This window comes from Molothrus aeneus, unplaced genomic scaffold, assembly GCF_037042795.1.
Source record: "Molothrus aeneus isolate 106 unplaced genomic scaffold, BPBGC_Maene_1.0 scaffold_40, whole genome shotgun sequence".
Classification (NCBI taxonomy): Eukaryota; Metazoa; Chordata; class Aves; order Passeriformes; family Icteridae; genus Molothrus; species Molothrus aeneus.
In genome coordinates, this window is record NW_027099068.1 from 876,415 (window position 1) to 1,010,933 (window position 134,519).

The 134,519-nt window shown below is 51.8% G+C and overlaps 10 protein-coding genes across 10 annotated transcripts; all 10 read left to right on the plus strand.

Moving 5' to 3' along the window:
- The first annotated feature begins 19,630 nt into the window (after positions 1–19,630).
- On the plus strand, positions 19,631–26,492 carry LOC136570827 (serine/threonine-protein kinase PAK 3-like). Its single transcript, XM_066571233.1, has 13 exons — positions 19,631–19,709; positions 20,664–20,701; positions 21,141–21,267; positions 21,327–21,338; positions 22,232–22,366; positions 23,048–23,111; positions 23,743–23,791; positions 24,102–24,214; positions 24,474–24,591; positions 25,340–25,439; positions 25,721–25,917; positions 26,014–26,147; positions 26,387–26,492. Exons 1-13 carry the CDS (start codon positions 19,631–19,633, stop codon positions 26,490–26,492), a joined length of 1,272 nt encoding a protein of 423 aa, XP_066427330.1.
- An 859-nt stretch (positions 26,493–27,351) lies between these two features.
- On the plus strand, positions 27,352–36,733 carry LOC136570842 (serine/threonine-protein kinase PAK 3-like). Its single transcript, XM_066571246.1, has 14 exons — positions 27,352–27,362; positions 29,768–29,955; positions 30,910–30,947; positions 31,387–31,513; positions 31,573–31,584; positions 32,479–32,613; positions 33,295–33,358; positions 33,990–34,038; positions 34,349–34,461; positions 34,715–34,832; positions 35,581–35,680; positions 35,962–36,158; positions 36,255–36,392; positions 36,632–36,733. Exons 1-14 carry the CDS (start codon positions 27,352–27,354, stop codon positions 36,731–36,733), a joined length of 1,392 nt encoding a protein of 463 aa, XP_066427343.1.
- Positions 36,734–37,497: 764 nt separating this feature from the next.
- LOC136570843 (serine/threonine-protein kinase PAK 3-like) lies at positions 37,498–46,881 on the plus strand. Its single transcript, XM_066571249.1, has 14 exons — positions 37,498–37,508; positions 39,915–40,102; positions 41,057–41,094; positions 41,534–41,660; positions 41,720–41,731; positions 42,627–42,761; positions 43,443–43,506; positions 44,138–44,186; positions 44,497–44,609; positions 44,863–44,980; positions 45,729–45,828; positions 46,110–46,306; positions 46,403–46,540; positions 46,780–46,881. Exons 1-14 carry the CDS (start codon positions 37,498–37,500, stop codon positions 46,879–46,881), a joined length of 1,392 nt encoding a protein of 463 aa, XP_066427346.1.
- A 759-nt stretch (positions 46,882–47,640) lies between these two features.
- LOC136570844 (serine/threonine-protein kinase PAK 3-like) lies at positions 47,641–57,030 on the plus strand. Its single transcript, XM_066571250.1, has 12 exons — positions 47,641–47,651; positions 50,058–50,245; positions 50,314–50,477; positions 52,760–52,904; positions 53,586–53,649; positions 54,281–54,329; positions 54,640–54,752; positions 55,012–55,129; positions 55,878–55,977; positions 56,259–56,455; positions 56,552–56,689; positions 56,929–57,030. Exons 1-12 carry the CDS (start codon positions 47,641–47,643, stop codon positions 57,028–57,030), a joined length of 1,389 nt encoding a protein of 462 aa, XP_066427347.1.
- A 769-nt stretch (positions 57,031–57,799) lies between these two features.
- Positions 57,800–67,186, plus strand: LOC136570845 (serine/threonine-protein kinase PAK 3-like). The gene is made up of 14 exons (XM_066571251.1): positions 57,800–57,810; positions 60,216–60,403; positions 61,358–61,395; positions 61,835–61,961; positions 62,021–62,032; positions 62,927–63,061; positions 63,743–63,806; positions 64,438–64,486; positions 64,797–64,909; positions 65,169–65,286; positions 66,035–66,134; positions 66,416–66,612; positions 66,709–66,846; positions 67,085–67,186. Exons 1-14 carry the CDS (start codon positions 57,800–57,802, stop codon positions 67,184–67,186), a joined length of 1,392 nt encoding a protein of 463 aa, XP_066427348.1.
- A 759-nt stretch (positions 67,187–67,945) lies between these two features.
- On the plus strand, positions 67,946–77,325 carry LOC136570846 (serine/threonine-protein kinase PAK 3-like). The gene is made up of 14 exons (XM_066571252.1): positions 67,946–67,956; positions 70,363–70,550; positions 71,505–71,542; positions 71,982–72,108; positions 72,168–72,179; positions 73,074–73,208; positions 73,890–73,953; positions 74,585–74,633; positions 74,944–75,056; positions 75,316–75,433; positions 76,174–76,273; positions 76,555–76,751; positions 76,848–76,985; positions 77,224–77,325. Exons 1-14 carry the CDS (start codon positions 67,946–67,948, stop codon positions 77,323–77,325), a joined length of 1,392 nt encoding a protein of 463 aa, XP_066427349.1.
- Positions 77,326–78,084: 759 nt separating this feature from the next.
- LOC136570847 (serine/threonine-protein kinase PAK 3-like) lies at positions 78,085–87,471 on the plus strand. The gene is made up of 14 exons (XM_066571253.1): positions 78,085–78,095; positions 80,501–80,688; positions 81,643–81,680; positions 82,120–82,246; positions 82,306–82,317; positions 83,212–83,346; positions 84,028–84,091; positions 84,723–84,771; positions 85,082–85,194; positions 85,454–85,571; positions 86,320–86,419; positions 86,701–86,897; positions 86,994–87,131; positions 87,370–87,471. The coding sequence occupies exons 1-14, from the start codon at positions 78,085–78,087 to the stop codon at positions 87,469–87,471; spliced, it is 1,392 nt and encodes a 463-aa protein (XP_066427350.1).
- A 749-nt stretch (positions 87,472–88,220) lies between these two features.
- LOC136570848 (serine/threonine-protein kinase PAK 3-like) lies at positions 88,221–97,600 on the plus strand. Its single transcript, XM_066571254.1, has 14 exons — positions 88,221–88,231; positions 90,637–90,824; positions 91,779–91,816; positions 92,256–92,382; positions 92,442–92,453; positions 93,348–93,482; positions 94,164–94,227; positions 94,859–94,907; positions 95,218–95,330; positions 95,590–95,707; positions 96,448–96,547; positions 96,829–97,025; positions 97,122–97,259; positions 97,499–97,600. The coding sequence occupies exons 1-14, from the start codon at positions 88,221–88,223 to the stop codon at positions 97,598–97,600; spliced, it is 1,392 nt and encodes a 463-aa protein (XP_066427351.1).
- Positions 97,601–98,374: 774 nt separating this feature from the next.
- LOC136570849 (serine/threonine-protein kinase PAK 3-like) lies at positions 98,375–107,761 on the plus strand. The gene is made up of 14 exons (XM_066571255.1): positions 98,375–98,385; positions 100,791–100,978; positions 101,933–101,970; positions 102,410–102,536; positions 102,596–102,607; positions 103,502–103,636; positions 104,318–104,381; positions 105,013–105,061; positions 105,372–105,484; positions 105,744–105,861; positions 106,610–106,709; positions 106,991–107,187; positions 107,284–107,421; positions 107,660–107,761. The coding sequence occupies exons 1-14, from the start codon at positions 98,375–98,377 to the stop codon at positions 107,759–107,761; spliced, it is 1,392 nt and encodes a 463-aa protein (XP_066427352.1).
- A 764-nt stretch (positions 107,762–108,525) lies between these two features.
- LOC136570851 (serine/threonine-protein kinase PAK 3-like) lies at positions 108,526–117,913 on the plus strand. Its single transcript, XM_066571256.1, has 14 exons — positions 108,526–108,536; positions 110,942–111,129; positions 112,084–112,121; positions 112,561–112,687; positions 112,747–112,758; positions 113,653–113,787; positions 114,469–114,532; positions 115,164–115,212; positions 115,523–115,635; positions 115,895–116,012; positions 116,761–116,860; positions 117,142–117,338; positions 117,435–117,572; positions 117,812–117,913. Exons 1-14 carry the CDS (start codon positions 108,526–108,528, stop codon positions 117,911–117,913), a joined length of 1,392 nt encoding a protein of 463 aa, XP_066427353.1.
- The last annotated feature ends 16,606 nt before the right edge of the window (positions 117,914–134,519 follow it).

Genomic DNA, 134,519 nt, shown 5'->3' on the forward strand with positions numbered 1-134,519 from the left:
ATAAATTTATGTATGTAGACATGGATATTGTTATATCTGTGTTAATTTCTATTTCCTGTGGGTAAAGTTGTGTAGGTATCTCTTTTGATACAATTTTTGTTATATGGCTTTTAAAATAGGAATATTGGTATTTGTATAGGTATATAAGTCTATTTTTATATGCATATTTATCTGTTTCTGGATGTAATTCTATTTACATATCTATGGAGATATTTTTGTATTCCTAGATGGGCTTAATCCTTGTAGTAATATGTAATAAATTAAGTTGTTAAACACCTAATTGATCTTTGTGTATAGTGCGTTGTTGTGGAGGTTGGATATAAATTAACTGAAGTTATTATTTGTATATTATTACATAGAAAGGTTGTAATAATAGAATAAATTCCTGTTTTTAACCTAAATTGAGATTTGTATAGTTCTGTATAGGATATATATATAGGATTTTGGCCATGCAAGTCTCCGGCCATGCCCAGCACATGCCCCACCTGCACTCAGGCTGGGCAGGGGAAGCGCAGATTTGGGCTGGCAGCAGAGCCCCACCTTGGCTCAGAACTCGCTGCAGAGGCCTGCTGAGAAAATTCTGGGGCTCCACTGAGAGTAGAACTCCAAGCAGGAGCAACCCTGGCAGGAGAAATCATTCACAATGAAAAAAGAGAGAAAATGTGGCCAAGCAGATGTGGGGATACTCTGTGAGGCTGATAAAATGCTCTGAATCACCCCTGCCTGGGCACGTCTTCTGCAAAAATGTTTGGTTAAAAACTGAACACCTCCCATGAAATACAGATTGCACTTTCCCCTTCACTTACCTTGCTGTGTGAGTGGAGACACTCTCTCCTTAGCACTGAGAATTTTTGCCCTTCAGCACCTCACATTTAATCAAAGATGATGTACTACCACTTGGCACCATCAATGAAAACAGCCCTGCCCTCGTGGCAGCGTTTGCAAAGTCTTCCCTCCTCCTGTCCCCACATCTGACAGATGGAACCATCCCCTTCTGTCCCAACTGTGCCTGAGCTGAGTGAGGGCTCCAGGAGCTCAGGAGGCTGCAAGAGCACCGCACGTGGGAAGGTTTTGCAAAGCTTCCTAAGCACCAGTAACCTCTGGGTTTGCCAGTCTTCTCCTGCAATATTGTCCTACTCAAGAATGATCTTGGAGGACACTGTGCCTCCAGCTTACTCAAGTAAAGTTTGTTTTCTTCAAGGCTTGAATAGAGGAAAATGAAAATTGTGGTTTTTAGAGTGAAATTTGGGGGTTGGTGCGGCTGGGTTTGCTCCACTATTTGCTGTGGAAAGTAGGGTAAAAGCTTTAAATTCCCAGCAGAAGCTGACTACCAGCCCACACAGAGCTGAATGAGGCCCAGGTGGGCTTGCTGCATGCTGGTCCAAGGGAAAAGCTGGAACAAAGTCCCCTTTTATTGCCGATGGAGTCTCTACTGGTGTCTCCAGGGCTGTCTGTGGTAAGACACGGCAATCCAGCCAGAAACTGTGGATATGAGAGTTCCCACAGCAACCTGCTTCTCCAGGGTGAGGGACGAGGCCAGCCCAAAAGCCTGGAAGGTGCTCTGGGCACTGGAGAAGGCCAGGCTGTCCTTGTGCAGGGATGGCCTTCAAAGGGCACCTCACACCTTGTGCTGCTGACCAAGGGCAGCTGGTGGCCTTCCACAAAATGCTTCTTTTGTCCAGCTCTTGGAAAAGTTCCAGCCAGCAACAATTCCTGCTGCTCACACCAGCCATTTCCAAGCAGGAGGAATTCCAGCAGCAGCCTGACAGCTTAGTGGCAGGAGAATAAAATACTCAGCTGAGCGTTATCAACTCTCTGTCAGAAGCCACATCCTCAGCCCCTCATCTCCTCCAGTTGTCTCAGACGTGGAGGAAGCAGCAGGAAATCTCTGATCCTGGAAGGGAAAGCAGAAGGAGGAGAGGCAGTGGCTGGTCCCTGGGGCCTTGGGAGCAGTGAGAGCCATCCAAAACAGGATCTCTGCTGGGCTGTGGAGATAAGAGTGACCAACCAGCAATGCTCTGTGTGAGACTGGAGCTGGATTACCAGAAGCAGTTACACTGATTATTGACCTCCACAATTAGAAATGCACAACAACCACTCAGGTGACTTCATCTGGCCATGATCTTTAGCTGCAATGCCAAAATCTCATCAAATATGTTGCTATCCTTTAAACAAGGAAGGAGAGCACAAATACCAACAATTCTCATCAGCCTTCTGGGTTGGAAAGACCATTTAATTTATGGTCCCTTAGCTGTCAGCCTAAACTCTGCTGTGCAAACCTTAGGTCTCTGTTGGACCTCATAAACTTCTGTAGCATCAACTTAGATGCAAACCTGCTACAAAACCCTTCAGGCACCACACTGACTTAGAGTGGCAGTGTCGCTGTCGAGGCGGTCACGACATAAAGCAGAGACTACAAGCAGTCTCAGTTGGCAACACTTTATTATTGAATATGGCTGATTTTTATACACTTTCTAATTGTTTATCTTTCTTCTATCTTTACTATTGGCTACAATATATCAACATAATACTATTGGTGAGAAGTTATAATGACTTAATTAACTTTCTAAAAATGTTTCATCCAGCTGCAAAGTTCCTCTATCTTTCTTCTCTCAGTCTCCTTGGCTACAGCCTTGGAGAGAGCTCCTTATCAGTTTCTTCTTACTTCTCAGCTTCTTCTCGCTCCTTTAGCTAACAGGCCCACTGTTAGCCCCTTCCACATGGCAGGACTTCACTGTTCCAGCAGAGAATTTTATTCAATTGCTCCTGCAAGTCATTTCCAGAGTGGAAGTGAAATCAGTGCCTTGCTATCTGGATGTGATAGGATTTTCCTCCTGTCCCAAGAGACAGCAGGGGAAAAGATTTGTTCCTATTATACCATTACATCTAAATCTTTGGTTTGAGAGCAAAAGGAAAACGTTCCTTTAAGAAGTAAGTTCTGCCTGGGCTTTTTGGCATGAGGACAAACTGGGGTGTGCTGGCAGGAGCAGCACTGTCCCTGTGGGTGCAAACCCCCTGAAGGATGAACAGGCTGCTGTCACAGGGGCCACACCTGCAGCATGAAAAGCCACCGTGCCATTAACTCGATGTGAACTAAACACAAGTGACACAGCTCTGCATCCTCAGCAAGGACTTGCCTCTGCAGAGATGTTGCTGACAGACTCAGCTCTTGTGTGCAAGTGCTGTTAAATTGTCACACAAATCAACCACCCCTCCCTCTCTTGTCCTTCTTGGCGTCCGGCTGCTGAGCTGCTGCTGAGAAAGAAGAGGCAGAGTACTTCAGGGCAAACGGGGACTTTGCAATGGGCAGAAACTTCCTCCTTTCTTTTGTTTTCAGTGACAACAGAGGGGTTTGTCTTCAGTCCCTGTGTCAGCAGGGAAATTGTGCCTGCCCGTCACACCTAGGATCTGAACAACCTGGATTGTTATTGGTGTAAAACCCACAGTGACCTGACCTTCTGCAGGAGTATGGAGAGAAGAGTCAAAAGGGATTCCTGGAATGTTGCAATAAGCAGATAGTGGTCTTAAACATATATAGATAAAAAGGCATAAAAAGCTCATAAAAGCGTATGGAACTGATGTAAACCTAATAAAAAGAAGAATTTTATTGTAATAAAGAGTGAGGGTTGCAGACCACAGTGTGAGAAATAGCTACTCACTTCTCATAGTTTAGGAAAGTTTATTAAACCTTATCAAAAATACAACAGAAGACTGAATCAAGAAAAAAGGTTACAGCACCAGCAGCAAAAGATTTTCCTCACCATGTGCTCAGCCCCCTCCCGCTGGAGGCTTTCCCTTTTTAACCCTTTAAGCCCTCCCAAAGTTCTGTCCATCAACCCCTTCTTCGCTGTCCAGTGGTGGAGATCTCTTCCTCAAATTCTGATTGGAGGTCAGGTGTCGCCATAGTGACAAGCCAGCCCTCCCAGATGTCCCAGCCCCAGTTTTCCCTTGATAACCAGGGCATGGGGTGCAGCATAACTATAAATCTATAAAACTTTTCTTAACTTATATACATGATATTTGTCTATTAATTGTGAGAGTCAGTCATCACATTACTCATCTGTCACAACAGGAAAGGAAGTTTCTGGTGGGAGGAACACTGGTTTTCAAAGTAGGACCAGCTGTTGAGGTTTGATTTGTTCCCTCTTTCAGATTACAAGGAAGTCATGGTGTTCCAGAGTAGAAGCTGGTGCCAAAAGTTTGAGAACAGGGTGTGATAAGATCACCAGAGTATTTTATGTGTATCTAGGAAGAAGCCCTGCAGAGCTTCTCTTTGGCTTGGACTGAAAGTAGAAGTCCTGTTTTTACCAAGAATTTTGATCTCTTGGTGTTTTGGAGAAAGAAAAAGAAAACCCCAAACCACCTGAAGTCTGCATTGAGGTGAGGTGTATCACAGAGGGCTGAGGGCTCAGCAAGGCAAGAGACCCTCCTGTAATTTAAACTGTTCTTTCAATAATAACAATAATTTCTCAGGACATGTTGATTTCAGCGGGCACCAGATTCCCTCTTCTTGTTCTGGCCTTTCACATATTGCTAAGGAAAGGTGAGGCTGTGTCATTCCCATTTGGAGTTTTAATTCTTCAGAAGTCAAAACTGAATTCAAGTCAGGTTCATTAACACTGTAATTTACATACTTCTAAAATCTTGTAGCCTTTTATATTTGCCTGGAGATTTAAGCTTGTTCCTTGACAAGAAGAAAAGACTACATATGGTACTAATCCTTCTTTGATAGGAAACAGTTTTCAACAGAAAACAGGGAAAAATGGCATTGAACACATCATGACTTGGAAGAAAGGTGGCTGCTGCAGCAAATACTTACCAGGACAAAAAGGCATGAGCTGTCATTCTTTATGTTACTGTATGTGCATGAAATACTGTTACTAAGCCTCTGTTTTCAAGAGTATAAAACACACAGGGCAATGAGAATCTCTATTTAATCTCCTCACCAGTACAACTTGTGCTGGATACTGAGAGCCCTGTTTAATTACTTTAATGCTTTGATCATTCCTGTCAATGTTCAAAAGCCATTAACCATAGCATTCAGTCTCTGGCAGATATTTGGTCTTGAAGGAAAACTTTTTACTAATTCTTTTCCTCTCTCTTCTAAAACTCACTGGGCTCAGTTAATATCAAGAGCTAGAAAGCCAAAGCCTGTGGGAAAGCACTATTTATTGTAGCAAATATCTATGTTGTCAGAAAATGTCCTTTAGATCAAATCAGAATTTCCAAGGCCTCTATCCTCTCCCTCTCTCCCTTTCTCTTTCCTTTTCCTCTTTTTTGACCTTTCCCTTCCCCTTTCTCATTCCCTCTTCACTCCTATTGTCTCTTCTTTTCACAGAGAGAGGTTTTTATGAGCTGTCCCCTTCAAAGGGATTTACCAGCCCTTCATTAACTCTGCCAGATGCTGTTTGAAGGTGTTCTCTCCATTCTCTGAGAGGCATCTCTGCACCATCCTGCCCCTGCAGATGCTCTTGCTTGGTGGCAGAGGCTGCCACAGCAGTGCCAACAGCAACTGTGCAGCCAGAGCTGCAGAATTTGTCATTGCTGGCCTGAAAGTGCCAGCCCTGGATGGAAATATCAGTGGGAGCTCACGCTCTGCCTCCCCGTGCTGACAAATCCCTGGAATCCCTCCTGCTGGGCTCTGTGGCAGCACTGCCAGGGGAGGCAGAGGATGTGACAAATCCTCAGGGACACCTCGGGCTGGCTCTGGGCAGCAGCACCTTCCCTTGGCCCATGGTCAGTTCTGCAGGCAGGTGCGGCCCCGCTCCTCAAGCAATTCTAATTGTCAGTAGGTGAGGTACTTCTCAACAAAGAAATAAGTTTTACATGGCATTTCCTAATGGATAATGGTCATAAAAAAGAATGGATGTTTGGAGAGTCTGTTAGTATAATGTGGTATGTTCAAGGTGTCACACACACACTACAACATTCTCTTCTTTATACTTTATACTTCTGTTTTATAAATACATGATCCTAAGAATTTATAACTTTTATTTGGCTTAAAGGGTCAAAGACTCAGTAGTAAACACCCGTCTCGCCTCCTGGACCTCCGTTCTGGCCATCCAGGGCCATAGGGTGCCACTTCAAAAGGTATTTTCCAGTCAACAGTAGCAGACATAGGCCCCAAGGCACCACCCTGCCCTCTTTGTGTATCATCAACAATAGAAATTAGTTCCTTCCAGTTCCCAAATGTCAAAATGTATGTATTTTTGCATGGAAACTATGAATACTTTTGCTGATGTTTGTAACATTTCACAGGGCCAAAGATGATTAAGATTTCTGAAGTTTTACAAAAGAGAGATGCAAATGTCACAGCAAGCATAGCAAGGATGAAGGTTTAATCAGCCTGAAAAAACCCTCTCTTGCTGAAGTCTCCATAGAATCACAGCTTGATGCAGAGTGCACGGGTACCACCTCACCCTGTCCATGGGCCATCCTGGAAATGCAGAGATGCCAGCCCCAAGTCTGGTCCTGTGCCTGTTCTTATGCACAATGGTCTCCAAAATCTGCAGCAGCACGTTAGGAAAATTAATCCACAAACACCAGAGGTTTATGTCCAAAAAGGAGACAGAGGAGTCCTTTTACTTTATTTGAATAAAGGGAGAGGCCATGGGGCATTCCCCTGGGATCTCTCGAATTTTTGGAGGACACAGCCTCCTTTTTATCCCAATTTCCCGGCCCCATTTCCCTTCTCTCTTTCCCCACTGGCTGAGGTACTTGAGAGGGACAGACTCCCCAATATGCCTGATACTGAAGATTTCCCTCTGATGTATAACCCACCCTTTTCATTTTTAATTCTTATGGAATGGAGGGGTTTTTCTTCCCCATTGTTTCTTTCATCTTTCAATGTCCAATTTCATTTATCAGCAAACCTAAAGTTTATTTGTAAAAGCAAATCTCTTTTTCCATTCACCAATCAGTGGAACCCTTCCCATTGTTAGTTTTATCTATCAGCAGACCCACAGCTTGTCTGTAAAGACAAATGCACTATTCCTCTCACTAGCTATCCCATAACTTGCCTTTCTGTGCAAACACAGAGGTTTCAGTTGCCCACCTTTCAGAGACTGGAGCCTGCCAGACCAGGATGAGCATTCAGCAATGTCTGCTTGAATTATCTGAAGTTTTCAATCCAGAAGCCCAAGCTTATGAAGTGTGATTCCTCATTTAATTTCCTATATTCAAAACTGATTTTCCAGATCTACTCATGAGATTGTTCTCAAGGTCTCCTGAGGATATGGAATGGTTTGGAAAGCAAACTAAGGAACAAGGCACAAAAAAAATGTTACAAGGCCAGGGAGAAAATGCTAAGGGGGCTATTGTATTTTCATTGCACTGTTATTAGCTTGCAATTATATATATATATATATGAATATATAACTTGCAATTGCTGTGGGGTACTCAACAGTTTATTCAGGTTGAGAACCTGATTCAAAAGTTTATTACTTCATTCCTGAAGCTGCACACTTGAAATTCTTCAAGTTTGTACATCCCCCGTCAATCCTGTATGCAAAATACTTGAAAACACATTCTTTAACTGAAAGGAAAAATAGATTTAGGCATCATTGCAAGCATTATGAAAATTCATAAATTCTCAAAGTACTAGGTTAATTCCTGAGACTATTTTTATCTTTTGCTCTTGTGCTTTTTGTTGTCTTATTTCATATTCTGTTACTACCTGTAACCTACATTAATCCTATCTCACTTCAGTGCAATAATAAAGCAAATAATTACCCAAGGGATGAAAAGAGTCTATTCCTCACTTTCTTGCATAAGGATGAAAATGGAACATTTCAGGGACATCAACAACTCATTTCTCTTAATAGTACCCAAAAAAACCCACCCCCCCAAAAAAGCAGCAAGCTTTAAACACTCCACAGATTCTGGCTGAAGTAAGAAGCTCACAAAGGGCACTAAGCCAGAGAGACGTGCACACCATCACCTCATCTGACAAAAATGAACCTGTTTCTCACCACCAGCCAGTTCATAGACCCAAACTCCATCCCCAGCCCCATGTGGAGGCAGTGTCAAGGCACAGGAACCGGGAAGTGTCCCAGGATGCAGAGATAATGCTGCCAGCAGCACTGGCTCAAGCACATTGAAGTTAAGCTGTTGCTGTACAGCAGTTTCTTCAGACTGCTAGGTTCCGTGGTCCTGGCTGCATTTTTCACAACAGCCACTTCAGTACAGGACCTGGTGTAGTGAAAAGTTCTGGAGTTCTGTTTCCTGTCTCGTAAATTCCTATTTCTCTTCTTCTTTAAGACACCCACAACTTGAGACACTTCAGGAGGCAACACTTAATTGCAACCAGTTCCCAAAGCGAGCTTGTAAATTATGCTCTATGTTTACATTATCTACTCTGGGGATTTAAAAACTCTAAGCTGTTATTTTTTCAGTTAAAAATGCCTGCCAATAAAAAGCTGAAACTTGGCCAGCTTTAACTCCAGAGGAGAATACTCTCTGTCCCAGACCACCATCCAAACACACCCTTGGCTTGGGTACATACAGCTCTTGCACCTTTTGGGTATCTTGAGTGCAGAATTAAAAGATCCAAGACCAGGGGTACAAATACAAGCACTTGTGTAAACAACTAGAAGCAACTAGGAAATTGTTGGGTTGTTTAAATTTTATAGGAAGAATTAACACAGCAGTAGTAGAAATCACCTTTCTACAGAAGCAGCTCTCACAACTAGCGCGCTTAAGACTGCACCACAAGTAGTTACTAGAGGTGAAATCCAGTTGTTACATGCCACCAATAGCATGTGGAACTGCTGTAGGAAAATACCACAGACACATTTTCTTCTCTTTTTCTTTCAGTTCCAAAGAGAGTCATAAAACCTGTCTGGCTCCCTGGGTAGCTGTGTTAACACTAAAAATACTGACCAGCAGAAATGATTGCAATCCCACTCTATTAAATGATCAACCGAAATCCAAATTATCAAAAATGAGAAAAGATTTATTTATCTTTTTCTGCGACCAAAATACGGTCCTCAAAACCACCACAGCCAAAGAGACAGCGTCGAGCTAGGGGCCGGCGCTGGGTGAACCTGGATCCCACCTCTATCGCATCGGACCCTGCCCCGTTCATTGTTCATGAGAGCCACTTCTTGCAGGGATGCTTTGTACAGTTTATTATGCCCGAGGCGAAGGAGTCCCAGTTTCTTTTGTAACTCTGCATATTCATAGTTGGTTCTTTCCCTGTGCAGAGCTGGACCATCGCCATTTCCTTGTTGACAGCCAGCGCTGATGGATCGGGGAAGTCGGGTATTCACATGTACCTTTCTGGCGACTTTGGCCATCTTGATCGATGTTATCAACAGGGCAATGATCGCTCTGAGGTGTCTTCCCATGACTCGGGATAATGGTGATCATTGTGCTGGGTGCCTCTATTCATAAGCTAAGTGCTGATTGTTCTCCTGCTGCCTTCAGGAATTTCGGAATTTGAATAGACGTCTGCCTCTCGGGCTGCTTGTGGTAAGAGACTTGTTTGGATTTCACAATCTTGATGAAATACATGCTTTTATAGCATAAATTATTTCCCAGCATATATTACAACACCACTACAATCTTTCACAGAAGAAGGCAATCATACAGATCAGTGTATGGTCAAATTGCCCCCTAATTCTCATAAAGTCCATCTACTCTGGATACCCTTACTTTGTATTTTTGTTTCTCGGTCATCACAGAACTGAGAGCTGCAAGAAAAAGAGAAAGAAATATGAACAGTCCTTGAGTAAGGGAAATACTGGACTGTCAGGAACTAAAAATAGTTGATAGCATCTGCACCAGGCAATTTCTTTTACTCTCCACCAGTTTCCATTTCAGGCATCCTGTTAGCATGACTAAGAATTTTGCAGCTAAATGCAATGGGCTGCAATTTGAGAGGCCTACAAGAAAAAAACCTTATCAGACCTTTTTTCCCCCTCAAGTGACAGGTGCAAATTACAAAATGAAAGGGCCTACAGAAATTTAAAATTTTCTAATTTTAGAAAAATATAGTATTAGCATCAGATTCCACAGGGATAGAGATATAGGAGCAGCAAGGAAATGCTCCCAGAAATGTTTCCTAGCCTGAAGAGACAAGCTAGCCACAGGAACAGGAGAGAGCCACTTCTTTTAAAATGTGTGAATTACTGAATGCAAGAGCCATTGGCCCTTTCAGCTTCCCTTTTTAACAAAAAGTAAGCTATTAACTTGTGTTTATGAAGACTTTATTTGGACTTCAATGTTTTTGAGACAGCTTCTGAGCAAAATACAAAGAAATTACATTACATATTAGTAAATGCAGCATTTAGAATAGCAACTAAATAGTCCTATCTCATAGTTAAATGTTCAGTTCTTCATAAATTGTGATCAAGTCCATGAAATGCAGTACCTAATCCAGTTAAATGCCACCTACACCTCAGATTTGCTTGTGTAACTAATATTTTCCACTCCACTCCCTATCCCTTCTTTCACCACAGTCCTCAAGCCCTCAGCCAGGCACAAGCCAACTTCTCACCTCAACTGCTGTTAGCAATTACCAAGCACCTGTTGGTAATTACCTGAGCACCTGCCCCACCCACAGCAGCTGTAGGTCCCTGGCTGCTGGGAGAACAGGTCTGAAGTGCAGACCCAAACACCACCAACCCCCCACCACAACAACAAAAAAATTACAACTTTTCTAAATAATTTGAGACTAGTAAAAGATCAGGACATGGAGGGACTTGTTTATCCCCTTTAGGCCAATCAAGAAAAAGTTTATATCCTTCTCTGGAAAGGGAAGACGGGGGTTTTTCTTGAAGCAGAAGCATGTTTTATCAGCCCCCTTCCTCATTTGTCCCTGCTCCCCAGGAGGCCATTCACTAGGCATATATAGAAATATCTATGTCTGAAAACACATCTACATGAGTGCATGACTTGCCCTGGTGCCATTTAAAGCATAGATTTTATTGCACCAAGATGCAGAAATCTGTTCCAGAAGAGGCACATCTTGTGGAGCTGTAAGGACCCTGCCAGCACATCTGCTACCAAAGCAACAATTCCTGCTCTGCAGTGGCTTAAGCGGGCTGAGATGGAAGTGTTTCTTCATCAATGCATAAACCACAACAAAGTAGTGGTGACAAGCCTTTTTTCCAAGCCTGACTGAAGGTTTGGGAAGCAGGTTTGCCTGCAGAGGGCACACAGAAGCATGACACGTTTGCCTACTGTGCACCTCCAATTTCTACACCATCATATCACTCACTACTCGGTCACTGAGCAAGCTGACAGTGTATGGCAGGTTATCCATCCTGCACAGAAAGTCACAGAAAGAAGAAGAGAGGAAGAAAACACGGAAGATGAAATGCAAAAGAAGTTGAAGAAGTGTGGCAAGGATTGAGCATTAAGGGACAGAAATAAGAAGAGACCATACCCTTGAACTGTAAAACCCTGACAGGAAACGGCAAGTACTTGCATCTATGAGTTCACCACCCGGACTTGCATGCTTCTCCACATTACCATTCTTTCAAAAATTTTGCTTCCTGGACAAGCTGCCAGGTCTCCAGTACCAGTCCTACCTCCCTTCCAGCAGTCTGCATCTGAGCAGAGAGTTGAAAATAGATCAGGGATTACCTGTTACGCTGTAAGCATTCAAGACAGCAAAGAACTTTGAGGAAAAAGGCCATACTGAGTGCCCAGGACAAAGAGATCTTAAGAAATTGGAAGAAGGAAGTATTGATTGAGGGTCACAGTTATGTTGAGGTTTAGCCTTTCAAAGGTTTGTTGCTTTTCTACTGAAAACTGCAGGTGGGAAAGCCTAGGCAGAGAAGGGAAGGAGAAGCTGTGTAAACAAACCCATAGCTGTATACAAGGACAGAAGCCGATTTCTTCTTCACCAGGCTGAAGAGAGTGGTTTTATTATTCGAAAAACAAAAGCCAAACTACCCCAAGTCAAATATATATTCTCCCACTACATTTAGACATTACAACAATAAAAAAGCGCTATAAAACTACTGCAGTCAATTAGTCAGTTAGGAACAATAAACAGGGCACAGTTTAATAGTATCCATATCTGTCTTTGGAAAGATGAGCAATTACGATCTGCATCCCAGCTCGTGCTCAGTATTTACTACAATCTCAAATAACAATAAAGTCAAACACAACAGATGACTGATGTTCCTACCTTCTGCTTTCCAAACAGAGTTTTAAAAGATAGTTTATTGCAAAATCAGTCTCAAGTATTTTCAAGGCCTTGGGAGCTCTCTAAGCTTAATTAACAACAGAAATAAAAACTATATCTTTATAACAATGTTATAAAGATCACAACTTTAATATCACACATATAGAATCCATTTTAATATTTGTGTAAAGCCAATATTATAATATTATAATATTATAATTTGTATATAACAATCGATTTGTAATATTGCTGAAAGAAAGCACACTTTTCTAAATACCTACTGGTTTTGGTAACTGCTAAAGGTAATGTAGATTGGGCTGTACTACTGTTTACTCATCTTTCTGTTGCACAGAAATCTTGGATACTTTAGTGTGTACATCTGTAATTCTGACATTTTCTGAAATGAAAGCGAGAGGAGAAATGGGCTAAATTCAGATACCTGAAGTTACGTATCAACATTTGCAGACGTAAATCAAATACCCAAGGAAAGCTTTTCTATGGGAAGAATGCCAGAGCAAGTTAAAATATGTATTGATAAGAATAATCAACACAGTAGAAATGAAGAGCATCTGCACCATAGGAGAGAGGGTATAAAATCACACTCTGCATCAAGAGAACATAATTCGTATTTCTTCACAGCCTTCTCCCTTTGCATGCCCCTCTGCAAAGTGCAAGGGGCCCCAAGGACTGAAGGAGACACAGGGAGTCAAATGGAGACACTTGCACCGATCTCACTGGGGGCTCCCGGGGAAGCACTTTGCTTGAGAAGCAAGCCCCTCTCTTCCAAAGGCATTTCCCCAAATGCCTACATTGCCCAGGGAACACCAACACACACTTAAGAAACCTTTGCAGGGCTGAATTACTTCTGCTTCTTGCAGCACAGGCACTCCAGCTGGAGCTCATCTTCCTTGCCCCCAAGTCTGTTTCCACGTGTCCCTTGCGGCACGCAGCCCAGGGCCCCTATAAACAAGAGCTGCTCTCTGCCTCTGCACGTGCCTGAGCTCCTGCCCGCGCTCAGGGCAGCAAAACCAGGCTGTTCCCAGCCTGGGAGTGGAGCCCTGTTCCCACAGGAAGCTCTGGTGAGCCCCTTCCCCACTGTGCACGCAGCCCTTCTCCTGCCCGCCCAGAACGCTCCTGGCACAGCGGAGCACAAGCTGGCCGGCTCTGGGCTCAGCACAGCCCAAACACAGGCGCAGGAAGACGCAGCAGCTGTTTTGCAGCCATGCCCAAGAGAGATGGGAAGGGTCCCCTGCCTCTGGTCTCGCTTGGTTGGGCTTCTGACTGGATCTGAGGTAGGGGCTGCGATTTCTGGCTTGTGGGGAGAGCAGAGCCGCCGGAACCGCACCCAGTGTGCAGGCACTGCCTGACAGCGCTGCGGCCGCTGGGACAGTCGCGCCTCTGAGTCTCAGCCACTCCCTGCTGCTGCTGCTGCTGCTGCTCCATTTGCTTTCAGGCACACCCAAAGCTCACTGCTAGACCATGGTGGTCTCTGGTTCTGCCCTGTTCCTGTCCGTGTGTAGGCATGGAGCATTGCTGTGCTTTGAGGAAGCTCTTTGTGAAACCTTCCAGCATTGCAAGCTCCTTTGCCCTCAGTGGATGCTTGCCATGGAATCCCACATGGCTGGGTTCACAGCATCCTCAAGCTGGCTCTTCTAAAACCCAGGGTCCTTGTCCCCTTCAGCATGCTCAGCACGACCTTTAACTCCATGGTGCTGTGCAGCTGGAGCAGCAGGACAGGGACCTTTGCAGCCTGAGCTGCCCTTGCTCCTCCATGTCCGGGCCCAGAACGCAGCGCGGAGGAGAACGGCAGCAGGACCCTGCGTGTCCCCTCTGACTGTGTTCACAGGGATCTCAGGTTGAGGGAAGAGATGAGGATTTGACTCCATGTTTCAGAAGGCTTGATTTATTATTTTATGATATATATTACATTAAAGCTATATTAAAAGAATAGAAGAAAGGATTTCATCAGAAGGCTAGCTAAGAATAGAATAGGAAAGAATGATAATAAAGGCCTGTGGCTCAGACTCTCTGTCCGAGCCCCTGTCTGGGCTGTAATTGACCATTAATTAGAAACATCCAACTTGGGCCAATCAAAGATCTGCCTGTTGCATTCCACAGCAGAAGATAATTATTGTTTACATTTCATTCCTGAGGCCTCTCAGCTTCTCAGGAGGAAAAATCCTACCTAAGGAAAGGATTTTTCATAAAAGATGTCTGTGACATATCACCCTTTTTTATTTTAGTTAAATTAGAAAGAAAAGTGTTTGTAATTTTTTCTGCTGGGCTCATGCAGAGGAAAGAACCAACACTTGACAGGTTATCTGTTGCCAAGCAAAACCTCAATCAAGTGCTGATGTGAAATGATCAGGGAAATTCTTCACCTGGAGAACATAAAATTCTATCATATCACTAAAACAATCTTACAATATAAGAAAATGCAAAAAACAATTGCAAAGAAAGTTCATTGCTCCAAGTCCAAACAGCCGAGTTTCAGGAGAAAGTCCATGGAGTGAAGATGTTCCTCTTTGACATCTCTGAAAGTTTCTTTTGGTCCTGAAACAGGCTTGCAGAATCCTGAAACAACAAATTGATAAAAAAAAATCCATCAATAGTTATCAAAAATCCATTCATAGTCATCAAACAATTCTGAGAAAATTTCTAGAATGTCTTGGCAACAGCCTGTTATTGAACCACTTGGGCTGAGGCTAATTTTTGCCTCTTCAATGCTTTTGAGCTGCTGCTAGCTCAACTCTTTTTATTTAATTTTTTTTAAATTTTATTTTCATTTTTGGAAAGAGCAGCAGCAGCAGAGAGGAGTCTCTGAGGCCCTGAGGGGGCCCTGGCCCTCTTGGAAGGATCAGGAACCCCAGACCTTGCCCACAGAACGCTGGCCCAGGTTCTGACGGGGGAAGCAAAGCCCCCAAACCCAGCAGCTGGCCGGGCAGTGGCCCTGGCCCGGGGAACCGAGCCAAACGGCCCAGACCCGACCCACGAGGTGGGCTCTGCGTTGTCACAGACCAGCACCCTGCTGCCAATGCAATGGCAGATGAGCGACCAAACGCTTCCTTCCCCCCGAACCACTGGCCCATACCGGCAGTGGGGGAATAGAAGCTGTCCTGAGAATCTTCATCTTGGGTCCGGGGATGTTTTTTCCCCACAGCAAGCGAGCGATGGTCGCTTTCCGCTGTTTCCCTCGCCCCTGCAATGCAAATGCAAAAGGTGTTCCCACTTTCTGCCCCTCGGTACCACCCCCAGCCCCTCCGGGCTGGAGACCAGAGGCAGAACTTTCAGGACCCACCCCCCCCACGCCACTGGGGCGCACGAGGGATGGCAGGGAGCTTTGCAAGCCCCAAGGGGGAACTCCCAACCAAACGCAAACTGGCTCGTGAAAAACGCTGAGTTTGAAAGCAGGCAGCCGGGCTGCGCCCACACTCAGCTGTCGGGCCATGCCTCCTCCATGGAAAGAGAGGCCGACACCCCCTTCCCCTGTCCCAGCTCCCCTGCAGGGGCAGCCCCAGGACAGCCTGAAAAACATGGGGGGGAAGTCACGCTGGTTGCAGGTGCCACAGCAGCTGCCACTGGGGGCAGTGGGACCGCGGGCAGCTCTGGTGATGGTTCCGCAGGCTCGGCGTCATTTTCAGCATCATCTTGAACTGGGACCGGGCTGGCGGCAGGTGGCGAGGCCGGAGGGAGTGCATCCCCCACTGGGCCGAAGGCAGCAGCTGTGTCTCCTCCGGGTTCCAGAAGCTGCAGCACGGGCAAAACAGCAAAACCGGCGGAGCCAACACGGGAGACAGCGGGACAGCCGGGGGGGAGGCAGGGCCGGGGGGTCGGCCCCTGGCCCTGGGATCGGCCGCGCAGGCGCAGTCGCTGAAACAGCCGGAGCCGCGGGCGGGGCTGCCCAGGGAGGCGGCCACGCCCGCGGGGCTGGTCAGGGAGGCCCCGCAGGCCCGGGAGGCGGCACCACGGGGACTGGCGCTGCCTGCGGAGCCAGCTGGGGCGGGGTCTGTGGGGCTGGCCAGGGCGGGGTCCGCGGGGGTGGCCGGGGCAGGACCCGGAGGCCAAGCTCAGATCTCCCCTGAGGGCAACGAGGCGGGGGAAAAAGCGGCTCTGTCTGAGCATGCTCCAAAGGCGCAGAAAAAACCTCTCCTTCAGCTGCGGGCAAAGCCTCGACCCCCGCTGCGATTCAGGCGGGCCAGGAAGCAGCAGGTCGTGTTCCTGGACCGGGTCCACTCCTGCCGGGGCCGGCAGGAAGGGAGCTTGACCCCTGCAGTCGGCAATCCACTGAAAAGAAGCTGCTTTCCATTTCAAAACTGGGTAGTGAGTTCTGAATGACAGATAAATCTGAGGATATCCAAAACCCTGATAACGAGTGTCATCGAAAATCGATTCCATACATTCCCATATATATATATATATCAAAAGCATACAGAACATCAACAAAAAACCCAAGGTGTTTTGTCCAACTAAAAAACTCATAGAAATGTCTCGTCACCAGAGGAGCTCTGTCCTCATGACCCCATTCTCGCCAGAGGGTAATAATTTTCTCCTCTGAGGGGGAGAATGGAACCTGCATCTCCATAGGAACCCTCTCCCAAATGTCCTCCCACATTCTGCGAATGGCAGCATTGTCAGGAAGGGAAGAGTTAACAGTACCTTGTGACAGTGTCCTCTGGGCTTCAGCAGGCTGCTCTGTGCTGCGAAAGTTTCCGGACATCTTGTCTGGTGTTATAAGTTGCGGTGAGGAATCAATCACCGACAAGTGAGTCCAAATGAAATGTAATTTATTAATTGATAGAGCAAGCGATAACAGGCAAATTACAGCACTGGGTGAAGCCAACAAAAGGCTTGCACCCACCCGGGAGTGCTCGGTGTAGCCAGGGAGTCACCACTCCACCATCGGCCCACACCACCCTGCAGTTCAGTCCTCCTTTTTATCTGTTGTTGTTGGGTGTCCTTCCGGTGTTCTCTGCGTCTGTGCCGATAGTTGCTAGGGGGTCTTATTCTGCCTTCTGGTGGTCGTCTGGATGAAGGCTCCCGTCCTCTTCCTCAAGGTCTTACAATAGCCTTTACCATATATAGGCACATAGCTACATATAGTTACACATTTGCTTAGTTAGCCTTTCAACATATTAGCTTCTGACAGTTTGTGGTTTAAGCCTTATGACAGTTATTTTGCAATATATTAGCCCGTTATATTCATCTTGCAACATATTAGTTGGTCACATCTATTCTTGCGGTTTTTCTATTATTGGCTTTTCCCCCTTCTATAGTCTTGATGAACAAACTAAGACATTAACTCATTACAGGCAATTAGTTTGTTCTCTGAAGAGGAGAATGGAACATCATCCTCTAGAGGGGAAGTCCTCCACATGAGCAGCCACAAACTGCGAATGGCCTCATCTTCAGGAGGGGAAAAACCAACAGTACCTTGTGACAGTGTCCAGGACTCTCTGGCTATCTGCATGGTTCTGCTGAGCTTTCTGAACATCTTCCTGGAGGCTTTTCAGAAGGTTCTCTTTGTGGTCAGCCTTGCTGTGAACTCTGTCCAAATCCGGATCTTCAGTTCTTCAGCTCCTGGCTAGAATCCACTTCTGTGGTCACTTGGGAAGCAACCATCAATGCCACACATTCGGGGTTTACCCAGTGCAGCAATGCTCCTCTGGTGGTCTCACCAAGTGATGATTGTCCTCCTCAGTCGAGGGGTCACCAATTGTGACCGTGGTCACAAGGGTTTTCAGGATGAAGAAGAGACGAGAATGTTGACTCCATGATCAGAAGGCTTGATTTATTATTTTATGATATATGTTACATTAAGACTATACTAAAAAGAAATAGAAAGGAAAAGGTTTCTTCAGAAGCTAGCTAAGCTAAGAATAGAAAAGAATGAATAACAAAGATCTGTGTCTCAGACAGAGGGTAAGAGCCAGCTCTGCCATGAGTGGTCAGTAAATCCAAAGATCCACAGGAGACCAATCACGGGTCTACCTGTTGCATTCCACAGCAGCAGATAACCATTGTTTACTTTTGGTTGCTGAAACTGCAGGTTCTCACAAGGAAAAATCCTAAGAAAGGATTTTTCATGAAAGATGTCTGCGACACAGGAGCACCTGGAAGCTACTGCCAAGGACAAAAGTCTCACTCTTGCTGGTTTTGACACAGAGTTTTTGGTAGGATTTTGATCTACATCTACAGTCATCTACAGGAACTGCATCTTTAGATACAAAGTGCCTTCAAGCAACATTTCTAAGCATAGTGGGCAAGGAAGTCCAGATACTAATGAGTTGTGGTTGGTTTTAACTCTGTGGAACATCTGGCACAATATCCCACAATGTGTTATTTTTGACTCTTTCAGGCGTTTAAAACTCAGGCTTATTCTTGTCAACACTTTTCTTTCCTCCCTTCAGAAATCTGCATGCCCAGGTACTCAATTCTTTCCCAGTTTGTTGACAAGCTACCTGTCAGACAATACTTGTCTCTTGACCCAGAGATGGGGAACTGTCACCATTAGGCCGGACGTGACATACACACGTGATCAGGGTCCAAGAAGAAAAAAGTTTTCTTTATTCTGCGTGTTCTCCAGCTTCTACACTCTTAACAAAGCGTGATCTTAAGTCACTGACTACACCACAAGAACTTCTTATATCCATTGGTGCAAAGCAATTAACGTCAATAGAATTGGCAAAAGTTTTACAGAAATTTATAAGGCAAGTATACACATCTACTTAGGCACTAGTCTAGCTTACGAAAATTTCATCTCTCTTTACTAATCGGTTTCCATGCTGACGGCCTTGTCTTCTTCCTTGCTATGGATACACTCAAAACCCATCAATTGGGATGTCTTCTATGAACTCAGCTTTGCTTGCAGGCCAGCTGTCAAGCCCCTCCATAGGTCAGCACGCACCCGCGTGCTCGAGAAGTGACTGCAGCCTAAAATACTCCTGGAACTTTATTATCTTTGCTTCTTTTTCCCCCTAAATGTCATTGAAGAAGTGAGACTTTTCAGAACCAGCTCCCATGCCACCTAGAAGAAGCAGACTTTTGCTTTCAGTCAAAGCTTTTGGGACCAAAAGGCGCGTTTGCTTGGATTCCTTGGATGCCGCTTGGGTTGGCCCATTTTCTGAGTTCCCCTGGGACGCCTTGAGCACTGCCTTATGGACTGGGAGGACATTTTCTGCTGCTTTATGAGTGAGGAGAACTTCCCAGGCTTTTCTTTCGCATCAGCTGTACAGAAGGTTGCCTTGCTGGGCACAAGGAAGCCATAGAACAGCTGCTATTGTGAGGTCAGGGGAGCGGTGCCACGTCACAGTGCTGTCAGCACAGCGTTGCCCCGGTGCACGCAAGGCCTGCTTGTCCAGAGCGGCTCTTCTGCTCGCTCCCTGCAGGAGGATCCTTGTGCTCAAGGAGTTCTCAGCAGACGGCCTGCACCCCGAGAGGAGTCTGGGCTTTGCCTTGGCTGGCATTCAGTGTGCAAACCCGCACAGCGCTGCCAAAATGATCGGGCAGGTCTGTGCCGCGGTTTGCACGGTCTTTTCTGTTGTCTATTCTGGCTACTACCTGACCCAGCTGACTCGTAAGTAAAGGTTTCTCCTGGGGCTGGCATCACCCGGCTTTTGCTTCACTCTGCTCTTTATGCCGCAGCAGTGACCGAGTTTATTTGGGAACACAATGGCCATGAAGATGCCACCGCTTTGGTCAATGTCCTGCCAGCAGCATCAGCTAAAAAGGGGGCATCTGTGTACTGGGGGGCGGGTGCAGAGTATTTGCCCCGCAACCTGCAGCGGTTGCCTTCCCTCCCCGAGAGAGTGCGCGGCACTGGAGTCTGTCATTTCCTCCTCTTGCTGCTTCAAGCAAGACAAGCTGTTAATTGCAGACTCGGAGGGGAGATGCTCAGAAGTACTGCTAGCAACTCGGTGGCTCTCTCCAGGAGCGAAGGAAAGCACCTTTCGCTCCCAATTCTGCCCCTTAGAGGCCTTGGCTGCGTGACTTGACCCTTTGATGGTGTGCCAAGACTGAGATTCCCTTGGCGATGCAGCACAAAGTCCAGTGCAGGGAGGGTTTGCTGCTGAGCCCAGCAGCTGTTCCTGGGCTGCTTCAGCAGGGAGCTGCCACAGGGAAGGGGCCCTTTGTGGAAGCTTTGCTGAGCTACCATCTTCAGCCAAGGCATGGGAATTAGGGCATGCCATTTAAAAGAATCTAGATCTAAAAAGAAAAAGAAAGAGTAGAAAGAGAAGAGGAAAATGCTGCTTGAGCTGTTGGGCACAAGGGAAGCTGAGAGTGTGGAAGAGCAAGGGGCATTTCCAGCAGCGTCTTTCTATTTCTCTCTTGGCAAAAGAGGCCCAAATGTAGACAGAGCCTACTCTAGCGTCCTTGTTGTTCTCCTGCCTGCTGTGGGAAAGAGCTGTTGCTCCTGGAGGCCTATTGGGAAAGGGAAATGCTCTGTGTTGAGACTGCCTTGTGCTGCGGGAGTGGCCAGCACAGGCACTTTTCTAAGGGCCTCTGGTTCCTTTTCCCTTGCTGGCTGCAGGTCACCTGACACGCGGATGGAGGCAAGCCTGGCCTTTGGTGAGTGGCAAAGGAAGCTGTGACGTTGCTGGCGTGTGACAATGGGGCGGCAATTCTGCCAGCTTGGCCTCTTGCAGTCCAGTGTGGAGTGCCAGCGTGGGAGGCTGAAAGAAAGGCCAAGTGCCCCGTGGCATCAGCAGTAGCAAAGGGAGCACTGGCTGTTTGCTGATTTTGCAGGGAAGAGCCTTTCAAGAGATGAAAGGCAAATGGGACAGCTCCAAGGCATCTTGCTGCTTCTAGGCAGCAGGGAAGCTCAAATGCACAGCAAGATGGGAGTAGCACCTCATTCAGCCAACTTCCTGGGCTTTTCATGACTCAGAGTCCCACTTGTATCAAAGTCTTCCATTTCCCCTTCTTCTGGGTCCTTTCCCAGCTCAACAGAAAGCAGCTCCTGAGGGATCGCCTTTTGCCCATCTCTCTCACTTCTGACTGTCTGCAGGCCTCAACAGCAGGGTCAGCAGCTCCTCTGGCTGCCTCTGGCATTGAGGAAGAGGCTGAAGAGGAGCAAAGGAGCATCAAGCCTCCAGCTGCTTTCCCTGCACAGCCTGAACTTGCAGAGCCGGTGAGTGGCAGCTGAGCATGGCACTGCCTTTGGTGCAGGGCCAGGCTTCCAGTTTTGGAGCAGCCCTTGTTGCTCGTGGCTGAAGATGCTGGAGGCTGTGTGCCTGCCGTGACCTAGTGCTGCTTCAGGCAAGCCAGCGAGCCCTGGCCAATGGGTTCTGAAGTTTGGCATTTAAGCTGGGATGCTGAGAGGGCCTGAGAATGTCTCTTGGCATCAGACAGGAGGCAGCATTCAATGATTCTCAGTGTAGGAGTCAGCCCCGTGTGCCCATTGTCAGTGCAGGCTGCCTGTGGTCAGCGGACGGAGCGGCCCAAAGACGCAGTTGCCGGCCTTGCAGGGGACCTGGCAGACACTGGCCCCTGGAGGGGACCTGCCCTCTCCATGGACTAATTAGCTTCAGGCTGTGCTTCACTTCCAGCCGGTCAGAGCAGCCTTTGGAGAGGAGAATCCTTGGCAGCCCTACATTGTGAAGGGCGGGTGGGTCTGGGCAGGGCAGGAAGGCGTCTCCGAAGGGCCGCTCCCTAAAGGCTGCCATGGAGAGGGGCAATCTGTGAAACAGATCAGAGAAGGGCAATGCTGCGGGCTTCTGAGCAGACCACTGCATGCCAGTTGCGGGCTGATTTCATTGCCCAGGGAAAGACAGGAGGAGGAAAGCAAGAAGGCCCTGGGGCCCTGCTCTGATGTCTTTCTGGATCTTGGCAGCCCCATCGATCCCTTGTTGCCAATGTCTTGCAGAAAAGCTGAAAACATGGAGCATGGAGGTGGCCCTGAGGGGCTGGATCCAAGTAGCCTTTGGGCTTTTGCCAAGTTGCCTTTGAGAAGGGGACATGGGAAACGCCCCAGCTGGAGAGGCCTGGGGGTGGCTGACAGCACCTTCCCAAGGCCTTGCTTTGGCCGTGCACTGGGCGGGGCATGTGTGCCAGGCACCCTTCTGACGGGCAATCCTTTCTGGTCCCAGCTCAACACAGGCTCTGCAATTCAACCTGGTGCCGCTGGACCAGCGTGGGCTGCAGCAGCCAGCTCGCCCCCCGCTGCTGGCACTTCCTGCAGCAGCGCAGCCCAGCAGCCCGAGAAGAGGCAGGAGCAGGGCCGGAAGACACTGAGTGAGTCGGGTGCATTTCTTGTCTGCCAGAGCAGTGTGTTGTGTGCGTGTCTGGGGGTAGGCTGTGCCAGAAGTTGCCCCTCGGTCTCAGAGGCGCTTAGGCCTCTCGGCAGAAGCTGTTGTTGTGCTTTGAGGCAGCGCGGCAGCGCTCAGGGACTTCCTGCTGCCTGTGAGGGCGGCTGGGCCTGGCTTGGCTCGGCCTGAGCTGCCTTGTGTGCCAAAGACAAAAGCAGAGATTGTTTCTGCTTGAGCAGAAGGCTGGCACCTAGCAAGTGCCTAGGCCCCAGGGAGCTCTCTGGCCCCAGCTGTTTTCGGGCTCCCGTTCTTGCACCTCCTCTGGCTCAGACACTTTGTGGCCCTGGCAGTGGACCTGCCAGTGATGGTGGGTGTGACTGCAGAGGCTGCAAAGGCCCTTGGTGACCTCTTAGGGCCCTCTTCTTAAGGTCTCATCATTTTGGCTTATGGCATGGGATGCTGCGCTTGAAAGAAATAAAGGCCTTCTGGGAAAGGCCACCTGATGAAAGGTGGAGAAGATGGCCCTCCCACTTGCTGGTCTCAGCAGCTGGAAGCCAGGGGACCGCAAAGGGCCCAGAGCTGCTGGCAGCGGGGCTGCCTTTGGGAGGGTGTGGGGAGCGGCGTCTCTGTGTGCGAGCGAGCGCCCTGCGCTGCTTTTGTCTTTCAGGGAGCATTGTGAGTCCGGGCCAGCCAATGAGCAAATACACGGCATTTGAAGAACTGGGACGAGGGTAAGCGTGGCCTCGGCTCCTTTTCCAAAAGTGTGGGCCAGGTCTTTGGCTGGTGCAATATCAAGCGTGAAGTCAGGCAAGCTCCAATCACGGTCAGGCTCTGGCTTTACCTCCTGTCGCCTGCCTGGACTGCTGGGTCAGAACAATGCGAAGGCCTCATCAAAGACAAGTTGATGCTGGCATTGTCTTGCTTGCAGCAAGGAGGAGCAGGAGCTGGGAAGCCCTCTGCCCCTGCCGCTTTCTGGCCTGAAAGAGCACCTTGCCACTCAAGAAATGTCAGATTCTCAAGGACAGTCTTCTGACTCTAATTGTTCTCACTCTTTTGACACACACATACATGCATGCCCACACAAGGAGGAGAGTTCCCCTTAGGTTTGGAAATGACCTGGCTGGGCGTGTGCCTTGGAGATTTCCAGCAGCCCTTGGTCTTCATGCTGCACCTTAGTGTTCCCTTGGACAGGCTGCCCCGCAGGGCAGAGGGCTCACGGGCCGACGTGCTGCTGGCCGAAGAGACGCCGCAGCCAGGCGTTTTCTAAGGAAGGCGTGCAGGCAGCCTGGGGAGATCTGCTGCCTAGGCTTGATTTCAGTGCCAAGGGATAAAGGGCTCTTTCTGCTGCTTTTGTCTTTCCAGGGGCTTTGGAGCTGTTTATAAAGCCCTTGACACCAGCAGCGGACAACAGGTAAAGTGCCAACAGCCCCATGCCATTTTGCAGCTCCGGAGCGCTTTCCCCGCTGCTGTGAGCCCTGCCTGGAGGTTTGGGTGGCAGCTCCATGTCTGCAGCAGAGGCTGTTCCTCTGAAGTACACTCTAGGCTCAGGAGGCAGAATGCATTTGGGATGGCCTTTGGTGCTTCTGCTAAGCTCTGCTGTCGAGTGACAAGGCACTTTGGCCCAGCCCGCTGCCTCATTGCAGCAGCACTCGCTCCGTGCTGCTTGTGATCTCGAGCAGGGGGCGTCTTCTCAAGGTAAACGGTGGCCAATGTCATTTCAGGTGGCAATCAAGATCATGTCGCTTGAGGAGGAGATGTCCGAGGAGCTGGCTGCCAATGAAATCCTGGCCATGAGGGACAACAGGAGTCCCAATATCGTTACCTACTTAGACAGGTTGGCCTATTCTCGTGTCAATGTAGCTTTAGCTAGTGCAAGCCCGAAGAGACGATGCCCTTTGGTCCCTGGCAGAGAAGGGAGCTGGTGGTGATTTCTCTGCTGGTCTCCAGAGCGTGGGAGGAGTTGGAGCTGGTGATCATGAATCTCTTGTGGCACACGTAGCTTGGAGAGCAGTTGCAAAAACCTGGCTCGGGCCCCTGGCTGACTGAGGCTGTGCCCATTGCTGTCTCTCCATGCCGTGGTTTTCTTCTTTCAGCTACCTGGTGGATGCGGAGCTCTGGCTGGCCATGGAGTTCATGGACGGCGGCACCTTGTTTGATGTGCTCAGCGCGGTGTACCCGGAGGAAGGACAGATAGGCGCTGTCTGTCGGGAGGTGAGGGATCCCGCTTGTGCTTCCCCAAGCCTGCCCAGGATGCTGCTTGCCAGCTGGAGGTTAAGGACAGCTGGGATTTCTTGCTCTCACCTTTCTTTTGCTGCTGCTGCTGCTGCTGCTCTTCTCACCACACACATAGGAGAAGAGCGAGCATGGGAAGTGAACTGCCTGCCGCTGTGCCCGCACTCCTCAGGCTCTGTTCTTGCACTCTTCCATCCTGTGTGTCCTCTGGCGCTGGTGCTGGCTCACTCGCTTGGTTTCACTTGCTTCCTCTTCTCAGCTTTGCCTGGGAATGTTTGCCTGGAGCCTGTCTGTCTGTCCTATATTCCTTGCCATGCAGGTGGCAGAATTTCAAGCTAAGGGCAAAGAGCCGTCCTCAGCTGCAAAGGATAGCATTGCAGCCCTCATGGCGACGGATTCTGGAACAGCTCTTAGGTGCTGCTTCCTCCTCTGCTGCCACTAGGCTTCCCCAAAAATATTTGCCGTGCCGCCTCCCAGCCAAAGGTGACGCGCTTCCTACCCAAGGCCGGCGGAACTTTTGGGAGCTTGGATGCCTTTGCTTGGAAATCGAGAAAAAACTTCCAAGAGTGTTGAAGCAGCAAGCTCTTCTTCGTGACAGCACCATGATGCTGCGCCCTCGCTCACAATTCCCTGAGAAAGCCGTCAGTCCCGTCGAGCTCTTTCCTTTCAGGTGGGATGAAATCCGATCCTGTACGTTAACTTTCCCTCCCTCCTTTTTCTCTCTCAGTGCCTGCAAGGACTGCATTTCCTTCATTCCCGCCAAGTCATCCACAGAGACATCAAAAGCAACAACGTCCTTGTGGGCATGGATGGATCTGTCAAGTTGGGTGGGTATCCCTGCTGGGCTGCAGCATTTCCAGCACCTGCCGTGCGCTTGCATTTCGGTGACTGCCACTGGGGCAGAAGCGCCGCTTGGCCAGTGCGTGAATGGTGAGGGTGTTGTGGATGTGGCCGATGCATTATTTGCCTGGCTCCAGGCACGTGGAAGGAGAGCTCAGCTGCTTTTTCAGCTAGATTCAGCAAGGCCTGGTCAGGCTTGGAGTGGGCAATGGTTTTGGCCGCTTTGCCAGTGGGAGCTGGCTTTGACAGGCTTTGTTTTTGGCCTCAGGTGACTTTGGCCTCTGTGCTCAGCTCAGCCCTGAGCGCAGCAAGCGCAGCTCCAGCGTCGGCACTCCCAGCTGGATGGCGCCGGAGGTGGTGAGAGGAGAAGCCTACGGCCCCAAAGTGGACATCTGGTCCCTGGGCATCATGGGGCTGGAAATGGTGGAAGGGGAAGCTCCTTACGAGCGGGAAGCCCGTCTCAGGGTAAGGTGCAGCTTAGCAAGAGGGCTCTGTGTGGAGAGAGCTGCTGTGGCTAGCAAAGGAGCAGGTGCAGTGTCCTCTTGCATCCGTGTGCTGTAGGTTTTTGAACTGATAGAAAGGAACGGGCCCCCAAAACTGCAGAACCCCAGGCACCACTCGGCTCTCCTGCGCGACTTCCTCCGCTGCTGCCTGCAGGCTGACGAGGACAGGCGCTGGTCTGCCCAGGAGCTCCTGCAGATAAGAAAAAGCAAAGGGGCAAAAAGCCCTGGCAGCTGAGGACACCTGCATGAAGGCATGAGGAAGAGTGTGGGCCACGTGGCGCAGGCAGCTCCCAGCACAGCAAGGCGCAGGGGGACATGCTGCCCTCGGTGCTCTTTGTGTGTCTTCCTGGTAGCCAGGGAATCCTGCTTGAGCCCGTGAGGATGGGATTCTGGAAAGTAAGAGTTCCTTTCTTTGTTCTTTTTTCCTCTGGGCAGCATCCCTTTGTGACCTCAGGCGATCCTGCCTCCAGCCTGGCTGCTCTGATCATCTCAGCCAAGCAAGTGCAGGAAGACTGGAGAGGAGACACCTGCGCCTGAGGAGGCCCTTATGCTCCGCCAGCCCAGAGGAGGGAAAAGGGGATGTGTCATCTTTAGGCAGAGCTCCAGCCATCCCCTGAGTATTAAGAGGAGCTGTGCCATAGATAGGAAATGTGATTTTTTTTCGTATTTGCTCAGTTTAGGTGTTTGGTTAGGTTAGGTAAGGTAAGGTAAGGTTAGGTTAGGTTAGGTTAGGTTAGGTTAGGTTAGGTTAGGTTAGGTTAGGGTAGGTTAGGTTAGGTTAGGTTAGGTTAGGTAAGGTAAGGTTAGGTTAGGTTAGGTTAGGTTAGGTTAGGTTAGGTTAGGGTAGGTTAGGTTAGGTTAGGTTTGGTTAGGTGTGTGCTAGGTTCAATTTAAAGCTGAGTTGTTTTTTCTTTCTCCAAGAGATGAAAGTTTAAAAGAACTAGGATATATAGGGATCACCATTTAAGGGCTATGGAACGTAGATATCTTAGATAATAGAGGATTGTTTAGCTTAGAATAGAGTGTTGTTAATTTAGGCAAGCTCTGAGGTATCTTTGAAGTAGAAATGAAAGAATTGTCATAATAAGAATTAAGCTGTGAGAGGAAAAGCTGCGCTGCAGCCGAACTGGAGCCTGCAGGCGCTCCAAGCTGTCAGCCTGAACAGGCCACCTGCAGGACAGAAGGATGAAGATGGAGAAGTAGCGAGGGGATACTTTGTTTCAGGCCGAGTGAGAATAAAAGTCTAAAATATCCAGAGTGTTGTAAGACTCCCTTCCTTGCCAGGCTGTAGCTAAGTGGACGGTCCCCTTCAGAGGCCCAAAGAACATAGTGAGGTAAGCAGCTTTGCTTGCCTGAAGCGTGGAATGCCCGCGGGAAGCTGCCAGACTTGCGGGTAATGAACGCCAGGTAATGAGCTCACATTCAGGACAACACCAGGAGGCAGATGTGCACTCCTTTCTGGGCCTCTTGTCGTGAAGATGTCAGGGTGATCAGCAGGAATGACCATTTTGTTCCCAGCCTCCTCTCACTATGTCACCTATGGGATGGAATGGCATTCTCATAGCGGCATCTGGCCCTTCCTCCCTGCTTCTCTTTTCCCCCCTTTTCAGCCCAGAGCCCCAGGGACCATCTGGGCCAGCCTGATCCCCCACGGCTGTGTGCAACCACCAGGCCTCCTGCACAGCCCCATTCCCACTCTGCTGCCTCCTTGGCCTTTTCCCACATCTGGGCCAGCCTGCTCTTGCCAGCTGTTGGGCACACACACACAGCATACCGCACCTGTCAGGGAGCAATTTGATGCAGGAGCCCCTGCTAAGCACGGCTCAGCAGCCCGGCACTTTTCCCACCGAGCTGTGGCTCCATTTGGACTCCATCTGCTGGGATACCCTCTGTGAGGGACCGCTCAGGGACTGGATGCTCCTTGACTGGTGCCCACAGGCCTGATTTCCACGCCTCCCCATTCCTCCTAGCCCTAAGGCTGCCTCAGCCTTCTAAACACAACTTTTCTTACTCTAATGCCTTTCTGTGCTTTACTTCATACTCTAAGCAGGAGTACACAGTTTTGATTGTCTTTAATCTAGAATTAAGAACAATAAGTTGGAAGTGCTGCTAGAGTTTGTCATTTTAAACTTGAAGCAACTGCAAAAAGTAGAGAGGCTTTCGGTGCAGCTTTTCAGTTAATTTGAAGTCTCCTTCCTCTTCACTCAGTTTCAGCATATCTGTTGATTTTCCTCTGCTGTCATCTTTTAAGCTTCATCACTTGTCTATGGATCTGTAAAAAACCCCTGTCAACCCAGGGCAAATTTACTAGCCTTTGTATTTTTCCTCCTCTGGAAAAGCTGAGGCTCCTGTGATCTTCTCCTGTGATCTAGACTTGGATTCCCATCTTGGCTCTGGCTAAGAGCAGAACAAATGGAATTTCTTACCTGCTAGTAAGATCTGCTAGCAAAGGTCACAGTTAGAGCTAAGCATAAGGCTTCTCTCCCTCCGCCGAATACACATCGTTGTGTCTAGGCCTGGCGATGTCCAGGAGCACCTGGAAGCTACTGCCAAGGACAAAAGTCTCACTCTTGCTCGTTTTGACACGGAGTTTTTGGTAGGATTTTGATCTACGTCTACAGTCATCTACAGGAACTGGATTTTTTAGATACAAAGTGCCTTCAAGCAACATTTCTAAGCATAGTGGGCAAGGAAGTCCAGATACTAATGAGTTGTGGTTGGTTTTAACTCTGTGGAACATCTGGCACAATATCCCACAACGTGTTATTTTTGACTCTTTCAGGCGTTTAAAACTCAGGCTTATTCTTGTCAACACTTTTCTTTCCTCCCTTCAGAAATCTGCATGCCCAGGTACTCAATTCTTTCCCAGTTTGTTGACAAGCTACCTGTCAGACAATACTTGTCTCTTGACCCAGAGATGGGGAACTGTCACCATTAGGCCGGACGTGACATACACACGTGATCAGGGTCCAAGAAGAAAAAAGTTTTCTTTATTCTGCGTGTTCTCCAGCTTCTACACTCTTAACAAAGCGTGATCTTAAGTCACTGACTACACCACAAGAACTTCTTATATCCATTGGTGCAAAGCAATTAACGTCAATAGAATTGGCAAAAGTTTTACAGAAATTTATAAGGCAAGTATACACATCTACTTAGGCACTAGTCTAGCTTACGAAAATTTCATCTCTCTTTACTAATCGGTTTCCATGCTGACGGCCTTGTCTTCTTCCTTGCTATGGATACACTCAAAACCCATCAATTGGGATGTCTTCTATGAACTCAGCTTTGCTTGCAGGCCAGCTGTCAAGCCCCTCCATAGGTCAGCACGCACCCGCGTGCTCGAGAAGTGACTGCAGCCTAAAATACTCCTGGAACTTTATTATCTTTGCTTCTTTTTCCCCCTAAATGTCATTGAAGAAGTGAGACTTTTCAGAACCAGCTCCCATGCCACCTAGAAGAAGCAGACTTTTGCTTTCAGTCAAAGCTTTTGGGACCAAAAGGCGCGTTTGCTTGGATTCCTTGGATGCCGCTTGGGTTGGCCCATTTTCTGAGTTCCCCTGGGACGCCTTGAGCACTGCCTTATGGACTGGGAGGACATTTTCTGCTGCTTTATGAGTGAGGAGAACTTCCCAGGCTTTTCTTTCGCATCAGCTGTACAGAAGGTTGCCTTGCTGGGCACAAGGAAGCCATAGAACAGCTGCTATTGTGAGGTCAGGGGAGCGGTGCCACGTCACAGTGCTGTCAGCACAGCGTTGCCCCGGTGCACGCAAGGCCTGCTTGTCCAGAGCGGCTCTTCTGCTCGCTCCCTGCAGGAGGATCCTTGTGCTCAAGGAGTTCTCAGCAGACGGCCTGCACCCCGAGAGGAGTCTGGGCTTTGCCTTGGCTGGCATTCAGTGTGCAAACCCGCACAGCGCTGCCAAAATGATCGGGCAGGTCTGTGCCGCGGTTTGCACGGTCTTTTCTGTTGTCTATTCTGGCTACTACCTGACCCAGCTGACTCGTAAGTAAAGGTTTCTCCTGGGGCTGGCATCACCCGGCTTTTGCTTCACTCTGCTCTTTATGCCGCAGCAGTGACCGAGTTTATTTGGGAACACAATGGCCATGAAGATGCCACCGCTTTGGTCAATGTCCTGCCAGCAGCATCAGCTAAAAAGGGGGCATCTGTGTACTGGGGGGCGGGTGCAGAGTATTTGCCCCGCAACCTGCAGCGGTTGCCTTCCCTCCCCGAGAGAGTGCGCGGCACTGGAGCCTGTCATTTCCTCCTCTTGCTGCTTCAAGCAAGACAAGCTGCTAATTGCAGACTCGGAGGGGAGATGCTCAGAAGTACTGCTAGCAACTCGGTGGCTCTCTCCAGGAGCGAAGGAAAGCACCTTTCGCTCCCAATTCTGCCCCTTAGAGGCCTTGGCTGCGTGACTTGATCCTTTGATGGTGTGCCAAGACTGCGATTCCCTTGGCGATGCAGCACAAAGTCCAGTGCAGGGAGGGTTTGCTGCTGAGCCCAGCAGCTGTTCCTGGGCTGCTTCAGCAGGGAGCTGCCACAGGGAAAGGGTCCTTTGTGGAAGCTTTGCTGAGCTACCATCTTCAGCCAAGGCATGGGAATTAGGGCATGCCATTTAAAAGAATCTACATCTAAAAAGAAAAAGAAAGAGAAGAAAGAGAAGAGGAAAATGCTGCTTGAGCTGTTGGGCACAAGGGAAGCTGAGAGTGTTGAAGAGCAAGGGGCATTTCCAGCAGCGTCTTTCTATTTCTCTCTTGGCAAAAGAGGCCCAAATGTAGACAGAGCCTACTCTAGCGTCCTTGTTGTTCTCTTGCCTGCTGTGGGAAAGAGCTGTTGCTCCGGGAGGCATGTTGGGAAAGGGAAATGCTCTGTGTTGGGACTGCCTTGTGCTGCGGGAGTGGCCAGCACAGGCACTTTTCTAAGGGCCTCTGGTTCCTTTTCCCTTGCTGGCTGCAGGTCACCTGACACGCGGATGGAGGCAAGCCTGGCCTTTGGTGAGTGGCAAAGGAAGCTGTGACGTTGCTGGCGTGTGACAATGGGGCGGCAATTCTGCCAGCTTGGCCTCTTGCAGTCCAGTGTGGAGTGCCAGCGTGGGAGGCTGAAAGAAAGGCCAAGTGCCCCGTGGCATCAGCAGTAGCAAAGGGAGCACTGGCTGTTTGCTGATTTTGCAGGGAAGAGCCTTTCAAGAGATGAAAGGCAAATGGGACAGCTCCAAGGCATCTTGCTGCTTCTAGGCAGCAGGGAAGCTCAAATGCACAGCAAGATGGGAGTAGCACCTCATTCAGCCAACTTCCTGGGCTTTTCATGACTCAGAGTCCCACTTGTATCAAAGTCTTCCATTTCCCCTTCTTCTGGGTCCTTTCCCAGCTCAACAGAAAGCAGCTCCTGAGGGATCGCCTTTTGCCCATCTCTCTCACTTCTGACTGTCTGCAGGCCTCAACAGCAGGGTCAGCAGCTCCTCTGGCTGCCTCTGGCATTGAGGAAGAGGCTGAAGAGGAGCAAAGGAGCATCAAGCCTCCAGCTGCTTTCCCTGCACAGCCTGAACTTGCAGAGCCGGTGAGTGGCAGCTGAGCATGGCACTGCCTTTGGTGCAGGGCCAGGCTTCCAGTTTTGGAGCAGCCCTTGGTGCTCGTGGCTGAAGATGCTGGGCGGCTGTGTGCCTGCCGTGACCTAGTGCTGCTTCAGGCAAGCCAGCGAGCCCTGGCCAATGGGTTCTGAAGTTTGGCATTTAAGCTGGGATGCTGAGAGGGCCTGAGAATGTCTCTCGGCATCAGACAGGAGGCAGCATTCAATGATTCTCAGTGTAGGAGTCAGCCCCGTGTGCCCATTGTCAGTGCAGGCTGCCTGTGGTCAGCGGACGGAGCGGCCCAAAGACGCAGTTGCCGGCCTTGCAGGGGACCTGGCAGACACTGGCCCCTGGAGGGGACCTGCCCTCTCCATGGACTAATTAGCTTCAGGCTGTGCTTCACTTCCAGCCGGTCAGAGCAGCCTTTGGAGAGGAGAATCCTTGGCAGCCCTACATTGTGAAGGGCGGGTGGGTCTGGGCAGGGCAGGAAGGCGTCTCCGAAGGGCCGCTCCCTAAAGGCTGCCATGGAGAGGGGCAATCTGTGAAACAGATCAGAGAAGGGCAATGCTGCGGGCTTCTGAGCAGACCACTGCATGCCAGTTGCGGGCTGATTTCATTGCCCAGGGAAAGACAGGAGGAGGAAAGCAAGAAGGCCCTGGGGCCCTGCTCTGATGTCTTTCTGGATCTTGGCAGCCCCATCGATCCCTTGTTGCCAATGTCTTGCAGAAAAGCTGAAAACATGGAGCATGGAGGTGGCCCTGAGGGGCTGGATCCAAGTAGCCTTTGGGCTTTTGCCAAGTTGCCTTTGAGAAGGGGACATGGGAAACGCCCCAGCTGGAGAGGCCTGGGGGTGGCTGACAGCACCTTCCCAAGGCCTTGCTTTGGCCGTGCACTGGGCGGGGCATGTGTGCCAGGCACCCTTCTGACGGGCAATCCTTTCTGGTCCCAGCTCAACACAGGCTCTGCAATTCAACCTGGTGCCGCTGGACCAGCGTGGGCTGCAGCAGCCAGCTCGCCCCCCGCTGCTGGCACTTCCTGCAGCAGCGCAGCCCAGCAGCCCGAGAAGAGGCAGGAGCAGGGCCGGAAGACACTGAGTGAGTCGGGTGCATTTCTTGTCTGCCAGAGCAGTGTGTTGTGTGCGTGTCTGGGGGTAGGCTGTGCCAGAAGTTGCCCCTCGGTCTCAGAGGCGCTTAGGCCTCTCGGCAGAAGCTGTTGTTGTGCTTTGAGGCAGCGCGGCAGCGCTCAGGGACTTCCTGCTGCCTGTGAGGGCGGCTGGGCCTGGCTTGGCTCGGCCTGGGCTGCCTTGTGTGCCAAAGACAAAAGCAGAGATTGTTTCTGCTTGAGCAGAAGGCTGGCACCTAGCAAGTGCCTAGGCCCCAGGGAGCTCTCTGGCCCCAGCTGTTTTCGGGCTCCCGTTCTTGCACCTCCTCTGGCTCAGACACTTTGTGGCCCTGGCAGTGGACCTGCCAGTGATGGTGGGTGTGACTGCAGAGGCTGCAAAGGCCCTTGGTGACCTCTTAGGGCCCTCTTCTTAAGGTCTCATCATTTTGGCTTATGGCATGGGATGCTGCGCTTGAAAGAAATAAAGGCCTTCTGGGAAAGGCCACCTGATGAAAGGTGGAGAAGATGGCCCTCCCACTTGCTGGTCTCAGCAGCTGGAAGCCAGGGGACCGCAAAGGGCCCAGAGCTGCTGGCAGCGGGGCTGCCTTTAGGAGGGTGTGGGGAGCGGCGTCTCTGTGTGCGAGCGAGCGCCCTGCGCTGCTTTTGTCTTTCAGGGAGCATTGTGAGTCCGGGCCAGCCAATGAGCAAATACACGGCATTTGAAGAACTGGGACGAGGGTAAGCGTGGCCTCGGCTCCTTTTCCAAAAGTGTGGGCCAGGTCTTTGGCTGGTGCAATATCAAGCGTGAAGTCAGGCAAGCTCCAATCACGGTCAGGCTCTGGCTTTACCTCCTGTCGCCTGCCTGGACTGCTGGGTCAGAACAATGCGAAGGCCTCATCAAAGACAAGTTGATGCTGGCATTGTCTTGCTTGCAGCAAGGAGGAGCAGGAGCTGGGAAGCCCTCTGCCCCTGCCGCTTTCTGGCCTGAAAGAGCACCTTGCCACTCAAGAAATGTCAGATTCTCAAGGACAGTCTTCTGACTCTAATTGTTCTCACTCTTTTGACACACACATGCATGCACACCCGCACAAGGAGGAGAGTTCCCCTTAGGTTTGGAAATGACCTGGCTGGGCGTGTGCCTTGGAGATTTCCAGCAGCCCTTGGTCTTCATGCTGCACCTTAGTGTTCCCTTGGACAGGCTGCCCCGCAGGGCAGAGGGCTCACGGGCCGACGTGCTGCTGGCCGAAGAGACGCCGCAGCCAGGCGTTTTCTAAGGAAGGCGTGCAGGCAGCCTGGGGAGATCTGCTGCCTAGGCTTGATTTCAGTGCCAAGGGATAAAGGGCTCTTTCTGCTGCTTTTGTCTTTCCAGGGGCTTTGGAGCTGTTTATAAAGCCCTTGACACCAGCAGCGGACAACAGGTAAAGTGCCAACAGCCCCATGCCATTTTGCAGCTCCGGAGCGCTTTCCCCGCTGCTGTGAGCCCTGCCTGGAGGTTTGGGTGGCAGCTCCATGTCTGCAGCAGAGGCTGTTCCTCTGAAGTACACTCTAGGCTCAGGAGGCAGAATGCATTTGGGATGGCCTTTGGTGCTTCTGCTAAGCTCTGCTGTCGAGTGACAAGGCACTTTGGCCCAGCCCGCTGCCTCATTGCAGCAGCACTCGCTCCGTGCTGCTTGTGATCTCGAGCAGGGGGCGTCTTCTCAAGGTAAACGGTGGCCAATGTCATTTCAGGTGGCAATCAAGATCATGTCGCTTGAGGAGGAGATGTCCGAGGAGCTGGCTGCCAATGAAATCCTGGCCATGAGGGACAACAGGAGTCCCAATATCGTTACCTACTTAGACAGGTTGGCCTATTCTCATGTTAATGTAGCTAGTGCAAGCCCGAAGAGACGATGCCCTTTGGTCCCTGGCAGAGAAGGGAGCTGGTGGTGATTTCTCTGCTGGTCTCCAGAGCGTGGGAGGAGTTGGAGCTGGTGATCATGAATATCTTGTGGCACACGTAGCTTGGAGAGCAGTTGCAAAAACCTGGCTCGGGCCCCTGGCTGACTGAGGCTGTGCCCATTGCTGTCTCTCCATGCCGTGGTTTTCTTCTTTCAGCTACCTGGTGGATGCGGAGCTCTGGCTGGCCATGGAGTTCATGGACGGCGGCACCTTGTTTGATGTGCTCAGCGCGGTGTACCCGGAGGAAGGACAGATAGGCGCTGTCTGTCGGGAGGTGAGGGATCCCGCTTGTGCTTCCCCAAGCCTGCCCAGGATGCTGCTTGCCAGCTGGAGGTTAAGGACAGCTGGGATTTCTTGCTCTCACCTTTCTTTTGCTGCTGCTGCTGCTGCTGCTCTTCTCACCACACACATAGGAGAAGAGCGAGCATGGGAAGTGAACTGCCTGCCGCTGTGCCCGCACTCCTCAGGCTCTGTTCTTGCACTCTTCCATCCTGTGTGTCCTCTGGCGCTGGTGCTGGCTCACTCGCTTGGTTTCACTTGCTTCCTCTTCTCAGCTTTGCCTGGGAATGTTTGCCTGGAGCCTGTCTGTCTGTCCTATATTCCTTGCCATGCAGGTGGCAGAATTTCAAGCTAAGGGCAAAGAGCCGTCCTCAGCTGCAAAGGATAGCATTGCAGCCCGCATGGCGACGGATTCTGGAACAGCTCTTAGGTGCTGCTTCCTCCTCTGCTGCCACTAGGCTTCCCCAAAAATATTTGCCGTGCCGCCTCCCAGCAAAAGGTGACGCGCTTCCTACCCAAGGCCGGCGGAACTTTTGGGAGCTTGGATGCCTTTGCTTGGAAATCGAGAAAAAACTTCCAAGAGTGTTGAAGCAGCAAGCTCTTCTTCGTGACAGCACCATGATGCTGCGCCCTCGCTCACAATTCCCTGAGAAAGCCGTCAGTCCGGTCGAGCTCTTTCCTTTCTGGTGGGATGAAATCCGATCCTGTACGTTAACTTTCCCTCCCTCCTTTTTCTCTCTCAGTGCCTGCAAGGACTGCATTTCCTTCATTCCCGCCAAGTCATCCACAGAGACATCAAAAGCAACAACGTCCTTGTGGGCATGGATGGATCTGTCAAGTTGGGTGGGTATCCCTGCTGGGCTGCAGCATTTCCAGCACCTGCCGTGCGCTTGCATTTCGGTGACTGCCACTGGGGCAGAAGCGCCGCTTGGCCAGTGCGTGAATGGTGAGGGTGTTGTGGATGTGGCCGATGCATTATTTGCCTGGCTCCAGGCACGTGGAAGGAGAGCTCAGCTGCTTTTTCAGCTAGATTCAGCAAGGCCTGGTCAGGCTTGGAGTGGGCAATGGTTTTGGCCGCTTTGCCAGTGGGAGCTGGCTTTGACAGGCTTTGTTTTTGGCCTCAGGTGACTTTGGCCTCTGTGCTCAGCTCAGCCCTGAGCGCAGCAAGCGCAGCTCCAGCGTCGGCACTCCCAGCTGGATGGCGCCGGAGGTGGTGAGAGGAGAAGCCTACGGCCCCAAAGTGGACATCTGGTCCCTGGGCATCATGGGGCTGGAAATGGTGGAAGGGGAAGCTCCTTACGAGCGGGAAGCCCGTCTCAGGGTAAGGTGCAGCTTAGCAAGAGGGCTCTGTGTGGAGAGAGCTGCTGTGGCTAGCAAAGGAGCAGGTGCAGTGTCCTCTTGCATCCGTGTGCTGTAGGTTTTTGAACTGATAGAAAGGAACGGGCCCCCAAAACTGCAGAACCCCAGGCACCACTCGGCTCTCCTGCGCGACTTCCTCCGCTGCTGCCTGCAGGCTGACGAGGACAGGCGCTGGTCTGCCCAGGAGCTCCTGCAGGTAAGAAAAAGCAAAGGGGCAAAAAGCCCTGGCAGCTGAGGACACCTGCATGAAGGCATGAGGAGGAGTGTGGGCCACGTGGCGCAGACAGCTCCCAGCACAGCAAGGCGCAGGGGGACATGCTGCCCTCGGTGCTCTTTGTGTGTCTTCCTGGTAGCCAGGGAATCCTGCTTGAGCCCGTGAGGATGGGATTCTGGAAAGTAAGAGTTCCTTTCTTTGTTCTTTTTTCCTCTGGGCAGCATCCCTTTGTGACCTCAGGCGATCCTGCCTCCAGCCTGGCTGCTCTGATCATCTCAGCCAAGCAAGTGCAGGAAGACTGGAGAGGAGACACCTGCGCCTGAGGAGGCCCTTATGCTCCGCCAGCCCAGAGGAGGGAAAAGGGGATGTGTCATCTTTAGGCAGAGCTCCAGCCATCCCCTGAGTATTAAGAGGAGCTGTGCCATAGATAGGAAATGTGATTTTTTTTCGTATTTGCTCAGTTTAGGTGTTTGGTTAGGTTAGGTAAGGTAAGGTAAGGTTAGGTTAGGTTAGGTTAGGTTAGGTTAGGTTAGGTTAGGTTAGGTTAGGTTAGGTTTGGTTAGGTGTGTGCTAGGTTCAATTTAAAGCTGAGTTGTTTTTTCTTTCTCCAAGAGATGAAAGTTTAAAAGAACTAGGATATATAGGGATCACCATTTAAGGGCTATGGAACGTAGATATCTTAGATAATAGAGGATTGTTTAGCTTAGAATAGAGTGTTGTTAATTTAGGCAAGCTCTGAGGTATCTTTGAAGTAGAAATGAAAGAATTGTCATAATAAGAATTAAGCTGTGAGAGGAAAAGCTGCGCTGCAGCCGAACTGGAGCCTGCAGGCGCTCCAAGCTGTCAGCCTGAACAGGCCACCTTCAGGACAGAAGGATGAAGATGGAGAAGTAGCGAGGGGATACTTTGTTTCAGGCCGAGTGAGAATAAAAGTCTAAAATATCCAGAGTGTTGTAAGACTCCCTTCCTTGCCAGGCTGTAGCTAAGTGGACGGTCCCCTTCAGAGGCCCAAAGAACATAGTGAGGTAAGCAGCTTTGCTTGCCTGAAGCGTGGAATGCCCGCGGGAAGCTGCCAGACTTGCGGGTAATGAACGCCAGGTAATGAGCTCACATTCAGGACAACACCAGGAGGCAGATGTGCACTCCTTTCTGGGCCTCTTGTCGTGAAGATGTCAGGGTGATCAGCAGGAATGACCATTTTGTTCCCAGCCTCCTCTCACTATGTCACCTATGGGATGGAATGGCATTCTCATAGCGGCATCTGGCCCTTCCTCCCTGCTTCTCTTTTCCCCCCTTTTCAGCCCAGAGCCCCAGGGACCATCTGGGCCAGCCTGATCCCCCACGGCTGTGTGCAACCACCAGGGCCTCCTGCACAGCCCCATTCCCACTCTGCTGCCTCCTTGGCCTTTTCCCACATCTGGGCCAGCCTGCTCTTGCCAGCTGTTGGGCACACACACACAGCATACTGCACCTGTCAGGGAGCAATTTGATGCAGGAGCCCCTGCTAAGCACGGCTCAGCAGCCCGGCACTTTTCCCACCGAGCTGTGGCTCCATTTGGACTCCATCTGCTGGGATACCCTCTGTGAGGGACCGCTCAGGGACTGGATGCTCCTTGACTGGTGCCCACAGGCCTGATTTCCACGCCTCCCCATTCCTCCTAGCCCTAAGGCTGCCTCAGCCTTCTAAACACAACTTTTCTTACTCTAATGCCTTTCTGTGCTTTACTTCATACTCTAAGCAGGAGTACACAGTTTTGATTGTCTTTAATCTAGAATTAAGAACAATAAGTTGGAAGTGCTGCTAGAGTTTGTCATTTTAAACTTGAAGCAACTGCAAAAAGTAGAGAGGCTTTCGGTGCAGCTTTTCAGTTAATTTGAAGTCTCCTTCCTCTTCACTCAGTTTCAGCATATCTGTTGATTTTCCTCTGCTGTCATCTTTTAAGCTTCATCACTTGTCTATGGATCTGTAAAAAAACCCTGTCAACCCAGGGCAAATTTACTAGCCTTTGTATTTTTCCTCCTCTGGAAAAGCTGAGGCTCCTGTGATCTTCTCCTGTGATCTAGACTTGGATTCCCATCTTGGCTCTGCCTAAGAGCAGAACAAATGGAATTTCTTACCTGCTAGTAAGATCTGCTAGCAAAGGTCACAGTTAGAGCTAAGCATAAGGCTTCTCTCCCTCCGCCGAATACACATCGTTGTGTCTAGGCCTGGCGATGTCCAGGAGCACCTGGAAGCTACTGCCAAGGACAAAAGTCTCACTCTTGCTCGTTTTGACACGGAGTTTTTGGTAGGATTTTGATCTACGTCTACAGTCATCTACAGGAACTGGATTTTTTAGATACAAAGTGCCTTCAAGCAACATTTCTAAGCATAGTGGGCAAGGAAGTCCAGATACTAATGAGTTGTGGTTGGTTTTAACTCTGTGGAACATCTGGCACAATATCCCACAACGTGTTATTTTTGACTCTTTCAGGCGTTTAAAACTCAGGCTTATTCTTGTCAACACTTTTCTTTCCTCCCTTCAGAAATCTGCATGCCCAGGTACTCAATTCTTTCCCAGTTTGTTGACAAGCTACCTGTCAGACAATACTTGTCTCTTGATCCAGAGATGGGGAACTGTCACCATTAGGCCGGACGTGACATACACACGTGATCAGGGTCCAAGAAGAAAAAAGTTTTCTTTATTCTGCGTGTTCTCCAGCTTCTACACTCTTAACAAAGCGTGATCTTAAGTCACTGACTACACCACAAGAACTTCTTATATCCATTGGTGCAAAGCAATTAACGTCAATAGAATTGGCAAAAGTTTTACAGAAATTTATAAGGCAAGTATACACATCTACTTAGGCACTAGTCTAGCTTACGAAAATTTCATCTCTCTTTACTAATCGGTTTCCATGCTGACGGCCTTGTCTTCTTCCTTGCTATGGATACACTCAAAACCCATCAATTGGGATGTCTTCTATGAACTCAGCTTTGCTTGCAGGCCAGCTGTCAAGCCCCTCCATAGGTCAGCACGCACCCGCGTGCTCGAGAAGTGACTGCAGCCTAAAATACTCCTGGAACTTTATTATCTTTGCTTCTTTTTCCCCCTAAATGTCATTGAAGAAGTGAGACTTTTCAGAACCAGCTCCCATGCCACCTAGAAGAAGCAGACTTTTGCTTTCAGTCAAAGCTTTTGGGACCAAAAGGCGCGTTTGCTTGGATTCCTTGGATGCCGCTTGGGTTGGCCCATTTTCTGAGTTCCCCTGGGACGCCTTGAGCACTGCCTTATGGACTGGGAGGACATTTTCTGCTGCTTTATGAGTGAGGAGAACTTCCCAGGCTTTTCTTTCGCATCAGCTGTACAGAAGGTTGCCTTGCTGGGCACAAGGAAGCCATAGAACAGCTGCTATTGTGAGGTCAGGGGAGCGGTGCCACGTCACAGTGCTGTCAGCACAGCGTTGCCCCGGTGCACGCAAGGCCTGCTTGTCCAGAGCGGCTCTTCTGCTCGCTCCCTGCAGGAGGATCCTTGTGCTCAAGGAGTTCTCAGCAGACGGCCTGCACCCCGAGAGGAGTCTGGGCTTTGCCTTGGCTGGCATTCAGTGTGCAAACCCGCACAGCGCTGCCAAAATGATCGGGCAGGTCTGTGCCGCGGTTTGCATGGTCTTTTCTGTTGTCTATTCTGGCTACTACCTGACCCAGCTGACTCGTAAGTAAAGGTTTCTCCTGGGGCTGGCATCACCCGGCTTTTGCTTCACTCTGCTCTTTATGCCGCAGCAGTGACCGAGTTTATTTGGGAACACAATGGCCATGAAGATGCCACCGCTTTGGTCAATGTCCTGCCAGCAGCATCAGCTAAAAAGGGGGCATCTGTGTACTGGGGGGCGGGTGCAGAGTATTTGCCCCGCAACCTGCAGCGGTTGCCTTCCCTCCCCGAGAGAGTGCGCGGCACTGGAGCCTGTCATTTCCTCCTCTTGCTGCTTCAAGCAAGACAAGCTGCTAATTGCAGACTCGGAGGGGAGATGCTCAGAAGTACTGCTAGCAACTCGGTGGCTCTCTCCAGGAGCGAAGGAAAGCACCTTTCGCTCCCAATTCTGCCCCTTAGAGGCCTTGGCTGCGTGGCTTGATCCTTTGATGGTGTGCCAAGACTGCGATTCCCTTGGCGATGCAGCACAAAGTCCAGTGCAGGGAGGGTTTGCTGCTGAGCCCAGCAGCTGTTCCTGGGCTGCTTCAGCAGGGAGCTGCCACAGGGAAAGGGTCCTTTGTGGAAGCTTTGCTGAGCTACCATCTTCAGCCAAGGCATGGGAATTAGGGCATGCCATTTAAAAGAATCTACATCTAAAAAGAAAAAGAAAGAGAAGAAAGAGAAGAGGAAAATGCTGCTTGAGCTGTTGGGCACAAGGGAAGCTGAGAGTGTTGAAGAGCAAGGGGCATTTCCAGCAGCGTCTTTCTATTTCTCTCTTGGCAAAAGAGGCCCAAATGTAGACAGAGCCTACTCTAGCGTCCTTGTTGTTCTCTTGCCTGCTGTGGGAAAGAGCTGTTGCTCCGGGAGGCATGTTGGGAAAGGGAAATGCTCTGTGTTGGGACTGCCTTGTGCTGCGGGAGTGGCCAGCACAGGCACTTTTCTAAGGGCCTCTGGTTCCTTTTCCCTTGCTGGCTGCAGGTCACCTGACACGCGGATGGAGGCAAGCCTGGCCTTTGGTGAGTGGCAAAGGAAGCTGTGACGTTGCTGGCGTGTGACAACGGGGCGGCAATTCTGCCAGCTTGGCCTCTTGCAGTCCAGTGTGGAGTGCCAGCGTGGGAGGCTGAAAGAAAGGCCAAGTGCCCCGTGGCATCAGCAGTAGCAAAGGGAGCACTGGCTGTTTGCTGATTTTGCAGGGAAGAGCCTTTCAAGAGATGAAAGGCAAATGGGACAGCTCCAAGGCATCTTGCTGCTTCTAGGCAGCAGGGAAGCTCAAATGCACAGCAAGATGGGAGTAGCACCTCATTCAGCCAACTTCCTGGGCTTTTCATGACTCAGAGTCCCACTTGTATCAAAGTCTTCCATTTCCCCTTCTTCTGGGTCCTTTCCCAGCTCAACAGAAAGCAGCTCCTGAGGGATCGCCTTTTGCCCATCTCTCTCACTTCTGACTGTCTGCAGGCCTCAACAGCAGGGTCAGCAGCTCCTCTGGCTGCCTCTGGCATTGAGGAAGAGGCTGAAGAGGAGCAAAGGAGCATCAAGCCTCCAGCTGCTTTCCCTGCACAGCCTGAACTTGCAGAGCCGGTGAGTGGCAGCTGAGCATGGCACTGCCTTTGGTGCAGGGCCAGGCTTCCAGTTTTGGAGCAGCCCTTGTTGCTCGTGGCTGAAGATGCTGGGCGGCTGTGTGCCTGCCGTGACCTAGTGCTGCTTCAGGCAAGCCAGCGAGCCCTGGCCAATGGGTTCTGAAGTTTGGCATTTAAGCTGGGATGCTGAGAGGGCCTGAGAATGTCTCTCGGCATCAGACAGGAGGCAGCATTCAATGATTCTCAGTGTAGGAGTCAGCCCCGTGTGCCCATTGTCAGTGCAGGCTGCCTGTGGTCAGCGGACGGAGCGGCCCAAAGACGCAGTTGCCGGCCTTGCAGGGGACCTGGCAGACACTGGCCCCTGGAGGGGACCTGCCCTCTCCATGGACTAATTAGCTTCAGGCTGTGCTTCACTTCCAGCCGGTCAGAGCAGCCTTTGGAGAGGAGAATCCTTGGCTGCCCTACATTGTGAAGGGCGGGTGGGTCTGGGCAGGGCAGGAAGGCGTCTCCGAAGGGCCGCTCCCTAAAGGCTGCCATGGAGAGGGGCAATCTGTGAAACAGATCAGAGAAGGGCAATGCTGCGGGCTTCTGAGCAGACCACTGCATGCCAGTTGCGGGCTGATTTCATTGCCCAGGGAAAGACAGGAGGAGGAAAGCAAGAAGGCCCTGGGGCCCTGCTCTGATGTCTTTCTGGATCTTGGCAGCCCCATCGATCCCTTGTTGCCAATGTCTTGCAGAAAAGCTGAAAACATGGAGCATGGAGGTGGCCCTGAGGGGCTGGATCCAAGTAGCCTTTGGGCTTTTGCCAAAGTTGCCTTTGAGAAGGGGACATGGGAAACGCCCCAGCTGGAGAGGCCTGGGGGTGGCTGACAGCACCTTCCCAAGGCCTTGCTTTGGCCGTGCACTGGGCGGGGCATGTGTGCCAGGCACCCTTCTGACGGGCAATCCTTTCTGGTCCCAGCTCAACACAGGCTCTGCAATTCAACCTGGTGCCGCTGGACCAGCGTGGGCTGCAGCAGCCAGCTCGCCCCCCGCTGCTGGCACTTCCTGCAGCAGCGCAGCCCAGCAGCCCGAGAAGAGGCAGGAGCAGGGCCGGAAGACACTGAGTGAGTCGGGTGCATTTCTTGTCTGCCAGAGCAGTGTGTTGTGTGCGTGTCTGGGGGTAGGCTGTGCCAGAAGTTGCCCCTCGGTCTCAGAGGCGCTTAGGCCTCTCGGCAGAAGCTGTTGTTGTGCTTTGAGGCAGCGCGGCAGCGCTCAGGGACTTCCTGCTGCCTGTGAGGGCGGCTGGGCCTGGCTTGGCTCGGCCTGGGCTGCCTTGTGTGCCAAAGACAAAAGCAGAGATTGTTTCTGCTTGAGCAGAAGGCTGGCACCTAGCAAGTGCCTAGGCCCCAGGGAGCTCTCTGGCCCCAGCTGTTTTCGGGCTCCCGTTCTTGCACCTCCTCTGGCTCAGACACTTTGTGGCCCTGGCAGTGGACCTGCCAGTGATGGTGGGTGTGACTGCAGAGGCTGCAAAGGCCCTTGGTGACCTCTTAGGGCCCTCTTCTTAAGGTCTCATCATTTTGGCTTATGGCATGGGATGCTGCGCTTGAAAGAAATAAAGGCCTTCTGGGAAAGGCCACCTGATGAAAGGTGGAGAAGATGGCCCTCCCACTTGCTGGTCTCAGCAGCTGGAAGCCAGGGGACCGCAAAGGGCCCAGAGCTGCTGGCAGCGGGGCTGCCTTTGGGAGGGTGTGGGGAGCGGCGTCTCTGTGTGCGAGCGAGCGCCCTGCGCTGCTTTTGTCTTTCAGGGAGCATTGTGAGTCCGGGCCAGCCAATGAGCAAATACACGGCATTTGAAGAACTGGGACGAGGGTAAGCGTGGCCTCGGCTCCTTTTCCAAAAGTGTGGGCCAGGTCTTTGGCTGGTGCAATATCAAGCGTGAAGTCAGGCAAGCTCCAATCACGGTCAGGCTCTGGCTTTACCTCCTGTCGCCTGCCTGGACTGCTGGGTCAGAACAATGCGAAGGCCTCATCAAAGACAAGTTGATGCTGGCATTGTCTTGCTTGCAGCAAGGAGGAGCAGGAGCTGGGAAGCCCTCTGCCCCTGCCGCTTTCTGGCCTGAAAGAGCACCTTGCCACTCAAGAAATGTCAGATTCTCAAGGACAGTCTTCTGACTCTAATTGTTCTCACTCTTTTGACACACACATGCATGCACACCCGCACAAGGAGGAGAGTTCCCCTTAGGTTTGGAAATGACCTGGCTGGGCGTGTGCCTTGGAGATTTCCAGCAGCCCTTGGTCTTCATGCTGCACCTTAGTGTTCCCTTGGACAGGCTGCCCCGCAGGGCAGAGGGCTCACGGGCCGACGTGCTGCTGGCCGAAGAGACGCCGCAGCCAGGCGTTTTCTAAGGAAGGCGTGCAGGCAGCCTGGGGAGATCTGCTGCCTAGGCTTGATTTCAGTGCCAAGGGATAAAGGGCTCTTTCTGCTGCTTTTGTCTTTCCAGGGGCTTTGGAGCTGTTTATAAAGCCCTTGACACCAGCAGCGGACAACAGGTAAAGTGCCAACAGCCCCATGCCATTTTGCAGCTCCGGAGCGCTTTCCCCGCTGCTGTGAGCCCTGCCTGGAGGTTTGGGTGGCAGCTCCATGTCTGCAGCAGAGGCTGTTCCTCTGAAGTACACTCTAGGCTCAGGAGGCAGAATGCATTTGGGATGGCCTTTGGTGCTTCTGCTAAGCTCTGCTGTCGAGTGACAAGGCACTTTGGCCCAGCCCGCTGCCTCATTGCAGCAGCACTCGCTCCGTGCTGCTTGTGATCTCGAGCAGGGGGCGTCTTCTCAAGGTAAACGGTGGCCAATGTCATTTCAGGTGGCAATCAAGATCATGTCGCTTGAGGAGGAGATGTCCGAGGAGCTGGCTGCCAATGAAATCCTGGCCATGAGGGACAACAGGAGTCCCAATATCGTTACCTACTTAGACAGGTTGGCCTATTCTCATGTCAATGTAGCTAGTGCAAGCCCGAAGAGACGATGCCCTTTGGTCCCTGGCAGAGAAGGGAGCTGGTGGTGATTTCTCTGCTGGTCTCCAGAGCGTGGGAGGAGTTGGAGCTGGTGATCATGAATATCTTGTGGCACACGTAGCTTGGAGAGCAGTTGCAAAAACCTGGCTCGGGCCCCTGGCTGACTGAGGCTGTGCCCATTGCTGTCTCTCCATGCCGTGGTTTTCTTCTTTCAGCTACCTGGTGGATGCGGAGCTCTGGCTGGCCATGGAGTTCATGGACGGCGGCACCTTGTTTGATGTGCTCAGCGCGGTGTACCCGGAGGAAGGACAGATAGGCGCTGTCTGTCGGGAGGTGAGGGATCCCGCTTGTGCTTCCCCAAGCCTGCCCAGGATGCTGCTTGCCAGCTGGAGGTTAAGGACAGCTGGGATTTCTTGCTCTCACCTTTCTTTTGCTGCTGCTGCTGCTGCTGCTCTTCTCACCACACACATAGGAGAAGAGCGAGCATGGGAAGTGAACTGCCTGCCGCTGTGCCCGCACTCCTCAGGCTCTGTTCTTGCACTCTTCCATCCTGTGTGTCCTCTGGCGCTGGTGCTGGCTCACTCGCTTGGTTTCACTTGCTTCCTCTTCTCAGCTTTGCCTGGGAATGTTTGCCTGGAGCCTGTCTGTCTGTCCTATATTCCTTGCCATGCAGGTGGCAGAATTTCAAGCTAAGGGCAAAGAGCCGTCCTCAGCTGCAAAGGATAGCATTGCAGCCCGCATGGCGACGGATTCTGGAACAGCTCTTAGGTGCTGCTTCCTCCTCTGCTGCCACTAGGCTTCCCCAAAAATATTTGCCGTGCCGCCTCCCAGCAAAAGGTGACGCGCTTCCTACCCAAGGCCGGCGGAACTTTTGGGAGCTTGGATGCCTTTGCTTGGAAATCGAGAAAAAACTTCCAAGAGTGTTGAAGCAGCAAGCTCTTCTTCGTGACAGCACCATGATGCTGCGCCCTCGCTCACAATTCCCTGAGAAAGCCGTCAGTCCCGTCGAGCTCTTTCCTTTCTGGTGGGATGAAATCCGATCCTGTACGTTAACTTTCCCTCCCTCCTTTTTCTCTCTCAGTGCCTGCAAGGACTGCATTTCCTTCATTCCCGCCAAGTCATCCACAGAGACATCAAAAGCAACAACGTCCTTGTGGGCATGGATGGATCTGTCAAGTTGGGTGGGTATCCCTGCTGGGCTGCAGCATTTCCAGCACCTGCCGTGCGCTTGCATTTCGGTGACTGCCACTGGGGCAGAAGCGCCGCTTGGCCAGTGCGTGAATGGTGAGGGTGTTGTGGATGTGGCCGATGCATTATTTGCCTGGCTCCAGGCACGTGGAAGGAGAGCTCAGCTGCTTTTTCAGCTAGATTCAGCAAGGCCTGGTCAGGCTTGGAGTGGGCAATGGTTTTGGCCGCTTTGCCAGTGGGAGCTGGCTTTGACAGGCTTTGTTTTTGGCCTCAGGTGACTTTGGCCTCTGTGCTCAGCTCAGCCCTGAGCGCAGCAAGCGCAGCTCCAGCGTCGGCACTCCCAGCTGGATGGCGCCGGAGGTGGTGAGAGGAGAAGCCTACGGCCCCAAAGTGGACATCTGGTCCCTGGGCATCATGGGGCTGGAAATGGTGGAAGGGGAAGCTCCTTACGAGCGGGAAGCCCGTCTCAGGGTAAGGTGCAGCTTAGCAAGAGGGCTCTGTGTGGAGAGAGCTGCTGTGGCTAGCAAAGGAGCAGGTGCAGTGTCCTCTTGCATCCGTGTGCTGTAGGTTTTTGAACTGATAGAAAGGAACGGGCCCCCAAAACTGCAGAACCCCAGGCACCACTCGGCTCTCCTGCGCGACTTCCTCCGCTGCTGCCTGCAGGCTGACGAGGACAGGCGCTGGTCTGCCCAGGAGCTCCTGCAGGTAAGAAAAAGCAAAGGGGCAAAAAGCCCTGGCAGCTGAGGACACCTGCATGAAGGCATGAGGAGGAGTGTGGGCCACGTGGCGCAGACAGCTCCCAGCACAGCAAGGCGCAGGGGGACATGCTGCCCTCGGTGCTCTTTGTGTGTCTTCCTGGTAGCCAGGGAATCCTGCTTGAGCCCGTGAGGATGGGATTCTGGAAAGTAAGAGTTCCTTTCTTTGTTCTTTTTTCCTCTGGGCAGCATCCCTTTGTGACCTCAGGCGATCCTGCCTCCAGCCTGGCTGCTCTGATCATCTCAGCCAAGCAAGTGCAGGAAGACTGGAGAGGAGACACCTGCGCCTGAGGAGGCCCTTATGCTCCGCCAGCCCAGAGGAGGGAAAAGGGGATGTGTCATCTTTAGGCAGAGCTCCAGCCATCCCCTGAGTATTAAGAGGAGCTGTGCCATAGATAGGAAATGTGATTTTTTTTCGTATTTGCTCAGTTTAGGTGTTTGGTTAGGTTAGGTAAGGTAAGGTAAGGTTAGGTTAGGTTAGGTTAGGTTAGGTTAGGTTAGGTTAGGTTAGGTTAGGTTTGGTTAGGTGTGTGCTAGGTTCAATTTAAAGCTGAGTTGTTTTTTCTTTCTCCAAGAGATGAAAGTTTAAAAGAACTAGGATATATAGGGATCACCATTTAAGGGCTATGGAACGTAGATATCTTAGATAATAGAGGATTGTTTAGCTTAGAATAGAGTGTTGTTAATTTAGGCAAGCTCTGAGGTATCTTTGAAGTAGAAATGAAAGAATTGTCATAATAAGAATTAAGCTGTGAGAGGAAAAGCTGCGCTGCAGCCGAACTGGAGCCTGCAGGCGCTCCAAGCTGTCAGCCTGAACAGGCCACCTGCAGGACAGAAGGATGAAGATGGAGAAGTAGCGAGGGGATACTTTGTTTCAGGCCGAGTGAGAATAAAAGTCTAAAATATCCAGAGTGTTGTAAGACTCCCTTCCTTGCCAGGCTGTAGCTAAGTGGACGGTCCCCTTCAGAGGCCCAAAGAACATAGTGAGGTAAGCAGCTTTGCTTGCCTGAAGCGTGGAATGCCCGCGGGAAGCTGCCAGACTTGCGGGTAATGAACGCCAGGTAATGAGCTCACATTCAGGACAACACCAGGAGGCAGATGTGCACTCCTTTCTGGGCCTCTTGTCGTGAAGATGTCAGGGTGATCAGCAGGAATGACCATTTTGTTCCCAGCCTCCTCTCACTATGTCACCTATGGGATGGAATGGCATTCTCATAGCGGCATCTGGCCCTTCCTCCCTGCTTCTCTTTTCCCCCCTTTTCAGCCCAGAGCCCCAGGGACCATCTGGGCCAGCCTGATCCCCCACGGCTGTGTGCAACCACCAGGGCCTCCTGCACAGCCCCATTCCCACTCTGCTGCCTCCTTGGCCTTTTCCCACATCTGGGCCAGCCTGCTCTTGCCAGCTGTTGGGCACACACACACAGCATACTGCACCTGTCAGGGAGCAATTTGATGCAGGAGCCCCTGCTAAGCACGGCTCAGCAGCCCGGCACTTTTCCCACCGAGCTGTGGCTCCATTTGGACTCCATCTGCTGGGATACCCTCTGTGAGGGACCGCTCAGGGACTGGATGCTCCTTGACTGGTGCCCACAGGCCTGATTTCCACGCCTCCCCATTCCTCCTAGCCCTAAGGCTGCCTCAGCCTTCTAAACACAACTTTTCTTACTCTAATGCCTTTCTGTGCTTTACTTCATACTCTAAGCAGGAGTACACAGTTTTGATTGTCTTTAATCTAGAATTAAGAACAATAAGTTGGAAGTGCTGCTAGAATTTGTCATTTTAAACTTGAAGCAACTGCAAAAAGTAGAGAGGCTTTCGGTGCAGCTTTTCAGTTAATTTGAAGTCTCCTTCCTCTTCACTCAGTTTCAGCATATCTGTTGATTTTCCTCTGCTGTCATCTTTTAAGCTTCATCACTTGTCTATGGATCTGTAAAAAAACCCTGTCAACCCAGGGCAAATTTACTAGCCTTTGTATTTTTCCTCCTCTGGAAAAGCTGAGGCTCCTGTGATCTTCTCCTGTGATCTAGACTTGGATTCCCATCTTGGCTCTGCCTAAGAGCAGAACAAATGGAATTTCTTACCTGCTAGTAAGATCTGCTAGCAAAGGTCACAGTTAGAGCTAAGCATAAGGCTTCTCTCCCTCCGCCGAATACACATCGTTGTGTCTAGGCCTGGCGATGTCCAGGAGCACCTGGAAGCTACTGCCAAGGACAAAAGTCTCACTCTTGCTCGTTTTGACACGGAGTTTTTGGTAGGATTTTGATCTACGTCTACAGTCATCTACAGGAACTGGATTTTTTAGATACAAAGTGCCTTCAAGCAACATTTCTAAGCATAGTGGGCAAGGAAGTCCAGATACTAATGAGTTGTGGTTGGTTTTAACTCTGTGGAACATCTGGCACAATATCCCACAACGTGTTATTTTTGACTCTTTCAGGCGTTTAAAACTCAGGCTTATTCTTGTCAACACTTTTCTTTCCTCCCTTCAGAAATCTGCATGCCCAGGTACTCAATTCTTTCCCAGTTTGTTGACAAGCTACCTGTCAGACAATACTTGTCTCTTGATCCAGAGATGGGGAACTGTCACCATTAGGCCGGACGTGACATACACACGTGATCAGGGTCCAAGAAGAAAAAAGTTTTCTTTATTCTGCGTGTTCTCCAGCTTCTACACTCTTAACAAAGCGTGATCTTAAGTCACTGACTACACCACAAGAACTTCTTATATCCATTGGTGCAAAGCAATTAACGTCAATAGAATTGGCAAAAGTTTTACAGAAATTTATAAGGCAAGTATACACATCTACTTAGGCACTAGTCTAGCTTACGAAAATTTCATCTCTCTTTACTAATCGGTTTCCATGCTGACGGCCTTGTCTTCTTCCTTGCTATGGATACACTCAAAACCCATCAATTGGGATGTCTTCTATGAACTCAGCTTTGCTTGCAGGCCAGCTGTCAAGCCCCTCCATAGGTCAGCACGCACCCGCGTGCTCGAGAAGTGACTGCAGCCTAAAATACTCCTGGAACTTTATTATCTTTGCTTCTTTTTCCCCCTAAATGTCATTGAAGAAGTGAGACTTTTCAGAACCAGCTCCCATGCCACCTAGAAGAAGCAGACTTTTGCTTTCAGTCAAAGCTTTTGGGACCAAAAGGCGCGTTTGCTTGGATTCCTTGGATGCCGCTTGGGTTGGCCCATTTTCTGAGTTCCCCTGGGACGCCTTGAGCACTGCCTTATGGACTGGGAGGACATTTTCTGCTGCTTTATGAGTGAGGAGAACTTCCCAGGCTTTTCTTTCGCATCAGCTGTACAGAAGGTTGCCTTGCTGGGCACAAGGAAGCCATAGAACAGCTGCTATTGTGAGGTCAGGGGAGCGGTGCCACGTCACAGTGCTGTCAGCACAGCGTTGCCCCGGTGCACGCAAGGCCTGCTTGTCCAGAGCGGCTCTTCTGCTCGCTCCCTGCAGGAGGATCCTTGTGCTCAAGGAGTTCTCAGCAGACGGCCTGCACCCCGAGAGGAGTCTGGGCTTTGCCTTGGCTGGCATTCAGTGTGCAAACCCGCACAGCGCTGCCAAAATGATCGGGCAGGTCTGTGCCGCGGTTTGCACGGTCTTTTCTGTTGTCTATTCTGGCTACTACCTGACCCAGCTGACTCGTAAGTAAAGGTTTCTCCTGGGGCTGGCATCACCCGGCTTTTGCTTCACTCTGCTCTTTATGCCGCAGCAGTGACCGAGTTTATTTGGGAACACAATGGCCATGAAGATGCCACCGCTTTGGTCAATGTCCTGCCAGCAGCATCAGCTAAAAAGGGGGCATCTGTGTACTGGGGGGCGGGTGCAGAGTATTTGCCCCGCAACCTGCAGCGGTTGCCTTCCCTCCCCGAGAGAGTGCGCGGCACTGGAGCCTGTCATTTCCTCCTCTTGCTGCTTCAAGCAAGACAAGCTGCTAATTGCAGACTCGGAGGGGAGATGCTCAGAAGTACTGCTAGCAACTCGGTGGCTCTCTCCAGGAGCGAAGGAAAGCACCTTTCGCTCCCAATTCTGCCCCTTAGAGGCCTTGGCTGCGTGGCTTGATCCTTTGATGGTGTGCCAAGACTGCGATTCCCTTGGCGATGCAGCACAAAGTCCAGTGCAGGGAGGGTTTGCTGCTGAGCCCAGCAGCTGTTCCTGGGCTGCTTCAGCAGGGAGCTGCCACAGGGAAAGGGTCCTTTGTGGAAGCTTTGCTGAGCTACCATCTTCAGCCAAGGCATGGGAATTAGGGCATGCCATTTAAAAGAATCTACATCTAAAAAGAAAAAGAAAGAGAAGAAAGAGAAGAGGAAAATGCTGCTTGAGCTGTTGGGCACAAGGGAAGCTGAGAGTGTTGAAGAGCAAGGGGCATTTCCAGCAGCGTCTTTCTATTTCTCTCTTGGCAAAAGAGGCCCAAATGTAGACAGAGCCTACTCTAGCGTCCTTGTTGTTCTCTTGCCTGCTGTGGGAAAGAGCTGTTGCTCCGGGAGGCATGTTGGGAAAGGGAAATGCTCTGTGTTGGGACTGCCTTGTGCTGCGGGAGTGGCCAGCACAGGCACTTTTCTAAGGGCCTCTGGTTCCTTTTCCCTTGCTGGCTGCAGGTCACCTGACACGCGGATGGAGGCAAGCCTGGCCTTTGGTGAGTGGCAAAGGAAGCTGTGACGTTGCTGGCGTGTGACAATGGGGCGGCAATTCTGCCAGCTTGGCCTCTTGCAGTCCAGTGTGGAGTGCCAGCGTGGGAGGCTGAAAGAAAGGCCAAGTGCCCCGTGGCATCAGCAGTAGCAAAGGGAGCACTGGCTGTTTGCTGATTTTGCAGGGAAGAGCCTTTCAAGAGATGAAAGGCAAATGGGACAGCTCCAAGGCATCTTGCTGCTTCTAGGCAGCAGGGAAGCTCAAATGCACAGCAAGATGGGAGTAGCACCTCATTCAGCCAACTTCCTGGGCTTTTCATGACTCAGAGTCCCACTTGTATCAAAGTCTTCCATTTCCCCTTCTTCTGGGTCCTTTCCCAGCTCAACAGAAAGCAGCTCCTGAGGGATCGCCTTTTGCCCATCTCTCTCACTTCTGACTGTCTGCAGGCCTCAACAGCAGGGTCAGCAGCTCCTCTGGCTGCCTCTGGCATTGAGGAAGAGGCTGAAGAGGAGCAAAGGAGCATCAAGCCTCCAGCTGCTTTCCCTGCACAGCCTGAACTTGCAGAGCCGGTGAGTGGCAGCTGAGCATGGCACTGCCTTTGGTGCAGGGCCAGGCTTCCAGTTTTGGAGCAGCCCTTGTTGCTCGTGGCTGAAGATGCTGGGCGGCTGTGTGCCTGCCGTGACCTAGTGCTGCTTCAGGCAAGCCAGCGAGCCCTGGCCAATGGGTTCTGAAGTTTGGCATTTAAGCTGGGATGCTGAGAGGGCCTGAGAATGTCTCTCGGCATCAGACAGGAGGCAGCATTCAATGATTCTCAGTGTAGGAGTCAGCCCCGTGTGCCCATTGTCAGTGCAGGCTGCCTGTGGTCAGCGGACGGAGCGGCCCAAAGACGCAGTTGCCGGCCTTGCAGGGGACCTGGCAGACACTGGCCCCTGGAGGGGACCTGCCCTCTCCATGGACTAATTAGCTTCAGGCTGTGCTTCACTTCCAGCCGGTCAGAGCAGCCTTTGGAGAGGAGAATCCTTGGCTGCCCTACATTGTGAAGGGCGGGTGGGTCTGGGCAGGGCAGGAAGGCGTCTCCGAAGGGCCGCTCCCTAAAGGCTGCCATGGAGAGGGGCAATCTGTGAAACAGATCAGAGAAGGGCAATGCTGCGGGCTTCTGAGCAGACCACTGCATGCCAGTTGCGGGCTGATTTCATTGCCCAGGGAAAGACAGGAGGAGGAAAGCAAGAAGGCCCTGGGGCCCTGCTCTGATGTCTTTCTGGATCTTGGCAGCCCCATCGATCCCTTGTTGCCAATGTCTTGCAGAAAAGCTGAAAACATGGAGCATGGAGGTGGCCCTGAGGGGCTGGATCCAAGTAGCCTTTGGGCTTTTGCCAAAGTTGCCTTTGAGAAGGGGACATGGGAAACGCCCCAGCTGGAGAGGCCTGGGGGTGGCTGACAGCACCTTCCCAAGGCCTTGCTTTGGCCATGCACTGGGCGGGGCATGTGTGCCAGGCACCCTTCTGACGGGCAATCCTTTCTGGTCCCAGCTCAACACAGGCTCTGCAATTCAACCTGGTGCCGCTGGACCAGCGTGGGCTGCAGCAGCCAGCTCGCCCCCCGCTGCTGGCACTTCCTGCAGCAGCGCAGCCCAGCAGCCCGAGAAGAGGCAGGAGCAGGGCCGGAAGACACTGAGTGAGTCGGGTGCATTTCTTGTCTGCCAGAGCAGTGTGTTGTGTGCGTGTCTGGGGGTAGGCTGTGCCAGAAGTTGCCCCTCGGTCTCAGAGGCGCTTAGGCCTCTCGGCAGAAGCTGTTGTTGTGCTTTGAGGCAGCGCGGCAGCGCTCAGGGACTTCCTGCTGCCTGTGAGGGCGGCTGGGCCTGGCTTGGCTCGGCCTGGGCTGCCTTGTGTGCCAAAGACAAAAGCAGAGATTGTTTCTGCTTGAGCAGAAGGCTGGCACCTAGCAAGTGCCTAGGCCCCAGGGAGCTCTCTGGCCCCAGCTGTTTTCGGGCTCCCGTTCTTGCACCTCCTCTGGCTCAGACACTTTGTGGCCCTGGCAGTGGACCTGCCAGTGATGGTGGGTGTGACTGCAGAGGCTGCAAAGGCCCTTGGTGACCTCTTAGGGCCCTCTTCTTAAGGTCTCATCATTTTGGCTTATGGCATGGGATGCTGCGCTTGAAAGAAATAAAGGCCTTCTGGGAAAGGCCACCTGATGAAAGGTGGAGAAGATGGCCCTCCCACTTGCTGGTCTCAGCAGCTGGAAGCCAGGGGACCGCAAAGGGCCCAGAGCTGCTGGCAGCGGGGCTGCCTTTGGGAGGGTGTGGGGAGCGGCGTCTCTGTGTGCGAGCGAGCGCCCTGCGCTGCTTTTGTCTTTCAGGGAGCATTGTGAGTCCGGGCCAGCCAATGAGCAAATACACGGCATTTGAAGAACTGGGACGAGGGTAAGCGTGGCCTCGGCTCCTTTTCCAAAAGTGTGGGCCAGGTCTTTGGCTGGTGCAATATCAAGCGTGAAGTCAGGCAAGCTCCAATCACGGTCAGGCTCTGGCTTTACCTCCTGTCGCCTGCCTGGACTGCTGGGTCAGAACAATGCGAAGGCCTCATCAAAGACACGTTGATGCTGGCATTGTCTTGCTTGCAGCAAGGAGGAGCAGGAGCTGGGAAGCCCTCTGCCCCTGCCGCTTTCTGGCCTGAAAGAGCACCTTGCCACTCAAGAAATGTCAGATTCTCAAGGACAGTCTTCTGACTCTAATTGTTCTCACTCTTTTGACACACACATACATGCATGCCCACACAAGGAGGAGAGTTCCCCTTAGGTTTGGAAATGACCTGGCTGGGCGTGTGCCTTGGAGATTTCCAGCAGCCCTTGGTCTTCATGCTGCACCTTAGTGTTCCCTTGGACAGGCTGCCCCGCAGGGCAGAGGGCTCACGGGCCGACGTGCTGCTGGCCGAAGAGACGCCGCAGCCAGGCGTTTTCTAAGGAAGGCGTGCAGGCAGCCTGGGGAGATCTGCTGCCTAGGCTTGATTTCAGTGCCAAGGGATAAAGGGCTCTTTCTGCTGCTTTTGTCTTTCCAGGGGCTTTGGAGCTGTTTATAAAGCCCTTGACACCAGCAGCGGACAACAGGTAAAGTGCCAACAGCCCCATGCCATTTTGCAGCTCCGGAGCGCTTTCCCCGCTGCTGTGAGCCCTGCCTGGAGGTTTGGGTGGCAGCTCCATGTCTGCAGCAGAGGCTGTTCCTCTGAAGTACACTCTAGGCTCAGGAGGCAGAATGCATTTGGGATGGCCTTTGGTGCTTCTGCTAAGCTCTGCTGTCGAGTGACAAGGCACTTTGGCCCAGCCCGCTGCCTCATTGCAGCAGCACTCGCTCCGTGCTGCTTGTGATCTCGAGCAGGGGGCGTCTTCTCAAGGTAAACGGTGGCCAATGTCATTTCAGGTGGCAATCAAGATCATGTCGCTTGAGGAGGAGATGTCCGAGGAGCTGGCTGCCAATGAAATCCTGGCCATGAGGGACAACAGGAGTCCCAATATCGTTACCTACTTAGACAGGTTGGCCTATTCTCATGTCAATGTAGCTTTAGCTAGTGCAAGCCCGAAGAGACGATGCCCTTTGGTCCCTGGCAGAGAAGGGAGCTGGTGGTGATTTCTCTGCTGGTCTCCAGAGCGTGGGAGGAGTTGGAGCTGGTGATCATGAATCTCTTGTGGCACACGTAGCTTGGAGAGCAGTTGCAAAAACCTGGCTCGGGCGCCTGGCTGACTGAGGCTGTGCCCATTGCTGTCTCTCCATGCCGTGGTTTTCTTCTTTCAGCTACCTGGTGGATGCGGAGCTCTGGCTGGCCATGGAGTTCATGGACGGCGGCACCTTGTTTGATGTGCTCAGCGCGGTGTACCCGGAGGAAGGACAGATAGGCGCTGTCTGTCGGGAGGTGAGGGATCCCGCTTGTGCTTCCCCAAGCCTGCCCAGGATGCTGCTTGCCAGCTGGAGGTTAAGGACAGCTGGGATTTCTTGCTCTCACCTTTCTTTTGCTGCTGCTGCTGCTGCTGCTCTTCTCACCACACACATAGGAGAAGAGCGAGCATGGGAAGTGAACTGCCTGCCGCTGTGCCCGCACTCCTCAGGCTCTGTTCTTGCACTCTTCCATCCTGTGTGTCCTCTGGCGCTGGTGCTGGCTCACTCGCTTGGTTTCACTTGCTTCCTCTTCTCAGCTTTGCCTGGGAATGTTTGCCTGGAGCCTGTCTGTCTGTCCTATATTCCTTGCCATGCAGGTGGCAGAATTTCAAGCTAAGGGCAAAGAGCCGTCCTCAGCTGCAAAGGATAGCATTGCAGCCCGCATGGCGACGGATTCTGGAACAGCTCTTAGGTGCTGCTTCCTCCTCTGCTGCCACTAGGCTTCCCCAAAAATATTTGCCGTGCCGCCTCCCAGCAAAAGGTGACGCGCTTCCTACCCAAGGCCGGCGGAACTTTTGGGAGCTTGGATGCCTTTGCTTGGAAATCGAGAAAAAACTTCCAAGAGTGTTGAAGCAGCAAGCTCTTCTTCGTGACAGCACCATGATGCTGCGCCCTCGCTCACAATTCCCTGAGAAAGCCGTCAGTCCCGTCGAGCTCTTTCCTTTCTGGTGGGATGAAATCCGATCCTGTACGTTAACTTTCCCTCCCTCCTTTTTCTCTCTCAGTGCCTGCAAGGACTGCATTTCCTTCATTCCCGCCAAGTCATCCACAGAGACATCAAAAGCAACAACGTCCTTGTGGGCATGGATGGATCTGTCAAGTTGGGTGGGTATCCCTGCTGGGCTGCAGCATTTCCAGCACCTGCCGTGCGCTTGCATTTCGGTGACTGCCACTGGGGCAGAAGCGCCGCTTGGCCAGTGCGTGAATGGTGAGGGTGTTGTGGATGTGGCCGATGCATTATTTGCCTGGCTCCAGGCACGTGGAAGGAGAGCTCAGCTGCTTTTTCAGCTAGATTCAGCAAGGCCTGGTCAGGCTTGGAGTGGGCAATGGTTTTGGCCGCTTTGCCAGTGGGAGCTGGCTTTGACAGGCTTTGTTTTTGGCCTCAGGTGACTTTGGCCTCTGTGCTCAGCTCAGCCCTGAGCGCAGCAAGCGCAGCTCCAGCGTCGGCACTCCCAGCTGGATGGCGCCGGAGGTGGTGAGAGGAGAAGCCTACGGCCCCAAAGTGGACATCTGGTCCCTGGGCATCATGGGGCTGGAAATGGTGGAAGGGGAAGCTCCTTACAAGCGGGAAGCCCGTCTCAGGGTAAGGTGCAGCTTAGCAAGAGGGCTCTGTGTGGAGAGAGCTGCTGTGGCTAGCAAAGGAGCAGGTGCAGTGTCCTCTTGCATCCGTGTGCTGTAGGTTTTTGAACTGATAGAAAGGAACGGGCCCCCAAAACTGCAGAACCCCAGGCACCACTCGGCTCTCCTGCGCGACTTCCTCCGCTGCTGCCTGCAGGCTGACGAGGACAGGCGCTGGTCTGCCCAGGAGCTCCTGCAGGTAAGAAAAAGCAAAGGGGCAAAAAGCCCTGGCAGCTGAGGACACCTGCATGAAGGCATGAGGAAGAGTGTGGGCCACGTGGCGCAGACAGCTCCCAGCACAGCAAGGCGCAGGGGGACATGCTGCCCTCGGTGCTCTTTGTGTGTCTTCCTGGTAGCCAGGGAATCCTGCTTGAGCCCGTGAGGATGGGATTCTGGAAAGTAAGAGTTCCTTTCTTTGTTCTTTTTTCCTCTGGGCAGCATCCCTTTGTGACCTCAGGCGATCCTGCCTCCAGCCTGGCTGCTCTGATCATCTCAGCCAAGCAAGTGCAGGAAGACTGGAGAGGAGACACCTGCGCCTGAGGAGGCCCTTATGCTCCGCCAGCCCAGAGGAGGGAAAAGGGGATGTGTCATCTTTAGGCAGAGCTCCAGCCATCCCCTGAGTATTAAGAGGAGCTGTGCCATAGATAGGAAATGTGATTTTTTTTCATATTTGCTCAGTTTAGGTGTTTGGTTAGGTTAGGTAAGGTAAGGTAAGGTTAGGTTAGGTTAGGTTAGGTTAGGTTAGGTTAGGGTAGGTTAGGTTAGGTTAGGTTAGGTTTGGTTAGGTGTGTGCTAGGTTCAATTTAAAGCTGTGTTGTTTTTTCTTTCTCCAAGAGATGAAAGTTTAAAAGAACTAGGATATATAGGGATCACCATTTAAGGGCTATGGAACGTAGATATCTTAGATAATAGAGGATTGTTTAGCTTAGAATAGAGTGTTGTTAATTTAGGCAAGCTCTGAGGTATCTTTGAAGTAGAAATGAAAGAATTGTCATAATAAGAATTAAGCTGTGAGAGGAAAAGCTGCGCTGCAGCCGAACTGGAGCCTGCAGGCGCTCCAAGCTGTCAGCCTGAACAGGCCACCTGCAGGACAGAAGGATGAAGATGGAGAAGTAGCGAGGGGATACTTTGTTTCAGGCCGAGTGAGAATAAAAGTCTAAAATATCCAGAGTGTTGTAAGACTCCCTTCCTTGCCAGGCTGTAGCTAAGTGGACGGTCCCCTTCAGAGGCCCAAAGAACATAGTGAGGTAAGCAGCTTTGCTTGCCTGAAGCGTGGAATGCCCGCGGGAAGCTGCCAGACTTGCGGGTAATGAACGCCAGGTAATGAGCTCACATTCAGGACAACACCAGGAGGCAGATGTGCACTCCTTTCTGGGCCTCTTGTCGTGAAGATGTCAGGGTGATCAGCAGGAATGACCATTTTGTTCCCAGCCTCCTCTCACTATGTCACCTATGGGATGGAATGGCATTCTCATAGCGGCATCTGGCCCTTCCTCCCTGCTTCTCTTTTCCCCCCTTTTCAGCCCAGAGCCCCAGGGACCATCTGGGCCAGCCTGATCCCCCACGGCTGTGTGCAACCACCAGGCCTCCTGCACAGCCCCATTCCCACTCTGCTGCCTCCTTGGCCTTTTCCCACATCTGGGCCAGCCTGCTCTTGCCAGCTGTTGGGCACACACACACAGCATACCGCACCTGTCAGGGAGCAATTTGATGCAGGAGCCCCTGCTAAGCACGGCTCAGCAGCCCGGCACTTTTCCCACCGAGCTGTGGCTCCATTTGGACTCCATCTGCTGGGATACCCTCTGTGAGGGACCGCTCAGGGACTGGATGCTCCTTGACTGGTGCCCACAGGCCTGATTTCCACGCCTCCCCATTCCTCCTAGCCCTAAGGCTGCCTCAGCCTTCTAAACACAACTTTTCTTACTCTAATGCCTTTCTGTGCTTTACTTCATACTCTAAGCAGGAGTACACAGTTTTGATTGTCTTTAATCTAGAATTAAGAACAATAAGTTGGAAGTGCTGCTAGAGTTTGTCATTTTAAACTTGAAGCAACTGCAAAAAGTAGAGAGGCTTTCGGTGCAGCTTTTCAGTTAATTTGAAGTCTCCTTCCTCTTCACTCAGTTTCAGCATATCTGTTGATTTTCCTCTGCTGTCATCTTTTAAGCTTCATCACTTGTCTATGGATCTGTAAAAAAACCCTGTCAACCCAGGGCAAATTTACTAGCCTTTGTATTTTTCCTCCTCTGGAAAAGCTGAGGCTCCTGTGATCTTCTCCTGTGATCTAGACTTGGATTCCCATCTTGGCTCTGGCTAAGAGCAGAACAAATGGAATTTCTTACCTGCTAGTAAGATCTGCTAGCAAAGGTCACAGTTAGAGCTAAGCATAAGGCTTCTCTCCCTCCGCCGAATACACATCGTTGTGTCTAGGCCTGGCGATGTCCAGGAGCACCTGGAAGCTACTGCCAAGGACAAAAGTCTCACTCTTGCTCGTTTTGACACGGAGTTTTTGGTAGGATTTTGATCTACGTCTACAGTCATCTACAGGAACTGGATTTTTTAGATACAAAGTGCCTTCAAGCAACATTTCTAAGCATAGTGGGCAAGGAAGTCCAGATACTAATGAGTTGTGGTTGGTTTTAACTCTGTGGAACATCTGGCACAATATCCCACAACGTGTTATTTTTGACTCTTTCAGGCGTTTAAAACTCAGGCTTATTCTTGTCAACACTTTTCTTTCCTCCCTTCAGAAATCTGCATGCCCAGGTACTCAATTCTTTCCCAGTTTGTTGACAAGCTACCTGTCAGACAATACTTGTCTCTTGATCCAGAGATGGGGAACTGTCACCATTAGGCCGGACGTGACATACACACGTGATCAGGGTCCAAGAAGAAAAAAGTTTTCTTTATTCTGCGTGTTCTCCAGCTTCTACACTCTTAACAAAGCGTGATCTTAAGTCACTGACTACACCACAAGAACTTCTTATATCCATTGGTGCAAAGCAATTAACGTCAATAGAATTGGCAAAAGTTTTACAGAAATTTATAAGGCAAGTATACACATCTACTTAGGCACTAGTCTAGCTTACGAAAATTTCATCTCTCTTTACTAATCGGTTTCCATGCTGACGGCCTTGTCTTCTTCCTTGCTATGGATACACTCAAAACCCATCAATTGGGATGTCTTCTATGAACTCAGCTTTGCTTGCAGGCCAGCTGTCAAGCCCCTCCATAGGTCAGCACGCACCCGCGTGCTCGAGAAGTGACTGCAGCCTAAAATACTCCTGGAACTTTATTATCTTTGCTTCTTTTTCCCCCTAAATGTCATTGAAGAAGTGAGACTTTTCAGAACCAGCTCCCATGCCACCTAGAAGAAGCAGACTTTTGCTTTCAGTCAAAGCTTTTGGGACCAAAAGGCGCGTTTGCTTGGATTCCTTGGATGCCGCTTGGGTTGGCCCATTTTCTGAGTTCCCCTGGGACGCCTTGAGCACTGCCTTATGGACTGGGAGGACATTTTCTGCTGCTTTATGAGTGAGGAGAACTTCCCAGGCTTTTCTTTCGCATCAGCTGTACAGAAGGTTGCCTTGCTGGGCACAAGGAAGCCATAGAACAGCTGCTATTGTGAGGTCAGGGGAGCGGTGCCACGTCACAGTGCTGTCAGCACAGCGTTGCCCCGGTGCACGCAAGGCCTGCTTGTCCAGAGCGGCTCTTCTGCTCGCTCCCTGCAGGAGGATCCTTGTGCTCAAGGAGTTCTCAGCAGACGGCCTGCACCCCGAGAGGAGTCTGGGCTTTGCCTTGGCTGGCATTCAGTGTGCAAACCCGCACAGCGCTGCCAAAATGATCGGGCAGGTCTGTGCCGCGGTTTGCACGGTCTTTTCTGTTGTCTATTCTGGCTACTACCTGACCCAGCTGACTCGTAAGTAAAGGTTTCTCCTGGGGCTGGCATCACCCGGCTTTTGCTTCACTCTGCTCTTTATGCCGCAGCAGTGACCGAGTTTATTTGGGAACACAATGGCCATGAAGATGCCACCGCTTTGGTCAATGTCCTGCCAGCAGCATCAGCTAAAAAGGGGGCATCTGTGTACTGGGGGGCGGGTGCAGAGTATTTGCCCCGCAACCTGCAGCGGTTGCCTTCCCTCCCCGAGAGAGTGCGCGGCACTGGAGCCTGTCATTTCCTCCTCTTGCTGCTTCAAGCAAGACAAGCTGCTAATTGCAGACTCGGAGGGGAGATGCTCAGAAGTACTGCTAGCAACTCGGTGGCTCTCTCCAGGAGCGAAGGAAAGCACCTTTCGCTCCCAATTCTGCCCCTTAGAGGCCTTGGCTGCGTGACTTGACCCTTTGATGGTGTGCCAAGACTGCGATTCCCTTGGCGATGCAGCACAAAGTCCAGTGCAGGGAGGGTTTGCTGCTGAGCCCAGCAGCTGTTCCTGGGCTGCTTCAGCAGGGAGCTGCCACAGGGAAGGGGCCCTTTGTGGAAGCTTTGCTGAGCTACCATCTTCAGCCAAGGCATGGGAATTAGGGCATGCCATTTAAAAGAATCTACATCTAAAAAGAAAAAGAAAGAGAAGAAAGAGAAGAGGAAAATGCTGCTTGAGCTGTTGGGCACAAGGGAAGCTGAGAGTGTTGAAGAGCAAGGGGCATTTCCAGCAGCGTCTTTCTATTTCTCTCTTGGCAAAAGAGGCCCAAATGTAGACAGAGCCTACTCTAGCGTCCTTGTTGTTCTCTTGCCTGCTGTGGGAAAGAGCTGTTGCTCCGGGAGGCATGTTGGGAAAGGGAAATGCTCTGTGTTGGGACTGCCTTGTGCTGCGGGAGTGGCCAGCACAGGCACTTTTCTAAGGGCCTCTGGTTCCTTTTCCCTTGCTGGCTGCAGGTCACCTGACACGCGGATGGAGGCAAGCCTGGCCTTTGGTGAGTGGCAAAGGAAGCTGTGACGTTGCTGGCGTGTGACAATGGGGCGGCAATTCTGCCAGCTTGGCCTCTTGCAGTCCAGTGTGGAGTGCCAGCGTGGGAGGCTGAAAGAAAGGCCAAGTGCCCCGTGGCATCAGCAGTAGCAAAGGGAGCACTGGCTGTTTGCTGATTTTGCAGGGAAGAGCCTTTCAAGAGATGAAAGGCAAATGGGACAGCTCCAAGGCATCTTGCTGCTTCTAGGCAGCAGGGAAGCTCAAATGCACAGCAAGATGGGAGTAGCACCTCATTCAGCCAACTTCCTGGGCTTTTCATGACTCAGATTCCCACTTGTATCAAAGTCTTCCATTTCCCCTTCTTCTGGGTCCTTTCCCAGCTCAACAGAAAGCAGCTCCTGAGGGATCGCCTTTTGCCCATCTCTCTCACTTCTGACTGTCTGCAGGCCTCAACAGCAGGGTCAGCAGCTCCTCTGGCTGCCTCTGGCATTGAGGAAGAGGCTGAAGAGGAGCAAAGGAGCATCAAGCCTCCAGCTGCTTTCCCTGCACAGCCTGAACTTGCAGAGCCGGTGAGTGGCAGCTGAGCATGGCCCTGCCTTTGGTGCAGGGCCAGGCTTCCAGTTTTGGAGCAGCCCTTGTTGCTCGTGGCTGAAGATGCTGGGCGGCTGTGTGCCTGCCGTGACCTAGTGCTGCTTCAGGCAAGCCAGCGAGCCCTGGCCAATGGGTTCTGAAGTTTGGCATTTAAGCTGGGATGCTGAGAGGGCCTGAGAATGTCTCTCGGCATCAGACAGGAGGCAGCATTCAATGATTCTCAGTGTAGGAGTCAGCCCCGTGTGCCCATTGTCAGTGCAGGCTGCCTGTGGTCAGCGGACGGAGCGGCCCAAAGACGCAGTTGCCGGCCTTGCAGGGGACCTGGCAGACACTGGCCCCTGGAGGGGACCTGCCCTCTCCATGGACTAATTAGCTTCAGGCTGTGCTTCACTTCCAGCCGGTCAGAGCAGCCTTTGGAGAGGAGAATCCTTGGCAGCCCTACATTGTGAAGGGCGGGTGGGTCTGGGCAGGGCAGGAAGGCGTCTCCGAAGGGCCGCTCCCTAAAGGCTGCCATGGAGAGGGGCAATCTGTGAAACAGATCAGAGAAGGGCAATGCTGCGGGCTTCTGAGCAGAGCACTGCATGCCAGTTGCGGGCTGATTTCATTGCCCAGGGAAAGACAGGAGGAGGAAAGCAAGAAGGCCCTGGGGCCCTGCTCTGATGTCTTTCTGGATCTTGGCAGCCCCATCGATCCCTTGTTGCCAATGTCTTGCAGAAAAGCTGAAAACATGGAGCATGGAGGTGGCCCTGAGGGGCTGGATCCAAGTAGCCTTTGGGCTTTTGCCAAGTTGCCTTTGAGAAGGGGACATGGGAAACGCCCCAGCTGGAGAGGCCTGGGGGTGGCTGACAGCACCTTCCCAAGGCCTTGCTTTGGCCGTGCACTGGGCGGGGCATGTGTGCCAGGCACCCTTCTGACGGGCAATCCTTTCTGGTCCCAGCTCAACACAGGCTCTGCAATTCAACCTGGTGCCGCTGGACCAGCGTGGGCTGCAGCAGCCAGCTCGCCCCCCGCTGCTGGCACTTCCTGCAGCAGCGCAGCCCAGCAGCCCGAGAAGAGGCAGGAGCAGGGCCGGAAGACACTGAGTGAGTCGGGTGCATTTCTTGTCTGCCAGAGCAGTGTGTTGTGTGCGTGTCTGGGGGTAGGCTGTGCCAGAAGTTGCCCCTCGGTCTCAGAGGCGCTTAGGCCTCTCGGCAGAAGCTGTTGTTGTGCTTTGAGGCAGCGCGGCAGCGCTCAGGGACTTCCTGCTGCCTGTGAGGGCGGCTGGGCCTGGCTTGGCTCGGCCTGGGCTGCCTTGTGTGCCAAAGACAAAAGCAGAGATTGTTTCTGCTTGAGCAGAAGGCTGGCACCTAGCAAGTGCCTAGGCCCCAGGGAGCTCTCTGGCCCCAGCTGTTTTCGGGCTCCCGTTCTTGCACCTCCTCTGGCTCAGACACTTTGTGGCCCTGGCAGTGGACCTGCCAGTGATGGTGGGTGTGACTGCAGAGGCTGCAAAGGCCCTTGGTGACCTCTTAGGGCCCTCTTCTTAAGGTCTCATCATTTTGGCTTATGGCATGGGATGCTGCGCTTGAAAGAAATAAAGGCCTTCTGGGAAAGGCCACCTGATGAAAGGTGGAGAAGATGGCCCTCCCACTTGCTGGTCTCAGCAGCTGGAAGCCAGGGGACCGCAAAGGGCCCAGAGCTGCTGGCAGCGGGGCTGCCTTTGGGAGGGTGTGGGGAGCGGCGTCTCTGTGTGCGAGCGAGCGCCCTGCGCTGCTTTTGTCTTTCAGGGAGCATTGTGAGTCCGGGCCAGCCAATGAGCAAATACACGGCATTTGAAGAACTGGGACGAGGGTAAGCGTGGTGTCGGCTCCTTTTACAAAAGTGTGGGCCAGGTCTTTGGCTGGTGCAATATCAAGCGTGAAGTCAGGCAAGCTCCAATCACGGTCAGGCTCTGGCTTTACCTCCTGTCGCCTGCCTGGACTGCTGGGTCAGAGCAATGCGAAGGCCTCATCAAAGACAAGTTGATGCTGGCATTGTCTTGCTTGCAGCAAGGAGGAGCAGGAGCTGGGAAGCCCTCTGCCCCTGCCGCTTTCTGGCCTGAAAGAGCACCTTGCCACTCAAGAAATGTCAGATTCTCAAGGACAGTCTTCTGACTCTAATTGTTCTCACTCTTTTGACACACACATACATGCATGCCCACACAAGGAGGAGAGTTCCCCTTAGGTTTGGAAATGACCTGGCTGGGCGTGTGCCTTGGAGATTTCCAGCAGCCCTTGGTCTTCATGCTGCACCTTAGTGTTCCCTTGGACAGGCTGCCCCGCAGGGCAGAGGGCTCACGGGCCGACGTGCTGCTGGCCGAAGAGACGCCGCAGCCAGGTGTTTTCTAAGGAAGGCGTGCAGGCAGCCTGGGGAGATCTGCTGCCTAGGCTTGATTTCAGTGCCAAGGGATAAAGGGCTCTTTCTGCTGCTTTTGTCTTTCCAGGGGCTTTGGAGCTGTTTATAAAGCCCTTGACACCAGCAGCGGACAACAGGTAAAGTGCCAACAGCCCCATGCCATTTTGCAGCTCCGGAGCGCTTTCCCCGCTGCTGTGAGCCCTGCCTGGAGGTTTGGGTGGCAGCTCCATGTCTGCAGCAGAGGCTGTTCCTCTGAAGTACACTCTAGGCTCAGGAGGCAGAATGCATTTGGGATGGCCTTTGGTGCTTCTGCTAAGCTCTGCTGTCGAGTGACAAGGCACTTTGGCCCAGCCCGCTGCCTCATTGCAGCAGCACTCGCTCCGTGCTGCTTGTGATCTCGAGCAGGGGGCGTCTTCTCAAGGTAAACGGTGGCCAATGTCATTTCAGGTGGCAATCAAGATCATGTCGCTTGAGGAGGAGATGTCCGAGGAGCTGGCTGCCAATGAAATCCTGGCCATGAGGGACAACAGGAGTCCCAATATCGTTACCTACTTAGACAGGTTGGCCTATTCTCATGTCAATGTAGCTTTAGCTAGTGCAAGCCCGAAGAGACGATGCCCTTTGGTCCCTGGCAGAGAAGGGAGCTGGTGGTGATTTCTCTGCTGGTCTCCAGAGCGTGGGAGGAGTTGGAGCTGGTGATCATGAATCTCTTGTGGCACACGTAGCTTGGAGAGCAGTTGCAAAAACCTGGCTCGGGCCCCTGGCTGACTGAGGCTGTGCCCATTGCTGTCTCTCCATGCCGTGGTTTTCTTCTTTCAGCTACCTGGTGGATGCGGAGCTCTGGCTGGCCATGGAGTTCATGGACGGCGGCACCTTGTTTGATGTGCTCAGCGCGGTGTACCCGGAGGAAGGACAGATAGGCGCTGTCTGTCGGGAGGTGAGGGATCCCGCTTGTGCTTCCCCAAGCCTGCCCAGGATGCTGCTTGCCAGCTGGAGGTTAAGGACAGCTGGGATTTCTTGCTCTCACCTTTCTTTTGCTGCTGCTGCTGCTGCTGCTCTTCTCACCACACACATAGGAGAAGAGCGAGCATGGGAAGTGAACTGCCTGCCGCTGTGCCCGCACTCCTCAGGCTCTGTTCTTGCACTCTTCCATCCTGTGTGTCCTCTGGCGCTGGTGCTGGCTCACTCGCTTGGTTTCACTTGCTTCCTCTTCTCAGCTTTGCCTGGGAATGTTTGCCTGGAGCCTGTCTGTCTGTCCTATATTCCTTGCCATGCAGGTGGCAGAATTTCAAGCTAAGGGCAAAGAGCCGTCCTCAGCTGCAAAGGATAGCATTGCAGCCCGCATGGCGACGGATTCTGGAACAGCTCTTAGGTGCTGCTTCCTCCTCTGCTGCCACTAGGCTTCCCCAAAAATATTTGCCGTGCCGCCTCCCAGCAAAAGGTGACGCGCTTCCTACCCAAGGCCGGCGGAACTTTTGGGAGCTTGGATGCCTTTGCTTGGAAATCGAGAAAAAACTTCCAAGAGTGTTGAAGCAGCAAGCTCTTCTTCGTGACAGCACCATGATGCTGCGCCCTCGCTCACAATTCCCTGAGAAAGCCGTCAGTCCCGTCGAGCTCTTTCCTTTCTGGTGGGATGAAATCCGATCCTGTACGTTAACTTTCCCTCCCTCCTTTTTCTCTCTCAGTGCCTGCAAGGACTGCATTTCCTTCATTCCCGCCAAGTCATCCACAGAGACATCAAAAGCAACAACGTCCTTGTGGGCATGGATGGATCTGTCAAGTTGGGTGGGTATCCCTGCTGGGCTGCAGCATTTCCAGCACCTGCCGTGCGCTTGCATTTCGGTGACTGCCACTGGGGCAGAAGCGCCGCTTGGCCAGTGCGTGAATGGTGAGGGTGTTGTGGATGTGGCCGATGCATTATTTGCCTGGCTCCAGGCACGTGGAAGGAGAGCTCAGCTGCTTTTTCAGCTAGATTCAGCAAGGCCTGGTCAGGCTTGGAGTGGGCAATGGTTTTGGCCGCTTTGCCAGTGGGAGCTGGCTTTGACAGGCTTTGTTTTTGGCCTCAGGTGACTTTGGCCTCTGTGCTCAGCTCAGCCCTGAGCGCAGCAAGCGCAGCTCCAGCGTCGGCACTCCCAGCTGGATGGCGCCGGAGGTGGTGAGAGGAGAAGCCTACGGCCCCAAAGTGGACATCTGGTCCCTGGGCATCATGGGGCTGGAAATGGTGGAAGGGGAAGCTCCTTACGAGCGGGAAGCCCGTCTCAGGGTAAGGTGCAGCTTAGCAAGAGGGCTCTGTGTGGAGAGAGCTGCTGTGGCTAGCAAAGGAGCAGGTGCAGTGTCCTCTTGCATCCGTGTGCTGTAGGTTTTTGAACTGATAGAAAGGAACGGGCCCCCAAAACTGCAGAACCCCAGGCACCACTCGGCTCTCCTGCGCGACTTCCTCCGCTGCTGCCTGCAGGCTGACGAGGACAGGCGCTGGTCTGCCCAGGAGCTCCTGCAGGTAAGAAAAAGCAAAGGGGCAAAAAGCCCTGGCAGCTGAGGACACCTGCTTGAAGGCATGAGGAGGAGTGTGGGCCACGTGGCGCAGGCAGCTCCCAGCACAGCAAGGCGCAGGGGGACATGCTGCCCTCGGTGCTCTTTGTGTGTCTTCCTGGTAGCCAGGGAATCCTGCTTGAGCCCGTGAGGATGGGATTCTGGAAAGTAAGAGTTCCTTTCTTTGTTCTTTTTCCTCTGGGCAGCATCCCTTTGTCACCTCAGGCGATCCTGCCTCCAGCCTGGCTGCTCTGATCATCTCAGCCAAGCAAGTGCAGGAAGACTGGAGAGGAGACACCTGCGCCTGAGGAGGCCCTTATGCTCCGCCAGCCCAGAGGAGGGAAAAGGGGATGTGTCATCTTTAGGCAGAGCTCCAGCCATCCCCTGAGTATTAAGAGGAGCTGTGCCATAGATAGGAAATGTGATTTTTTTTCGTATTTGCTCAGTTTAGGTGTTTGGTTAGGTTAGGTAAGGTAAGGTTAGGTTAGGTTAGGTTAGGTTAGGGTAGGTTAGGTTAGGTTAGGTTTGGTTAGGTTTGGTTAGGTGTGTGCTAGGTTCAATTTAAAGCTGAGTTGTTTTTTCTTTCTCCAAGAGATGAAAGTTTAAAAGAACTAGGATATATAGGGATCACCATTTAAGGGCTATGGAACGTAGATATCTTAGATAATAGAGGATTGTTTAGCTTAGAATAGAGTGTTGTTAATTTAGGCAAGCTCTGAGGTATCTTTGAAGTAGAAATGAAAGAATTGTCATAATAAGAATTAAGCTGTGAGAGGAAAAGCTGCGCTGCAGCCGAACTGGAGCCTGCAGGCGCTCCAAGCTGTCAGCCTGAACAGGCCACCTGCAGGACAGAAGGATGAAGATGGAGAAGTAGCGAGGGGATACTTTGTTTCAGGCCGAGTGAGAATAAAAGTCTAAAATATCCAGAGTGTTGTAAGACTCCCTTCCTTGCCAGGCTGTAGCTAAGTGGACGGTCCCCTTCAGAGGCCCAAAGAACATAGTGAGGTAAGCAGCTTTGCTTGCCTGAAGCGTGGAATGCCCGCGGGAAGCTGCCAGACTTGCGGGTAATGAACGCCAGGTAATGAGCTCACATTCAGGACAACACCAGGAGGCAGATGTGCACTCCTTTCTGGGCCTCTTGTCGTGAAGATGTCAGGGTGATCAGCAGGAATGACCATTTTGTTCCCAGCCTCCTCTCACTATGTCACCTATGGGATGGAATGGCATTCTCATAGCGGCATCTGGCCCTTCCTCCCTGCTTCTCTTTTCCCCCCTTTTCAGCCCAGAGCCCCAGGGACCATCTGGGCCAGCCTGATCCCCCACGGCTGTGTGCAACCACCAGGGCCTCCTGCACAGCCCCATTCCCACTCTGCTGCCTCCTTGGCCTTTTCCCACATCTGGGCCAGCCTGCTCTTGCCAGCTGTTGGGCACACACACACAGCATACTGCACCTGTCAGGGAGCAATTTGATGCAGGAGCCCCTGCTAAGCACGGCTCAGCAGCCCGGCACTTTTCCCACCGAGCTGTGGCTCCATTTGGACTCCATCTGCTGGGATACCCTCTGTGAGGGACCGCTCAGGGACTGGATGCTCCTTGACTGGTGCCCACAGGCCTGATTTCCACGCCTCCCCATTCCTCCTAGCCCTAAGGCTGCCTCAGCCTTCTAAACACAACTTTTCTTACTCTAATGCCTTTCTGTGCTTTACTTCATACTCTAAGCAGGAGTACACAGTTTTGATTGTCTTTAATCTAGAATTAAGAACAATAAGTTGGAAGTGCTGCTAGAGTTTGTCATTTTAAACTTGAAGCAACTGCAAAAAGTAGAGAGGCTTTCGGTGCAGCTTTTCAGTTAATTTGAAGTCTCCTTCCTCTTCACTCAGTTTCAGCATATCTGTTGATTTTCCTCTGCTGTCATCTTTTAAGCTTCATCACTTGTCTATGGATCTGTAAAAAAACCCTGTCAACCCAGGGCAAATTTACTAGCCTTTGTATTTTTCCTCCTCTGGAAAAGCTGAGGCTCCTGTGATCTTCTCCTGTGATCTAGACTTGGATTCCCATCTTGGCTCTGCCTAAGAGCAGAACAAATGGAATTTCTTACCTGCTAGTAAGATCTGCTAGCAAAGGTCACAGTTAGAGCTAAGCATAAGGCTTCTCTCCCTCCGCCGAATACACATCGTTGTGTCTAGGCCTGGCGATGTCCAGGAGCACCTGGAAGCTACTGCCAAGGACAAAAGTCTCACTCTTGCTCGTTTTGACACGGAGTTTTTGGTAGGATTTTGATCTACGTCTACAGTCATCTACAGGAACTGGATTTTTTAGATACAAAGTGCCTTCAAGCAACATTTCTAAGCATAGTGGGCAAGGAAGTCCAGATACTAATGAGTTGTGGTTGGTTTTAACTCTGTGGAACATCTGGCACAATATCCCACAACGTGTTATTTTTGACTCTTTCAGGCGTTTAAAACTCAGGCTTATTCTTGTCAACACTTTTCTTTCCTCCCTTCAGAAATCTGCATGCCCAGGTACTCAATTCTTTCCCAGTTTGTTGACAAGCTACCTGTCAGACAATACTTGTCTCTTGATCCAGAGATGGGGAACTGTCACCATTAGGCCGGACGTGACATACACACGTGATCAGGGTCCAAGAAGAAAAAAGTTTTCTTTATTCTGCGTGTTCTCCAGCTTCTACACTCTTAACAAAGCGTGATCTTAAGTCACTGACTACACCACAAGAACTTCTTATATCCATTGGTGCAAAGCAATTAACGTCAATAGAATTGGCAAAAGTTTTACAGAAATTTATAAGGCAAGTATACACATCTACTTAGGCACTAGTCTAGCTTACGAAAATTTCATCTCTCTTTACTAATCGGTTTCCATGCTGACGGCCTTGTCTTCTTCCTTGCTATGGATACACTCAAAACCCATCAATTGGGATGTCTTCTATGAACTCAGCTTTGCTTGCAGGCCAGCTGTCAAGCCCCTCCATAGGTCAGCACGCACCCGCGTGCTCGAGAAGTGACTGCAGCCTAAAATACTCCTGGAACTTTATTATCTTTGCTTCTTTTTCCCCCTAAATGTCATTGAAGAAGTGAGACTTTTCAGAACCAGCTCCCATGCCACCTAGAAGAAGCAGACTTTTGCTTTCAGTCAAAGCTTTTGGGACCAAAAGGCGCGTTTGCTTGGATTCCTTGGATGCCGCTTGGGTTGGCCCATTTTCTGAGTTCCCCTGGGACGCCTTGAGCACTGCCTTATGGACTGGGAGGACATTTTCTGCTGCTTTATGAGTGAGGAGAACTTCCCAGGCTTTTCTTTCGCATCAGCTGTACAGAAGGTTGCCTTGCTGGGCACAAGGAAGCCATAGAACAGCTGCTATTGTGAGGTCAGGGGAGCGGTGCCACGTCACAGTGCTGTCAGCACAGCGTTGCCCCGGTGCACGCAAGGCCTGCTTGTCCAGAGCGGCTCTTCTGCTCGCTCCCTGCAGGAGGATCCTTGTGCTCAAGGAGTTCTCAGCAGACGGCCTGCACCCCGAGAGGAGTCTGGGCTTTGCCTTGGCTGGCATTCAGTGTGCAAACCCGCACAGCGCTGCCAAAATGATCGGGCAGGTCTGTGCCGCGGTTTGCACGGTCTTTTCTGTTGTCTATTCTGGCTACTACCTGACCCAGCTGACTCGTAAGTAAAGGTTTCTCCTGGGGCTGGCATCACCCGGCTTTTGCTTCACTCTGCTCTTTATGCCGCAGCAGTGACCGAGTTTATTTGGGAACACAATGGCCATGAAGATGCCACCGCTTTGGTCAATGTCCTGCCAGCAGCATCAGCTAAAAAGGGGGCATCTGTGTACTGGGGGGCGGGTGCAGAGTATTTGCCCCGCAACCTGCAGCGGTTGCCTTCCCTCCCCGAGAGAGTGCGCGGCACTGGAGCCTGTCATTTCCTCCTCTTGCTGCTTCAAGCAAGACAAGCTGCTAATTGCAGACTCGGAGGGGAGATGCTCAGAAGTACTGCTAGCAACTCGGTGGCTCTCTCCAGGAGCGAAGGAAAGCACCTTTCGCTCCCAATTCTGCCCCTTAGAGGCCTTGGCTGCGTGGCTTGATCCTTTGATGGTGTGCCAAGACTGCGATTCCCTTGGCGATGCAGCACAAAGTCCAGTGCAGGGAGGGTTTGCTGCTGAGCCCAGCAGCTGTTCCTGGGCTGCTTCAGCAGGGAGCTGCCACAGGGAAAGGGTCCTTTGTGGAAGCTTTGCTGAGCTACCATCTTCAGCCAAGGCATGGGAATTAGGGCATGCCATTTAAAAGAATCTACATCTAAAAAGAAAAAGAAAGAGAAGAAAGAGAAGAGGAAAATGCTGCTTGAGCTGTTGGGCACAAGGGAAGCTGAGAGTGTTGAAGAGCAAGGGGCATTTCCAGCAGCGTCTTTCTATTTCTCTCTTGGCAAAAGAGGCCCAAATGTAGACAGAGCCTACTCTAGCGTCCTTGTTGTTCTCTTGCCTGCTGTGGGAAAGAGCTGTTGCTCCGGGAGGCATGTTGGGAAAGGGAAATGCTCTGTGTTGGGACTGCCTTGTGCTGCGGGAGTGGCCAGCACAGGCACTTTTCTAAGGGCCTCTGGTTCCTTTTCCCTTGCTGGCTGCAGGTCACCTGACACGCGGATGGAGGCAAGCCTGGCCTTTGGTGAGTGGCAAAGGAAGCTGTGACGTTGCTGGCGTGTGACAATGGGGCGGCAATTCTGCCAGCTTGGCCTCTTGCAGTCCAGTGTGGAGTGCCAGCGTGGGAGGCTGAAAGAAAGGCCAAGTGCCCCGTGGCATCAGCAGTAGCAAAGGGAGCACTGGCTGTTTGCTGATTTTGCAGGGAAGAGCCTTTCAAGAGATGAAAGGCAAATGGGACAGCTCCAAGGCATCTTGCTGCTTCTAGGCAGCAGGGAAGCTCAAATGCACAGCAAGATGGGAGTAGCACCTCATTCAGCCAACTTCCTGGGCTTTTCATGACTCAGAGTCCCACTTGTATCAAAGTCTTCCATTTCCCCTTCTTCTGGGTCCTTTCCCAGCTCAACAGAAAGCAGCTCCTGAGGGATCGCCTTTTGCCCATCTCTCTCACTTCTGACTGTCTGCAGGCCTCAACAGCAGGGTCAGCAGCTCCTCTGGCTGCCTCTGGCATTGAGGAAGAGGCTGAAGAGGAGCAAAGGAGCATCAAGCCTCCAGCTGCTTTCCCTGCACAGCCTGAACTTGCAGAGCCGGTGAGTGGCAGCTGAGCATGGCACTGCCTTTGGTGCAGGGCCAGGCTTCCAGTTTTGGAGCAGCCCTTGTTGCTCGTGGCTGAAGATGCTGGGCGGCTGTGTGCCTGCCGTGACCTAGTGCTGCTTCAGGCAAGCCAGCGAGCCCTGGCCAATGGGTTCTGAAGTTTGGCATTTAAGCTGGGATGCTGAGAGGGCCTGAGAATGTCTCTCGGCATCAGACAGGAGGCAGCATTCAATGATTCTCAGTGTAGGAGTCAGCCCCGTGTGCCCATTGTCAGTGCAGGCTGCCTGTGGTCAGCGGACGGAGCGGCCCAAAGACGCAGTTGCCGGCCTTGCAGGGGACCTGGCAGACACTGGCCCCTGGAGGGGACCTGCCCTCTCCATGGACTAATTAGCTTCAGGCTGTGCTTCACTTCCAGCCGGTCAGAGCAGCCTTTGGAGAGGAGAATCCTTGGCTGCCCTACATTGTGAAGGGCGGGTGGGTCTGGGCAGGGCAGGAAGGCGTCTCCGAAGGGCCGCTCCCTAAAGGCTGCCATGGAGAGGGGCAATCTGTGAAACAGATCAGAGAAGGGCAATGCTGCGGGCTTCTGAGCAGACCACTGCATGCCAGTTGCGGGCTGATTTCATTGCCCAGGGAAAGACAGGAGGAGGAAAGCAAGAAGGCCCTGGGGCCCTGCTCTGATGTCTTTCTGGATCTTGGCAGCCCCATCGATCCCTTGTTGCCAATGTCTTGCAGAAAAGCTGAAAACATGGAGCATGGAGGTGGCCCTGAGGGGCTGGATCCAAGTAGCCTTTGGGCTTTTGCCAAGTTGCCTTTGAGAAGGGGACATGGGAAACGCCCCAGCTGGAGAGGCCTGGGGGTGGCTGACAGCACCTTCCCAAGGCCTTGCTTTGGCCGTGCACTGGGCGGGGCATGTGTGCCAGGCACCCTTCTGACGGGCAATCCTTTCTGGTCCCAGCTCAACACAGGCTCTGCAATTCAACCTGGTGCCGCTGGACCAGCGTGGGCTGCAGCAGCCAGCTCGCCCCCCGCTGCTGGCACTTCCTGCAGCAGCGCAGCCCAGCAGCCCGAGAAGAGGCAGGAGCAGGGCCGGAAGACACTGAGTGAGTCGGGTGCATTTCTTGTCTGCCAGAGCAGTGTGTTGTGTGCGTGTCTGGGGGTAGGCTGTGCCAGAAGTTGCCCCTCGGTCTCAGAGGCGCTTAGGCCTCTCGGCAGAAGCTGTTGTTGTGCTTTGAGGCAGCGCGGCAGCGCTCAGGGACTTCCTGCTGCCTGTGAGGGCGGCTGGGCCTGGCTTGGCTCGGCCTGGGCTGCCTTGTGTGCCAAAGACAAAAGCAGAGATTGTTTCTGCTTGAGCAGAAGGCTGGCACCTAGCAAGTGCCTAGGCCCCAGGGAGCTCTCTGGCCCCAGCTGTTTTCGGGCTCCCGTTCTTGCACCTCCTCTGGCTCAGACACTTTGTGGCCCTGGCAGTGGACCTGCCAGTGATGGTGGGTGTGACTGCAGAGGCTGCAAAGGCCCTTGGTGACCTCTTAGGGCCCTCTTCTTAAGGTCTCATCATTTTGGCTTATGGCATGGGATGCTGCGCTTGAAAGAAATAAAGGCCTTCTGGGAAAGGCCACCTGATGAAAGGTGGAGAAGATGGCCCTCCCACTTGCTGGTCTCAGCAGCTGGAAGCCAGGGGACCGCAAAGGGCCCAGAGCTGCTGGCAGCGGGGCTGCCTTTGGGAGGGTGTGGGGAGCGGCGTCTCTGTGTGCGAGCGAGCGCCCTGCGCTGCTTTTGTCTTTCAGGGAGCATTGTGAGTCCGGGCCAGCCAATGAGCAAATACACGGCATTTGAAGAACTGGGACGAGGGTAAGCGTGGTGTCGGCTCCTTTTACAAAAGTGTGGGCCAGGTCTTTGGCTGGTGCAATATCAAGCGTGAAGTCAGGCAAGCTCCAATCATGGTCAGGCTCTGGCTTTACCTCCTGTCGCCTGCCTGGACTGCTGGGTCAGAGCAATGCGAAGGCCTCATCAAAGACACGTTGATGCTGGCATTGTCTTGCTTGCAGCAAGGAGGAGCAGGAGCTGGGAAGCCCTCTGCCCCTGCCGCTTTCTGGCCTGAAAGAGCACCTTGCCACTCAAGAAATGTCAGATTCTCAAGGACAGTCTTCTGACTCTAATTGTTCTCACTCTTTTGACACACACATACATGCATGCCCACACAAGGAGGAGAGTTCCCCTTAGGTTTGGAAATGACCTGGCTGGGCGTGTGCCTTGGAGATTTCCAGCAGCCCTTGGTCTTCATGCTGCACCTTAGTGTTCCCTTGGACAGGCTGCCCCGCAGGGCAGAGGGCTCACGGGCCGACGTGCTGCTGGCCGAAGAGACGCCGCAGCCAGGCGTTTTCTAAGGAAGGCGTGCAGGCAGCCTGGGGAGATCTGCTGCCTAGGCTTGATTTCAGTGCCAAGGGATAAAGGGCTCTTTCTGCTGCTTTTGTCTTTCCAGGGGCTTTGGAGCTGTTTATAAAGCCCTTGACACCAGCAGCGGACAACAGGTAAAGTGCCAACAGCCCCATGCCATTTTGCAGCTCCGGAGCGCTTTCCCCGCTGCTGTGAGCCCTGCCTGGAGGTTTGGGTGGCAGCTCCATGTCTGCAGCAGAGGCTGTTCCTCTGAAGTACACTCTAGGCTCAGGAGGCAGAATGCATTTGGGATGGCCTTTGGTGCTTCTGCTAAGCTCTGCTGTCGAGTGACAAGGCACTTTGGCCCAGCCCGCTGCCTCATTGCAGCAGCACTCGCTCCGTGCTGCTTGTGATCTCGAGCAGGGGGCGTCTTCTCAAGGTAAACGGTGGCCAATGTCATTTCAGGTGGCAATCAAGATCATGTCGCTTGAGGAGGAGATGTCCGAGGAGCTGGCTGCCAATGAAATCCTGGCCATGAGGGACAACAGGAGTCCCAATATCGTTACCTACTTAGACAGGTTGGCCTATTCTCATGTCAATGTAGCTTTAGCTAGTGCAAGCCCGAAGAGACGATGCCCTTTGGTCCCTGGCAGAGAAGGGAGCTGGTGGTGATTTCTCTGCTGGTCTCCAGAGCGTGGGAGGAGTTGGAGCTGGTGATCATGAATCTCTTGTGGCACACGTAGCTTGGAGAGCAGTTGCAAAAACCTGGCTCGGGCGCCTGGCTGACTGAGGCTGTGCCCATTGCTGTCTCTCCATGCCGTGGTTTTCTTCTTTCAGCTACCTGGTGGATGCGGAGCTCTGGCTGGCCATGGAGTTCATGGACGGCGGCACCTTGTTTGATGTGCTCAGCGCGGTGTACCCGGAGGAAGGACAGATAGGCGCTGTCTGTCGGGAGGTGAGGGATCCCGCTTGTGCTTCCCCAAGCCTGCCCAGGATGCTGCTTGCCAGCTGGAGGTTAAGGACAGCTGGGATTTCTTGCTCTCACCTTTCTTTTGCTGCTGCTGCTGCTGCCTTGACCACACACAGGAGAAGAGCGAGCATGGGAAGTGAACTGTCTGCCGCTGTGCCCGCACTCCTCAGGCTCTGTTCTTGCACTCTTCCATCCTGTGTGTCCTCTGGCGCTGGTGCTGGCTCACTCGCTTGGTTTCACTTGCTTCCTCTTCTCAGCTTTGCCTGGGAATGTTTGCCTGGAGCCTGTCTGTCTGTCCTATATTCCTTGCCATGCAGGTGGCAGAATTTCAAGCTAAGGGCAAAGAGCCGTCCTCAGCTGCAAAGGATAGCATTGCAGCCCGCATGGCGACGGATTCTGGAACAGCTCTTAGGTGCTGCTTCCTCCTCTGCTGCCACTAGGCTTCCCCAAAAATATTTGCCGTGCCGCCTCCCAGCAAAAGGTGACGCGCTTCCTACCCAAGGCCGGCGGAACTTTTGGGAGCTTGGATGCCTTTGCTTGGAAATCGAGAAAAAACTTCCAAGAGTGTTGAAGCAGCAAGCTCTTCTTCGTGACAGCACCATGATGCTGCGCCCTCGCTCACAATTCCCTGAGAAAGCCGTCAGTCCCGTCGAGCTCTTTCCTTTCTGGTGGGATGAAATCCGATCCTGTACGTTAACTTTCCCTCCCTCCTTTTTCTCTCTCAGTGCCTGCAAGGACTGCATTTCCTTCATTCCCGCCAAGTCATCCACAGAGACATCAAAAGCAACAACGTCCTTGTGGGCATGGATGGATCTGTCAAGTTGGGTGGGTATCCCTGCTGGGCTGCAGCATTTCCAGCACCTGCCGTGCGCTTGCATTTCGGTGACTGCCACTGGGGCAGAAGCGCCGCTTGGCCAGTGCGTGAATGGTGAGGGTGTTGTGGATGTGGCCGATGCATTATTTGCCTGGCTCCAGGCACGTGGAAGGAGAGCTCAGCTGCTTTTTCAGCTAGATTCAGCAAGGCCTGGTCAGGCTTGGAGTGGGCAATGGTTTTGGCCGCTTTGCCAGTGGGAGCTGGCTTTGACAGGCTTTGTTTTTGGCCTCAGGTGACTTTGGCCTCTGTGCTCAGCTCAGCCCTGAGCGCAGCAAGCGCAGCTCCAGCGTCGGCACTCCCAGCTGGATGGCGCCGGAGGTGGTGAGAGGAGAAGCCTACGGCCCCAAAGTGGACATCTGGTCCCTGGGCATCATGGGGCTGGAAATGGTGGAAGGGGAAGCTCCTTACGAGCGGGAAGCCCGTCTCAGGGTAAGGTGCAGCTTAGCAAGAGGGCTCTGTGTGGAGAGAGCTGCTGTGGCTAGCAAAGGAGCAGGTGCAGTGTCCTCTTGCATCCGTGTGCTGTAGGTTTTTGAACTGATAGAAAGGAACGGGCCCCCAAAACTGCAGAACCCCAGGCACCACTCGGCTCTCCTGCGCGACTTCCTCCGCTGCTGCCTGCAGGCTGACGAGGACAGGCGCTGGTCTGCCCAGGAGCTCCTGCAGGTAAGAAAAAGCAAAGGGGCAAAAAGCCCTGGCAGCTGAGGACACCTGCTTGAAGGCATGAGGAGGAGTGTGGGCCACGTGGCGCAGGCAGCTCCCAGCACAGCAAGGCGCAGGGGGACATGCTGCCCTCGGTGCTCTTTGTGTGTCTTCCTGGTAGCCAGGGAATCCTGCTTGAGCCCGTGAGGATGGGATTCTGGAAAGTAAGAGTTCCTTTCTTTGTTCTTTTTCCTCTGGGCAGCATCCCTTTGTCACCTCAGGCGATCCTGCCTCCAGCCTGGCTGCTCTGATCATCTCAGCCAAGCAAGTGCAGGAAGACTGGAGAGGAGACACCTGCGCCTGAGGAGGCCCTTATGCTCCGCCAGCCCAGAGGAGGGAAAAGGGGATGTGTCATCTTTAGGCAGAGCTCCAGCCATCCCCTGAGTATTAAGAGGAGCTGTGCCATAGATAGGAAATGTGATTTTTTTTCGTATTTGCTCAGTTTAGGTGTTTGGTTAGGTTAGGTAAGGTAAGGTTAGGTTAGGTTAGGTTAGGTTAGGGTAGGTTAGGTTAGGTTAGGTTTGGTTAGGTTTGGTTAGGTGTGTGCTAGGTTCAATTTAAAGCTGAGTTGTTTTTTCTTTCTCCAAGAGATGAAAGTTTAAAAGAACTAGGATATATAGGGATCACCATTTAAGGGCTATGGAACGTAGATATCTTAGATAATAGAGGATTGTTTAGCTTAGAATAGAGTGTTGTTAATTTAGGCAAGCTCTGAGGTATCTTTGAAGTAGAAATGAAAGAATTGTCATAATAAGAATTAAGCTGTGAGAGGAAAAGCTGCGCTGCAGCCGAACTGGAGCCTGCAGGCGCTCCAAGCTGTCAGCCTGAACAGGCCACCTGCAGGACAGAAGGATGAAGATGGAGAAGTAGCGAGGGGATACTTTGTTTCAGGCCGAGTGAGAATAAAAGTCTAAAATATCCAGAGTGTTGTAAGACTCCCTTCCTTGCCAGGCTGTAGCTAAGTGGACGGTCCCCTTCAGAGGCCCAAAGAACATAGTGAGGTAAGCAGCTTTGCTTGCCTGAAGCGTGGAATGCCCGCGGGAAGCTGCCAGACTTGCGGGTAATGAACGCCAGGTAATGAGCTCACATTCAGGACAACACCAGGAGGCAGATGTGCACTCCTTTCTGGGCCTCTTGTCGTGAAGATGTCAGGGTGATCAGCAGGAATGACCATTTTGTTCCCAGCCTCCTCTCACTATGTCACCTATGGGATGGAATGGCATTCTCATAGCGGCATCTGGCCCTTCCTCCCTGCTTCTCTTTTCCCCCCTTTTCAGCCCAGAGCCCCAGGGACCATCTGGGCCAGCCTGATCCCCCACGGCTGTGTGCAACCACCAGGCCTCCTGCACAGCCCCATTCCCACTCTGCTGCCTCCTTGGCCTTTTCCCACATCTGGGCCAGCCTGCTCTTGCCAGCTGTTGGGCACACACACACAGCATACCGCACCTGTCAGGGAGCAATTTGATGCAGGAGCCCCTGCTAAGCACGGCTCAGCAGCCCGGCACTTTTCCCACCGAGCTGTGGCTCCATTTGGACTCCATCTGCTGGGATACCCTCTGTGAGGGACCGCTCAGGGACTGGATGCTCCTTGACTGGTGCCCACAGGCCTGATTTCCACGCCTCCCCATTCCTCCTAGCCCTAAGGCTGCCTCAGCCTTCTAAACACAACTTTTCTTACTCTAATGCCTTTCTGTGCTTTACTTCATACTCTAAGCAGGAGTACACAGTTTTGATTGTCTTTAATCTAGAATTAAGAACAATAAGTTGGAAGTGCTGCTAGAGTTTGTCATTTTAAACTTGAAGCAACTGCAAAAAGTAGAGAGGCTTTCGGTGCAGCTTTTCAGTTAATTTGAAGTCTCCTTCCTCTTCACTCAGTTTCAGCATATCTGTTGATTTTCCTCTGCTGTCATCTTTTAAGCTTCATCACTTGTCTATGGATCTGTAAAAAAACCCTGTCAACCCAGGGCAAATTTACTAGCCTTTGTATTTTTCCTCCTCTGGAAAAGCTGAGGCTCCTGTGATCTTCTCCTGTGATCTAGACTTGGATTCCCATCTTGGCTCTGCCTAAGAGCAGAACAAATGGAATTTCTTACCTGCTAGTAAGATCTGCTAGCAAAGGTCACAGTTAGAGCTAAGCATAAGGCTTCTCTCCCTCCGCCGAATACACATCGTTGTGTCTAGGCCTGGCGATGTCCAGGAGCACCTGGAAGCTACTGCCAAGGACAAAAGTCTCACTCTTGCTCGTTTTGACACGGAGTTTTTGGTAGGATTTTGATCTACGTCTACAGTCATCTACAGGAACTGGATTTTTTAGATACAAAGTGCCTTCAAGCAACATTTCTAAGCATAGTGGGCAAGGAAGTCCAGATACTAATGAGTTGTGGTTGGTTTTAACTCTGTGGAACATCTGGCACAATATCCCACAACGTGTTATTTTTGACTCTTTCAGGCGTTTAAAACTCAGGCTTATTCTTGTCAACACTTTTCTTTCCTCCCTTCAGAAATCTGCATGCCCAGGTACTCAATTCTTTCCCAGTTTGTTGACAAGCTACCTGTCAGACAATACTTGTCTCTTGATCCAGAGATGGGGAACTGTCACCATTAGGCCGGACGTGACATACACACGTGATCAGGGTCCAAGAAGAAAAAAGTTTTCTTTATTCTGCGTGTTCTCCAGCTTCTACACTCTTAACAAAGCGTGATCTTAAGTCACTGACTACACCACAAGAACTTCTTATATCCATTGGTGCAAAGCAATTAACGTCAATAGAATTGGCAAAAGTTTTACAGAAATTTATAAGGCAAGTATACACATCTACTTAGGCACTAGTCTAGCTTACGAAAATTTCATCTCTCTTTACTAATCGGTTTCCATGCTGACGGCCTTGTCTTCTTCCTTGCTATGGATACACTCAAAACCCATCAATTGGGATGTCTTCTATGAACTCAGCTTTGCTTGCAGGCCAGCTGTCAAGCCCCTCCATAGGTCAGCACGCACCCGCGTGCTCGAGAAGTGACTGCAGCCTAAAATACTCCTGGAACTTTATTATCTTTGCTTCTTTTTCCCCCTAAATGTCATTGAAGAAGTGAGACTTTTCAGAACCAGCTCCCATGCCACCTAGAAGAAGCAGACTTTTGCTTTCAGTCAAAGCTTTTGGGACCAAAAGGCGCGTTTGCTTGGATTCCTTGGATGCCGCTTGGGTTGGCCCATTTTCTGAGTTCCCCTGGGACGCCTTGAGCACTGCCTTATGGACTGGGAGGACATTTTCTGCTGCTTTATGAGTGAGGAGAACTTCCCAGGCTTTTCTTTCGCATCAGCTGTACAGAAGGTTGCCTTGCTGGGCACAAGGAAGCCATAGAACAGCTGCTATTGTGAGGTCAGGGGAGCGGTGCCACGTCACAGTGCTGTCAGCACAGCGTTGCCCCGGTGCACGCAAGGCCTGCTTGTCCAGAGCGGCTCTTCTGCTCGCTCCCTGCAGGAGGATCCTTGTGCTCAAGGAGTTCTCAGCAGACGGCCTGCACCCCGAGAGGAGTCTGGGCTTTGCCTTGGCTGGCATTCAGTGTGCAAACCCGCACAGCGCTGCCAAAATGATCGGGCAGGTCTGTGCCGCGGTTTGCACGGTCTTTTCTGTTGTCTATTCTGGCTACTACCTGACCCAGCTGACTCGTAAGTAAAGGTTTCTCCTGGGGCTGGCATCACCCGGCTTTTGCTTCACTCTGCTCTTTATGCCGCAGCAGTGACCGAGTTTATTTGGGAACACAATGGCCATGAAGATGCCACCGCTTTGGTCAATGTCCTGCCAGCAGCATCAGCTAAAAAGGGGGCATCTGTGTACTGGGGGGCGGGTGCAGAGTATTTGCCCCGCAACCTGCAGCGGTTGCCTTCCCTCCCCGAGAGAGTGCGCGGCACTGGAGCCTGTCATTTCCTCCTCTTGCTGCTTCAAGCAAGACAAGCTGCTAATTGCAGACTCGGAGGGGAGATGCTCAGAAGTACTGCTAGCAACTCGGTGGCTCTCTCCAGGAGCGAAGGAAAGCACCTTTCGCTCCCAATTCTGCCCCTTAGAGGCCTTGGCTGCGTGACTTGACCCTTTGATGGTGTGCCAAGACTGCGATTCCCTTGGCGATGCAGCACAAAGTCCAGTGCAGGGAGGGTTTGCTGCTGAGCCCAGCAGCTGTTCCTGGGCTGCTTCAGCAGGGAGCTGCCACAGGGAAGGGGCCCTTTGTGGAAGCTTTGCTGAGCTACCATCTTCAGCCAAGGCATGGGAATTAGGGCATGCCATTTAAAAGAATCTACATCTAAAAAGAAAAAGAAAGAGAAGAAAGAGAAGAGGAAAATGCTGCTTGAGCTGTTGGGCACAAGGGAAGCTGAGAGTGTTGAAGAGCAAGGGGCATTTCCAGCAGCGTCTTTCTATTTCTCTCTTGGCAAAAGAGGCCCAAATGTAGACAGAGCCTACTCTAGCGTCCTTGTTGTTCTCTTGCCTGCTGTGGGAAAGAGCTGTTGCTCCGGGAGGCATGTTGGGAAAGGGAAATGCTCTGTGTTGGGACTGCCTTGTGCTGCGGGAGTGGCCAGCACAGGCACTTTTCTAAGGGCCTCTGGTTCCTTTTCCCTTGCTGGCTGCAGGTCACCTGACACGCGGATGGAGGCAAGCCTGGCCTTTGGTGAGTGGCAAAGGAAGCTGTGACGTTGCTGGCGTGTGACAATGGGGCGGCAATTCTGCCAGCTTGGCCTCTTGCAGTCCAGTGTGGAGTGCCAGCGTGGGAGGCTGAAAGAAAGGCCAAGTGCCCCGTGGCATCAGCAGTAGCAAAGGGAGCACTGGCTGTTTGCTGATTTTGCAGGGAAGAGCCTTTCAAGAGATGAAAGGCAAATGGGACAGCTCCAAGGCATCTTGCTGCTTCTAGGCAGCAGGGAAGCTCAAATGCACAGCAAGATGGGAGTAGCACCTCATTCAGCCAACTTCCTGGGCTTTTCATGACTCAGAGTCCCACTTGTATCAAAGTCTTCCATTTCCCCTTCTTCTGGGTCCTTTCCCAGCTCAACAGAAAGCAGCTCCTGAGGGATCGCCTTTTGCCCATCTCTCTCACTTCTGACTGTCTGCAGGCCTCAACAGCAGGGTCAGCAGCTCCTCTGGCTGCCTCTGGCATTGAGGAAGAGGCTGAAGAGGAGCAAAGGAGCATCAAGCCTCCAGCTGCTTTCCCTGCACAGCCTGAACTTGCAGAGCCGGTGAGTGGCAGCTGAGCATGGCACTGCCTTTGGTGCAGGGCCAGGCTTCCAGTTTTGGAGCAGCCCTTGTTGCTCGTGGCTGAAGATGCTGGGCGGCTGTGTGCCTGCCGTGACCTAGTGCTGCTTCAGGCAAGCCAGCGAGCCCTGGCCAATGGGTTCTGAAGTTTGGCATTTAAGCTGGGATGCTGAGAGGGCCTGAGAATGTCTCTCGGCATCAGACAGGAGGCAGCATTCAATGATTCTCAGTGTAGGAGTCAGCCCCGTGTGCCCATTGTCAGTGCAGGCTGCCTGTGGTCAGCGGACGGAGCGGCCCAAAGACGCAGTTGCCGGCCTTGCAGGGGACCTGGCAGACACTGGCCCCTGGAGGGGACCTGCCCTCTCCATGGACTAATTAGCTTCAGGCTGTGCTTCACTTCCAGCCGGTCAGAGCAGCCTTTGGAGAGGAGAATCCTTGGCTGCCCTACATTGTGAAGGGCGGGTGGGTCTGGGCAGGGCAGGAAGGCGTCTCCGAAGGGCCGCTCCCTAAAGGCTGCCATGGAGAGGGGCAATCTGTGAAACAGATCAGAGAAGGGCAATGCTGCGGGCTTCTGAGCAGACCACTGCATGCCAGTTGCGGGCTGATTTCATTGCCCAGGGAAAGACAGGAGGAGGAAAGCAAGAAGGCCCTGGGGCCCTGCTCTGATGTCTTTCTGGATCTTGGCAGCCCCATCGATCCCTTGTTGCCAATGTCTTGCAGAAAAGCTGAAAACATGGAGCATGGAGGTGGCCCTGAGGGGCTGGATCCAAGTAGCCTTTGGGCTTTTGCCAAGTTGCCTTTGAGAAGGGGACATGGGAAACGCCCCAGCTGGAGAGGCCTGGGGGTGGCTGACAGCACCTTCCCAAGGCCTTGCTTTGGCCGTGCACTGGGCGGGGCATGTGTGCCAGGCACCCTTCTGACGGGCAATCCTTTCTGGTCCCAGCTCAACACAGGCTCTGCAATTCAACCTGGTGCCGCTGGACCAGCGTGGGCTGCAGCAGCCAGCTCGCCCCCCGCTGCTGGCACTTCCTGCAGCAGCGCAGCCCAGCAGCCCGAGAAGAGGCAGGAGCAGGGCCGGAAGACACTGAGTGAGTCGGGTGCATTTCTTGTCTGCCAGAGCAGTGTGTTGTGTGCGTGTCTGGGGGTAGGCTGTGCCAGAAGTTGCCCCTCGGTCTCAGAGGCGCTTAGGCCTCTCGGCAGAAGCTGTTGTTGTGCTTTGAGGCAGCGCGGCAGCGCTCAGGGACTTCCTGCTGCCTGTGAGGGCGGCTGGGCCTGGCTTGGCTCGGCCTGGGCTGCCTTGTGTGCCAAAGACAAAAGCAGAGATTGTTTCTGCTTGAGCAGAAGGCTGGCACCTAGCAAGTGCCTAGGCCCCAGGGAGCTCTCTGGCCCCAGCTGTTTTCGGGCTCCCGTTCTTGCACCTCCTCTGGCTCAGACACTTTGTGGCCCTGGCAGTGGACCTGCCAGTGATGGTGGGTGTGACTGCAGAGGCTGCAAAGGCCCTTGGTGACCTCTTAGGGCCCTCTTCTTAAGGTCTCATCATTTTGGCTTATGGCATGGGATGCTGCGCTTGAAAGAAATAAAGGCCTTCTGGGAAAGGCCACCTGATGAAAGGTGGAGAAGATGGCCCTCCCACTTGCTGGTCTCAGCAGCTGGAAGCCAGGGGACCGCAAAGGGCCCAGAGCTGCTGGCAGCGGGGCTGCCTTTGGGAGGGTGTGGGGAGCGGCGTCTCTGTGTGCGAGCGAGCGCCCTGCGCTGCTTTTGTCTTTCAGGGAGCATTGTGAGTCCGGGCCAGCCAATGAGCAAATACACGGCATTTGAAGAACTGGGACGAGGGTAAGCGTGGTGTCGGCTCCTTTTACAAAAGTGTGGGCCAGGTCTTTGGCTGGTGCAATATCAAGCGTGAAGTCAGGCAAGCTCCAATCACGGTCAGGCTCTGGCTTTACCTCCTGTCGCCTGCCTGGACTGCTGGGTCAGAGCAATGCGAAGGCCTCATCAAAGACAAGTTGATGCTGGCATTGTCTTGCTTGCAGCAAGGAGGAGCAGGAGCTGGGAAGCCCTCTGCCCCTGCCGCTTTCTGGCCTGAAAGAGCACCTTGCCACTCAAGAAATGTCAGATTCTCAAGGACAGTCTTCTGACTCTAATTGTTCTCACTCTTTTGACACACACATACATGCATGCCCACACAAGGAGGAGAGTTCCCCTTAGGTTTGGAAATGACCTGGCTGGGCGTGTGCCTTGGAGATTTCCAGCAGCCCTTGGTCTTCATGCTGCACCTTAGTGTTCCCTTGGACAGGCTGCCCCGCAGGGCAGAGGGCTCACGGGCCGACGTGCTGCTGGCCGAAGAGACGCCGCAGCCAGGTGTTTTCTAAGGAAGGCGTGCAGGCAGCCTGGGGAGATCTGCTGCCTAGGCTTGATTTCAGTGCCAAGGGATAAAGGGCTCTTTCTGCTGCTTTTGTCTTTCCAGGGGCTTTGGAGCTGTTTATAAAGCCCTTGACACCAGCAGCGGACAACAGGTAAAGTGCCAACAGCCCCATGCCATTTTGCAGCTCCGGAGCGCTTTCCCCGCTGCTGTGAGCCCTGCCTGGAGGTTTGGGTGGCAGCTCCATGTCTGCAGCAGAGGCTGTTCCTCTGAAGTACACTCTAGGCTCAGGAGGCAGAATGCATTTGGGATGGCCTTTGGTGCTTCTGCTAAGCTCTGCTGTCGAGTGACAAGGCACTTTGGCCCAGCCCGCTGCCTCATTGCAGCAGCACTCACTCCGTGCTGCTTGTGATCTCGAGCAGGGGGCGTCTTCTCAAGGTAAACGGTGGCCAATGTCATTTCAGGTGGCAATCAAGATCATGTCGCTTGAGGAGGAGATGTCCGAGGAGCTGGCTGCCAATGAAATCCTGGCCATGAGGGACAACAGGAGTCCCAATATCGTTACCTACTTAGACAGGTTGGCCTATTCTCATGTCAATGTAGCTTTAGCTAGTGCAAGCCCGAAGAGACGATGCCCTTTGGTCCCTGGCAGAGAAGGGAGCTGGTGGTGATTTCTCTGCTGGTCTCCAGAGCGTGGGAGGAGTTGGAGCTGGTGATCATGAATCTCTTGTGGCACACGTAGCTTGGAGAGCAGTTGCAAAAACCTGGCTCGGGCCCCTGGCTGACTGAGGCTGTGCCCATTGCTGTCTCTCCATGCCGTGGTTTTCTTCTTTCAGCTACCTGGTGGATGCGGAGCTCTGGCTGGCCATGGAGTTCATGGACGGCGGCACCTTGTTTGATGTGCTCAGCGCGGTGTACCCGGAGGAAGGACAGATAGGCGCTGTCTGTCGGGAGGTGAGGGATCCCGCTTGTGCTTCCCCAAGCCTGCCCAGGATGCTGCTTGCCAGCTGGAGGTTAAGGACAGCTGGGATTTCTTGCTCTCACCTTTCTTTTGCTGCTGCTGCTGCTGCTGCTCTTCTCACCACACACATAGGAGAAGAGCGAGCATGGGAAGTGAACTGCCTGCCGCTGTGCCCGCACTCCTCAGGCTCTGTTCTTGCACTCTTCCATCCTGTGTGTCCTCTGGCGCTGGTGCTGGCTCACTCGCTTGGTTTCACTTGCTTCCTCTTCTCAGCTTTGCCTGGGAATGTTTGCCTGGAGCCTGTCTGTCTGTCCTATATTCCTTGCCATGCAGGTGGCAGAATTTCAAGCTAAGGGCAAAGAGCCGTCCTCAGCTGCAAAGGATAGCATTGCAGCCCGCATGGCGACGGATTCTGGAACAGCTCTTAGGTGCTGCTTCCTCCTCTGCTGCCACTAGGCTTCCCCAAAAATATTTGCCGTGCCGCCTCCCAGCAAAAGGTGACGCGCTTCCTACCCAAGGCCGGCGGAACTTTTGGGAGCTTGGATGCCTTTGCTTGGAAATCGAGAAAAAACTTCCAAGAGTGTTGAAGCAGCAAGCTCTTCTTCGTGACAGCACCATGATGCTGCGCCCTCGCTCACAATTCCCTGAGAAAGCCGTCAGTCCCGTCGAGCTCTTTCCTTTCTGGTGGGATGAAATCCGATCCTGTACGTTAACTTTCCCTCCCTCCTTTTTCTCTCTCAGTGCCTGCAAGGACTGCATTTCCTTCATTCCCGCCAAGTCATCCACAGAGACATCAAAAGCAACAACGTCCTTGTGGGCATGGATGGATCTGTCAAGTTGGGTGGGTATCCCTGCTGGGCTGCAGCATTTCCAGCACCTGCCGTGCGCTTGCATTTCGGTGACTGCCACTGGGGCAGAAGCGCCGCTTGGCCAGTGCGTGAATGGTGAGGGTGTTGTGGATGTGGCCGATGCATTATTTGCCTGGCTCCAGGCACGTGGAAGGAGAGCTCAGCTGCTTTTTCAGCTAGATTCAGCAAGGCCTGGTCAGGCTTGGAGTGGGCAATGGTTTTGGCCGCTTTGCCAGTGGGAGCTGGCTTTGACAGGCTTTGTTTTTGGCCTCAGGTGACTTTGGCCTCTGTGCTCAGCTCAGCCCTGAGCGCAGCAAGCGCAGCTCCAGCGTCGGCACTCCCAGCTGGATGGCGCCGGAGGTGGTGAGAGGAGAAGCCTACGGCCCCAAAGTGGACATCTGGTCCCTGGGCATCATGGGGCTGGAAATGGTGGAAGGGGAAGCTCCTTACGAGCGGGAAGCCCGTCTCAGGGTAAGGTGCAGCTTAGCAAGAGGGCTCTGTGTGGAGAGAGCTGCTGTGGCTAGCAAAGGAGCAGGTGCAGTGTCCTCTTGCATCCGTGTGCTGTAGGTTTTTGAACTGATAGAAAGGAACGGGCCCCCAAAACTGCAGAACCCCAGGCACCACTCGGCTCTCCTGCGCGACTTCCTCCGCTGCTGCCTGCAGGCTGACGAGGACAGGCGCTGGTCTGCCCAGGAGCTCCTGCAGGTAAGAAAAAGCAAAGGGGCAAAAAGCCCTGGCAGCTGAGGACACCTGCTTGAAGGCATGAGGAGGAGTGTGGGCCACGTGGCGCAGGCAGCTCCCAGCACAGCAAGGCGCAGGGGGACATGCTGCCCTCGGTGCTCTTTGTGTGTCTTCCTGGTAGCCAGGGAATCCTGCTTGAGCCCGTGAGGATGGGATCCTGGAAAGTAAGAGTTCCTTTCTTTGTTCTTTTTCCTCTGGGCAGCATCCCTTTGTCACCTCAGGCGATCCTGCCTCCAGCCTGGCTGCTCTGATCATCTCAGCCAAGCAAGTGCAGGAAGACTGGAGAGGAGACACCTGCGCCTGAGGAGGCCCTTATGCTCCGCCAGCCCAGAGGAGGGAAAAGGGGATGTGTCATCTTTAGGCAGAGCTCCAGCCATCCCCTGAGTATTAAGAGGAGCTGTGCCATAGATAGGAAATGTGATTTTTTTTCGTATTTGCTCAGTTTAGGTGTTTGGTTAGGTTAGGTAAGGTAAGGTTAGGTTAGGTTAGGTTAGGTTAGGGTAGGTTAGGTTAGGTTAGGTTTGGTTAGGTGTGTGCTAGGTTCAATTTAAAGCTGAGTTGTTTTTTCTTTCTCCAAGAGATGAAAGTTTAAAAGAACTAGGATATATAGGGATCACCATTTAAGGGCTATGGAACGTAGATATCTTAGATAATAGAGGATTGTTTAGCTTAGAATAGAGTGTTGTTAATTTAGGCAAGCTCTGAGGTATCTTTGAAGTAGAAATGAAAGAATTGTCATAATAAGAATTAAGCTGTGAGAGGAAAAGCTGCGCTGCAGCCGAACTGGAGCCTGCAGGCGCTCCAAGCTGTCAGCCTGAACAGGCCACCTGCAGGACAGAAGGATGAAGATGGAGAAGTAGCGAGGGGATACTTTGTTTCAGGCCGAGTGAGAATAAAAGTCTAAAATATCCAGAGTGTTGTAAGACTCCCTTCCTTGCCAGGCTGTAGCTAAGTGGACGGTCCCCTTCAGAGGCCCAAAGAACATAGTGAGGTAAGCAGCTTTGCTTGCCTGAAGCGTGGAATGCCCGCGGGAAGCTGCCAGACTTGCGGGTAATGAACGCCAGGTAATGAGCTCACATTCAGGACAACACCAGGAGGCAGATGTGCACTCCTTTCTGGGCCTCTTGTCGTGAAGATGTCAGGGTGATCAGCAGGAATGACCATTTTGTTCCCAGCCTCCTCTCACTATGTCACCTATGGGATGGAATGGCATTCTCATAGCGGCATCTGGCCCTTCCTCCCTGCTTCTCTTTTCCCCCCTTTTCAGCCCAGAGCCCCAGGGACCATCTGGGCCAGCCTGATCCCCCACGGCTGTGTGCAACCACCAGGCCTCCTGCACAGCCCCATTCCCACTCTGCTGCCTCCTTGGCCTTTTCCCACATCTGGGCCAGCCTGCTCTTGCCAGCTGTTGGGCACACACACACAGCATACCGCACCTGTCAGGGAGCAATTTGATGCAGGAGCCCCTGCTAAGCACGGCTCAGCAGCCCGGCACTTTTCCCACCGAGCTGTGGCTCCATTTGGACTCCATCTGCTGGGATACCCTCTGTGAGGGACCGCTCAGGGACTGGATGCTCCTTGACTGGTGCCCACAGGCCTGATTTCCACGCCTCCCCATTCCTCCTAGCCCTAAGGCTGCCTCAGCCTTCTAAACACAACTTTTCTTACTCTAATGCCTTTCTGTGCTTTACTTCATACTCTAAGCAGGAGTACACAGTTTTGATTGTCTTTAATCTAGAATTAAGAACAATAAGTTGGAAGTGCTGCTAGAGTTTGTCATTTTAAACTTGAAGCAACTGCAAAAAGTAGAGAGGCTTTCGGTGCAGCTTTTCAGTTAATTTGAAGTCTCCTTCCTCTTCACTCAGTTTCAGCATATCTGTTGATTTTCCTCTGCTGTCATCTTTTAAGCTTCATCACTTGTCTATGGATCTGTAAAAAACCCCTGTCAACCCAGGGCAAATTTACTAGCCTTTGTATTTTTCCTCCTCTGGAAAAGCTGAGGCTCCTGTGATCTTCTCCTGTGATCTAGACTTGGATTCCCATCTTGGCTCTGGCTAAGAGCAGAACAAATGGAATTTCTTACCTGCTAGTAAGATCTGCTAGCAAAGGTCACAGTTAGAGCTAAGCATAAGGCTTCTCTCCCTCCGCCGAATACACATCGTTGTGTCTAGGCCTGGCGATGTCCAGGAGCACCTGGAAGCTACTGCCAAGGACAAAAGTCTCACTCTTGCTCGTTTTGACACGGAGTTTTTGGTAGGATTTTGATCTACGTCTACAGTCATCTACAGGAACTGGATTTTTTAGATACAAAGTGCCTTCAAGCAACATTTCTAAGCATAGTGGGCAAGGAAGTCCAGATACTAATGAGTTGTGGTTGGTTTTAACTCTGTGGAACATCTGGCACAATATCCCACAACGTGTTATTTTTGACTCTTTCAGGCGTTTAAAACTCAGGCTTATTCTTGTCAACACTTTTCTTTCCTCCCTTCAGAAATCTGCATGCCCAGGTACTCAATTCTTTCCCAGTTTGTTGACAAGCTACCTGTCAGACAATACTTGTCTCTTGATCCAGAGATGGGGAACTGTCACCATTAGGCCGGACGTGACATACACACGTGATCAGGGTCCAAGAAGAAAAAAGTTTTCTTTATTCTGCGTGTTCTCCAGCTTCTACACTCTTAACAAAGCGTGATCTTAAGTCACTGACTACACCACAAGAACTTCTTATATCCATTGGTGCAAAGCAATTAACGTCAATAGAATTGGCAAAAGTTTTACAGAAATTTATAAGGCAAGTATACACATCTACTTAGGCACTAGTCTAGCTTACGAAAATTTCATCTCTCTTTACTAATCGGTTTCCATGCTGACGGCCTTGTCTTCTTCCTTGCTATGGATACACTCAAAACCCATCAATTGGGATGTCTTCTATGAACTCAGCTTTGCTTGCAGGCCAGCTGTCAAGCCCCTCCATAGGTCAGCACGCACCCGCGTGCTCGAGAAGTGACTGCAGCCTAAAATACTCCTGGAACTTTATTATCTTTGCTTCTTTTTCCCCCTAAATGTCATTGAAGAAGTGAGACTTTTCAGAACCAGCTCCCATGCCACCTAGAAGAAGCAGACTTTTGCTTTCAGTCAAAGCTTTTGGGACCAAAAGGCGCGTTTGCTTGGATTCCTTGGATGCCGCTTGGGTTGGCCCATTTTCTGAGTTCCCCTGGGACGCCTTGAGCACTGCCTTATGGACTGGGAGGACATTTTCTGCTGCTTTATGAGTGAGGAGAACTTCCCAGGCTTTTCTTTCGCATCAGCTGTACAGAAGGTTGCCTTGCTGGGCACAAGGAAGCCATAGAACAGCTGCTATTGTGAGGTCAGGGGAGCGGTGCCACGTCACAGTGCTGTCAGCACAGCGTTGCCCCGGTGCACGCAAGGCCTGCTTGTCCAGAGCGGCTCTTCTGCTCGCTCCCTGCAGGAGGATCCTTGTGCTCAAGGAGTTCTCAGCAGACGGCCTGCACCCCGAGAGGAGTCTGGGCTTTGCCTTGGCTGGCATTCAGTGTGCAAACCCGCACAGCGCTGCCAAAATGATCGGGCAGGTCTGTGCCGCGGTTTGCACGGTCTTTTCTGTTGTCTATTCTGGCTACTACCTGACCCAGCTGACTCGTAAGTAAAGGTTTCTCCTGGGGCTGGCATCACCCGGCTTTTGCTTCACTCTGCTCTTTATGCCGCAGCAGTGACCGAGTTTATTTGGGAACACAATGGCCATGAAGATGCCACCGCTTTGGTCAATGTCCTGCCAGCAGCATCAGCTAAAAAGGGGGCATCTGTGTACTGGGGGGCGGGTGCAGAGTATTTGCCCCGCAACCTGCAGCGGTTGCCTTCCCTCCCCGAGAGAGTGCGCGGCACTGGAGCCTGTCATTTCCTCCTCTTGCTGCTTCAAGCAAGACAAGCTGCTAATTGCAGACTCGGAGGGGAGATGCTCAGAAGTACTGCTAGCAACTCGGTGGCTCTCTCCAGGAGCGAAGGAAAGCACCTTTCGCTCCCAATTCTGCCCCTTAGAGGCCTTGGCTGCGTGACTTGATCCTTTGATGGTGTGCCAAGACTGCGATTCCCTTGGCGATGCAGCACAAAGTCCAGTGCAGGGAGGGTTTGCTGCTGAGCCCAGCAGCTGTTCCTGGGCTGCTTCAGCAGGGAGCTGCCACAGGGAAAGGGTCCTTTGTGGAAGCTTTGCTGAGCTACCATCTTCAGCCAAGGCATGGGAATTAGGGCATGCCATTTAAAAGAATCTACATCTAAAAAGAAAAAGAAAGAGAAGAAAGAGAAGAGGAAAATGCTGCTTGAGCTGTTGGGCACAAGGGAAGCTGAGAGTGTTGAAGAGCAAGGGGCATTTCCAGCAGCGTCTTTCTATTTCTCTCTTGGCAAAAGAGGCCCAAATGTAGACAGAGCCTACTCTAGCGTCCTTGTTGTTCTCTTGCCTGCTGTGGGAAAGAGCTGTTGCTCCGGGAGGCATGTTGGGAAAGGGAAATGCTCTGTGTTGGGACTGCCTTGTGCTGCGGGAGTGGCCAGCACAGGCACTTTTCTAAGGGCCTCTGGTTCCTTTTCCCTTGCTGGCTGCAGGTCACCTGACACGCGGATGGAGGCAAGCCTGGCCTTTGGTGAGTGGCAAAGGAAGCTGTGACGTTGCTGGCGTGTGACAATGGGGCGGCAATTCTGCCAGCTTGGCCTCTTGCAGTCCAGTGTGGAGTGCCAGCGTGGGAGGCTGAAAGAAAGGCCAAGTGCCCCGTGGCATCAGCAGTAGCAAAGGGAGCACTGGCTGTTTGCTGATTTTGCAGGGAAGAGCCTTTCAAGAGATGAAAGGCAAATGGGACAGCTCCAAGGCATCTTGCTGCTTCTAGGCAGCAGGGAAGCTCAAATGCACAGCAAGATGGGAGTAGCACCTCATTCAGCCAACTTCCTGGGCTTTTCATGACTCAGAGTCCCACTTGTATCAAAGTCTTCCATTTCCCCTTCTTCTGGGTCCTTTCCCAGCTCAACAGAAAGCAGCTCCTGAGGGATCGCCTTTTGCCCATCTCTCTCACTTCTGACTGTCTGCAGGCCTCAACAGCAGGGTCAGCAGCTCCTCTGGCTGCCTCTGGCATTGAGGAAGAGGCTGAAGAGGAGCAAAGGAGCATCAAGCCTCCAGCTGCTTTCCCTGCACAGCCTGAACTTGCAGAGCCGGTGAGTGGCAGCTGAGCATGGCACTGCCTTTGGTGCAGGGCCAGGCTTCCAGTTTTGGAGCAGCCCTTGTTGCTCGTGGCTGAAGATGCTGGGCGGCTGTGTGCCTGCCGTGACCTAGTGCTGCTTCAGGCAAGCCAGCGAGCCCTGGCCAATGGGTTCTGAAGTTTGGCATTTAAGCTGGGATGCTGAGAGGGCCTGAGAATGTCTCTCGGCATCAGACAGGAGGCAGCATTCAATGATTCTCAGTGTAGGAGTCAGCCCCGTGTGCCCATTGTCAGTGCAGGCTGCCTGTGGTCAGCGGACGGAGCGGCCCAAAGACGCAGTTGCCGGCCTTGCAGGGGACCTGGCAGACACTGGCCCCTGGAGGGGACCTGCCCTCTCCATGGACTAATTAGCTTCAGGCTGTGCTTCACTTCCAGCCGGTCAGAGCAGCCTTTGGAGAGGAGAATCCTTGGCAGCCCTACATTGTGAAGGGCGGGTGGGTCTGGGCAGGGCAGGAAGGCGTCTCCGAAGGGCCGCTCCCTAAAGGCTGCCATGGAGAGGGGCAATCTGTGAAACAGATCAGAGAAGGGCAATGCTGCGGGCTTCTGAGCAGACCACTGCATGCCAGTTGCGGGCTGATTTCATTGCCCAGGGAAAGACAGGAGGAGGAAAGCAAGAAGGCCCTGGGGCCCTGCTCTGATGTCTTTCTGGATCTTGGCAGCCCCATCGATCCCTTGTTGCCAATGTCTTGCAGAAAAGCTGAAAACATGGAGCATGGAGGTGGCCCTGAGGGGCTGGATCCAAGTAGCCTTTGGGCTTTTGCCAAGTTGCCTTTGAGAAGGGGACATGGGAAACGCCCCAGCTGGAGAGGCCTGGGGGTGGCTGACAGCACCTTCCCAAGGCCTTGCTTTGGCCGTGCACTGGGCGGGGCATGTGTGCCAGGCACCCTTCTGACGGGCAATCCTTTCTGGTCCCAGCTCAACACAGGCTCTGCAATTCAACCTGGTGCCGCTGGACCAGCGTGGGCTGCAGCAGCCAGCTCGCCCCCCGCTGCTGGCACTTCCTGCAGCAGCGCAGCCCAGCAGCCCGAGAAGAGGCAGGAGCAGGGCCGGAAGACACTGAGTGAGTCGGGTGCATTTCTTGTCTGCCAGAGCAGTGTGTTGTGTGCGTGTCTGGGGGTAGGCTGTGCCAGAAGTTGCCCCTCGGTCTCAGAGGCGCTTAGGCCTCTCGGCAGAAGCTGTTGTTGTGCTTTGAGGCAGCGCGGCAGCGCTCAGGGACTTCCTGCTGCCTGTGAGGGCGGCTGGGCCTGGCTTGGCTCGGCCTGGGCTGCCTTGTGTGCCAAAGACAAAAGCAGAGATTGTTTCTGCTTGAGCAGAAGGCTGGCACCTAGCAAGTGCCTAGGCCCCAGGGAGCTCTCTGGCCCCAGCTGTTTTCGGGCTCCCGTTCTTGCACCTCCTCTGGCTCAGACACTTTGTGGCCCTGGCAGTGGACCTGCCAGTGATGGTGGGTGTGACTGCAGAGGCTGCAAAGGCCCTTGGTGACCTCTTAGGGCCCTCTTCTTAAGGTCTCATCATTTTGGCTTATGGCATGGGATGCTGCGCTTGAAAGAAATAAAGGCCTTCTGGGAAAGGCCACCTGATGAAAGGTGGAGAAGATGGCCCTCCCACTTGCTGGTCTCAGCAGCTGGAAGCCAGGGGACCGCAAAGGGCCCAGAGCTGCTGGCAGCGGGGCTGCCTTTGGGAGGGTGTGGGGAGCGGCGTCTCTGTGTGCGAGCGAGCGCCCTGCGCTGCTTTTGTCTTTCAGGGAGCATTGTGAGTCCGGGCCAGCCAATGAGCAAATACACGGCATTTGAAGAACTGGGACGAGGGTAAGCGTGGTGTCGGCTCCTTTTACAAAAGTGTGGGCCAGGTCTTTGGCTGGTGCAATATCAAGCGTGAAGTCAGGCAAGCTCCAATCACGGTCAGGCTCTGGCTTTACCTCCTGTCGCCTGCCTGGACTGCTGGGTCAGAGCAATGCGAAGGCCTCATCAAAGACACGTTGATGCTGGCATTGTCTTGCTTGCAGCAAGGAGGAGCAGGAGCTGGGAAGCCCTCTGCCCCTGCCGCTTTCTGGCCTGAAAGAGCACCTTGCCACTCAAGAAATGTCAGATTCTCAAGGACAGTCTTCTGACTCTAATTGTTCTCACTCTTTTGACACACACATACATGCATGCCCACACAAGGAGGAGAGTTCCCCTTAGGTTTGGAAATGACCTGGCTGGGCGTGTGCCTTGGAGATTTCCAGCAGCCCTTGGTCTTCATGCTGCACCTTAGTGTTCCCTTGGACAGGCTGCCCCGCAGGGCAGAGGGCTCACGGGCCGACGTGCTGCTGGCCGAAGAGACGCCGCAGCCAGGCGTTTTCTAAGGAAGGCGTGCAGGCAGCCTGGGGAGATCTGCTGCCTAGGCTTGATTTCAGTGCCAAGGGATAAAGGGCTCTTTCTGCTGCTTTTGTCTTTCCAGGGGCTTTGGAGCTGTTTATAAAGCCCTTGACACCAGCAGCGGACAACAGGTAAAGTGCCAACAGCCCCATGCCATTTTGCAGCTCCGGAGCGCTTTCCCCGCTGCTGTGAGCCCTGCCTGGAGGTTTGGGTGGCAGCTCCATGTCTGCAGCAGAGGCTGTTCCTCTGAAGTACACTCTAGGCTCAGGAGGCAGAATGCATTTGGGATGGCCTTTGGTGCTTCTGCTAAGCTCTGCTGTCGAGTGACAAGGCACTTTGGCCCAGCCCGCTGCCTCATTGCAGCAGCACTCGCTCCGTGCTGCTTGTGATCTCGAGCAGGGGGCGTCTTCTCAAGGTAAACGGTGGCCAATGTCATTTCAGGTGGCAATCAAGATCATGTCGCTTGAGGAGGAGATGTCCGAGGAGCTGGCTGCCAATGAAATCCTGGCCATGAGGGACAACAGGAGTCCCAATATCGTTACCTACTTAGACAGGTTGGCCTATTCTCATGTCAATGTAGCTTTAGCTAGTGCAAGCCCGAAGAGACGATGCCCTTTGGTCCCTGGCAGAGAAGGGAGCTGGTGGTGATTTCTCTGCTGGTCTCCAGAGCGTGGGAGGAGTTGGAGCTGGTGATCATGAATCTCTTGTGGCACACGTAGCTTGGAGAGCAGTTGCAAAAACCTGGCTCGGGCGCCTGGCTGACTGAGGCTGTGCCCATTGCTGTCTCTCCATGCCGTGGTTTTCTTCTTTCAGCTACCTGGTGGATGCGGAGCTCTGGCTGGCCATGGAGTTCATGGACGGCGGCACCTTGTTTGATGTGCTCAGCGCGGTGTACCCGGAGGAAGGACAGATAGGCGCTGTCTGTCGGGAGGTGAGGGATCCCGCTTGTGCTTCCCCAAGCCTGCCCAGGATGCTGCTTGCCAGCTGGAGGTTAAGGACAGCTGGGATTTCTTGCTCTCACCTTTCTTTTGCTGCTGCTGCTGCTGCCTTGACCACACACAGGAGAAGAGCGAGCATGGGAAGTGAACTGTCTGCCGCTGTGCCCGCACTCCTCAGGCTCTGTTCTTGCACTCTTCCATCCTGTGTGTCCTCTGGCGCTGGTGCTGGCTCACTCGCTTGGTTTCACTTGCTTCCTCTTCTCAGCTTTGCCTGGGAATGTTTGCCTGGAGCCTGTCTGTCTGTCCTATATTCCTTGCCATGCAGGTGGCAGAATTTCAAGCTAAGGGCAAAGAGCCGTCCTCAGCTGCAAAGGATAGCATTGCAGCCCGCATGGCGACGGATTCTGGAACAGCTCTTAGGTGCTGCTTCCTCCTCTGCTGCCACTAGGCTTCCCCAAAAATATTTGCCGTGCCGCCTCCCAGCAAAAGGTGACGCGCTTCCTACCCAAGGCCGGCGGAACTTTTGGGAGCTTGGATGCCTTTGCTTGGAAATCGAGAAAAAACTTCCAAGAGTGTTGAAGCAGCAAGCTCTTCTTCGTGACAGCACCATGATGCTGCGCCCTCGCTCACAATTCCCTGAGAAAGCCGTCAGTCCCGTCGAGCTCTTTCCTTTCTGGTGGGATGAAATCCGATCCTGTACGTTAACTTTCCCTCCCTCCTTTTTCTCTCTCAGTGCCTGCAAGGACTGCATTTCCTTCATTCCCGCCAAGTCATCCACAGAGACATCAAAAGCAACAACGTCCTTGTGGGCATGGATGGATCTGTCAAGTTGGGTGGGTATCCCTGCTGGGCTGCAGCATTTCCAGCACCTGCCGTGCGCTTGCATTTCGGTGACTGCCACTGGGGCAGAAGCGCCGCTTGGCCAGTGCGTGAATGGTGAGGGTGTTGTGGATGTGGCCGATGCATTATTTGCCTGGCTCCAGGCACGTGGAAGGAGAGCTCAGCTGCTTTTTCAGCTAGATTCAGCAAGGCCTGGTCAGGCTTGGAGTGGGCAATGGTTTTGGCCGCTTTGCCAGTGGGAGCTGGCTTTGACAGGCTTTGTTTTTGGCCTCAGGTGACTTTGGCCTCTGTGCTCAGCTCAGCCCTGAGCGCAGCAAGCGCAGCTCCAGCGTCGGCACTCCCAGCTGGATGGCGCCGGAGGTGGTGAGAGGAGAAGCCTACGGCCCCAAAGTGGACATCTGGTCCCTGGGCATCATGGGGCTGGAAATGGTGGAAGGGGAAGCTCCTTACGAGCGGGAAGCCCGTCTCAGGGTAAGGTGCAGCTTAGCAAGAGGGCTCTGTGTGGAGAGAGCTGCTGTGGCTAGCAAAGGAGCAGGTGCAGTGTCCTCTTGCATCCGTGTGCTGTAGGTTTTTGAACTGATAGAAAGGAACGGGCCCCCAAAACTGCAGAACCCCAGGCACCACTCGGCTCTCCTGCGCGACTTCCTCCGCTGCTGCCTGCAGGCTGACGAGGACAGGCGCTGGTCTGCCCAGGAGCTCCTGCAGGTAAGAAAAAGCAAAGGGGCAAAAAGCCCTGGCAGCTGAGGACACCTGCATGAAGGCATGAGGAAGAGTGTGGGCCACGTGGCGCAGGCAGCTCCCAGCACAGCAAGGCGCAGGGGGACATGCTGCCCTCGGTGCTCTTTGTGTGTCTTCCCGGTAGCCAGGGAATCCTGCTTGAGCCCGTGAGGATGGGATTCTGGAAAGTAAGAGTTCCTTTCTTTGTTCTTTTTTCCTCTGGGCAGCATCCCTTTGTGACCTCAGGCGATCCTGCCTCCAGCCTGGCTGCTCTGATCATCTCAGCCAAGCAAGTGCAGGAAGACTGGAGAGGAGACACCTGCGCCTGAGGAGGCCCTTATGCTCCGCCAGCCCAGAGGAGGGAAAAGGGGATGTGTCATCTTTAGGCAGAGCTCCAGCCATCCCCTGAGTATTAAGAGGAGCTGTGCCATAGATAGGAAATGTGATTTTTTTTCATATTTGCTCAGTTTAGGTGTTTGGTTAGGTTAGGTAAGGTAAGGTAAGGTTAGGTTAGGTTAGGTTAGGTTAGGTTAGGTTAGGTTAGGGTAGGTTAGGTTAGGTTAGGTTAGGTTTGGTTAGGTGTGTGCTAGGTTCAATTTAAAGCTGTGTTGTTTTTTCTTTCTCCAAGAGATGAAAGTTTAAAAGAACTAGGATATATAGGGATCACCATTTAAGGGCTATGGAACGTAGATATCTTAGATAATAGAGGATTGTTTAGCTTAGAATAGAGTGTTGTTAATTTAGGCAAGCTCTGAGGTATCTTTGAAGTAGAAATGAAAGAATTGTCATAATAAGAATTAAGCTGTGAGAGGAAAAGCTGCGCTGCAGCCGAACTGGAGCCTGCAGGCGCTCCAAGCTGTCAGCCTGAACAGGCCACCTGCAGGACAGAAGGATGAAGATGGAGAAGTAGCGAGGGGATACTTTGTTTCAGGCCGAGTGAGAATAAAAGTCTAAAATATCCAGAGTGTTGTAAGACTCCCTTCCTTGCCAGGCTGTAGCTAAGTGGACGGTCCCCTTCAGAGGCCCAAAGAACATAGTGAGGTAAGCAGCTTTGCTTGCCTGAAGCGTGGAATGCCCGCGGGAAGCTGCCAGACTTGCGGGTAATGAACGCCAGGTAATGAGCTCACATTCAGGACAACACCAGGAGGCAGATGTGCACTCCTTTCTGGGCCTCTTGTCGTGAAGATGTCAGGGTGATCAGCAGGAATGACCATTTTGTTCCCAGCCTCCTCTCACTATGTCACCTATGGGATGGAATGGCATTCTCATAGCGGCATCTGGCCCTTCCTCCCTGCTTCTCTTTTCCCCCCTTTTCAGCCCAGAGCCCCAGGGACCATCTGGGCCAGCCTGATCCCCCACGGCTGTGTGCAACCACCAGGCCTCCTGCACAGCCCCATTCCCACTCTGCTGCCTCCTTGGCCTTTTCCCACATCTGGGCCAGCCTGCTCTTGCCAGCTGTTGGGCACACACACACAGCATACCGCACCTGTCAGGGAGCAATTTGATGCAGGAGCCCCTGCTAAGCACGGCTCAGCAGCCCGGCACTTTTCCCACCGAGCTGTGGCTCCATTTGGACTCCATTTGCTGGGATACCCTCTGTGAGGGACCGCTCAGGGACTGGATGCTCCTTGACTGGTGCCCACAGGCCTGATTTCCACGCCTCCCCATTCCTCCTAGCCCTAAGGCTGCCTCAGCCTTCTAAACACAACTTTTCTTACTCTAATGCCTTTCTGTGCTTTACTTCATACTCTAAGCAGGAGTACACAGTTTTGATTGTCTTTAATCTAGAATTAAGAACAATAAGTTGGAAGTGCTGCTAGAGTTTGTCATTTTAAACTTGAAGCAACTGCAAAAAGTAGAGAGGCTTTCGGTGCAGCTTTTCAGTTAATTTGAAGTCTCCTTCCTCTTCACTCAGTTTCAGCATATCTGTTGATTTTCCTCTGCTGTCATCTTTTAAGCTTCATCACTTGTCTATGGATCTGTAAAAAACCCCTGTCAACCCAGGGCAAATTTACTAGCCTTTGTATTTTTCCTCCTCTGGAAAAGCTGAGGCTCCTGTGATCTTCTCCTGTGATCTAGACTTGGATTCCCATCTTGGCTCTGGCTAAGAGCAGAACAAATGGAATTTCTTACCTGCTAGTAAGATCTGCTAGCAAAGGTCACAGTTAGAGCTAAGCATAAGGCTTCTCTCCCTCCGCCGAATACACATCGTTGTGTCTAGGCCTGGCGATGTCCAGGAGCACCTGGAAGCTACTGCCAAGGACAAAAGTCTCACTCTTGCTCGTTTTGACACGGAGTTTTTGGTAGGATTTTGATCTACGTCTACAGTCATCTACAGGAACTGGATTTTTTAGATACAAAGTGCCTTCAAGCAACATTTCTAAGCATAGTGGGCAAGGAAGTCCAGATACTAATGAGTTGTGGTTGGTTTTAACTCTGTGGAACATCTGGCACAATATCCCACAACGTGTTATTTTTGACTCTTTCAGGCGTTTAAAACTCAGGCTTATTCTTGTCAACACTTTTCTTTCCTCCCTTCAGAAATCTGCATGCCCAGGTACTCAATTCTTTCCCAGTTTGTTGACAAGCTACCTGTCAGACAATACTTGTCTCTTGATCCAGAGATGGGGAACTGTCACCATTAGGCCGGACGTGACATACACACGTGATCAGGGTCCAAGAAGAAAAAAGTTTTCTTTATTCTGCGTGTTCTCCAGCTTCTACACTCTTAACAAAGCGTGATCTTAAGTCACTGACTACACCACAAGAACTTCTTATATCCATTGGTGCAAAGCAATTAACGTCAATAGAATTGGCAAAAGTTTTACAGAAATTTATAAGGCAAGTATACACATCTACTTAGGCACTAGTCTAGCTTACGAAAATTTCATCTCTCTTTACTAATCGGTTTCCATGCTGACGGCCTTGTCTTCTTCCTTGCTATGGATACACTCAAAACCCATCAATTGGGATGTCTTCTATGAACTCAGCTTTGCTTGCAGGCCAGCTGTCAAGCCCCTCCACAGGTCAGCACGCACCCGCGTGCTCGAGAAGTGACTGCAGCCTAAAATACTCCTGGAACTTTATTATCTTTGCTTCTTTTTCCCCCTAAATGTCATTGAAGAAGTGAGACTTTTCAGAACCAGCTCCCATGCCACCTAGAAGAAGCAGACTTTTGCTTTCAGTCAAAGCTTTTGGGACCAAAAGGCGCGTTTGCTTGGATTCCTTGGATGCCGCTTGGGTTGGCCCATTTTCTGAGTTCCCCTGGGACGCCTTGAGCACTGCCTTATGGACTGGGAGGACATTTTCTGCTGCTTTATGAGTGAGGAGAACTTCCCAGGCTTTTCTTTCGCATCAGCTGTACAGAAGGTTGCCTTGCTGGGCACAAGGAAGCCATAGAACAGCTGCTATTGTGAGGTCAGGGGAGCGGTGCCACGTCACAGTGCTGTCAGCACAGCGTTGCCCCGGTGCACGCAAGGCCTGCTTGTCCAGAGCGGCTCTTCTGCTCGCTCCCTGCAGGAGGATCCTTGTGCTCAAGGAGTTCTCAGCAGACGGCCTGCACCCCGAGAGGAGTCTGGGCTTTGCCTTGGCTGGCATTCAGTGTGCAAACCCGCACAGCGCTGCCAAAATGATCGGGCAGGTCTGTGCCGCGGTTTGCACGGTCTTTTCTGTTGTCTATTCTGGCTACTACCTGACCCAGCTGACTCGTAAGTAAAGGTTTCTCCTGGGGCTGGCATCACCCGGCTTTTGCTTCACTCTGCTCTTTATGCCGCAGCAGTGACCGAGTTTATTTGGGAACACAATGGCCATGAAGATGCCACCGCTTTGGTCAATGTCCTGCCAGCAGCATCAGCTAAAAAGGGGGCATCTGTGTACTGGGGGGCGGGTGCAGAGTATTTGCCCCGCAACCTGCAGCGGTTGCCTTCCCTCCCCGAGAGAGTGCGCGGCACTGGAGCCTGTCATTTCCTCCTCTTGCTGCTTCAAGCAAGACAAGCTGCTAATTGCAGACTCGGAGGGGAGATGCTCAGAAGTACTGCTAGCAACTCGGTGGCTCTCTCCAGGAGCGAAGGAAAGCACCTTTCGCTCCCAATTCTGCCCCTTAGAGGCCTTGGCTGCGTGACTTGATCCTTTGATGGTGTGCCAAGACTGCGATTCCCTTGGCGATGCAGCACAAAGTCCAGTGCAGGGAGGGTTTGCTGCTGAGCCCAGCAGCTGTTCCTGGGCTGCTTCAGCAGGGAGCTGCCACAGGGAAAGGGTCCTTTGTGGAAGCTTTGCTGAGCTACCATCTTCAGCCAAGGCATGGGAATTAGGGCATGCCATTTAAAAGAATCTACATCTAAAAAGAAAAAGAAAGAGAAGAAAGAGAAGAGGAAAATGCTGCTTGAGCTGTTGGGCACAAGGGAAGCTGAGAGTGTTGAAGAGCAAGGGGCATTTCCAGCAGCGTCTTTCTATTTCTCTCTTGGCAAAAGAGGCCCAAATGTAGACAGAGCCTACTCTAGCGTCCTTGTTGTTCTCTTGCCTGCTGTGGGAAAGAGCTGTTGCTCCGGGAGGCATGTTGGGAAAGGGAAATGCTCTGTGTTGGGACTGCCTTGTGCTGCGGGAGTGGCCAGCACAGGCACTTTTCTAAGGGCCTCTGGTTCCTTTTCCCTTGCTGGCTGCAGGTCACCTGACACGCGGATGGAGGCAAGCCTGGCCTTTGGTGAGTGGCAAAGGAAGCTGTGACGTTGCTGGCGTGTGACAATGGGGCGGCAATTCTGCCAGCTTGGCCTCTTGCAGTCCAGTGTGGAGTGCCAGCGTGGGAGGCTGAAAGAAAGGCCAAGTGCCCCGTGGCATCAGCAGTAGCAAAGGGAGCACTGGCTGTTTGCTGATTTTGCAGGGAAGAGCCTTTCAAGAGATGAAAGGCAAATGGGACAGCTCCAAGGCATCTTGCTGCTTCTAGGCAGCAGGGAAGCTCAAATGCACAGCAAGATGGGAGTAGCACCTCATTCAGCCAACTTCCTGGGCTTTTCATGACTCAGAGTCCCACTTGTATCAAAGTCTTCCATTTCCCCTTCTTCTGGGTCCTTTCCCAGCTCAACAGAAAGCAGCTCCTGAGGGATCGCCTTTTGCCCATCTCTCTCACTTCTGACTGTCTGCAGGCCTCAACAGCAGGGCCAGCAGCTCCTCTGGCTGCCTCTGGCATTGAGGAAGAGGCTGAAGAGGAGCAAAGGAGCATCAAGCCTCCAGCTGCTTTCCCTGCACAGCCTGAACTTGCAGAGCCGGTGAGTGGCAGCTGAGCATGGCACTGCCTTTGGTGCAGGGCCAGGCTTCCAGTTTTGGAGCAGCCCTTGTTGCTCGTGGCTGAAGATGCTGGGCGGCTGTGTGCCTGCCGTGACCTAGTGCTGCTTCAGGCAAGCCAGCGAGCCCTGGCCAATGGGTTCTGAAGTTTGGCATTTAAGCTGGGATGCTGAGAGGGCCTGAGAATGTCTCTCGGCATCAGACAGGAGGCAGCATTCAATGATTCTCAGTGTAGGAGTCAGCCCCGTGTGCCCATTGTCAGTGCAGGCTGCCTGTGGTCAGCGGACGGAGCGGCCCAAAGACGCAGTTGCCGGCCTTGCAGGGGACCTGGCAGACACTGGCCCCTGGAGGGGACCTGCCCTCTCCATGGACTAATTAGCTTCAGGCTGTGCTTCACTTCCAGCCGGTCAGAGCAGCCTTTGGAGAGGAGAATCCTTGGCAGCCCTACATTGTGAAGGGCGGGTGGGTCTGGGCAGGGCAGGAAGGCGTCTCCGAAGGGCCGCTCCCTAAAGGCTGCCATGGAGAGGGGCAATCTGTGAAACAGATCAGAGAAGGGCAATGCTGCGGGCTTCTGAGCAGAGCACTGCATGCCAGTTGCGGGCTGATTTCATTGCCCAGGGAAAGACAGGAGGAGGAAAGCAAGAAGGCCCTGGGGCCCTGCTCTGATGTCTTTCTGGATCTTGGCAGCCCCATCGATCCCTTGTTGCCAATGTCTTGCAGAAAAGCTGAAAACATGGAGCATGGAGGTGGCCCTGAGGGGCTGGATCCAAGTAGCCTTTGGGCTTTTGCCAAGTTGCCTTTGAGAAGGGGACATGGGAAACGCCCCAGCTGGAGAGGCCTGGGGGTGGCTGACAGCACCTTCCCAAGGCCTTGCTTTGGCCGTGCACTGGGCGGGGCATGTGTGCCAGGCACCCTTCTGACGGGCAATCCTTTCTGGTCCCAGCTCAACACAGGCTCTGCAATTCAACCTGGTGCCGCTGGACCAGCGTGGGCTGCAGCAGCCAGCTCGCCCCCCGCTGCTGGCACTTCCTGCAGCAGCGCAGCCCAGCAGCCCGAGAAGAGGCAGGAGCAGGGCCGGAAGACACTGAGTGAGTCGGGTGCATTTCTTGTCTGCCAGAGCAGTGTGTTGTGTGCGTGTCTGGGGGTAGGCTGTGCCAGAAGTTGCCCCTCGGTCTCAGAGGCGCTTAGGCCTCTCGGCAGAAGCTGTTGTTGTGCTTTGAGGCAGCGCGGCAGCGCTCAGGGACTTCCTGCTGCCTGTGAGGGCGGCTGGGCCTGGCTTGGCTCGGCCTGGGCTGCCTTGTGTGCCAAAGACAAAAGCAGAGATTGTTTCTGCTTGAGCAGAAGGCTGGCACCTAGCAAGTGCCTAGGCCCCAGGGAGCTCTCTGGCCCCAGCTGTTTTCGGGCTCCCGTTCTTGCACCTCCTCTGGCTCAGACACTTTGTGGCCCTGGCAGTGGACCTGCCAGTGATGGTGGGTGTGACTGCAGAGGCTGCAAAGGCCCTTGGTGACCTCTTAGGGCCCTCTTCTTAAGGTCTCATCATTTTGGCTTATGGCATGGGATGCTGCGCTTGAAAGAAATAAAGGCCTTCTGGGAAAGGCCACCTGATGAAAGGTGGAGAAGATGGCCCTCCCACTTGCTGGTCTCAGCAGCTGGAAGCCAGGGGACCGCAAAGGGCCCAGAGCTGCTGGCAGCGGGGCTGCCTTTGGGAGGGTGTGGGGAGCGGCGTCTCTGTGTGCGAGCGAGCGCCCTGCGCTGCTTTTGTCTTTCAGGGAGCATTGTGAGTCCGGGCCAGCCAATGAGCAAATACACGGCATTTGAAGAACTGGGACGAGGGTAAGCGTGGTGTCGGCTCCTTTTACAAAAGTGTGGGCCAGGTCTTTGGCTGGTGCAATATCAAGCGTGAAGTCAGGCAAGCTCCAATCACGGTCAGGCTCTGGCTTTACCTCCTGTCGCCTGCCTGGACTGCTGGGTCAGAGCAATGCGAAGGCCTCATCAAAGACAAGTTGATGCTGGCATTGTCTTGCTTGCAGCAAGGAGGAGCAGGAGCTGGGAAGCCCTCTGCCCCTGCCGCTTTCTGGCCTGAAAGAGCACCTTGCCACTCAAGAAATGTCAGATTCTCAAGGACAGTCTTCTGACTCTAATTGTTCTCACTCTTTTGACACACACATACATGCATGCCCACACAAGGAGGAGAGTTCCCCTTAGGTTTGGAAATGACCTGGCTGGGCGTGTGCCTTGGAGATTTCCAGCAGCCCTTGGTCTTCATGCTGCACCTTAGTGTTCCCTTGGACAGGCTGCCCCGCAGGGCAGAGGGCTCACGGGCCGACGTGCTGCTGGCCGAAGAGACGCCGCAGCCAGGCGTTTTCTAAGGAAGGCGTGCAGGCAGCCTGGGGAGATCTGCTGCCTAGGCTTGATTTCAGTGCCAAGGGATAAAGGGCTCTTTCTGCTGCTTTTGTCTTTCCAGGGGCTTTGGAGCTGTTTATAAAGCCCTTGACACCAGCAGCGGACAACAGGTAAAGTGCCAACAGCCCCATGCCATTTTGCAGCTCCGGAGCGCTTTCCCCGCTGCTGTGAGCCCTGCCTGGAGGTTTGGGTGGCAGCTCCATGTCTGCAGCAGAGGCTGTTCCTCTGAAGTACACTCTAGGCTCAGGAGGCAGAATGCATTTGGGATGGCCTTTGGTGCTTCTGCTAAGCTCTGCTGTCGAGTGACAAGGCACTTTGGCCCAGCCCGCTGCCTCATTGCAGCAGCACTCACTCCGTGCTGCTTGTGATCTCGAGCAGGGGGCGTCTTCTCAAGGTAAACGGTGGCCAATGTCATTTCAGGTGGCAATCAAGATCATGTCGCTTGAGGAGGAGATGTCCGAGGAGCTGGCTGCCAATGAAATCCTGGCCATGAGGGACAACAGGAGTCCCAATATCGTTACCTACTTAGACAGGTTGGCCTATTCTCATGTCAATGTAGCTTTAGCTAGTGCAAGCCCGAAGAGACGATGCCCTTTGGTCCCTGGCAGAGAAGGGAGCTGGTGGTGATTTCTCTGCTGGTCTCCAGAGCGTGGGAGGAGTTGGAGCTGGTGATCATGAATCTCTTGTGGCACACGTAGCTTGGAGAGCAGTTGCAAAAACCTGGCTCGGGCCCCTGGCTGACTGAGGCTGTGCCCATTGCTGTCTCTCCATGCCGTGGTTTTCTTCTTTCAGCTACCTGGTGGATGCGGAGCTCTGGCTGGCCATGGAGTTCATGGACGGCGGCACCTTGTTTGATGTGCTCAGCGCGGTGTACCCGGAGGAAGGACAGATAGGCGCTGTCTGTCGGGAGGTGAGGGATCCCGCTTGTGCTTCCCCAAGCCTGCCCAGGATGCTGCTTGCCAGCTGGAGGTTAAGGACAGCTGGGATTTCTTGCTCTCACCTTTCTTTTGCTGCTGCTGCTGCTGCTGCTCTTCTCACCACACACATAGGAGAAGAGCGAGCATGGGAAGTGAACTGCCTGCCGCTGTGCCCGCACTCCTCAGGCTCTGTTCTTGCACTCTTCCATCCTGTGTGTCCTCTGGCGCTGGTGCTGGCTCACTCGCTTGGTTTCACTTGCTTCCTCTTCTCAGCTTTGCCTGGGAATGTTTGCCTGGAGCCTGTCTGTCTGTCCTATATTCCTTGCCATGCAGGTGGCAGAATTTCAAGCTAAGGGCAAAGAGCCGTCCTCAGCTGCAAAGGATAGCATTGCAGCCCGCATGGCGACGGATTCTGGAACAGCTCTTAGGTGCTGCTTCCTCCTCTGCTGCCACTAGGCTTCCCCAAAAATATTTGCCGTGCCGCCTCCCAGCAAAAGGTGACGCGCTTCCTACCCAAGGCCGGCGGAACTTTTGGGAGCTTGGATGCCTTTGCTTGGAAATCGAGAAAAAACTTCCAAGAGTGTTGAAGCAGCAAGCTCTTCTTCGTGACAGCACCATGATGCTGCGCCCTCGCTCACAATTCCCTGAGAAAGCCGTCAGTCCCGTCGAGCTCTTTCCTTTCTGGTGGGATGAAATCCGATCCTGTACGTTAACTTTCCCTCCCTCCTTTTTCTCTCTCAGTGCCTGCAAGGACTGCATTTCCTTCATTCCCGCCAAGTCATCCACAGAGACATCAAAAGCAACAACGTCCTTGTGGGCATGGATGGATCTGTCAAGTTGGGTGGGTATCCCTGCTGGGCTGCAGCATTTCCAGCACCTGCCGTGCGCTTGCATTTCGGTGACTGCCACTGGGGCAGAAGCGCCGCTTGGCCAGTGCGTGAATGGTGAGGGTGTTGTGGATGTGGCCGATGCATTATTTGCCTGGCTCCAGGCACGTGGAAGGAGAGCTCAGCTGCTTTTTCAGCTAGATTCAGCAAGGCCTGGTCAGGCTTGGAGTGGGCAATGGTTTTGGCCGCTTTGCCAGTGGGAGCTGGCTTTGACAGGCTTTGTTTTTGGCCTCAGGTGACTTTGGCCTCTGTGCTCAGCTCAGCCCTGAGCGCAGCAAGCGCAGCTCCAGCGTCGGCACTCCCAGCTGGATGGCGCCGGAGGTGGTGAGAGGAGAAGCCTACGGCCCCAAAGTGGACATCTGGTCCCTGGGCATCATGGGGCTGGAAATGGTGGAAGGGGAAGCTCCTTACGAGCGGGAAGCCCGTCTCAGGGTAAGGTGCAGCTTAGCAAGAGGGCTCTGTGTGGAGAGAGCTGCTGTGGCTAGCAAAGGAGCAGGTGCAGTGTCCTCTTGCATCCGTGTGCTGTAGGTTTTTGAACTGATAGAAAGGAACGGGCCCCCAAAACTGCAGAACCCCAGGCACCACTCGGCTCTCCTGCGCGACTTCCTCCGCTGCTGCCTGCAGGCTGACGAGGACAGGCGCTGGTCTGCCCAGGAGCTCCTGCAGGTAAGAAAAAGCAAAGGGGCAAAAAGCCCTGGCAGCTGAGGACACCTGCTTGAAGGCATGAGGAGGAGTGTGGGCCACGTGGCGCAGGCAGCTCCCAGCACAGCAAGGCGCAGGGGGACATGCTGCCCTCGGTGCTCTTTGTGTGTCTTCCTGGTAGCCAGGGAATCCTGCTTGAGCCCGTGAGGATGGGATTCTGGAAAGTAAGAGTTCCTTTCTTTGTTCTTTTTCCTCTGGGCAGCATCCCTTTGTGACCTCAGGCGATCCTGCCTCCAGCCTGGCTGCTCTGATCATCTCAGCCAAGCAAGTGCAGGAAGACTGGAGAGGAGACACCTGCGCCTGAGGAGGCCCTTATGCTCCGCCAGCCCAGAGGAGGGAAAAGGGGATGTGTCATCTTTAGGCAGAGCTCCAGCCATCCCCTGAGTATTAAGAGGAGCTGTGCCATAGATAGGAAATGTGATTTTTTTTCGTATTTGCTCAGTTTAGGTGTTTGGTTAGGTTAGGTAAGGTAAGGTAAGGTTAGGTTAGGTTAGGTTAGGTTAGGTTAGGTTAGGGTAGGTTAGGTTAGGTTAGGTTTGGTTAGGTGTGTGCTAGGTTCAATTTAAAGCTGAGTTGTTTTTTCTTTCTCCAAGAGATGAAAGTTTAAAAGAACTAGGATATATAGGGATCACCATTTAAGGGCTATGGAACGTAGATATCTTAGATAATAGAGGATTGTTTAGCTTAGAATAGAGTGTTGTTAATTTAGGCAAGCTCTGAGGTATCTTTGAAGTAGAAATGAAAGAATTGTCATAATAAGAATTAAGCTGTGAGAGGAAAAGCTGCGCTGCAGCCGAACTGGAGCCTGCAGGCGCTCCAAGCTGTCAGCCTGAACAGGCCACCTGCAGGACAGAAGGATGAAGATGGAGAAGTAGCGAGGGGATACTTTGTTTCAGGCCGAGTGAGAATAAAAGTCTAAAATATACAGAGTGTTGTAAGACTCCCTTCCTTGCCAGGCTGTAGCTAAGTGGACGGTCCCCTTCAGAGGCCCAAAGAACATAGTGAGGTAAGCAGCTTTGCTTGCCTGAAGCGTGGAATGCCCGCGGGAAGCTGCCAGACTTGCGGGTAATGAACGCCAGGTAATGAGCTCACATTCAGGACAACACCAGGAGGCAGATGTGCACTCCTTTCTGGGCCTCTTGTCGTGAAGATGTCAGGGTGATCAGCAGGAATGACCATTTTGTTCCCAGCCTCCTCTCACTATGTCACCTATGGGATGGAATGGCATTCTCATAGCGGCATCTGGCCCTTCCTCCCTGCTTCTCTTTTCCCCCCTTTTCAGCCCAGAGCCCCAGGGACCATCTGGGCCAGCCTGATCCCCCACGGCTGTGTGCAACCACCAGGCCTCCTGCACAGCCCCATTCCCACTCTGCTGCCTCCTTGGCCTTTTCCCACATCTGGGCCAGCCTGCTCTTGCCAGCTGTTGGGCACACACACACAGCATACCGCACCTGTCAGGGAGCAATTTGATGCAGGAGCCCCTGCTAAGCACGGCTCAGCAGCCCGGCACTTTTCCCACCGAGCTGTGGCTCCATTTGGACTCCATCTGCTGGGATACCCTCTGTGAGGGACCGCTCAGGGACTGGATGCTCCTTGACTGGTGCCCACAGGCCTGATTTCCACGCCTCCCCATTCCTCCTAGCCCTAAGGCTGCCTCAGCCTTCTAAACACAACTTTTCTTACTCTAATGCCTTTCTGTGCTTTACTTCATACTCTAAGCAGGAGTACACAGTTTTGATTGTCTTTAATCTAGAATTAAGAACAATAAGTTGGAAGTGCTGCTAGAGTTTGTCATTTTAAACTTGAAGCAACTGCAAAAAGTAGAGAGGCTTTCGGTGCAGCTTTTCAGTTAATTTGAAGTCTCCTTCCTCTTCACTCAGTTTCAGCATATCTGTTGATTTTCCTCTGCTGTCATCTTTTAAGCTTCATCACTTGTCTATGGATCTGTAAAAAACCCCTGTCAACCCAGGGCAAATTTACTAGCCTTTGTATTTTTCCTCCTCTGGAAAAGCTGAGGCTCCTGTGATCTTCTCCTGTGATCTAGACTTGGATTCCCATCTTGGCTCTGGCTAAGAGCAGAACAAATGGAATTTCTTACCTGCTAGTAAGATCTGCTAGCAAAGGTCACAGTTAGAGCTAAGCATAAGGCTTCTCTCCCTCCGCCGAATACACATCGTTGTGTCTAGGCCTGGCGATGTCCAGGAGCACCTGGAAGCTACTGCCAAGGACAAAAGTCTCACTCTTGCTCGTTTTGACACGGAGTTTTTGGTAGGATTTTGATCTACGTCTACAGTCATCTACAGGAACTGGATTTTTTAGATACAAAGTGCCTTCAAGCAACATTTCTAAGCATAGTGGGCAAGGAAGTCCAGATACTAATGAGTTGTGGTTGGTTTTAACTCTGTGGAACATCTGGCACAATATCCCACAACGTGTTATTTTTGACTCTTTCAGGCGTTTAAAACTCAGGCTTATTCTTGTCAACACTTTTCTTTCCTCCCTTCAGAAATCTGCATGCCCAGGTACTCAATTCTTTCCCAGTTTGTTGACAAGCTACCTGTCAGACAATACTTGTCTCTTGATCCAGAGATGGGGAACTGTCACCATTAGGCCGGACGTGACATACACACGTGATCAGGGTCCAAGAAGAAAAAAGTTTTCTTTATTCTGCGTGTTCTCCAGCTTCTACACTCTTAACAAAGCGTGATCTTAAGTCACTGACTACACCACAAGAACTTCTTATATCCATTGGTGCAAAGCAATTAACGTCAATAGAATTGGCAAAAGTTTTACAGAAATTTATAAGGCAAGTATACACATCTACTTAGGCACTAGTCTAGCTTACGAAAATTTCATCTCTCTTTACTAATCGGTTTCCATGCTGACGGCCTTGTCTTCTTCCTTGCTATGGATACACTCAAAACCCATCAATTGGGATGTCTTCTATGAACTCAGCTTTGCTTGCAGGCCAGCTGTCAAGCCCCTCCATAGGTCAGCACGCACCCGCGTGCTCGAGAAGTGACTGCAGCCTAAAATACTCCTGGAACTTTATTATCTTTGCTTCTTTTTCCCCCTAAATGTCATTGAAGAAGTGAGACTTTTCAGAACCAGCTCCCATGCCACCTAGAAGAAGCAGACTTTTGCTTTCAGTCAAAGCTTTTGGGACCAAAAGGCGCGTTTGCTTGGATTCCTTGGATGCCGCTTGGGTTGGCCCATTTTCTGAGTTCCCCTGGGACGCCTTGAGCACTGCCTTATGGACTGGGAGGACATTTTCTGCTGCTTTATGAGTGAGGAGAACTTCCCAGGCTTTTCTTTCGCATCAGCTGTACAGAAGGTTGCCTTGCTGGGCACAAGGAAGCCATAGAACAGCTGCTATTGTGAGGTCAGGGGAGCGGTGCCACGTCACAGTGCTGTCAGCACAGCGTTGCCCCGGTGCACGCAAGGCCTGCTTGTCCAGAGCGGCTCTTCTGCTCGCTCCCTGCAGGAGGATCCTTGTGCTCAAGGAGTTCTCAGCAGACGGCCTGCACCCCGAGAGGAGTCTGGGCTTTGCCTTGGCTGGCATTCAGTGTGCAAACCCGCACAGCGCTGCCAAAATGATCGGGCAGGTCTGTGCCGCGGTTTGCACGGTCTTTTCTGTTGTCTATTCTGGCTACTACCTGACCCAGCTGACTCGTAAGTAAAGGTTTCTCCTGGGGCTGGCATCACCCGGCTTTTGCTTCACTCTGCTCTTTATGCCGCAGCAGTGACCGAGTTTATTTGGGAACACAATGGCCATGAAGATGCCACCGCTTTGGTCAATGTCCTGCCAGCAGCATCAGCTAAAAAGGGGGCATCTGTGTACTGGGGGGCGGGTGCAGAGTATTTGCCCCGCAACCTGCAGCGGTTGCCTTCCCTCCCCGAGAGAGTGCGCGGCACTGGAGCCTGTCATTTCCTCCTCTTGCTGCTTCAAGCAAGACAAGCTGCTAATTGCAGACTCGGAGGGGAGATGCTCAGAAGTACTGCTAGCAACTCGGTGGCTCTCTCCAGGAGCGAAGGAAAGCACCTTTCGCTCCCAATTCTGCCCCTTAGAGGCCTTGGCTGCGTGACTTGATCCTTTGATGGTGTGCCAAGACTGCGATTCCCTTGGCGATGCAGCACAAAGTCCAGTGCAGGGAGGGTTTGCTGCTGAGCCCAGCAGCTGTTCCTGGGCTGCTTCAGCAGGGAGCTGCCACAGGGAAAGGGTCCTTTGTGGAAGCTTTGCTGAGCTACCATCTTCAGCCAAGGCATGGGAATTAGGGCATGCCATTTAAAAGAATCTACATCTAAAAAGAAAAAGAAAGAGAAGAAAGAGAAGAGGAAAATGCTGCTTGAGCTGTTGGGCACAAGGGAAGCTGAGAGTGTTGAAGAGCAAGGGGCATTTCCAGCAGCGTCTTTCTATTTCTCTCTTGGCAAAAGAGGCCCAAATGTAGACAGAGCCTACTCTAGCGTCCTTGTTGTTCTCTTGCCTGCTGTGGGAAAGAGCTGTTGCTCCGGGAGGCATGTTGGGAAAGGGAAATGCTCTGTGTTGGGACTGCCTTGTGCTGCGGGAGTGGCCAGCACAGGCACTTTTCTAAGGGCCTCTGGTTCCTTTTCCCTTGCTGGCTGCAGGTCACCTGACACGCGGATGGAGGCAAGCCTGGCCTTTGGTGAGTGGCAAAGGAAGCTGTGACGTTGCTGGCGTGTGACAATGGGGCGGCAATTCTGCCAGCTTGGCCTCTTGCAGTCCAGTGTGGAGTGCCAGCGTGGGAGGCTGAAAGAAAGGCCAAGTGCCCCGTGGCATCAGCAGTAGCAAAGGGAGCACTGGCTGTTTGCTGATTTTGCAGGGAAGAGCCTTTCAAGAGATGAAAGGCAAATGGGACAGCTCCAAGGCATCTTGCTGCTTCTAGGCAGCAGGGAAGCTCAAATGCACAGCAAGATGGGAGTAGCACCTCATTCAGCCAACTTCCTGGGCTTTTCATGACTCAGAGTCCCACTTGTATCAAAGTCTTCCATTTCCCCTTCTTCTGGGTCCTTTCCCAGCTCAACAGAAAGCAGCTCCTGAGGGATCGCCTTTTGCCCATCTCTCTCACTTCTGACTGTCTGCAGGCCTCAACAGCAGGGTCAGCAGCTCCTCTGGCTGCCTCTGGCATTGAGGAAGAGGCTGAAGAGGAGCAAAGGAGCATCAAGCCTCCAGCTGCTTTCCCTGCACAGCCTGAACTTGCAGAGCCGGTGAGTGGCAGCTGAGCATGGCACTGCCTTTGGTGCAGGGCCAGGCTTCCAGTTTTGGAGCAGCCCTTGTTGCTCGTGGCTGAAGATGCTGGGCGGCTGTGTGCCTGCCGTGACCTAGTGCTGCTTCAGGCAAGCCAGCGAGCCCTGGCCAATGGGTTCTGAAGTTTGGCATTTAAGCTGGGATGCTGAGAGGGCCTGAGAATGTCTCTCGGCATCAGACAGGAGGCAGCATTCAATGATTCTCAGTGTAGGAGTCAGCCCCGTGTGCCCATTGTCAGTGCAGGCTGCCTGTGGTCAGCGGACGGAGCGGCCCAAAGACGCAGTTGCCGGCCTTGCAGGGGACCTGGCAGACACTGGCCCCTGGAGGGGACCTGCCCTCTCCATGGACTAATTAGCTTCAGGCTGTGCTTCACTTCCAGCCGGTCAGAGCAGCCTTTGGAGAGGAGAATCCTTGGCAGCCCTACATTGTGAAGGGCGGGTGGGTCTGGGCAGGGCAGGAAGGCGTCTCCGAAGGGCCGCTCCCTAAAGGCTGCCATGGAGAGGGGCAATCTGTGAAACAGATCAGAGAAGGGCAATGCTGCGGGCTTCTGAGCAGACCACTGCATGCCAGTTGCGGGCTGATTTCATTGCCCAGGGAAAGACAGGAGGAGGAAAGCAAGAAGGCCCTGGGGCCCTGCTCTGATGTCTTTCTGGATCTTGGCAGCCCCATCGATCCCTTGTTGCCAATGTCTTGCAGAAAAGCTGAAAACATGGAGCATGGAGGTGGCCCTGAGGGGCTGGATCCAAGTAGCCTTTGGGCTTTTGCCAAGTTGCCTTTGAGAAGGGGACATGGGAAACGCCCCAGCTGGAGAGGCCTGGGGGTGGCTGACAGCACCTTCCCAAGGCCTTGCTTTGGCCGTGCACTGGGCGGGGCATGTGTGCCAGGCACCCTTCTGACGGGCAATCCTTTCTGGTCCCAGCTCAACACAGGCTCTGCAATTCAACCTGGTGCCGCTGGACCAGCGTGGGCTGCAGCAGCCAGCTCGCCCCCCGCTGCTGGCACTTCCTGCAGCAGCGCAGCCCAGCAGCCCGAGAAGAGGCAGGAGCAGGGCCGGAAGACACTGAGTGAGTCGGGTGCATTTCTTGTCTGCCAGAGCAGTGTGTTGTGTGCGTGTCTGGGGGTAGGCTGTGCCAGAAGTTGCCCCTCGGTCTCAGAGGCGCTTAGGCCTCTCGGCAGAAGCTGTTGTTGTGCTTTGAGGCAGCGCGGCAGCGCTCAGGGACTTCCTGCTGCCTGTGAGGGCGGCTGGGCCTGGCTTGGCTCGGCCTGGGCTGCCTTGTGTGCCAAAGACAAAAGCAGAGATTGTTTCTGCTTGAGCAGAAGGCTGGCACCTAGCAAGTGCCTAGGCCCCAGGGAGCTCTCTGGCCCCAGCTGTTTTCGGGCTCCCGTTCTTGCACCTCCTCTGGCTCAGACACTTTGTGGCCCTGGCAGTGGACCTGCCAGTGATGGTGGGTGTGACTGCAGAGGCTGCAAAGGCCCTTGGTGACCTCTTAGGGCCCTCTTCTTAAGGTCTCATCATTTTGGCTTATGGCATGGGATGCTGCGCTTGAAAGAAATAAAGGCCTTCTGGGAAAGGCCACCTGATGAAAGGTGGAGAAGATGGCCCTCCCACTTGCTGGTCTCAGCAGCTGGAAGCCAGGGGACCGCAAAGGGCCCAGAGCTGCTGGCAGCGGGGCTGCCTTTGGGAGGGTGTGGGGAGCGGCGTCTCTGTGTGCGAGCGAGCGCCCTGCGCTGCTTTTGTCTTTCAGGGAGCATTGTGAGTCCGGGCCAGCCAATGAGCAAATACACGGCATTTGAAGAACTGGGACGAGGGTAAGCGTGGTGTCGGCTCCTTTTACAAAAGTGTGGGCCAGGTCTTTGGCTGGTGCAATATCAAGCGTGAAGTCAGGCAAGCTCCAATCACGGTCAGGCTCTGGCTTTACCTCCTGTCGCCTGCCTGGACTGCTGGGTCAGAGCAATGCGAAGGCCTCATCAAAGACAAGTTGATGCTGGCATTGTCTTGCTTGCAGCAAGGAGGAGCAGGAGCTGGGAAGCCCTCTGCCCCTGCCGCTTTCTGGCCTGAAAGAGCACCTTGCCACTCAAGAAATGTCAGATTCTCAAGGACAGTCTTCTGACTCTAATTGTTCTCACTCTTTTGACACACACATACATGCATGCCCACACAAGGAGGAGAGTTCCCCTTAGGTTTGGAAATGACCTGGCTGGGCGTGTGCCTTGGAGATTTCCAGCGGACCTTGGTCTTCATGCTGCACCTTAGTGTTCCCTTGGACAGGCTGCCCCGCAGGGCAGAGGGCTCACGGGCCGACGTGCTGCTGGCCGAAGAGACGCCGCAGCCAGGCGTTTTCTAAGGAAGGCGTGCAGGCAGCCTGGGGAGATCTGCTGCCTAGGCTTGATTTCAGTGCCAAGGGATAAAGGGCTCTTTCTGCTGCTTTTGTCTTTCCAGGGGCTTTGGAGCTGTTTATAAAGCCCTTGACACCAGCAGCGGACAACAGGTAAAGTGCCAACAGCCCCATGCCATTTTGCAGCTCCGGAGCGCTTTCCCCGCTGCTGTGAGCCCTGCCTGGAGGTTTGGGTGGCAGCTCCATGTCTGCAGCAGAGGCTGTTCCTCTGAAGTACACTCTAGGCTCAGGAGGCAGAATGCATTTGGGATGGCCTTTGGTGCTTCTGCTAAGCTCTGCTGTCGAGTGACAAGGCACTTTGGCCCAGCCCGCTGCCTCATTGCAGCAGCACTCGCTCCGTGCTGCTTGTGATCTCGAGCAGGGGGCGTCTTCTCAAGGTAAACGGTGGCCAATGTCATTTCAGGTGGCAATCAAGATCATGTCGCTTGAGGAGGAGATGTCCGAGGAGCTGGCTGCCAATGAAATCCTGGCCATGAGGGACAACAGGAGTCCCAATATCGTTACCTACTTAGACAGGTTGGCCTATTCTCATGTCAATGTAGCTTTAGCTAGTGCAAGCCCGAAGAGACGATGCCCTTTGGTCCCTGGCAGAGAAGGGAGCTGGTGGTGATTTCTCTGCTGGTCTCCAGAGCGTGGGAGGAGTTGGAGCTGGTGATCATGAATCTCTTGTGGCACACGTAGCTTGGAGAGCAGTTGCAAAAACCTGGCTCGGGCCCCTGGCTGACTGAGGCTGTGCCCATTGCTGTCTCTCCATGCCGTGGTTTTCTTCTTTCAGCTACCTGGTGGATGCGGAGCTCTGGCTGGCCATGGAGTTCATGGACGGCGGCACCTTGTTTGATGTGCTCAGCGCGGTGTACCCGGAGGAAGGACAGATAGGCGCTGTCTGTCGGGAGGTGAGGGATCCCGCTTGTGCTTCCCCAAGCCTGCCCAGGATGCTGCTTGCCAGCTGGAGGTTAAGGACAGCTGGGATTTCTTGCTCTCACCTTTCTTTTGCTGCTGCTGCTGCTGCTGCTCTTCTCACCACACACATAGGAGAAGAGCGAGCATGGGAAGTGAACTGCCTGCCGCTGTGCCCGCACTCCTCAGGCTCTGTTCTTGCACTCTTCCATCCTGTGTGTCCTCTGGCGCTGGTGCTGGCTCACTCGCTTGGTTTCACTTGCTTCCTCTTCTCAGCTTTGCCTGGGAATGTTTGCCTGGAGCCTGTCTGTCTGTCCTATATTCCTTGCCATGCAGGTGGCAGAATTTCAAGCTAAGGGCAAAGAGCCGTCCTCAGCTGCAAAGGATAGCATTGCAGCCCGCATGGCGACGGATTCTGGAACAGCTCTTAGGTGCTGCTTCCTCCTCTGCTGCCACTAGGCTTCCCCAAAAATATTTGCCGTGCCGCCTCCCAGCAAAAGGTGACGCGCTTCCTACCCAAGGCCGGCGGAACTTTTGGGAGCTTGGATGCCTTTGCTTGGAAATCGAGAAAAAACTTCCAAGAGTGTTGAAGCAGCAAGCTCTTCTTCGTGACAGCACCATGATGCTGCGCCCTCGCTCACAATTCCCTGAGAAAGCCGTCAGTCCCGTCGAGCTCTTTCCTTTCTGGTGGGATGAAATCCGATCCTGTACGTTAACTTTCCCTCCCTCCTTTTTCTCTCTCAGTGCCTGCAAGGACTGCATTTCCTTCATTCCCGCCAAGTCATCCACAGAGACATCAAAAGCAACAACGTCCTTGTGGGCATGGATGGATCTGTCAAGTTGGGTGGGTATCCCTGCTGGGCTGCAGCATTTCCAGCACCTGCCGTGCGCTTGCATTTCGGTGACTGCCACTGGGGCAGAAGCGCCGCTTGGCCAGTGCGTGAATGGTGAGGGTGTTGTGGATGTGGCCGATGCATTATTTGCCTGGCTCCAGGCATGTGGAAGGAGAGCTCAGCTGCTTTTTCAGCTAGATTCAGCAAGGCCTGGTCAGGCTTGGAGTGGGCAATGGTTTTGGCCGCTTTGCCAGTGGGAGCTGGCTTTGACAGGCTTTGTTTTTGGCCTCAGGTGACTTTGGCCTCTGTGCTCAGCTCAGCCCTGAGCGCAGCAAGCGCAGCTCCAGCGTCGGCACTCCCAGCTGGATGGCGCCGGAGGTGGTGAGAGGAGAAGCCTACGGCCCCAAAGTGGACATCTGGTCCCTGGGCATCATGGGGCTGGAAATGGTGGAAGGGGAAGCTCCTTACGAGCGGGAAGCCCGTCTCAGGGTAAGGTGCAGCTTAGCAAGAGGGCTCTGTGTGGAGAGAGCTGCTGTGGCTAGCAAAGGAGCAGGTGCAGTGTCCTCTTGCATCCGTGTGCTGTAGGTTTTTGAACTGATAGAAAGGAACGGGCCCCCAAAACTGCAGAACCCCAGGCACCACTCGGCTCTCCTGCGCGACTTCCTCCGCTGCTGCCTGCAGGCTGACGAGGACAGGCGCTGGTCTGCCCAGGAGCTCCTGCAGGTAAGAAAAAGCAAAGGGGCAAAAAGCCCTGGCAGCTGAGGACACCTGCATGAAGGCATGAGGAAGAGTGTGGGCCACGTGGCGCAGGCAGCTCCCAGCACAGCAAGGCGCAGGGGGACATGCTGCCCTCGGTGCTCTTTGTGTGTCTTCCCGGTAGCCAGGGAATCCTGCTTGAGCCCGTGAGGATGGGATTCTGGAAAGTAAGAGTTCCTTTCTTTGTTCTTTTTTCCTCTGGGCAGCATCCCTTTGTGACCTCAGGCGATCCTGCCTCCAGCCTGGCTGCTCTGATCATCTCAGCCAAGCAAGTGCAGGAAGACTGGAGAGGAGACACCTGCGCCTGAGGAGGCCCTTATGCTCCGCCAGCCCAGAGGAGGGAAAAGGGGATGTGTCATCTTTAGGCAGAGCTCCAGCCATCCCCTGAGTATTAAGAGGAGCTGTGCCATAGATAGGAAATGTGATTTTTTTTCATATTTGCTCAGTTTAGGTGTTTGGTTAGGTTAGGTAAGGTAAGGTAAGGTTAGGTTAGGTTAGGTTAGGTTAGGTTAGGTTAGGTTAGGGTAGGTTAGGTTAGGTTAGGTTTGGTTAGGTGTGTGCTAGGTTCAATTTAAAGCTGAGTTGTTTTTTCTTTCTCCAAGAGATGAAAGTTTAAAAGAACTAGGATATATAGGGATCACCATTTAAGGGCTATGGAACGTAGATATCTTAGATAATAGAGGATTGTTTAGCTTAGAATAGAGTGTTGTTAATTTAGGCAAGCTCTGAGGTATCTTTGAAGTAGAAATGAAAGAATTGTCATAATAAGAATTAAGCTGTGAGAGGAAAAGCTGCGCTGCAGCCGAACTGGAGCCTGCAGGCGCTCCAAGCTGTCAGCCTGAACAGGCCACCTGCAGGACAGAAGGATGAAGATGGAGAAGTAGCGAGGGGATACTTTGTTTCAGGCCGAGTGAGAATAAAAGTCTAAAATATCCAGAGTGTTGTAAGACTCCCTTCCTTGCCAGGCTGTAGCTAAGTGGACGGTCCCCTTCAGAGGCCCAAAGAACATAGTGAGGTAAGCAGCTTTGCTTGCCTGAAGCATGGAATGCCCGCGGGAAGCTGCCAGACTTGCGGGTAATGAACGCCAGGTAATGAGCTCACATTCAGGACAACACCAGGAGGCAGATGTGCACTCCTTTCTGGGCCTCTTGTCGTGAAGATGTCAGGGTGATCAGCAGGAATGACCATTTTGTTCCCAGCCTCCTCTCACTATGTCACCTATGGGATGGAATGGCATTCTCATAGCGGCATCTGGCCCTTCCTCCCTGCTTCTCTTTTCCCCCCTTTTGAAGATTGCAATGCAAGTTGTTTTCCATTGCCATGTCTATGGCAGATTACATTTTTCAAGTGGGCAGTTTGTCTTATCTCTCTCTTTTTAGTGACCACATTCACACCCCCTCCTGAGGGGACATCTGCTGATTACAGACCATTGAATGTCACTGCATGGCTGATAAGGACTAAAACATCCCATTGTGAAATGCTCTGCCCAGAGGGAGGAGCCAAGGATTGCTCCCCAGATATAATCCAGAGGTTCTTGAGACACCACACGGCTTTCTCCACGTGATTCCCTAGAGAAACTGCAGCTCCTCTTTTTCCACTGGATCTTCAGAGGAAGAATACATCCATCTCTATAGATCCCCCTCGCTCCAACAGTACCACACCTGATACTTTAGGAGGACAGCAGCCACATTTCCAATTGGACTGCCACCAGCACCCTGGCCCACAGGGTTTCAGGTCAGGTTCTGACTCTGTCAGTCTTGTTTTAGTGTACTGCATTGTTTATTTTATCCTTTTTTTTTCTTTTCCCCAATAAAGAACTGTTATTTCCTGCTCCCATATTTTTACCTGAGAGCCCCTTAATGTAAAATTTATAGCAATTCGGAGCGGTGGGGAGAGTTTACATTCTCCATTTCAGGGGAGGCTCCTGCCTTCCTTAGCAGACTCCCGTCTTTCCAAAACCAAGACAGATTTTGGCGCCCAACGTAGGGCTCAAGGGCACAGAAACAAAAAGGGAATAACAGCTCTTGAGCAATCTAATTTTTGTGTGTGGCTATAGAAACCTCATTAAGCAACACCATGTGGTCCAACTTGCCCTGGTTTGGGTGGCACGTGATCGTGGCTGTATTTCTCCCATTTATAGGCCCTTATCTAAACATGGGTCCTATAACCAAGGCTACTGTGTCTGTTATCCGCTTTGTTTTATGGGTGAATAAGGTGAGGAATTAATGGATTTTTAACTTCTTCTGGAAAGCAGGCAAATGGATTCACAGCTATCACACACTAACTGTATGTTTTTGGGGTTACTTTAATAATGGCACCTGCTGTAAAGAAATGACACCAGGTGAAATCTTCTCCCAGGACTTAAGCCATTTATTTGGGTCCACCCTACCAGTTTTTGAAGGGTTCAGATCCATTCTAAATCTTAATGATATCATACAGTGGCTGGTGTTGCTGGTAGGCCTGCTCTATTTAGGATTTAGAGAGAAGGGGAGACTAACCTGGATAACTACCATGCCACCTACCCCAGAACCTAATACGCTGCCAGAGTCTAGGGATGCTGCTGCCCCAGAGCCTGACCCTGCCCCACAGCCCACCCCAGATGTGAACTACCCAGACTGGATGGGGGCTCTGGTGAAGGAGATACGTGAGATGGGCCAGGTGCTGAAGGAATACACTTCCCCAGATGGTGAGAAGCCCTCCCCCTGCCTTGAAGAGGGAGAGTCTAATAGTGCAGCAGCAGAACCCACAGATGTTACAACTGTCCAGGTTCCAGCTGAACTGCAAAGGCAATCACAGCCAGCAGCAGTTGCCCCTGTAGAAACAAGGAGATCTAAGATGAAAGCAGAGCACCCAGATAGGGGAGGGCTCTCACAACCCACAGGGGAACCAGAGGTTGCAATCATCACCGAGTCCCTGACGTACGAAAGTCTCCGTAATCTGCACAAAGACTTTGTACGACGGGGACGGGAGGCTTATACAACCTGGCTACTCCGGGTCTGGGATCTTATGGGTACAGGCGTCCAGCTGGATGGTGGTGAGGCAAGGAATTTGGGACCCTTGACCAAGGATTCAGGTATCAATCAGATTTTTGTAAGGGAGCCAGGGTCCCTTTCCCTCTGGGAGTGGCTTTTAATAAGTGTCAGAGAGAGGTTTGTTCACAGGGAAAGAATGCAGGAGCAGCACCACAGAATGCACTGGAAGACTCTTGAGGAAGGGGATTCAACAGCTCAGAGAAGTGGCAGTATTGGAGGTACTCTTTGGGAAGGATGGACAGCATGATAATGACCCCAGGCAAGTCAGGTGCACAGGGCAAATGTTGTGGAGCCTGGCAAATCTAGGGCCATCCCAATACACCACCTTTATTGCAACAATTAATGCCGATACCAACCGAGAGACTGTGGGTTCTGTGGCCAACAAGCTTAGGAATTATGAAAGTATGATCAATGGCCCGATGCAGGCTCCTGTCTCTGCCATGGTCCAAGGACTCAGAGAGGAGATGAGGGAGATGATGAGGAGGAACAGTTCCTATATGGCACCAGTGCGAGTCACAGGCCCCAGAGTCAGAGCCCAATGTTCCCCAGCTACAGAGAGAGGGTACAGCCCATGGGCTGACCTGTGGTTTTTTCTGCGTGACCATGGGGAAGACATGGGAAGGTGGGATGGAAAACCCACTTCTGTCCTGGCAGCACGGGGGCATCAACTCAAGGAGGGAAACACTAATTGAGGGAACTCCAGCAAAGTGAAGGTAGCCTCAGCCTCCCATGACCAAGCTGCTGAGTATGATCTGTCAGATCCCCTGGAAGGTACCTCTACCATGTATACCGAGGGTTAGAGGGGCCATGCCTCTAGACAGGGAGAGGCACGGGAAAACTGGATTTTCTGGACAGTGTGAATCCGATGGCCTGGCACATCAGAACCACAAAAGTACGATGCCTTAGTTGATGCTGGTGCGCAGTGTACCCTGATACCATTGGGACATGTGGGGGCAGAACCTATTTCCATTGCCGGGGTGACAGGGGGATCCCAGCAATTGACCCTGTTGGAAGCTGAGGTGAGCCTGACTGGGAAAGAGTGGAAAAAGCATCCTATTGTGACTGGCCCAGAGGCCCCATGTATTCTGGGCATAGATTTCCTCTGGAGCGGCTATTACAAGGACCCAAAGGGACTCAGATGGGCTTTTGGCATAGCTGCTGTGGAGGCAGAAAACATCAAGCAGTTGAACACTTTGCCTGGACTATCAGAAAGCCCATCAGCAGCAGGTCTCCTGAAGGTGGAAGAGCAACGAGTGCCAATTTCCACCTCGACAGTGCACCGCCGGCAGTATCGGAGGAATCGAGACGCCGTGATCCCCATCCACAAAATGATCCATGAGCTGGAGAGCCAAGGGGTGGTCAGCAAGACTCACTCACCCTTCAACAGCCCCATCTGGCCTGTGTGCAAGTCTGACAAAGAATGGAGATTGACTGTGGACTATCGTGGCTTGAATGAAGTGACTCCACCGCTGAGCGCTGCTGTGCCAGACATGTTGGAACTCCGGTACGAGCTGGAGTCCAAGGCAGCAAAGTGGTATGCCACTATAGACATTGCTAATGCATTTTTCTCCATTCCTTTGGCAGCAGAATGCAGGTCTCAGTTTGCTTTCACCAGGAGGGGTGTGCAGTACACCCTGAACCAACTGTCCCAGGGATGGAAGCACAGCCCCACCATCTGCCATTGACTGATGCAGACTGCACTGGAAAAGGGTGAGGCTCCAGAGCACTTGCAGTACATCGATGACATCATTGTGTGGGGGAACATGGCAATGGAAGTATTTGAGAAAGGAGAGAGGACCATCAGGATTTTGCTCAAAGCTGGCTTCGCTATCAAGAAGAGTAAAGTCAAGGGACCTGCCCGGGAGATCCAGTTCCTGGGAGTGAAGTGGTCAGATTCCCACTGAGGTCATCAACAAAATCACTACAATGTCTCCACCATCCAGCAAGAAGGAAACGCAAGCTTTCCTGGGTGCCATAGGTTTTTGGAGGATGCACATTCCCAAATACAGTCAGATCATGCATCCTCTCTACCTGGTAACCTGCAAGAAGAACGAGTTCCACTGGGGCCCTGAGCAGCAACAAGCCTTTGCCCAGATCCAGCAGGAGATGGCTCATGCAGTAGCCCTTGGCCCGGTCAGGACGGGACCAGAGGTAAAGAACATGCTCTACTCTGCAGCCGGGAACCATGGCTTGTCCTGGAGCCTTTGGCAGAAGGTGCCTGGGGAGACTCGAGGCCGACCACTGGGATTTTGGAGTCGAAGCTACAGAGGGTCCAAAGCCAACTCCACTCCCACAAAGAAGGAAATCTTGGCTGCCTATGAAGGAGTCCAGGCTGCCTCAGAGGTGACTGGCACGGAAGCACAACTCCTCCTGGCACCTCGACTACCAGTGCTGGGGTGGATGTTTAAAGGAAAGGTTCCCACCACCCACCACGCCACCGACGCTACATGGAGTAACTGAATTGCTCTTATCACACAGCGCGCCCGTATTGGAAACCTGAATCACCCTGGGATTCTGGAGATAATTACAAACTGGCCGGAAGGTGAGAACTTTGGTCTGACTGATGAAGAGGAACAAGAACCAGTGACACGTGCTGAAGAAGCTCCACCATACAACAAACTGCCAGCAGAAGATACACGATACACTCTTTTTACTGATGGTTCTTGCTGCATCGTAGGGATGAACCAGAAGTGGAAAGCAGCCGTATGGAGCCCCACAGGACAGGTTGCACAAGCTACCAAAGGAGAAGGTGGATCAAGTCAACTTGCTGAACTCAAAGCTGTTCAGCTGGCCCTGGACATTGCTGAGAGAGAGAAATGGCCAAAGCTCTACCTCTACACTGATTCATGGATGGTAGCCAATGCTCTTTGGGGCTGGCTGGAAAGGTGGAAAAAGGCCAACTGGCAGCGTAGGGGAAAACCGATCTGGGCTGCTGATGAATGGAAAGATATTGCTGCTCGGTTAGAGAAGCTGCCTGTGAAAGTCTGCCATGTAGATGCCCATGTCCCCAAGAGTCGGGCTAATGAGGAACACCAAAACAACAAGCAGGTAGATCAGGCAGCAAAAATAGAGGTGTCAAAGATAGACTTAGATTGGCAACATAAGGGGGAGTTGTTCCTAGCTCGATGTGCCCATGATGCCTCAGGTCATCAGGCTAGAGATGCCACCTATAAGTGGGCACGAGACCGAGGGGTGGATCTAACCATGGACAGTATTTCTCAGGTTATCCATGACTGTGAGACGTGTGCTGCCATCAAGCAGGCCAAGCGAGTGAAGCCCCTGTGGTATGGTGGGTGGTGATCCAAGTACAAGTATGGGGAGGCCTGGCAGATTGACTCCATCCCACTGCCCCAGACACGCCAGGGCAAGCGCTACGTGCTGACCATGGTGGAAGCCACCACTGGATGGTTGGAGACTGACCCTGTGCCTCATGCCACTGCCCAGAACACCATCCTGGGCCTGGAAAAGCAAATCCCGTGGAGACATGGCACCCCTGAGAGAATTGAGTCAGACAACGGGACCCATTTTAAGAATGGCCTTATCAGCACCTGGGCCAGGGAACATGGTATTGAATGGATATATCATATCCCCTATCATGCACCAGCTGCTGGGAAAGTTGAACAGTGCAATGGACTACTTAAAACTACCCTTAAGCACTGCGTGGGGGGACTTTTAGAAATTGGGAAATGAACTTAGCAAAAGCCACCTGAATGGTCAACACCAGAGGGTCCATAAATCGAGCTGGTCCTGCCCAGTCTGAACCCCTGCACACAGTGGATGGAGATAAAGTCCCTGTTGTACACGTGAAAGGTATTTTAGGAAAGACTGTTTGGGTTACTCCCACCTCAGGCAAAGACAAACCCATCCGTGGAATTGTTTTTGCTCAAGGACCTGGTTGCACTTGGTGGGTAAAGCAGAAAGATGGAGAAAGCCATTGTGTACCACAGGGAAACCTAGTCTTAAGTGAGAACTGTGTGTAAGGTTTCTTTGTGATGCAAATGGAAATAGAAAAAGGGGTGGATAATGTTGAAGATTGCAATGCAAGATGTTTTCAATTACCATCTGTATGGCAGATTATCTTTTGTCAAGTGGGCAGTTTGCTTTATCTCTCTCTTTGAGTGACCACATTCACACCTCCCTCGGGAGACGACATCTGCTGATAACAGACATTCTTTGTCTGCTGCTGGGGATGTGAGCTGCTGGCATCTTCCCATTGTCATAACCATGTAATGAGACTTGTAATATATGTTAGAAATAATTCATGCTGCCAAAGAATGTATTTTATAAAGATTGTGAAATCCAAACGTGTCTCTGACCACACACGGCCCGAGGGACGGATGTCCATTCAAACTCTAAGATTCCCAGAGACGGCTAGATAAAGTTCGACACTTTAGCGTAAGAATGGACGCTCCCAGCAGGATGATCACCGGTATCTCGAGTCATCAGAAACCGCCTAAGAGCGATCATCGTCCTGCGGATAACAGCGATCAAATAGCCAGGGACGCCAGGAACATACATGTGAATACATGGCTTCCCCGGACTCAATCAACGCTGGCTATCAACCAGGAGACGGCCTTTGTCCAGCTCTGCACAGTGAAAGAACCAACTATGAATGTGAGGAGTTACAAAAGAAATTGGGACTCCTCTGCCTCGGGCACAATAAACTGTATAAAACCTCGTCACTAGAAGCGGCTCTCATGAAGGGGGGGAGGATTCGATGCGACAGAGGCTGATCCAGGTTCACCCAGCGCCGATCCCGGGCTCGGCGCTGTCTCTTTGGCTGTGGTGGTTTTGAGGACCATATTTTGGCTGTACAAAAAGATAAATCTTTTCGCATTTTTGATAAATTGGCTTTCGATTATCATTTATAACAGACTGATGCTGGAAAACAAACACCTCGAGGCACGTTCCTCAGCAGTCCTGTCCCGTTCATGACTTGTACATAGACCCCCGGCCAGCAATATCTTGGATAACTTTCTTGTGCACAAAATCAATGTTAATTTAAGACAAAATAAAATGGTTTTGAAGTTATCCTCACTTGGGAATCCTAAAAAAATCATTGTAAGTTTGCACATATATTTCAATATTATATTTAATTTGACTTTAAGCCCACATTTCATCTGAAGCATATTTTAAAGGCATTGTGTCAATAAAGATAGACTTAAATATATGCTTAAATTCTTTTCTGAAATAGGATTTATGCCACAAATTATGCCTTAGACTATTACATTGCAACAAGTCTCTACTTCTAATGTATTACCAGCTCTGTTGTCTATTATCCTGCTCCCTTTAATCAGTCTGGAAAGAAAGCTTCTGTGGTAATTTCATCTTTTTTTGTAGATAGATGGAAATTAGAACAGAGGCCATAAGCAGCTGTATAGTGGGGAAATCAGGATTCAGATCCAGGAGCATTTCCTCTAGGTTTTTCAGATTTTTTTCACCTCTTGTAATATCTGGTTCCAGCAATTACATAATCATCAAATCATACTGGTCACTTTTGGATGCCATCATCCTCGTTGCCTTGTTTTTGGATCAACACTGCAACCCTTATATAATGGTGTTTTCCTCTTCTCCCTAATGATGTTTCTGCCCATAGATCTTTACCATAATACCCTTGGAGCCTTCCTTGTACTTTGGTTTTAACCAGCCAAGTTATTTACACTGAACTCTTAATGCAAAAAAACAAAAGGAAATTCCACTGCGTGGATGACAACCTTGAAATTAAGGACTGGGAGTAAACAAAGCCTTCAATTGAAAACCTTTGCCATTTCTCCTTAATGCACAATGAATTAAGGGCGCTGGGTAAATGCCATCAATCTAATTAGGAAGCATTAAGTGATCTTCTTCATTAATCAGCTCCTTAGTGATTTTCTATGAAATTAGTATTGAATTTTGTATAAAAGCAGTCTTTTTCTTCCAATTTTTCCCACCTGCCTTCACAGTGAGCAAGATGAACCATTTGCTCACATGCCTGTACATCCAAACATATGTACATGGCTACTTTTTCACAGCTGAGTAAATCAAAACAGAGAGGCAAAAGGAGATGGATCCTGTGGCTGACCCACGTCACAGAAACCATGGCATGACACAGAGCACATGTCCTTTGCCAAACATAGCCATTGGATTCACAATCTGGAATGGCCTCCAAAGGAAAACAAGTTGGGTTGGAGCAACGCCTTCCCGCAGCTCACCGAGGCAGAGGAGCAGAGGGGGTGAGCTGTGATTATCTGAGAGATTCGTCTGGGTCTGGATTTGGTCTAGGATGGCTCCCTGTGCTGAACTGCAGAAAGCATTAGGCAGAGGTGAGGCACAAACAAATATGCTCTTATAATTTTAGAAAAAAGAAAATTCTCTATTCATTTCTGAGTAAGGCTTTCACTAGTTCTCCTCTGCTGTTGTCAAGTTTTTAAAGCTTACTTCATTGTCTATGTCCATGGAATCTTCTTTCCGAATTGTGCATTCCAAGTTAAGCCAGATCCTTTAGGCAAATGAATCCTGTCACAGATCACTGCAGTTCATGTGCTTATGCACATGGCTAAATACCCCAATAAATCAGATATCAGGATCTGTCAATGCCTTTTTTTAATCTCTCCCTCAAAGTTTCCATATATTATCTGTAAAAAGCTACTTCATTTCAGCCAGATCTAGAAATCACTGGATAGAGCTAATCAAAGATTCTGACTAAAGGGCAAAATGCAGTTTCACCAACTTCTTGTATCAGATGGTTGTTATTTACCTCTGAATCTTAAAAAAATCTTGTCAGAAAAATATACAAAAATTTTTTTCTTAATTTGACTCATTGCTTTATGTCATCCACCAATGACATTTTAATAGGAAAACAATAAACCAGGATTTAGCGCTACATGATATATGAAAATAATAAACTGATTTCATTATTTAATAAATAAATAAATATGATATATCACATTACATGATTTAACCATAGGTTATTTTTTTCTCTATACTGCATAGGAATAATCAGTATTCATCTTTTTCTCCTCTACATAGGCCTGTGTAGGTTTGCACCAAACTTCAGTTTAATTACGTTTAGGCAAATTGCTGTATTTGGACTGGCAGAGAAATTCTGCCATTTGAACATTGGTTTCCATCTAGATTGCAATGAGAGTTTAAAAGAGAGAAAGAAAATCCAGAGAAATATTTTATAGAGATGTCAATGCAATTTTTTAATGCTGAGAAGTTCCACTATGGAACAGCCATTTGCTAGAGGATTTTAGAAAAAATTGCTTTCCTAGTTTGGGAAGGAAGAAAGGAACTGACACCAATTCCCATATATTTGATCATGTGTTTGTTACAGATTAGATTTTGCAGCATCTACAAAATGGATTAACTGCCTGAATCCAATTATCTTTCTCAGCAGAAGGAATTGGGGCAATAACATTACAGAAGGGCCCTCCAGCCCAACAGTCCTCACACAATGCATTTTACATAGGAAAAGGTCCACACTGGCTGTCCTTGCGCAGCTGGAAGGAGCAGTCAGCACAACTGCAAATGTGTGAAATCCACAAATGCTGAATGAAAATAATCAACGGGGCCTTCAGCTGGTCAAACACTGAGATGGAAAACACAGCTCTCAGAACAAAACCAAATTGGTGTTTGGAACAGGCAGGGACTGTGCAGCACATCCCGGGGAGCAGAATGTGTGCCTGAGAGTTGCCTGTTCCTGGGTGTTTCCAGGACCAACACACCAATGTGCACTAACAGCAACACAGTGGAGAGCGCCAGCCCCAGGGCAGCAGAATGGAGCTGGCCCTGAATGCACGGGTGTGCAGTCACCTGTGTGTCTGGGGAGAGGCTGCCCGGCTGCCGCAGCAGGAGCTGCTCCCGCTGCCCGGGGCTGCTCCGGCCCCGCAGGAGCTCTCGGGAGCCCCGAGCGGAGCACACGGCATCGAGCCCGAGCTGCTGAGCTCCCATCCCTGCTCCTGACGCTCCGGGACAGGCTCGGATCCGCGGGCCGGAAAGAGCTGAGCAGGTGAGACGCCGCTTGGATCCGCGCTTGGGGCACTCGGGACCGCAGGAAAAGTGTCACTGGCAGCTGTCATTTGTTTGGCCATTTGTGTGGTGAGGAACGCATTTGTGTCTGAGCTCGGCCTTATTTGGCTGTGCCATATCTGAGAGCACAAAAACTATTTTTCATGAAGGTAAGAAAATGGTTTGATCGTTATCTTATGTGCACATGATGCTTAATGTAAACACTCCCTATTTTACATACCAGAGGCCTGCCTTAAAGAACCTATGGCTTTGCAGATATTATTTCCATAATTTTATATCTTTCAGAGGAAGCAGCACAGTTCATCTGAACTAAGTCCTTCCATACACTTCAGAGAAAAAACAGGTTGTGTGAGAGCTCTGCTAGCTGGGAATGCATAAATGGAAGAATTTTAGGACACTGCTATGGAAAGTGCAGACGTTCAACCATGAATTAATTTAGGGAAAAGAGCTAGTAGGTATGCTCATTTATGAAGGTAAGTACCAAAATCTGAATTTTTCCTGTATTATATTGAGCCCCCAATATGTTTTGTAATTGCACTTTTCTCTGTATTTTTTCATGCAGATGTCACTGGCAGTGACATGCTCTGTGCTAAGTGCTGGATTGGATGGTTGGCTGGGGAGATGCCTTTAGTTTTATGGCATACAGGGGTCTAGGGAGGGTGTGCGGGTGTCCCTGTGCCCTGGCACCAGCTGAAGTGCAGGAGCACTTCCAGGGCTGCCTCCAGGCATGATGAGCTGGAGTTAAAGCTGTGCCTTCTGCTGAGCAGCTGATACCACCTCTGACCATGAACAGCTGGGCCTGATATAATAAATAGAGCTTTCTTCCTTTCTTACTAAGAGCCAGAGTCTGATCAAATGGGTTCTTCATCCTGCTGTGATCAGTGAATAGAGGGTTCATTTCCAGAAATTTCCCGCTTTCTCTGTTTGTACCTGCCAGCTACATGAGCCATAATGTCCTGCTGCTCAGCTTCCTTGAGAGAAGCTGGCATTTCTTTGGAAAAGGGCTCTTCACTAACAGCTGGACTCACAAGTGGCTCATTGATGTCCCTCTAATTCCCAAGTTGTTTCCCATCTACAGTTGCCTTTTAGGGATAGACCCTGATGCTCCTCTGATTTCTGTGGGATCCTCTTTGCCTACCACTTTCAGGAATGAGCTAGAAGAGGCAAATCAAGGTTCAAGGGAAGGACTTGTGTTTCCTACTTCATCCTGGGTCATTTAATCTGAAAAGTTTTAGACTTGGATTTCCAACAGTGAATTGTCATTGGCCCAGACTTCAAATTCTCTCAGCACATTCATGTTTTCAACATGAAAGTTTTTACACTCCAAAATAGTATCTTTCATAGAATTTTAGTAAAAAAAGAAATGGGTGAAGAGCCCTCCACTTAATGCTTTTGCTTCATGAAAATTCCATATTGATCCAGAACAAAGTGGATTTATCTGGATACTCCTGGAAACTCCATGCCTTCTTTCTCCCCTTCTGTAGGAGCACTGGGGGGTGGGACGGTCGGGACGGACGGAGACGAGAGATCTCTGCAGCCAGGCCGTGGAACCTGCGGCTCATTGCAAAGGGCCTGGGTGCAGGGCCCTGCTTGGAGCTGCCAGGCACAGCTCGGAGCAGGCCCGGGAGGAGAGAGGGGCAGAGAGGATGAGAGGGGGAGAGAGTAAGAGGGGAAGAGCGTAAGAGAGCGAGGTTCCCGCTACAATACAATAAATCTTCTTCTCTGTTGAATATTCTAATTCTCACTAACCAATCTAGTCCAAGATACAAATCCTATAGCATTTACATCCAGCCTGTAAGAATCATTACATTACCATACTGTGTTACATTTTAAACCCTAAAAACTCCTCTTTGGACCCCTTCTGCTGAGCTAGTAGGGTCTGCTCTGAACCTTGGACCTGCCTGCAAGCAGAGGGAATTGTTTCCTCAAAAGGGGATTACCTTCAGTTGGGCCACACCATTGTTTTCCAGTTGTTCACTAACTAAGGTATCTCAAAGCTTGCTTTCATTTCAATCTTGCTTATAGTTTCTATATTCTCAAAATCTTTTGCCAGACAATCATATTTATAAGGCTTTCCTGTTTCATCTTCCCCAATACCCTTCCTTTCCTCAATACAAGGGATACCAACGTGTTTGTCTGAAGATCATGCATTTAGTAATGCAAGTTAGTTAAAATCATCTGATCTGGAATCCCTTCCCCACTTCAAAACCCACACACTTCATTTTTGACTCCAGCTGCAGCAGAACTAGACATCTCTTTCACCTGCTTTCTCTGTTGTAATTGACCAGTCCTTTCTCTCTTTGACTACTGATTTGGTCAAATAAAACTAAAATGCAATGATCCCTTGAAACATGGTGCTCTAGTCAGCATTTTTCCTATTTTCCCATTTATTAGGCAACAAGACTTCATTCTGACAGGTAATAAATACAGACCTTCAGCTTTAAGAGGCAGAGGACATGAATTCCATTCAAATGGGCTCCCTCACATTTAGTTTCTCTTCAGAATGACTCATGAACCGTTTCAAGTTTGGATAAGCAATTAATGCATCAGTGACTAACACACAAGGAAGAGATGATTGTGAGCAAGCAAATAATGGCTTGCTTAGCCACACAGCAGGCTCTGCAGTTTTGAAAGAGAATTTCATTACATTTTTTGAGTTTTAAAGAAGCAAACGGAGAACAAGAGTCTCTATATGTTTGGAAGTACCATATATAATTCTGCAAGTGTTAATGTGAGAATCTACAGAGTATCCTGCTTAATGATACATGTAGTTGTGCAGTTTTTTTATTTGTTCATGGGTATGTTTGTGTAAATAACCACATGGAAAGGAATTTTTCTTACATCTTGCAGGAATATTTAAATGGGATGAATATTCATGCTCTAAGCTCTGTGGGCTGTGGTAAGAACACCAATGCCTATATAGCAAGGTTTCCTTTTACAAAACTCTTTTTTCCTACTCCTTTCCAACTTGTTCCCTGCTCTCCTTGGGTCAGCAGAGCAGAGCCACTCTGCCTCCACCTGGAATTTGTCTGTCCCTTTCTTCTTCCTGTTCCAAAATCACCCTTAATCCCTGCCTCCCACAGCTCTGCTCACTGACAAATAAGTGCAGCACCAACCAGTTCATGGTCTCCACACCTGTGCATTATTTGCTGCCATTCTGCAGAACCCAGTGGAGATGTGTGGGCTTTGCTACCATTGGTGGATTTCTGTATTTTCACATCTCCACAATTGTCATGGATTTAATGCTGCTTCTGCTCCTGAAGTCTCTCTATGTCAATTTATCTGATGCTATTGCTCAGGGTACCTGGTGCTTTTCAGCTGGAGCAGAATTGTTTTAGCAAACACCTGTGTGAATGCTCGTGCAGATACAGTGTAATAGGGGCTTAGGAGAGCTGCATCATACAAAACAACATCAGTGGGCATTTTTAGGAGAATCTGAAGAAAAGGGGATGTAGTTCTTACACACTGGACAACAGCTCCAAGTGCCTGTTGTCACAGAGCACCCTGCAGATCATCCTGTGCTCCTTTGTGCTCGGCCTGAGGTGCCCGTGCTGCTCTCTGGGCTTGTGCAGAGCCAAGGAGATCCCCGTGGAGGCCACTCTACAGCCTCATGCATGCACAAGAACTTTAGGACACATTTAAGCCTCACACACATGCAAAAAACCCAAACCAAACTGAAACACCACAACAAACTCTGAAAAACGCCAATCACTTGTTTTTAACATTTTAAAAGTTTAATAGTAATAAAATGGTTATAAAAATAGAAATACAATTAGAGTAGTAATAATTTGGAAATTTGAATTAGGACAATATGAGACAACAAATACAAAGAGTTACGGACGTCCAGGTACCTTTATCTGGGCAGCAAAAGCCCGAAAAAGGACACCCGGTTAACACAGGATTAACCCTTAAAAGCAACAGCCTGTTGCATATTCATACACTTCATACATGATGCATAAATTCCATTCAAACACAGGATCCTGTCTGGTCATGGTCAGCTTCTTCCTCCGAATCCTAACAGTGCCTTGGAGGCGGGAAGAAGTTCGTTTCTTCTGATAAGAGGGCCATAAATTCTTTTTCTCTGAAAGATTTAGGTGTCCTGTGGCTGCTACCTTGCTGCAAGCCCTTCCTTTAAAAAAAGTATCCTACATAGCATCGTTTCTATTTTAACAATATTTATAACCTAAAACTATATTTAACACAGTACTTAAGAGACTTAATACAGCATTACTTTCTAACACAAGACATATAACATTCATTTTAATATTTGCACAAAGCCAATCATAAAATACATGCATTTTTCACAAAACCAAAAAACCCATGGAAATTTGTTTACAAGTTATAATCGATTGTCTCGTGTCACCTCCATTCTGTTTTCCAAAGCAGTGTCAGTGTTCAGACAGAAGGACAAAGAGAGGTTTTAGCAGGACTGACCAAGTTTTGGTAGGGATGGAGCTGCTCTCCCCCATCAGAGCCTGCTGGCTCTGCCTTTCTGTCTGGATGGGCGGCACAGCCGCGGCCATGGCAGAGCAGCCTCCTGTGCCCCCGCAGTGGGGCTCAGCAGCACTTTAAGCCACTCTCACCCTGCACTGCCCAAGGGCTGCTCTGGCAGCGTCCTCAGCTCTCTCTTGCCCCTTTCCCTGCGTGCTGCCCTGGCAGCTGAAAGCCCAGCTGGCCCAGGGGGGGTCTGGGCTCTCAGCCACAGTTGGGTTCTGCTGCTCCAAGCCTGGAGCTGCCACGCTGGGGAAGCCACAGCTGAGAGCTTCCCTGGAGTGCAGCAAACAGAGGGCCTGACACGAGGGGAAAGGGCCCTGAGGTCAGGCCAGAGATGAAGGAAAAGGGAAATGGGAAAGGAGAGAAGAGAAAATTCACAGGGCTTGAGAGCTCAATCTTCCCTGCAAACTTTGCACACAAGTCTGGATTCCCAAAAGATCAGTGGTGTCTGAGTTTATTATGAAATAAAAGAGATTAAAAAGAATATTGATTAGTTGCTTATTGGCTATTCTGAGCACTGATGATTTTGGGATCGGAAGGAAAATGGAGTATGTGACCATGCTATTAAAAAAAGATACATATTCATATAAAAATGTAGGAATCAGAAACACAACATAAAAAACCAAAGATCAAACTAATTCTGGCATTTCCTCATTTTGAAAGTAAGGAATCTGAGCTACAGGTTTCTAAAATTCTTGCAGGTACTTTTATATGTAATACAAGCATACAAGACTTCAGAATGGCATTTTCAAAAGCACTGTGTCTTCACCATGTTCTAACAGTTTTCCAAACAGTTGGAGACAAGAAAATATCAAAGTTCTGGAACCTCTCAAGTCCTTTCATCTCAGTCTAATCCTGAAAGAAAAATCTAAGTTACTGTCTTCCGAATAATAGGTATATTATATTCTATTAAGGAGACATTTGCCTTGTTGGTTTTTTTTTAATCAGCTGTCCAGTACTGGGAAGAAAACAAGATCTTTCTGGAGGCCTAGAATGGTAGCAGAAAGAAGAATTTAAGAGACTCCATTTAGAGCTTCATTTTTCTTACTGGTTATTTTTTCTGGAATTGCCTAGCTAAAACCAGCCAGAATTGCTCTAATAGACTGATTTCTTCCAAGAGAGTAAGAAGGAGAGGAAAATACAGGTCAGTCAGCCTTGCCTCCATCCCCTGACAGGTGATGGAGTAACTAATCCTGGAAACCGATCCAAACAAACAGAGAAGTTGATTGGGAGTGATGGTTAAGCTACCTGATGCCCGTGATAGGACAGCCAAAGGGATGGATATGGGTGGAGCAATGGATGATGTCTACCCCAGCTTTCCCCAAGCCTTTGAGACAGTCTCCTACAGCTTCCTTAAACACAAACTGCCAAAATGCCC

Coding starts and splice junctions, on each gene's coding strand:
- LOC136570827 (XM_066571233.1), top strand. CDS start 19,631: ATGATCGGGCAGGTCTGTGCCGCGGTTTGCACGGTCTTTTCTGTTGTC. Junction 23,792..24,101: donor ACACCAGCAGCGGACAACAG/GTAAAGTGCCAA, acceptor ATGTCATTTCAG/GTGGCAATCAAGATCATGTC. Junction 25,440..25,720: donor GGATGGATCTGTCAAGTTGG/GTGGGTATCCCT, acceptor TTTTGGCCTCAG/GTGACTTTGGCCTCTGTGCT.
- LOC136570842 (XM_066571246.1), top strand. Junction 29,956..30,909: donor CTACCTGACCCAGCTGACTC/GTAAGTAAAGGT, acceptor TGCTGGCTGCAG/GTCACCTGACACGCGGATGG. Junction 36,159..36,254: donor AGCGGGAAGCCCGTCTCAGG/GTAAGGTGCAGC, acceptor CGTGTGCTGTAG/GTTTTTGAACTGATAGAAAG.
- LOC136570843 (XM_066571249.1), top strand. Junction 42,762..43,442: donor GCAGGGCCGGAAGACACTGA/GTGAGTCGGGTG, acceptor TTTGTCTTTCAG/GGAGCATTGTGAGTCCGGGC. Junction 44,981..45,728: donor TAGGCGCTGTCTGTCGGGAG/GTGAGGGATCCC, acceptor TTTCTCTCTCAG/TGCCTGCAAGGACTGCATTT.
- LOC136570844 (XM_066571250.1), top strand. Junction 50,478..52,759: donor TGCCTTCCCTCCCCGAGAGA/GTGCGCGGCACT, acceptor TTCTGGTCCCAG/CTCAACACAGGCTCTGCAAT. Junction 54,330..54,639: donor ACACCAGCAGCGGACAACAG/GTAAAGTGCCAA, acceptor ATGTCATTTCAG/GTGGCAATCAAGATCATGTC.
- LOC136570845 (XM_066571251.1), top strand. Junction 63,062..63,742: donor GCAGGGCCGGAAGACACTGA/GTGAGTCGGGTG, acceptor TTTGTCTTTCAG/GGAGCATTGTGAGTCCGGGC. Junction 64,487..64,796: donor ACACCAGCAGCGGACAACAG/GTAAAGTGCCAA, acceptor ATGTCATTTCAG/GTGGCAATCAAGATCATGTC.
- LOC136570846 (XM_066571252.1), top strand. Junction 73,209..73,889: donor GCAGGGCCGGAAGACACTGA/GTGAGTCGGGTG, acceptor TTTGTCTTTCAG/GGAGCATTGTGAGTCCGGGC. Junction 76,986..77,223: donor CTGCCCAGGAGCTCCTGCAG/GTAAGAAAAAGC, acceptor TCCTCTGGGCAG/CATCCCTTTGTCACCTCAGG.
- LOC136570847 (XM_066571253.1), top strand. Junction 80,689..81,642: donor CTACCTGACCCAGCTGACTC/GTAAGTAAAGGT, acceptor TGCTGGCTGCAG/GTCACCTGACACGCGGATGG. Junction 85,195..85,453: donor ATCGTTACCTACTTAGACAG/GTTGGCCTATTC, acceptor TTCTTCTTTCAG/CTACCTGGTGGATGCGGAGC.
- LOC136570848 (XM_066571254.1), top strand. Junction 93,483..94,163: donor GCAGGGCCGGAAGACACTGA/GTGAGTCGGGTG, acceptor TTTGTCTTTCAG/GGAGCATTGTGAGTCCGGGC. Junction 94,908..95,217: donor ACACCAGCAGCGGACAACAG/GTAAAGTGCCAA, acceptor ATGTCATTTCAG/GTGGCAATCAAGATCATGTC.
- LOC136570849 (XM_066571255.1), top strand. Junction 100,979..101,932: donor CTACCTGACCCAGCTGACTC/GTAAGTAAAGGT, acceptor TGCTGGCTGCAG/GTCACCTGACACGCGGATGG. Junction 106,710..106,990: donor GGATGGATCTGTCAAGTTGG/GTGGGTATCCCT, acceptor TTTTGGCCTCAG/GTGACTTTGGCCTCTGTGCT.
- LOC136570851 (XM_066571256.1), top strand. Junction 111,130..112,083: donor CTACCTGACCCAGCTGACTC/GTAAGTAAAGGT, acceptor TGCTGGCTGCAG/GTCACCTGACACGCGGATGG. Junction 115,636..115,894: donor ATCGTTACCTACTTAGACAG/GTTGGCCTATTC, acceptor TTCTTCTTTCAG/CTACCTGGTGGATGCGGAGC.